A 144179-nucleotide genomic window follows, 5' to 3' on the forward strand; every position below is an offset into this window, starting at 1 on the left:
TATCTAAGCTCTTTTGATGGCATAGACACGGCAGTAGTTTTTGAGGGCAACCATTCAGCAAAAATGTTTAAGAAGGTTGCCTAGGAGATAACAGAATTTGAAAACTGTGAGGAATGCATTTTTGTTTTGTCCATTTTCTATAGAGTTAGTTCAGCTGTCCAGAGCATCTGTGTCTGCTTAGCTCAGTTAATTAGAGCCTAGGGCTGATGACACCAAGGTCATGATCTTAGTCCCCTAGTGGACTCCTTGACTTTGTTTCAGTGCTTTGGTTCAAGACTATGCTCCTAGATACCTAACTCAAACATGTGGGCCATGCAGTCTACGGGAGCCACTGGAGATAGTCTGTAACGGCCAGTGCTCAGTAGCATCTCTGGGCTAAAGTCTTCTGAAGAATACGCCTTTGGAGTGCACAGGATATCAAAGTTATCACTTATTTACTTTCCATGGACCAATTCATTTCTCTCTTCCTCTCAGTCTCTCTCTCTCTTTCTCTGTCTGTCCAGTCCCACTGTGGAGAAGTCACTCAAAGCATGCACTGTCTTTGTGATGGGTCAGTTAAACTGACTCTCCTTCTCTGCATGCAGAGAGGACCGTGCTTTCATTAAAGTGAGTTACCCGGAATGTGACTGTTTCTTCAGCTGGATACATGTACTGTGGGATCATCGATCAATTCTCATTTGATTCCACAAAGCCCCTTTACTGAAAAACATCCAGGACTCTCCAACCAATATGACTCATGGGACACTTCTGATTAACACCAATCAGGTTAATGGCTTAGCTATAGTTAATGGTGCCTGTTCTGTGGCTGCAACAACAAGAATTAATAACAAATCCTCCACTCGTTTTTGCAAATCAGAGGAAGGATGCTAAGGGTCTGACAAGCTCTAATCTTTATGATTTAATGGAATCGTGTTAAAGCACAGAGGCTGCGGCGATAGGGAAACTGTAAAAATTCTCTGTCACATCCCTGGCTTTAAAGATCTGAGCTCTTTCTAATACTCTGTCAACAGCTCACTGTCACCGGGGCTTTACAGGACAGGACAGCCCTGGTGACAAACCGTCTAGAAAAAAGATACAAGAGCAAGCGGTTCATTAGTACAGATAACACACATGAGGCCTAATCCCCATGGAGGGAGACAAAAAATTTAACAGGCATCTTATCATAATGAGCTGGAAAGTGTGTCTTAAAGGCCCAGGGGATGATTCATTTTGTCTCTGTTGGTGACCTTTACCGATTCAATGTCACAGACGCTCCAAGTGCTGAAGTTTTCAGCATTGGGCAGTCCCTGGGATAAGAAATTGGGGCTTTTTGTAGCCAACTGTAAAGTGTGCCAAACCACCAAATGTCAAGCATTAGCACAACTCGAAGTGGGCTCCCGGAATCCCTGCAATCCTTACACTTGGGGGTTAGTCGTGAGTCAAGCAGGTTTGCCGTGGGGAAGGTTAGGATTGGGGTGGTAAGTGCTGGTGGGAGGCGGAGAAAGCCTTACGTGGAGGAGGAGCCAATTCTAAGCTAGAGATGGTGTGCGACAGTGGGCGGTCATGGGGGTGAGGGGAAGCTGGAGAGGGGACTGGAAAAGTGAGACTTTGTTTTAGCTTCTGCCACAGTCTACATCCAAGGAGGCTACAGCGAGAGTGGCCAGAATGTGGGGAAATTTTAAGTCAAATACATGGTAACATTGTGGCTTGGTTTGGAGAAAAATACCAGCTCTCAGCTGAGGGGAAAAGAAACAAAGTTCAGCCTACCAGGGGAGGATGTGGACCAGAACTAAGGGGGATGGAAGATGGCTGGCCAAAGAATTTGGGATTCTTAGAGGAAACTAGACTACTGAAATTTGTTTTTGCAGAAGAAACCAATACAACTAGAGTTGGGAGAACAGCAGCCTAGAGAGCTCTCTCCAAAGCAGATACCAAGCACCCTGGATGCTGGATCTATGGCTAGAAGATTCGTTACAGACCCGAACTGAGGGCGGAGTAGAGGTTCCCAAGGAAGTCTCTGCCTGGTCAATGGTGTTATAGTCAGACTCATGAGGATGGAAATCAAGGGTGAACAATCTAGACACAGGACTGAAGAAGGCAGTACTGAATGGCATTTGCCAAAGCTGACACGTACACTTTCTGTGTTTGTTTTATTTATTTTCCTAAATGTAGGTACCTCATCCTTTAACATAGAATATAATCTTATTTGAGCATATACCTCACAATAACTAACATCACAGTGAGAATAAAGTATGCACTCAAGTAAATCTCTGTTGTCTTTACAATCTTACTTTAACTCTACTTTTTCTTGGGTTCTGGAAATGATAGGTCAGAGTTAAATAGTTGTTAACGTGTCTCAAAAGACCAAAAAAGAGATATTGGGGCCGGCCTGCTCGTATAGTGGCTAAGTTCGCACTATTCACTTTGGTGGCCTGGGGTTCACCGGTTTGGGTCCTCAGCGCAGACCTACACACTGCTCATCAACCATGCTGTAGTGGCATCCCACATATAAAATAGAGGAAGATAGGCACAGATGTTAGTTCAGGGACAATCTTCCTCACCAAAAAAAAAAAAAAAAGATATTGGAGGATCGACTTTGTGCAAGGAATCTTCCTACAAAGGATGCACAAGGCTAAGGATCAGCAGCAGGTTTATGGATTGTTTTTACCACCACTTCAGCAGAAATTTCCTCTATGCCTGCTTCTCAAATGACAACTGGAAGACATAATCTAGACAGCCATTCTTAAGACAGAGGCTGATATACCATTTCCAAATGAAACCTAGTCAGTGCCCTTGATAGGCCGTTATAAATGGGGGTCTGTTTGGTGTATTCTCCATTTGGCTGGATTTGGACACATCAAGTATGTCTCCACACTTCTCCCACTCTGCACAATCCAGTTGCATAGCAGCAACAGCTTTGGTACCAGAAAAGAGAGTATGCAGATTAAAGTCTCTTCTGTTACCTATTCCAGCACTTAGAAACCATGTCTCCGATAACAATCGATTACTATTAATATTAATGACAACAGATTATCAGTACTGCAGCCACTAGCTTCATGTGGCTATTTACATTTAAATCAATTTAAATAAAATTAAGAATTCAGTTCTTCTGACGTACAAGCCACATTCCAAGTGCTCAATAGCCACAAGTGGCTAGCAGTTCCCATACTGGACAGAGGCAGAATAGCACGTTTCCATGATCACAGAACACGCTATTGGACAGAATTGGATTAGAATGAGCGTCACGCATCTTTGTACCCCAGCACCTAGTACCCAGTGAGAGTTTGTTGACTGTCCAATAGAGGCTTGCTTTGCTAGAATAAAGATGCTGAGCTCAATTGTTTTCTGCCTGCCTCTCCTACCACCCTTAGGCTCTCTGTAATTCAGGCTTCCTTCCCAGCTTCTCTCTGTTTCTGGCTCCTTCCAGACAAACTAAACGTTTGGCTGTTTGTGCACACTCTTTCGCTCTCTTTTCTTTCAAGCCTTGTTCGGCCTGGGACAGGGAGTCTGAACTGTTCCTGAGCTCTCAGAGAGTACTAGCGGATGTGATTGCTCAGTGAGAACAAAATCAGAAGGGCTTAGGCGGTGGGGTAACTAGGGGACATTTGCTTGGATGTCTAATTCTGCCATCTAGAAGGGAAATGGGAAAACATTGGGTAGTTGTGCAAAGGGTTAACTCATTTAGCTCTCCTTAGCCAACAAACAGGGAAGAGAACTGTGAAGGCAGCCAACAGGTATTAAACCCCACCATGATCTAAGTATCTCACGGCAACCCCATGAGGTAGGCTTTATTTTCATATTTAGAGAAAATCTTGGAGAAATATAGGGAATTAAGATTCAGAAAGGTTAAGCGATTTATTCAAGGTCACACTGCTAGTAAGAAGCAGAGCTGATATCTTCTAACTAGTCTTTTTTCTTTCAAGTACATAAGCTGTTTCTATTACTGCAGGGGACCTTGCAAAAACTGGGTGGGCTGGAGATTTAAGCTGTGTATAGAGGAATGGTCCTCAACAGAGAGTCATCTCGAATCTAGCACTCCTTATGTCAGCCCTTTGAGGAAGACACTGTGAGCACTCCCACAGCTTGAAGGGGGTTATCCGGCTGGGGATCCACTAGTCCATGGAGTGCAATGGCAGGTGGTATTGGGAAAAAAGAGAGAGCCAATTATCATTTGCCTGTTGTGAAATATAGTTTCCTGATTTTGTAAAATGCTTTTTCCGTTCCTTTGTTTTAGTGCACTGTAGGCTAATCCAGGATTAGGGCCCGGGCCTGCCTGATACAGAATTCATTTTAACACAGGATCCTACCCTCTTTCTTACTGGTTCATCTGTAAGTTAGGGCACAGATGTTGCCATAGTAAGTTCTTTGACAGAATTAATTTTCTAAGTTTCTGCTTGTGGGATATCCCCACGAGGTGAAAATCAAGATTCCTTTATGTCGCAGATATTTCTGACATTACACTTATATTTGTACGCGGGTTAGTAATTTTAAAAACCTTTTGGGTGCATTTCACATGATTCTCACAAATATCCTGTGAGTTGAGATAATCATTCCCTTTTTCCAAGGGGGCCAAACAAGGCACAGGATAGCTAAGGGGGCGAAAGTAGCTAAAGTCACAAAGCAAATTAACCCAGGCTTCTAGTTTCTGAATCTTTTATCATTTTTTCCCCAAGAAAAATAGGAAATGAAAAAAAATAAACTGAAAATTCAGACCCTTCAGTGGCCATCACCTTTGTCTTTGTTTCTTCTTTCCTATTTTTCACTCTTGGTTTGGAAATCTCTAGCTTCCAAGCTGTGGAAGTTACTGGTCAAGGACTGAGGGTGTTGCGATAGCAAATACACTTCGGAGTCCCCAGGGTCAGGAAATACAGAAAGTATAGGACGTGGAAGCAGTGTGCTGCCCCAAAGCACAAAGGATCTGGACTCAATCCTTCACGATACCATTACATGAGCGAAAGGAGCCAAGCAATCAACATGCTAATTTATCAACACAGAGGCAAACTAGTGGCTTAACTGATTTTTTTTCACCAAATTCAAAGGCCATTGTGGTGTCAGGTTTAAACTGCTCAGGTAAAAAATGAGTAGGGGGCAACATTGTCTGGTAAATCATAAAAAAAAAAGAGTTTTACAAGAAACCATCCAGTAAGAGCCAGTTCTATTCCACAGCTGGGTAAACGAAGTTCCATCTGGGGACTGGAACTCGGCCTTCTTAGCTCTGTTCATTAACTCACCAAGCCAAGAGATGAGAGCGCATGTGAAATTCAGGTGCAAACCAGAATTATTAGAACCATTAATATGAATTGATATTCTGAATAAAAGATTCATCCATCTGGCAAATACTTAATGAATTCGTATTATGTGGCTTATACCCTCTGCATGATTGCCTGACTGACTGATTCACAAAAATAAAGCCATGCAGAATAATCTAAGCCAACAAATGAAGATTTCCTTCTTCCTTAATGTGGATTATCCAGATAATTGCTGCAATACTCCACTCCACGCCACCTTGCTGATAAAGCTTTAATTATCTTCCAAGGCCACAGGCATGAGGAAACGCAAAGCAAAGCTACACTCTCCCTGGATGTCCCCCAAGAGGGAAACTCCCACCAATTGGAAAGGAATAAAGAATCATCTCACATCAAGAAGTTTGCCTTCAGAGGAACAGGACTGGTGAGAGGCCCTTTTATAACATTTTCTAGGACGGCATTGGATCCATTAATAACCTAATCCTCTGCGCCTTATTAGCCCTCTTAGAACCCTTTAGATGCCTCTAATTCCCTTATCCTAAAGGCCTTAGAATTAGGGCTACTAGTCCTTTGGTCCCAATTATGTCCACATGTGGCATATTGTGCTGCAAATCTCTGCAGCGTATTTACACTAATTATGAACATTAATTATAGGGGAAACTTGGGAGCTTAATGCCCATTCCAAAGTCGAGTATGAAGCTAAGCAAAGTTTGCAATCTTGGAAGCACAGCAAGGCAAGCCCAGATTATATACAGTCAGGAAAGAGAAAGAGAAAGAGAAGCAGACATAAGAACAACCAGAGAGGCAACAATTTCTGAGAAACAGGGACTCTTGAGCACAAGAGAAAAAGGCAGATGCCCACTCAGTTTGCATAAACGGGGCACAGGGTCAGAGCTAAACATCCAGCCAAAGGCCCCTGAAGTCCTTCTTCTCTACTGTCAGAGTTGATCTCAGGAGAGCAGCATGGAGCCTGCAGGTGAAGGTTAAATAACCTTCGCTGTAGGGAGAACAGAGTTCAAAGCTGAAAGCAAGAGAGGGCTATACTAGGAAATAATTAAGCTATAAAGAGATCTTAAAATAATACTCCATGCAGAAAAGCATGGAAATAGAGCAATGTGAAGGGATACAGAACAACGTAACTGCAATTTTTCCTTTCAAAGCAATAACCAAATGCTTTATGAATCTTTAGAGAGTAAGATAGCTTAAAAAGCAGCTCTTTTATATTTTGTTACAGAGTTATCTGCAAAAGGTAACCTATCACATCCTTAATGTGGGTAGTGGCAGGAGAATTTGTTGAATACTTTGGAAAAAATAATCAAAGCAGTTTAGAAGTGTGACCAATTCATGCATCATACAGGACTACTATTAAAGCATTATGTCGTAGTGTAATTGGTAGGGGTTTTTCTTAAGAGTCCGTCTTATAATTGATGTTGACTTAGATTTGATGAAATAGAGAACACACTGATAATTCCCATATTTAAAATTTCCCAAGTCAACCTTCTCCTGTGCATCAGATGTATATATTTAGCTACTTTCTCAATATCTCCACTTGGATGTCTAGTAAATATCTTAAAATTAAGATATCCATAGAGTACTCTGGATTCCCTGTTTTCATTCCCAAACTAATTCCTCTCAACATTGCATTGCTACTCATAAGTGGCTCAGGCTAAGCATCTGGGAATTATCTTTGATTCCTCCTTTCCTCTTACACTACATATCTAATCCATCTGAAAATCCTGTCAGGTTTACCTTTACAATTTATCTCAAACCCTCTCCCTTTATACCATCTCCACTGCTATCGTCCAGGTCTGAACCATCATTCTTTCCCGCTTCTACTTTGTCTTTTCACATTGCAACATCCAGAGGGATCTCAAAATGTAATTAAGATCAGCACTCTAAAAAATAAGATATCCAAAACAAAGACAAAAACAAAAACAAAACCTCAGTTCACGGACTCAACAGCCGAATGGAGGGGACAGAGGAAAGAATAAGTGAATGTAAAGACAGGATAATAGAAATTGTCCAATCCGAATAACAGAGAGAAAATAGACTGAAAAAAAGAGTAATAAATAGAACCTCTGGGGCCTGTGGAAATATAACAAAAGCTCTAACATTGGTGTCATCACAATCCTTGAAAGAGAGGAGAAAGAGAGAGGAGCTGAAAAAATAATGGAATAAATAACAGTTGAACACTTCCCTAATTTGGCAAAAGACTAAAACAACAGAATCAAGAAGTTGACTGAATCTCAATAGGATAAGCTGAAAAGATAACTCAGATACATCATACTCAAACTTCTAAAAACCAAATACAAACTAAAAAATATTGAGAGGAGCAAAAGAGAAGCAACACCTTACCTGGGAGGGAAAAGCAATTTGAGTGACAGTGGATTTCTCATCAGAAAGCATGGAGGTCAGAAGGAATTAGCATAACATTTTTCAAGTGTGAAAAGAAAATAACTGTCAACCCAAAATTCTACATCCAGTAAAAATATCCTTCCAGAAAAAATCAGACATTCTCAGATAAAGGAAAAGTAAGAGAATTTTTCACGAATAGGCCTATTCTAAGAGAATGAAAAAGGAAGTTCTCTAAACAGAAAGGAAAAGATAAAAGAAATCTTGGAATATCAGAAAGAAAGAATAACAAAAAGAGTAAAAACACAGGTAAATATGGTACATTTTCCTTCTCTTGAGTTTTCTAAATAATATTTAACAGTTTAAGCAGATATTTAACAGTCTGAGGTAGTTCTAAATAAATGTAGAGGAAATACTTAAGACATTTTATTTGGGGACTGTAGAGACACGAAGAGAAATAAGATTTCTACACTTTACTCAAACTGGTAAAATTTCAACACCAGTGAACTGTGATGTTATTTATATGTAACGTAATACCCTAAGAACCACTAAAAACAAAGAGATAAATTTTTAAAAACCCCAAAACTATAGATAAATCAAAATGGAATTCTAAGATATTGTTCAAGTAACACAGAGAAAGGCAGAAAAAGGAAAAGAAAAGGCTTAAATATTAGAAAGAAAGAAAACTTTATTTGCAGATGGCATGGTCGCCTACATAGGACATCCCAAGGAATCTCCAAACATCCTAGAATTAATAATGAGCTCAGTAAACTTGTAGGATACAAGATAAATATGTAAACAAAACAAAACGAAAACATTGGTGTAAATATAACAAAACATGTAGAGGACCGGCATGCTGAAAATTACAATATGCTGATGAAAGAAATCAAAGATCTAAAGAATGGGGAAACATAACATATTCATGGACTGGAAGGCTCAATATATTAAAGATGCCAATTCTCCCCAAACTGGCATACAGGTTTAACACAATTCCTATCAAAATTCCAGCAGCGTGTTTTGTAGATATAAGATTATTCTAAAATTTATATGAAAAGTAAAAACAACAACAACAAAAAAACCCAAAAAACTATGATAGCTAAAAACAATTTTGAAAATAGAGAATAAAGTAGAAGGAATGAGTCTACCTGATTTCTAGTTAAAATAATCAAGAGACTGGTGGAGGGATAGACTCATAGATCAATGGAACAGAATAGAAAACGCCCAAACAGATAAATATGACCAACTGATTTTTGAAAAAGTGTAACAGCAGTTCAATCAAGAAAGACAGCCCTTTCAACAAATAGTCTTGAAGAAATTGGACACAGACCAAAAAAATACAAACTCTTGACCTAAACCTCACACCTTAGACAAAAATTATGTCAAAATATGTTACAGATGTAAAAGTTAAACATAAAACTGTAAAAATTTTGGGAACACATGTAAGAGAAAATATTTGGGATGTAGAGCCAGGCAAGAAATTCTTAGACTTGATAACAAAACTGATCCATAAAGGAAAAAATGATAAATTGTACTTCTTGAAAATTATAAACTTTTGCTCTGCAGATCTTGTTAGTAGGATGAAAAGACAAATTGTATACTGGAAGAAAATATTTTCAAACCATCTATCCACTTAAGGACTAGTATTCAGAATAGAGAAAACTGTCAAAATTGAACAGAAAAAAAAAGCCCAAACAATCTAATTAGAAAATGGGCAAAAGATAAGAAATTTCACTAAAAAGAATATACGGATGGCAAATAGGAATATAAAAACATGTTCACTATCATTGGACATCAGAGAAATGTAAATTAAAACCAAAATGAGATATCACAACCTACCTATCAAAATGGCAAAGCTGAAAAATACTGACAACACCAAACACCCCTAAGGATGCAGAGAAACTGGATCAGATCACGCATATATTGCTGGTGGAAATGTAAAACAGTATAGCTACTCTGGAAAACAATTCAGCAGTTTCTTTAAAAACTAAACATGTAATTTCCATATGCCCAACAATTGCATTCCTGGGTGTTTATTCCAGAGACATGAAATTATATTCTCATCAAAACTTGTACATGAATGTTTATACTAGCTTTATTCATAAATACTTAAGACTGGAAATATCCCGGATATCCTCCAACAGATGAGCAATTAAACAAACCAGTACATCTATCCACACCACAAAATACTACACAGCAATAAAAAAGAACAAAATATGAATACATTCAACAATTTGGATGACTCTCCAGAGAATTATACTCAGTGAAAAAAGCCAATCCCCAAAGATTGTAACTGTAGGATTTCATTTATATAACAATCTTCAAATAAGAAATTATAGAAATGGGGGCTGGCCTGGTGGTATAGTGGTTAAGTCTGTGTATTCCACTTCGGCAGCCCAGGGTTTTCAGGTTTGGATCCCAGGTGCAGACCTAGCACTGCTCATCAAACCATGCTATGGTGGCCTCCCACATAAAATAGGGGAAGATTGGCACAGATGTTAGATCAGCAACAATCATCCACAAGCAAAATAGAGGAAGACTGGCAAGATGTGGTAGCTCAGGGCCAATCTTCCTCACACGAAAAAAAAGAAAGAAAAGAAATTGTAGAAATGGAGAACACATTAGTGGATGCCAGAGGTAAAGGACCAGGCATTGAGGGGGCGGCAAAATGGGGGAGATAAGAAACAAGTGACATGGATGTAAAAGGGCAACACGAGGGATCCTTGTGATGAGGGAACTGTTCTGTCTCTTGACTGTATCAATGTTAGTATCCTGGTTGTGATATTGTACTACAGTTTCACAAAATGTTACCATTGAGAAAAACTGGGTAAAGGGTACATGGGATCTCTCTTTATTATTTCTTACAACTGCATGTGAATCTAATTATTTCAAAAAATTTAACTAAAAAAGATAATTGCCTTTAAAAAACAGTGGAAAATTTGTATGATATGAATAATGTCTATATTTAGTTCATAGTAATTCACCAATGTTAATTCTTAGTTGTGACAAGTACTATGATTTTGTAAGATGCTAACATTAGGGGAAATTGGGTAAAGTATTACATGGGAATTCTCTATATTATCATCATAACTTTCCTGTAAATCTAAAATTATTCAAAAAATAGAACGTTTATTTTTTAAAAAGATAATTTACTGTTTAAAGTAAAAACGCTAATCATGTACTGATAGTTTAAACATATATAGAAGTAAAATGCATGGCAACAATGCCACAAAGAATAGAAGGGAGAAATGGAAGTATTTAGTTGTAAGGTTCATATATTATATATGAAATGGCCTAATATTCTTTGAAAGTAGACTGTAGTATGTTAAAGATACAAACTGTAAATCCTGGAACAACCACTAAAACAAAATAAAAAGGTATAGCTAATAAGCCAATAACAAAGATTGAATAGAATCTAAAATATCACCAATTGAAAAGAAGAAAATAAAAGAAAAAAGGAAACAAAGAACAGATGGAACTCGGAAAACAAATAGCAAGATATAGGCTTAATGGCCAACTGCATCCACTATTACATCAAATGTAAATGGTGTAAAGTCAAAATAAAAGACTGGTTGTTAGATTGCATAAAAATCAAGATACAACTATGTGCTGCCTGTAAGAGGTGGACTTTAAATATAAAGATATAGCTAAGCTTAAAGTTAAAGGCAGAAAAAGCTATACCTTGAAGATATTCATCAAAAGAAGGCTTAAAGGACTGTTACTGCCAGACAAGCTCACCTTCAGAACAAGGAATACTACCCAAAAGAAAAAGAAGCTCTAATTCATGATTAAAGGATTAATTCATCGGAAGACATAGCAGTTCTAAACATGTATGCATTAATGACAGAATTTCAAAATACATGAGGCAAAATGGTCAGAAATGAGAGAACATGTAGACAAACCCAAAATTAAAGTTGATGAGTTGATGGAATAGTAGACAGAAAATCAATAAAAATGTAGATGACATTAACAATACTATCAACCAAATTGACTTAATTGATATTTATAGAAGACCCCATCCAGCAATTGCATAATATACATTTTTTTCCAAGTGCACATAAGCCATTCTCCAGGATATACCATCTACTAAGCCATAAAAAATTAATTAATTTTAAAACACTGATATCATACCAAGTATGTTCTCTGATCATAACAGAATTAAATTAGCTATGAATTAAAAAAACAATTTGGACAATCTCCAAATATCTGTAAATTAAACAACACAGTTGTAAATAAATGATGGGTCAAGGGAATAATCATAACTATTATTAGAAAAATTTTGAATTAAATGAAAATGAAAACACAACATACAAAAATTTCAAGTTAAAGCCGTGCTTGAGGGAAATTTATAGCTTCACATGCTTATTTTAGAAAGAAGAACCATTTAAAATCAATGACTTAAACATCTACCTGAAAATTCCAGAAAAAGAAGAATGAATTAAACCCAAACTAATTAAATAAAGGGAATAATAAAGATCAGAGCAGAAATAAGTGATAAAATGAAAAGAGAAAATCTGTGAATCCAAAGCAGTGTCTTTGAAAATAATCGAATTAACAAGCTTCTAGTAGATTGATCAAAAAAAAGACATAATACATATTACCAATATCAGGAATGAAATAGATGTCACTACAGATCCCACAGATATTAAAAAAAAATTATGAATAACTTTATGCCAATAAATTAAACAAACTAGTTGAAAGGTAGAAAATCCTTGAAGACAAAATTGCTAAGACTGATTCGAGAAGAAATAGAACATCAGATTAACCATATATATGATAGTTTTAAATTGATATTCCACTTAAAAAATTGGCATGAGGAAAACTACCATCCTAGATGGTTTTACTGGTGAATTCTATCAAACATTTAAGGAAACAAGAATACCAGTAATAAACCTTCTATTATAGAAAGTTAAGAAAGGAACACTTTTCAACTAGGCCAAAATTACTCTATTACAGACAAAGACATTGCATGAAGGATGCTACAGACTTATCTCATTCAGAGAGATATGAAAATTCCTAATACAATTTATCAAATTGAATTCAACAATGCATACAAAGAAGAACGCCTCATGTCAATTAATTTAATCCCCAAAATGGTAGGATTTTTAACATACAGAAAGCAATAAATGTAATCAGTCTTATTAACAGAATAAAGGAGAAAAACAGTATTATCATCTTGCTAGATGTAGAAAAGGCATTTCTCACCATCCAATATACATTCATCGTGAAAACTTGCACTAAACTAAGAATAGATGGGACTTCCATAAACTAATAAAGATCATTACAAAAAATGTACAGCTAACTTTAGGCCTAATGATGAAATACGGCATGCTTCCCTCCCTAAGATTAGGAACCAGGTAAGACTGTCTGCTCTCACCAATTCTTTTTATGTTTGTAGTGGAGCAATAAGAGAAGAAAACATTAATAAATGGCTTATTGATTGGAAATGAAAAAAGCAAAACTGATTTGCAGATGACAGGACGGTATACATATATGATTGCTTTCATATGAAATTCCAGAAAAGATCATCTCTAATAGTGGCAGAATGAGAGGCTTTCTGGGGCTGGGGTGGAGGAGATTGAGAAGATGAAAATGTTTTGTTTTGTTTTGTTTTGTTTTTAAAGATTGGCACGTGGGCTAACAACTGCTGCCAATCTCTTTTTTTTTTTCTGCTTTATCTCCCCAAACCCCCCCTGTACACAGTTGTATGTCTTAGTTGCAGGTCCTTCTAGTTGTGGGTTGTTGTGGGATGCCGCCTCAACGTGGCCTGACGAGCAGCGCCATGTCCGTGCCCAGGATCCGAACGCTGGGACGCCGCAGCGGAGCGCGAGAACTTAACCACTCGCCCACAGAGCCAGCCCCAAAACTGTTCTATATGTTGACGCCATCAGTGTTACATGGGTATATCCATTTTTCAAAACTCACTGAACTTCACATTTAAAACAGATAATTTTATTGATGTAAATTATATCTCAATGAATTAGAAAAAAATGAAAAAAAACTGTGTCCTTAAATACCATCAAGAAACAAATAGAATGTGAAAATTGTACAAGATATTCTTTACAACAACAGCCAAACAATAAGTGATCCAAAATTAAACCTTTCAAAATATGTATAATATACCAAGATATATAATTGGGAAAATTAATAATTGAATAACATAAACAATATAAATAAATGAGGAGATATGCTATATTTGTGAGTGGAAATACTTGATTACATGAAGATGAAAATTCTCTCCAAATGAAAATAAAATTCCAGGGCAATTCTATCAAATATTATAACAGAGATATTCATGAAAGTTGATAAACTAATGCTAAAACTGATATGGCAGAGCAAAGGCCAAGAATATCTAAGAAGATTAAGATGTGAAGACAGGGGCCAGCCCTGTGACTTAGTGGTTAAGTTCGTGCGCTCTGCTTTAGCGGAACAGGGTTTCGCCGGTTCGAATCTTGGGCGCGGACATGGCAACATTCATCAGGCCATGCTGAGGCGGCATCCCACATGCAACAACTAGAAGGACCCACAACTAAAAATACACAACTATGTACTGGGGGGCTTTGGGGAGAAAAAGGAAAATTAAAATCTTAAAAAAAAAACAAAGATGTGAACACACACGATAGATGTTTCTCAGTGCTTATTAAAAATCTATATTAATTAAGACAGTGAGGTACTGGCAGAGGAATAGTCAAAGACCCATGAAACAGTATAGGACACCTAAAAAACAAACTCTTGCCTAAATGGATAAAGCACATTACAAAGAGACATTTTAAATTAATGGAGCCAGCATAGTCTAATCAACAGATAACGTAAGCTCATTGAAAAAATACATATAAAATAAAATGATAGCTTTATCCTACACCTTTCACAAAAGAATCAATTCCAGGTATATTTGAAACCTAAATGTAAAAAGCAAAATTTATTTTCAGAAGACGACATAGAAAACTACCTTTACAAACTTGCAGAAGAAAAGAGACTTCCTGGGGCCAGCCTGGTGGTGCAGCAGTTAAGTTTGGATCCCAGATGTGGACTTATTGCACAGTTCATCAAGCTGTGCTGTGGTGGTGTCCCACATACAAAAAATAAGGTAAAATTGGCACAGATGTTAGCTCAGGGCCAATCTTCCTCAGCAAAAAAAAGAAAGGAAGAAAAGAAAGAACGAAAGAAAAAAAGGAAAGAGACTTCCTAAACAAACACACACAATAAACTATAAAGCAAAAGACTGTCAACTTTGATTACATTAAAATTAAACTCTGCACAACTAAACATATTGTAAAGGAAATGAAACAGTAAGTATTTGTAACACATATAAAGATAAGTAACCAAACTAATAAGCACTCTTTTAAAGAGTAAGATAAAGATCATCCAATAGAAAAGTGGAAAAACAATATTTGAATAGGAAATTCATAAAACAGAAACATGAATGGCCAGTAAACATATGAAAAGAAGTTCCACCTCATTTGTAATATAGGAAATATAAATTAGAACCAGAAGGTGTGAATGAAAACCACAATGTGGGGAAATGTGCTAGGGAGTATAAACATTGGCACTGTGGAAGGCCATTTGGCATGATCTAATATAATCAAAGAAAGAAATATTTTATAACCCAGTGACTCCACTACTGGAGAATTTCTTGCATTAAGTGCTCATGGAGATATGTACAAGAATGCTATCGCAGCATTCTTTTTAACAGAGAAAAATATTTAAAATACCTTAAATATCAATGAAGGAAGGATAAACTGCAGTTTAGCCATACAATGGAATGCCATTTAAGTAATAAAATAGACTCGATGTATCTATAACGACATGAATTAACTTAAAAATATGTTGAATGAAAAAAGCAAGTTACTTCAAATACATATGGTTTATATACAAACTGTACATACAAATATAATTTATATACATTTTAGAATACACAAAGTAATAATACATAGGATTGTAGATACAATATGTGTGAAAAGCATGCTAATGACATACCACCAATTTCCTGTGATGAGAGGGAAGATGAATGAGATTGATGGAGGTAGCATTTCAGTTACATTATAACTTTGAATTTCTTTAAAAACAAAAAAGATGTGGAGCTGGGACCGGCCCCGTGGCACGGCGGTTAAGCACACACGTTCAGCTTCGGCGGCCCGGGGTTCACCGGTTCGGATCCCGGGTGCGGACGTGACACTGCTTGGCAGAAGCCATGCTGCGGCAGGCGTCCCACATATAAAGTAGAGGAAGATGGGCACGGATGTTAGCTCAGGGCCCGGCTTCCTCAGCAAAAAGAGGAGAATTGGCAGCAGTTAGCTCAGGGCTAATCTTCCTCCAAAAAAAAAAAAAAAAAGATGTGGAGCAAATACGTTAATGTGTTAACATTTGATAAATTTAGATGTTGGGTTTATTGGGTTTCTTATATTATTTTCAGTATTCTTTGTTCATTCCAAATTTTTTCTTAAGTAAGAAAACCAAAATTCTGAACTGAAGAGGTCCTTTGCATACCTATACAGCCCGATTTGGGTGGAATTCTGCTTAAAGATTGAAGGAAGCATTTTATGGTATTCTGTGGTTGAGGGTTAGATGAATGCCCTAGAATGGGTGTTAGTGGTCATGGCTGCTGCTGCCTGTTTTGGGGTTCCTTAAGTCCACACATGGATGTGGGCTTGCCCACACCTCTGTACACAGTCCCCAAATGAAATGCTCTCTGGATGAACCATCAGTGCAATTTTGTCCCCCCGTGGTGATCCCAGGTGAACCTGCTTTTACTGTGAAGATGTTGGACAAGAAAGCTGAGATATTTTCATATATTTTACAGAATGCAGGGAGGAATGACTGACAATTCCTGCCTAGGAAGGCCAGGCCTTTCCTCCTACCTGTTTCCCTGACAGTGGAGAGGGTCCTTTCTCACATCTGTATAAAGCTGGCAAAGGATAGCCAGTCAGAGCTGACTTTCCAGCCAGCCTCCTGGGGAAGGAATTCCAACCCAGCTGCTCATTAACTGTGGGATTTTGAGGAAATCACCTAACCTCTCCAGTCCTCAGTTTCCTCATCTAGAAAATGGGTTTACTATCATTTACCTCCTCGGGTTATTGTGAAGATTAAATGAAGCAATGCGTGTGCGAAGTGCTCTGAATAGCCAAATATAAGCACTTAGTACTAAACACTCTCAAGTCTGATTTCCAAGGCGTTCCTAACTCCAGACAGGTCCTGTGGCTGGTAGTCTTTCTTCTTCTCCCTCTTCTGTCACTAGCTTACTTTTCTCTGATCAGCTTGATTGTCTGCTTCCTTTACACAGAGCCTCCTGGAGGAGCCAGTGTTATAATAATAACAACAAACAAGTTAGGACGAATTACCCTCCCATCTCTCTTGTAAATGTCGACAGGTTCCATCGTTATATTACATTCCCAATTAAAGGGAAATTCCCCACTAAGCCATAAACCTAAAATGAATAAAACTCTATAGGGATGAATAAGCTTCTTCCGTGAACAAACCTGCTATTTATCCTTTTTTTTGTCACTGCTTATGTGCAGTGAAATCCCTGCTGAACCAATCCTGCAAGCTGATGAAGAAGTTAAGCTACGGGCATTCATCGGTGGGTCTGTCAAGACGTTACTTGTAACGAGTCTCCCACGGATTTGATTATTATTGGATATTAATTATTAATGGTATTTCCTGCAGGAGGCCTGCATGGCCCTCTTTCCCCCCAACCTCTATTTTGAACTCAAATTAAAAAATAACCAAAAATCTCCCCCAGAGGAGCTGGAGGAGAAAAAAGAAGGAATCAAGGATATCCCTTCCTAGTCTTTCACCACGGGCACTACTTGCTATTCTGGGGCTGTTCTCATATTTAAATGTGGGGAAGCAGACCTGCGCGCAATCTCCTTGGGTCCACCAGCTGCAACCCCTCTCACAAAACCACAAAGGAGAAACAATGCCCACTTCTGCCCTCACCCCTCCCCCCCAGCCTCACTATCCTGCTCTAACCTTGTCTTCTTTGGCAATTAATTTCCTCTGATGGTTATGTTAATTTTTATGGCTTCCTAATGATCAGAAATATTTGGCAGATTAACATCATTTAACTTTCCTCTCCCTGGGGGTAAGGGAAGAGACAGGGAGGGGGCTAAATGGTGAGAAACAGCTGGAAAAGGCAAGAGTGAAAATTGGAATTCTGTGCCAAGCGTGTCGATGGGACAGCGAGGGATGGACACCCAGGAAAGCCTGGAGAAATTAACACCAAATTAAAAAATAATTGTATGGTGAAGAGATCAGAAACAGAGCCCCTCCCCTCTTTGTACGGTTTTATCCTTTATTCACTGCTGACAGTCCATATGTTGCTTCCTAGCAATGTTTTAGAGACGGCTACACCTGTCAGCATGTCTGGGAGGTAAAGACAGCAGATGTTGAGATTTGTGCCATGAAAGGGAGAAATTCATCTTGTCTAGCCGAAAGCAGCATGTTCATGAGTGTCCTGAAGGGGTCCTTCCTCCATTGCCACACTCCCCTTTTCCATAAGGCAGGAGTCCCTACGTGGTGCCGCAGATGGAAAGATGGAATTTAATTTTACTGGCGTTCAATCAAAACAGAATAATGTGTTTAATATCCTTGCAGTGTGTGAAAGGGAGAGATTTCAAGATCTCATGGCAGGCAAGGGATTCCAAGCAGTGCTTTGATATTCCCTAGTATGTATAAACATAGAAATCACAGTGGAAAACATGGATAAAGCCAGGGTAGGATCTCCGCCTTCTCCCCCATGTTGCTACTTTCCTTTCTGACAAAGGTATGGCTCTCACCAAGTGAACAACTGAATTAATGCAAAGGTGGTTGGGCAACCTGAGCTTAATCCCAGAGGAAGGTGATTGTGTTGCAGCATCCAGGGAGGAGATAAATGCTCCTCATTGGCAGATGTATTAAGTAGGGAAGAGCCTCACAAAGGAAGTCACTAGAACCTCCACCTTAAGTTTCATTCAAAATCCAGTAGACAGTAATCACATAGTTATAACTCTGCTTGTAAAATAGCAACACTCCATGTTCATAGGGGAAAAAAATTTGAAAGTAAATATCCCCAAATTCTACAGGTAGTTGGGTTAGGATGGTAGAATTGTGGGTAATCATTGTCTTTTGTAATTATTTTCTAATGCAATTGTATCTTTTTTTTATAATGATGGATGTGTGTATGTGTGTGTGATTTTCTGCCTTTGTGTACATCAGATTCACCTAGGGAACTTGTCAAAAATGTGGATGACTGGGCTCACGTTAGACCTCCTGGAATAAGCAAGTAAATAAATAAAAGTAAGAGGAAATGAAATATAAAAACCCAGTCCTCTCCTAACCTAGCCTAGCTTTCTCAGATCTGTTTACATGTTGCGGAGCTGTCCAGCAAGCTGTCCCACGTGGTCTGCATTGTGTTCATGTCGGCCACCCCAAGCTTATTCCAAAAGAACATTGCTTTCTGTATAATTTTCCCAAACAAAATTTTGCAGTCATGCATATATCTGATTCCTTTCCATAAAAAAATCTTTAAATTCTTTACTTTTCTCTCTTGGATGTAATTTTCAATATCCAAATAACAAAGCCCAGTGTCTACAGAATCCCAACTTGTCCCTGTCGGTTTCCCATACGTATGTACACACTTCTACACTCACAACATCAAGGATGAGTGTACGCGTACATGCATACATGATCCCCTTACTGTTATGTAAATTCAGTTAATTTAGTAAAAGAATTCAAAGTTAATCAAATTTGTGGTTGATTAAATGAACCATTTGGGAGGATTAAAAAAAACGCTCTATTCGGTATGTGTCACTCTTAGTCAAGAGAATCGCATCAGTTAACACTGAGGATGTTAGTGCGCAGCTGCAAAAAGGCATCCTTCTTCTTTTAGCTCTCTGGTGACAGCACAGTCACATAATGTAGTTTTCTCATCATAATTTCCATGAGTCCAGTTAATAACAGTAATTGTATCAAATGAAAAAAACTCTCTTGGTTACAGTGCTACCTTAGGCACAGTTGATTGTGTACACACACACACACACCAGAATATGCATCAATTAGAGCTCTGAAGATTGTCACTACATTTGCATAAGGATGTGGTGATCCATGATACTATGTTTTTTAAAGACATTGTCAATGGGATGGAATATTCCCCACCCTCTGCTTGCTAACTGCACAGTGCTGCAAGAAAAATGCCAAGACACGTCATTTTGTTATTGTTTAAGCAGAAGTTATTGAAGCAAAGGAAACTCTCATTTTCCCCACCTTCTGTCTGTGCCACTAGATGACTGATGTTACATTGAGTCAGCTGGCTTTTCTGCCGAGGGCTGGCAGCTGTCCACTTTCTGGACCTGGATTGGGTCCCAGAGCTGGGGCAGAGGGTTCCACAACTAATCAGATATCAGCTTCTTCGAGGAGGGACCACCTATTTGTTTGGCTCTGTGTAAAACAAACTCTTTGAACCTGCGTGTTGCCCATTTCCCAGCCCAAGCCTTTGTAGATAGATAGCGCTTATTAATAATAATAACACCTTACACTGACTAGCCCTTTCCACTTCCCAGAGCACTTCCACATCCCTTATCTCATTTCATCTATTATTATGGTTTGTAATGCACACTAGTTTTTGTAGCTCACATGTAATTCTGTGACATGCTGGTGACCTGGCCTTTGGATACTCATAACTTCTCATAGAGCCCAACTCAAAACCCTCAGTAACTGAAAACACTTCCTTTTATCTATGTGATATCCAGCTGAAATAAGTTTCTGTTCAGTCCAGCCCAAAAGCAGGATCAGCCCACTGTTCCTTCAATGGTTTCTCTAGCACTCTGCTCCTATGATTCTCCATTCGTCCAAGCAAGGTCCGCTTAACCACACCTGTAGTTTCAGCCTTATAACAAACTCTGAGAAAAATCTTGTCACCAGGTAATGTTGAATGTAAAGTTTATGCACTCACCGTTACTGAGCACTTACAATGTGCCTGGTGCTTAACTTTTATTATTTCATTTAGTATGTACAACTTATCTTCAGTGGGGCTGTCGAGTTCCATTTTAGAAAAATGAGAACCAAGGTCTAAGGCCACATGCCTATAAGCAGAGAAATCAGGATTCAAACCTAGTTCTACCTGAATCTGAAACCAGCGATGTTTTTCTCAAATCCCTTGCTGCCTCTTCCCACTAGGAGCTGCCAATGAGGGCAGCATGACCTGTCCTTCTCCCAAGGTCCAGAGAGAGCTCATTCGGTCCTTTGGCTAACGGTAGCTGTGTCCTGCTTGTTCTCCTAGGCCCATACACGGGGTCTTGTCGCACAAGATGTGTGTTTCTCTCCCCTAGTACATTGTGTATTCTGGTGAACAGCCTTAATTTCTTACTCATTCTTGTAGCTCCAGTATCTAGCAGAGTTCCTGGAACATAGTAACTACTCAATAAATGAGTAAATGTATCCACATTCGGTCTGTGAAGGATGGAATTTTGAGATTTTGCCTTAAAAAGTAATGTTCACTTATTTAGGGCCATCTGGATCCTATTGTCCTCAAATTTGGAACCACTCAACCTCACTAACTATGCCTTCTCAGCCTCGCTTGTCCTGCAATAATCTTAGCACTCCATACAGAGACTCAGAACTGCAATCTCTGAAAATGATGGGAGGCTGGTCCCTATTTCCTCCTTTATGTGGCCTCAGAAGATGCTGCCCCTGCAGCACATTTAGCAAACCTCTGACAGCTCCCTCCACGATCCCTGAGTTTCTAAAGCCTGTGACAGCTTTCTCTGACCCATTGAAGCCCAGTCTCATGATAAATCCTCAAAGCTCCTCCAATTACCTATGGTGAAAAAAGCAGTTTTTCTTCCAGTTTGTCATAATCTGATACTTATGGAAATAAAACATCATACATTTGGATGTCATGGCAATGTCAAATTTATATAAAAGTTTCTAGATCTTTTCTCTCAAGTTCTGCACTTATCTCCTCGCCAAGTAGTAATGGTGTGTGGATCGATGCCAGTCCACAGACTGTGCTTGGAGGAGTACCAACATCGATCACTAAATTCTGATTTTCCCTTTACAGCAGCAGTGTCCAATAGGAATAAAATGCAAGTCACAGACGTAATTTTATTTTTTCTAGTAGCTACATTAATAAAAGTAAAATGAAACAGGTGAGATTAATTTTAATAGTGTATTTTATTTAACACAACATATCCAAAATATCATTCTAATTTGCAGTCAGTGTTAAAATAACTGATAAGATATTATATATTCTTTTTTGTGTGCTAAGCCTTTGAAATCTGGTTTATATTACATACTTACAGCACACCTCCATCTGGACGAGCCACATGGCAAGTGCTTGATAGCCACATGATGACTGCTGGATGGGACAGTGGAGCTCTAGAGCCCTCACTGGTACCACACTTACAGGCTTTCCAGGAGCAATCTTTGGGATTTCCCTGGTGCTCTATAGAAACTCCCTCAGTTTTCTCCAGGCTTCAGAAACTTCCCCACTCACTGTGAGTCCTGCATTCAGTTTCAGGCAGTCTTCTAGAACTAGACATTTAGTTCTAGTCGAAAAAAGGACAGAAAAGATGAAGGCAACAACTGATAAGAAGAAAGACACTCACACAGGAGACTCACTGCAATTAAGCAAACCATTTTGAGCCTCTATAAGGTGTTAGGAATAGGTGCTATGTGGACCATGAGCCAGAATCTGTACTCTGTGTTTCTTCATTTTGTACAGTTGGAACCAGGAAGAGAAAAGATCCCTAGATCTACAGGCTGCCTTCAGTTCAACCCTGAGTCAGTATTGCTCTTGGTCTTACTTTGAATTCTCAGGTCTGCATTGACTAGATTCCATCCTCTTTCCACAGTGATATAATATCTGCCTGGAGAATGGATTGTTGCTCTTGAATCTGTCTTCTTTCAATACTTATCACCAAACCTTCTAGCTGTCGATCTTTTGTCTTTGTGGAACCTCTATCTTTTACTGTCCCTGTTCCTCCTTAAGAACCATCCTGAGTCACTGTGGACTTTGGCTGAAGACACCTGTGATTCATTCATCCTCTGCCCTGCAGAAAAGTTTCCAAGTTTCATTTCTACTGTTGGACTTAACTCTTGGTATCCATTCCTTAGTCCAACCTTCATCTGACCTTGTGGTTTTTGCTTATGTGTGCTATATGTACATCGGTTGACCCAGCTTTCCATTGCTTAATCCCCAGTTCTGACAGTTATTATCAATAAGAAATAGCTAGAATCCCCTAAAGCTAACATGGGCAGAGTAACTTATGCTTTAGTGACTGGTATTTAGACTCAAAGACCATGTTATTAAAAAAATCAATTAGCGGTAGAAAGTACCTTGGCTCCAAGTTCCTTTCCAATTTGCAGCATGGAACCAGTAGCTGGTTAGCATCTGGGTGTCCTCGAGACATACTGAGCATTTCATTCATCATATATGACATTTGCATATTGCAAATATCATACTTTATGCACATGCCTTCCAGGCTAGTCTAGAGACTATGATTGCTGCCTAATCTTCACATAAATCAATGCACTGGGGAGCGCCACTTCTGAACACGGAGAAAATCAAGGATTGCTCTGCCTTCAGACTCTTCCTGGGACCATCTCATTCTCTTCACATCCCAAGTAGATTCAGTGCTTTCATTTTCTCTTCTTTCCTGTAGCTATTAAAATTCTATTAGCCATTTGTGAATATTATTTTATACCATCTGCATTTTCTCTAAGTTGTGATAGTGACAGCTGTAATCATTTGTACGCATTTTCTGTGCAGGATTTTTTGTGGAAGAACAAAATCTTTCCTTTGTGCGACCATGTATCCAAATACAAAGATGGTTTGTTTGTAAATCTATTTCTCCTCCAAACATTATTTATTTTGTGAAGAAGACCAAAAAGGGAGATATTGAAAGAGAGAAGGCAAAAATATTTGATCTTAAATGACGGAGTGGAGGTTTTCTTTTTCTCAGCTCTCGGTTTACCGCCTCTTAATCAAAGTCAACCTTGTAACTTCCACCAGATTCTGCTTTCTGTTTTGGATCTGATGGCCTTCAGGGTATTTCCCTATACCACAACCACTGTCAAGTCTCTCTCTTTCCCTTCAGGTCGTAGTTAGCAGAATAATGCGTGTAGTCAGGCTCCTCCATTCTTTCTCACACAAGAATGACTCTTGTTCTTCTCTGGGGAAGGTATAAACTAAGGTGGAAGGCCAGGGAAACCAGCCCATAGGCTATCACACTGGGAAGCCATCTGCCTTGCCTTGTTTCAGAAGGGTGGGTATGATGACCAGGAAGCAGAGCCTGCCCCTTTTTGATTATCACCTTACACATCATCCAAAAATTAAATACGTGCTGGACTTCAATTAGGGTTTAAGGTCACCTATTCATGAAAGGTTCAAGTAAGTGTTCCAAGTAAGTTGAGTCGAAAGATTGTCATTTGCAACTTGATTCAGCTAACCAAGACACTGCTGCCACACAAGAAGCCACATAGCCACCTCCTAGGCCAGGTCTTTGGGAACTATCCCAGGTGAACAAGGCCTCCTCCCACTGCTGACCTCACCCAGACCTACTTGCCTTCTTCCAATAGACCCTTCTGGAAGGTTTTACTGATATTCAATGACTACAGGCTTCATCTGGATATTAACAGTGGGAGCTGGGACAGTTTTCTACCAGGGCTCTTCCTGGTATCAAAAACAAACAAACAAAAGAAGTGAATGAGCTTTGTTCTGATAGGATATGTGAAGAAAATGGTGTTCCTTTCAAGCCAAGTTTTGTCCTCCACCAGAAATAGTGTGGCTGGATGCCTCCAGAATAAACTTAAAGGCAGATACTCTCACCACCATGAGTGTAAATTTTCTTCTAAAGGCGTGCAATCTAATCTCACACGAGATGCGTACATTCCACTATTGAAATAGCTTTTCTCCTTGTAAAATTATAAAGCCCGTCTTTATTTTGCTACGGAGCAGACTGCCTCTTTCTTAAACTTATTGCCGTTTCATGTGATCCCTACCTTAGCTAAGAATACCTCTGTCTAAGGCACCTGTGATGGATGGTACCATCCCAAATACTTGTTCTCTGACCTCCACATTTCTCCCCTGATTTAGGGTGAGGGTGGGAGATATGCTGTCAGTTGATCTTGTCCTCACCTTGTTGGTAATGATGATAAAAGAGGGAAGTGGAGGTTGAGAAGAGAAGAAGGAAATACAATGGAAATTTTTACAAAAGAAGTAATAATTTTGCAATGTTTTATGGTACAGAAAGAAAATAGAGTCAAATCACTTCAGAACCTTGAGGCTATACTCTTGTCTGGTAGAAAGCAGGAGGCTGGCTAGAATTGAAGAGATGTTGCAGCCAGGTCACAGTGTTTTGATGGGTCCCAGTACACTCTGACACAGAATTATCTCCTGAGGAGTAAAAGCCATATAAATTCCTGTGTAAAGGGAAGAAAGCAGGGGTAAAGATCACCCCTGGTTTGCGTGTAAAACCCAGCTTTACTAAGCTAAACTAGATAACATATGCCACCCTAGGTTTCTTTACAAAAATAACCAACATACGCAGTTGATGACTCCCCATCTGTGACTATATTTGGGAGTTAGGAATTAACAACAATCAGTGCCTCATCCTTTGGGTTAAGCAAAGGAATAGCTATGTTTCACACAGGGCTGGGACTAGGGGGAGGCAAGTGAGGCATCTAGGGTGAACAATTTAAGGAGATTGCACAAAAGTGAGGGAACGAGCGTGAGTGTCTCCTTAGATTTTGCTCCTTAGATGCCTTACTTACTCCACCTTTGTCCCAACCCTGCTTTCAAACATGAGAAAAGAAACTTCCCTATGGGGCAGGGGGGCCTGTTAGCACAGACACAATTGAATGGCTAAAAATCAGCCTGTATATGTTTTGTGTAGTCTACCCCTGAATTTACCAATCCAGCTTCGGATCGCTTTTTAAAAATATGAAAATTGCCAATTTCATACGTTGACATTAACTATATAATACTTTAAGGAGATTATATACTTTCTTCCATGTGAAGGGACAATAAGGCCCTTGAGATGAGGGTAAGAAGAGGAAATGGACATTTATTGAACACCTACTACAGCAGGGAGTGTTAATTAATAAACCTAGCGTTATTCCCTACACACTTCATCCTTTGCCAACTATAGAGGATGAACGAGTCAGATACTTTCCCAGCCTCCTTTGCAGCTGATGGTTACTGTGTAACAGAGTCTGGCCCATGAGGCTGCAGCAGCAGTTTGCTAGGAGTTCCTGGCACAGGGCTGCCAGATTTAGCAGATAAAATACAGGATACTCAGTTAAATCTGAATTTCAGATAAACCATGAATATTTAGTATAAGTATGTCTCAAATATTGCTTAGGAAATATTTATCCTAAAAGTTTACTCATTGTTTATCTGAAATTCAAATTTAACTGGGCTTCCTATATTTTATCTGGCAATCTTACCCATGTATATATTTTTGCTTTGCATGTAACTTGCAGCGTCCCCTCCACTTTCTTCCTGTCTTAAGTAAGGACTATGACAAAGTAATCAAAGAGATGCTGATTTTGAGATCAGACCTCATGAGGTCTCTGACTAACTGTGAAGAACATCCAAACTCGGGACTAATTTCTTTGTGACAAAAATAAACTCTATATATGTGTAACTCATTGTTAAGAGGATTTTCTGTTGCTAGGACATAAAAGCATTCCTAATTAACACACCTGTTCTGTGCCAAACATGATGTAGTTTCTGTACACCTTATCACATTTAAATTTTTACAATCACTCTGCGAGATGGGTGCTATTGTGCCTATTTTCAGATGAGAAAACAAAGATTAAAAGAGCCTAAGTACCTTTCTCAATGCCTCATAATAATAACTGTTAATGTTGATTGTGTACTTAGCAGATTCAGCCACATGGCTGAGTGGTTACATGTATGCACTCATTTCATCCTCCAGTCATTGGGTTCTCCTTATTCCCAAGAAAGTAGCCTCATGCTCTGTACTACCAAATCACTTGGTGAGCCTGGTCCCCTAGAGGCAGTGTCTCTCCTTTCCCTCCATTCTCTTACTCCACCCCAGTGCAGACAAGCCTGCTTGGAGCCTTATGATTTGCCTCCACCACCTTTACTGGGAGAAATAGGCTGTTGTTCCCTCCCTACTTATTTTCTCCTTCTGTGCCTCAAATTAATCACCTCTTTGGGGAACCTGCTTTCTAGACTCCCATCCCTGTGTGACTTGCCAAAGATAACAGATTCTTGGCTAAGCTCCTATAGTGGCCTCCAGCCTACCCTGACCTTCTGGGTCTACTTGGACTCCTGGTGTCAGATAACTTCTCCTGGCCTTTTCTTCCTGTAGTCAGGTTCCTCTCATGAGAGGCAGGTGCTTACTTCCCAGCTTTGCCTGGAGCTTGCCCTAATCTTGGAGCAAGCTTAGGATTTGACAGCCCAAGGATAAACACATTTTATTTTAGGCCTGTATTGATAGGTTGTTTTTCCTAAGACAATCCCTTAAAGCAAGGAGATATGGGTTGGGCATTCCACGTACTAAATGAGAGAGTTGTTTATTCAACTTTGTTTCTTGGATCACCAATCATTGAAATAACAGTGACCTCAATGTCTTGAAGTAGAAAGAATCACTGTTTCCTTACAAAACAATGATGTTTAACTTGCCATTTCTAAGAGGAAAGGAATGTTCAGAATAACAGGAATTAAAGTTCCTTAATTTTATCTTTTAAAATCATATCAAACCATTTACATATTCAGGCTCTGTTCAATTTCCATCTGAGGTCATCTCTGCTCATCATTTTCTACGCCCTCTTTAGATTCAAGTTTACAGCCTTCCTTTTCATAATCAGGTGTGTGGTACACAAGTACTGTCAGAGGAGCCTGGTGGTAGGAAACCGTTATCTCCTTTGTTCTTGAACTGCTCTCTCTGTGTGCCCTTGTTTGTAAATATACAGAACCAAGCAATGAACAAGTCAAATTGAAAACCTTTAGAAAATGCTTTCTTGATTTGATCTCATTTCCAAGCAAAGCAATTGGTGGTACCATTTTAGAAGTAAATGAGGTTTGATTGCAGAGAGATTTGTCTTTGGAACATCTTTACCCAGGCACTATTTGGCTTCACTAGAATGCTTAAAGCTTGACTTCCCTGGTTGTCACTGTACCCCTTCATCTAATCATAAACTTTTCTCATTCAATGTGCTATCCTTGTGGATTTAAGCCTAAGTACAGGGAACATAAGATGGGTGTATACTTTCTGAAATGCACTGCTTTCTCAGAGAACTACAATCCATCTTCTAGAAGCCAGAGATTCTAAATTTTCCCTTTTATTATAAAGCCCCCGAATAAGATTTTTATTCTAAAGAAAATCATTATACTTTTTATATTGCTACCAATAAAGAGGTAAAGCTTACTAATTTTTAATTTCCATAGAATTTTCTCTCTAAATGAGGAACAGATTGTGGAAGGAAAAATTTGATAATCGTAGATGGTTGCTAGCTGCTTTGTTAGCACAATCTATTCCTGAGATTTTATGAGATCTGGCTTACAAAGCACAGGTTGATAAATGATTCAATATTTAACCATGATTTACCTGTACCATGTGGAAGAAAATTATGCTGATGGAGCTGAAATCACTGGAACAGAGATTTTTACGTCCCATAGAGTGTGTCAACATAGTGTTGAGTGTGAATCGCTCACTTGGGACATAAAATGTTCTTCCTTTTAGGATTCAGGATTATATCTCAGCATAACTGGCTGATGGAAGTAAACAAAACGAGCCCAGTGCACTGCCTGGTGACATGTAGTAATAAAGATCAGCAATGAAGGATGGAAGGGCTCCCCTGCCATCACTAGATGTCACAGAAGTAGTTTTTAAACTCTGTGGGCGGTATGAGCATGGAAAACAGAGGAACATTCAGACCATATGGAAATCCATATAGCTTCGTGCAAGGCAAGATGAAAAGCAGCTTTCCCTCTTTAAGGGGATGACTCACCCAGGGGGCATGATATGGGGGGTTCTCCCTGAAGCCTCACTACCTATATATTTATTTGAAAATTTACTTCATTTAAAGTGATGAGATCCGGTCTCTTACAATCTAGGAGATTTCAGTCAAAGGCTGCACTTGCGCAGAAATTGGAAAGGCGATACCAATGCAAAGCTGACTCAAATTGGCACAGGGAGTCAACAGACTAATACAACATTTACAGTACTATATTCCATATGCTAAAGAAAGTACACCAGCGAAAGTGAAAATGGTAAAAAGTTTTATTTTCAGGATGGGAAGGGTAGCAGACAGTTCATCTTCTGGGGAAAAGTCCTCTTTTCCTAGAAGTAAACTCTATATGTGCAGGGTCACCTATGTTTTGATCATTAGTGTCTCCCTTATCCCTTCTGCCACTGCTGGCCCAAAGTAAATTTCAAATCACTTTATTTTGGTCTGGCTTCTTGGAGAACAAGAAATTTCAGAAGCTGTATAAATTCTGGAAGAGAGGTAACCTGAGGGGAAAAATGGTAAAATGGAAAGTGGTAGCTGATCTTGCTGTAGGAAGATGGGAGGAAGGGTTCAGGGGTCCAAGTTCCACTCTCATTATATTAATCCTCAAACTCTGGAAAGTCTACCTGGGTCACTGTTCGACTTTAGGCCAGGCTACTATCCTGTGTCTTATTAACCTGATGCATCTAAGGCCAAAAGCAAAATCTGGCTTTGCTTTATTTCTTTTCTATAAATTCCCATCAAGTTAACCAGATTTGTAGTCACAGCCAATAAATACACCATACCCTGGCCTTTCTCAAGGCCTAAGGCATTTTACTTGCTGTCCAGGCCAAGAATTAAAATGAGATTTCAAGCCCCTTAAACTGATTCTGGGTCTGGCAGTTAGGCTGACAAATGACATTATTCTTATAGAATCCAGCAAGTGCCAATGTCTTTATCCTCAAAATCCGATGGCTTTGGATGTAGATAAAGGGCTGAGTTTCCTAAAGGTGATACGACCAATACCACAAAATATTTAGCTGCCATTGTCTCAGGCGTATTTGGGGCAATTTTTCTTAAACTTTGTGAGGTGTCAGACAGCTTGAAAATCATAGTGCTCTTTGCATAACACTATGAAATATGGATATATTTAATTCCATCATTTGAACTAGGAACAATTTCACTAGCAGAAAATGACTATATTATAGGTATGCAGTATAAAATCACAACACATGTGCATGCAAAAAACAAGCTCTTGAGGGAAGCGCTGTCTGTTGTTTCTGAGTTTTTCCATTAATATTCATTTGCTGCTTGCTCATTTGTTTCGTTGTCTGCCTCACAGGCAAGCGGTAGAAACCACTGAAGATTTAAGAAGAATTTATGGGAGGAAAGCTTAAAATTGAAAACATTCTATCCATTAAGTTATTGTTTCCTCTAAATTGGCAAGACTGCCATTTTTCAATTTCAGTCATGAAAAATCTTGGATCGGCATGTGGAACGTCGATGATCTTCGGGAAAGTCGTTTGAAAATTACCGATGGGAATCAGTATGATGTAGGTTAAAAATTGAAACTCAGGGTCAGACAAACCCAAATGTGAGTCCACACTTTGTCGGTTCCTAGCTGTGTGACTGTGGGCACGTCATTTAACCTCTCTTTCACAGACTTTTCTCCTTTGTGAAACGGTTATAATCATAACATCTTAGAATTGTGTGTTAAGTAAAGTGGTATATCATTGAGTACTCTTTGATTTTAAGCAAAAAGATTAATTTGGGGTAAATTAAACAAAAGTAATTTATTGGAAGGATATTAGGCCTTTACCATATCCATGAGAACCTGAAGAATCAGGCATGAAAATGAGGTTGAACCAAAGCAGTTTTGAAGGTTCAGAAGCAGAAAAGATAGCAATAATTTTGTGACAAAAACTCTAGTCTGATCACGCTCAATCAAATGGAGTAGAACTCCCCCACTGTCAGTCTCTTTGACTTTTTGATCTTGTTTGAAACATCAGAGAGAAAACATCTAACTGGCCTAGAGTGAGTCATGAGGCCACTTCTTGTTCAGGAGTAAAGAGTGTCTCTGATTACAGTTTCTCCACAGGACTATCTTCGGTGCGGAAGAAGTATTCCAATGGAGAAAAATGGGATATTGGAAAGGGGAAATGAATGCCAGATATTCCAAAACAAAGAATACCAACTTTTCTCAACTTTATCAAGATATAATTGGCAAATAAAATTGTAATATATTTAAAGTGTACAACATATATATTGCGAAAATATTCCCAAAACTGAGTTAAATAACATATCCATCACCTCACATATGTACCTTTCTTTTTGGTGAGAACATGTAAATTCACAAATTTTAATTATATAGTACAGTATTATCAACTACAGTCACCATAAAACAAAGGTATCTTCTGTTGATGAAGTATGTGGAGTGCCTGCTACCTAGTAGGACTCAGTATATGGCATTTAATCTCACCTTCCTACCTCATATAAGGCAATCAGAGGGTTCACACTAGGTGGAGCTGACTTGGGATTCCAGGTATTACTCTGCAATATCATGATATCACCTCGGTAATTTTTAAGAGTCAGAAGCCCAAATCTCAGTGGTTTTCCATCTCCCTGGAATGAGAATACGTGATTCACTCAAAAAGGGGCTTTAGATGTCAATCCTTCAAGAGGAGTCCAAGCGTTTCTAAAGATGCACTTTCTCAGAGCTGGGGCCCACAGAGGTAACTAAGACAGAGTAATTTTGCCCAAATAACTATCTTAGGGGCATCCAGGGAGCTGTGGCTAGACACATCATTGTTTCCAAGATATACTTGAAGATTCACATTTGAAATCATTATGAAAGAAAATTAGTTCTATGGGCACATTTCTGTTCTCCAAATTGTGCATGCTTTGATAGACCATTTAAGAATATGCACAGTCAAAAAGTCTTGTACCCTCTTTTATCTCTGCTGACTACAAACTAAATCTACAAATATCCCAGAGAGTTCAGCATATCTGAGCCATCACAATATGATAATTTCACTGTTTCTCCTGGAGTGACTGGGAAAATTGACTTTGTGGGCATATTTTCATTGCTGACTGGACTCTAACATCTTCCTTTTATCCTTCTCTCACTCCTTACTTCCCCTAGTTAATTTGGTAAACCACGGTTCATTTTATTCTTATATATATTTGCACTTTAAGGGAAACTTTCTAACTGAAGTCTTCTGAAACTCCAACAACCCGAATTCTGGTGTCAACAGTTTAAAACAGATTAATCCCTTATTTCCTCCCAATTATAATTCAGATACCAATGTGGTGGAGCACTCCTTGTATGGAGACTATACCTCTTCCCATTTCACCTTTGCGACCAAACTCACCACCTCCTGTCTGGAGTCCTTCCTTAAATTACCAGGACTCTCCTGCATTTAGGATTGATTTGATGGGGGACTTGGAGGCCATCACATCAGAGCCACAGGATCTATATCACCAGCTTTCTTTTTCTTTTTTCCTTCTTAAATCAAAAAAAGACTTTGGTTTGTCATGGCCCGACCCATCTATTCTGAAATTTGTTCCATTAACTCTTTTAATAGTCTCTCCTCCAGGGCTCTGATGAGATTAAAGTCATTTCCCCCCTAGAGGCTGGATAGCTCCTGCGTTTCACCATAATTCACTGGGTTCAGCTAATGGGTGGGGGAAGGAGGTGGAGGTTACTGCAAGGCTAGGCCACGCTTTGCAATAACTGGGTTATTGGAGGGTATTGAAAAGGTGAACTAGTGAGTGCTCTTCCTTTCTGCTTAGATCTTTGTTAGAATGCTTATTTTTGTCCCTCCTTTCCCAGCTCTGGCTTGATGCAGGAAGAGTAGCCTCCATGGTAATCTGTATAAGGGGTTCTGGAAGAAATTGGGTCTTTCCATGTTTCTTTTCCGTATCTTTGGCTGAGGCCTAAACTCCCACAATTAGTGATTCATTCTTTCAATTTGAGGTTTTTGATTTTATAAAATTTTTAGTAGCACAGCATATTGAGTTTTATGAGTCATTAGCATCTCAGAAGAAATTTATTTTACACTTGCTAGATAACAGAATTTGAGCCAGAAAGATGAGAAAAGTCAGAGAATAGTTGGTCCTTGAGTTAGTGGAAAAGGGTATGTCAGAAAAACCCAGAAGTTGACAGCAACTTAGAGAGTCTTGCCAAATTTTATGGTATTTAACCCAGAGCTGGCTGGCTTCTACTCCCCACAATCAAATTTTGTTCTGGATTCCTAAAAGACATGAGTACTATTTTCTATTTCTTAGAATCAAATGTTTACCAATCCTCTCATCAAAGCATGTCCTAGTCCTCTTTTCTTTTCTCTTTTTTTTTGTTTTTTGACATAACTGTGTGCCCTGTCTCATCTCCTTTGCTGGAACAATAGGGTAGAAAGTTACAGGGAAGATTTCCAAAAGAGAAGTGAAAGGTACTGCCAGACCACAGATAGTATCAGAGGTGTAAAGGAATTAAAAACCAAGCGAGGTGACTTTTGTTTCCAGCTATGATATAGTCAGTAGTCCTGGGCTTGCCCTGCTGGCATAAAAAGCTAGAACACTCAAAAAGATATACGAAATCACTGTTTTCAGAAATTAGATAAAAAGCAGCAGAGGACTGTGATCCCTGCAGGAAGGGAAACAAACTAGATAAGCCCTACAATTGCCCTGGCTTTCTGCTTGGAGGCCGTTTTTGGATCACAGCAGAGGTGGGAACATGTGCAGAGCACAAGCATCTTGCTAAGTTGAAGACACAGCTATCCGATTCAATGAGGATGAGAAGGCTTAATCTGTTGGACAGAGTACAAGAATGAAGGGAATTACACAGAGAAAGAACCCCAGAAACCAGCACGGGAGTTCCTTTGGGTCAGTTGCTGGATACTTAGTTATGAAGTTGTTAGGTAGGACTCTATAAGGTTGAGCAAAGAACAAACATCATGAAAGAAACAACTCATGTGGAGCTATAAGCCGGACAATTCCCAGAGAGAAGACTAGGAAATGTTCAAGTTCCAGCCAGTCAGATTAGAGAGAACCTGCAAGGATCACACTCTAATAGTAGAGAAAAACTAGGTCTAGAGTGAAAGCTGCTCTAGAACTACCTTAACAATATTTAAAGACTTATTTTGAAAGGATCAAGCAGATGTCCTGTAATGTAACTGCCTGCTCCAACAAAACTCAACACTCCTTCGAGGAAGGCAACAAAATTCAGTATTCAAAAATGTAACAAATGTAATATCTACAATGCCAAACATCCAGTAAAAAACAACCAGACATGCAAAAAAGGCAGGGCAGGAAAATGTGACCCGTAATAAAGAAAAATATTGATCAATGGAAGCAGATCCAGAAATGATAGGAGGGACAAAGTGCTGTTATAAATAAGTTCAAGGATTTAAAGAAAAATAAAAACATAATGAGGAAGGAAATTAAAGATGGAAAAAATGAATCAAATGGAATTTCTGGAGCTGGAGATACAGTATCCAGGATAAAAACTTCACTTAATGGGAGTAACTTCACATTATACATTGCAGGAGAAAATATCAATGAACTGGAAAACACAACAATAGAAGGCATCTAAATCGAAGCATAGAATGCAAAAGAATGAAAAGTAAAGAAGAGATATTGTGAAAAAATATCAAATAGTCTAATTCATGTAATTAGAATCTCAGAAGGAGAAGAGAGAAGGGAAATAAAACATATTTGAATAAATAAGTTCCAAACTAAATTCTGCCTATAAGAAATTCCCTTTAGATATGAAAGTACAGATAGGGTAAAAGGAGAAGAATGGAGAAAGTATACCAAGCAAACTAGAAGATAGGAAAGTGTAGTGGCTATATGAATACAAGATAAAGTAGATTTGAGGACAAGAAATATTACTGTAGACCAAAGGAGACATTTTACAATGATGAAAGGGTCAATTAAAGATTAAAGTAATAATCTTAAAAGTGGTTGGAAAACTTAACACTTGCATAATTATAATTGGAGATTTCTATACTCCTCACTTGGCAACTGATAGACCAAGTCAAAAGAAAATCAGTAAGGATAGAGAAGATTTGAACATCATTATCAACTACCTTAACTAATTGACACTTACAGCCACAAAAATGAAAGTGTATATATTCTTTTAAGGCGAGCATAAACACTGACCACGATAGACCACACATGGGACAAAAATAACAGTCTTGATAAATTTGAATGGATTGGAATCATTCAGACTATATTCTCTGATCACACATAATTAAATTGGAAATAAATAGAAACACATTTCTGGAAAATCCCCCAGTATTTGAAAAATAAGTAACAGATCTCTAAACAACTCATGTGTCAAGGAAGAAATCATGGAGGCAATTAGAAAATATTTTGAACTTAATAATAATAAAATCATAATATATTACAATTTGAAGGAATAAGTAAAGCAATGCTTAGAGGGAAAATATAAATGTTTACATTTGAAAAGAAATGTTGAAAATCAATGACCTCCTGTAAAAAGCTAAAAAACAAGAACATATTAATCTTAAAGTCAGTAGAGGGAAGGAAATAAAAATAATAGTTGAAATAAATGAAATAAAGAATAAACAGTAGGAAAAAGCTGGTAAAGCCAAAAGCTAGGTCTTTGAAAAGATTAGTAAATTTATTAAATGTCTTGCTAGAATGACCAAGAAAAAAATATAAGAAAAAGCAGATCACCAATATCAGAAATGAATGAGGATATATTACTACAGATTCTCCAAACAGTAAAAAGATAATCAAATATAATTTCTGTAACTTAATAAATCTTGAGCATTTCCCCATAGGAAAAAAGTAATCAGAAAGTATTAGGACAACTTTATGTCAATAAATTAAACAACTTAGATGAAATGGAAAAATTCCTTGAAAGATTTACATTACCAAAATTGATACAAGAAAAAATAGAGCACCTGAAAAGCCACACATCTATTAAAGAAATTGAATTCATAGTTATAAACCTTTCTACAGGGAACACGCCAAACCCAAATTAGTGAATTACATCAAATATATAAGGTAGAAATAATATCAATCCAACACAAACTAATTCAGAATACTTCCCAACCCAAATATGTGGCCAACACGATTCTTATACCAGATAAACACATCACAAGAGAAAACTACAGACCAATATCCCTCCTAAACACAGGTGTATATATTTTTAACAAAATAATAGCAGAGTTCAGAGCATATAAAAAAGCATATAGCATTTGAAAATCAATGTAAATTCACCATATTAATGGAATAAAAGAGAACCTGATAAATATATCTGAAAAATCTGTAGCTAGCATCATACTTAATAGTGTAAGACTGAACACTCTCTAAGATCAGGAACAAGATAAGAATGTCTGCTCTCACCATTTTTATTCAACATTGTAGTGGAAATAGTAAATAATGCAATAAAGCAAGAGGATTTAATAAAAGGAATGCAGATTGGAAAAAAGAAGTAAAGCTGTGTTTATTCACAGATGACATGATCAGGAACAGAAAATTCTTAGGAATTTATAAAAACATTACTAAAATGAATAAATAAATTTACCAAGGTTTCAGGATTCCAGGTCAATATCAATAACAAAAATCAATGCTATCTCTACGTATTAACAATGAACAATGAAAAAACAAAACTGAAAAAGCTGCACTACTTGCAATAGCATCAAAAATATGAAATAGTTAAAAATATATTTAACAAAATATGTGCTAGAACTCTACCCTGGAAAATCTAAAACATTGCTGAGAAAAATTAAAAAGGACCTCATAAATGGAGAGACATACTACATTGATGATCTAGAAGACAATATTTTTCACATGTCAACTCTCCCTAAATTGATCTATAAATCCTATATATTCAATTTTATTCTAACTTTCCATCAGGTTTTTTAAATAACAATTTATAAGCTGATGTGAACATTTATATGGATATTGAAAAACGCTAGAATATTCAAATCATCTTTGAAAAGAATAAAATTTCAGGACTCACAATATGTAATTTTAAGACTTACTGTAAAGTTGCAGTAATTGAGACAGAGTGATACTGATGTAAGTACAGAGATAAAATAGACCAATAAAATAGAATATCTCGAAATAGATCTGAAGATAAATGATCAATTTATTTTTGACCAAGTTGCCAGGACACATCAATAGGGAAATGATAATGCTTTCAATAAATGGTGCTGGAGCAATTAGGCATTTCTAGAGAAAACCAAACACAAACAACAATGAATCTCAACCCTTACCTCACACCATACACAAAAACTAACTCAAAGTGGATTATAGACCTAAATATAAATATTAAAGCTACAACACTTCTAGGAAAAACGCATAGGAAAAAATGTTTGTAATTTTGAGATGGGCAAATATTTTTTAATCGAGGCACAAAAATCTTGAAACATAAATGAAAAAAATGATAATTTCAATTTCATCGAAATTTTAAACTTCAACTCTTTCAAAGACACCGTTGAGAAAATTAAAAGATAAACCTCACAATGGAAAAATATATTTATAGCCCTATACACTGGACAAAGGACTTGTATCCAGAATAAAGAACTCTTACAACTTGGTAATAAAACACAACACAGTTAAAAATAGGCAAGCTATTTGAACAAACACTTCACAAAGAAAGTTACAATAATGGCCAATAAGCACATGAAAAGAAGCTCAACATAATTTGACATCAGGTGAACACAAATTTAAACCACAATGTTACCATTACGTACCTACTAAAATTAAAAAGACTGACAATACCAAGTTTTGGCAAGAATGTAGAGCAACTGAACTCCCAGACGTTATTTGCGGGAGTATAAAATGGTGGAACTACTTTGGAAAATTCTTGGCAATTTCTTATAAAGCTAAATATATCCTTACTACAAAATTCAGTAATTCTACCTTTAGGCATTTATCCAAGAGAAAGGGAGACATTTGTCCACACAAAATCTTGTAAAAGAATGTTCATAATAGCTTTACTCATAATAGCCAAGCACTGAAAATCAACAATAGATAAACAAATTTTGGTATATTTATTCAATGGGATATGGGTCAATAGTAAAAAGGAATGAACTATTTATTGTACATGGAACGACATGGATGAATCTCAAAAGCATTGTGCTGAATGAGGGAAGCTGTATACGAAAGAGTAAATACCATGTGATTCAATTTAGGTGAAATTCTTGAAGAGACAAAATGCTTCTCTAGTGACAGAAAGCAGATCAGTGGTTTTCTGGATCATGAGTGAGGGAGCATTGATAACAAAGGGGCACAGTGAAATTTTGAGGGTTATGGAAATATGTGCTGTCTTGATTGGCATGGTAATTACACGGGTCTATATATTTGTCAAAACTCACTGAGTTGTATACTTTTAATTGATGCATTTTATTGTTGGTAAGTGATATCTCACTAAGGTTTATTTTAAAATTAACAAGAAAAAGTGGGAGGTGGGTCAATAAAATGACTATTTATTCTCAAATTTAGTCTTCTCCTTAATTTGTGGTGCCTGTGGTAGGACTATAAACAGAAATTCCTGTATGTCTCAAGATTTAGGAAGTATCATAGCTAGATCATAAAGTCTTACATCAAATTATATTCTTAACCACCTACCTTCAGTCAAATACCTTTATTATGACCTGGAAGCCAGATTTGACTTTAGAATTCTTTAATCTCCAGAACCTGGAGCATTGTTGTATGGACTTCCAGCCCTTGGTCCACCCGAATTCTCTTTCTACCTACCTATGCTTCACATGTTGTATGTGGACGTCCCAACTTTTATGTCCAAGTTCTGTCCACAGAGCCCACAAACCACTGCCTTTTGGGCATTCCTATGGGGCATGTGCACTAAGAGTGTTGTTCCCCCTTGGAAAGACAGACAGGGAAGAGGCACACACAGGCCCTGGATATAGGCTTGGGGACAGTTGGGTAGAAAATTACAGGGTCTCAGAATGTGATCTAGTCGGGGCATGGGATCCAGTTAAGCAGGGACTACTTGCCTTAAGGTGGGATTGTGGCTGGATGCCAGGCAGAACAGGGCCCCTAACGCACAGTTCTAGCCAGGGCCTAGACCCCTCTCCCCCTGGTCTGAGAGCAGCATTGATCAAAGGGGAGGCATCTCGAACATTCTTGCCAGGAAAGTATGATCAGACTTCCTCCTCCTCATTCTCAAAATAAGGAAGAGGAGAAGTAAAGGCAGAAGAAATAAGCTTCATTTAGCCACGATATAATGGAAGCTTAAATATCAAACTGGAGGAGGAGGAGGTAAGCTTCAGATGGGGAAAGAATAGGTAAAAGCAAGAGGCTGTTAAGATTATAGATGTAGGACAGTATGTAGCCATTTCTGTTTTTGAGTTCAGCGCCTAAACCTGTGTGGATGCTACAGCAACTACATCGAGGGTTAAAAATTTAGGAGTCGCAGTACATGGAGAAGAATAATGATTTTTCTTCTTTCCAATATTCCTTTTGTCTTCCTTCTCTTTCTTTCTTCCTTCCTTCCCTCTCTCCTTAAGCATGTATTGATACAACCAATTTCCCACAAGTCTTTGTAGTTGAGTAAAGCAATGTAACCTATGGTACCTGTTCTTTGAGGAATTTACAAACCAACTGGTGAAATAAGATATAACATGTGAAAAATAAAACAACCAAGGCATATTATGATGCAATATATTATTGGCTATTACGTTCCCAGGAGAGAGGGATCAGTAAAAGTTACTGATAGTTACTGAAGGTTACTGATAGTTAGGAAATGTTTGATGTTACTGATCAGTTGATCAGTAAATTGAGTTGGGAAAATTGAGTAAAGTTTAGGGAGTTGGGGCCAAGAGAGATTCTCCGGAGGAAATGGCATCAGAAAAGATGTGACTATGAGAATAAACGTGGCAGGTTTTAGGAAAGTAGAATAGATCAATCTAGCTGTAGATGAATGCATAAATAAAAGAATGGGCCTAGGTTTCAAAGCCAAAAACTTGAACATAAGTTTGAAAAGCTAAGTTGGGGACAGATTACAGGAAACATAGCCCTATATTACTGACAATTAAAATTAAACATCACTAACAATTAAAACATCTGCGAGTACTTGAAAGTTTACAAAAGCTTGTTCCTATATATTATCTAGGCTGAGCTTTATGAGCTTTGGAGGATATTTTGTAAGTGAGAAAAGAGTTTCAAAGAAGAAAATGGTTTGCTTAGGTTTACAGAGCTCAGTGTGGTAAAATCAGGACTCCAACCTGGGTCTCTTGTCTTTAAGACAAATTCCTACATTGTTAAATATGACCGCCTACATAAAGTATCTCTTGGTTACTCTCACTAACACCAACTTCACCTTTTATAGGGCACTTCACCTATACGCTTCTTGTTTCCTCCGCTGGGTTATAACTTTCCTGAGGGTTGAAATTGTATCTTCCACTTCTTTTCTGTCTTCCATAGGGCGTAGCATAGTGCTGGACTCATAGAGGATATTCAATAAATTAGTTATGAATGGATGAATGAATGCATCAAATAATGAGTCGAGATACAAGAAAGGACTGGAAGAAACTGCGTGTTAGAATCATTGCTGGAATATTTAAACACACTACTGCCTAGCATCCACACCAGAGATTTTTATTCAATTATTCTGAGCTTGGGCTCAGGCATTGGTATTTTTTAATTGCTGTCAGGTTCTTCTACACATGGCCAAGTTTAGTAGCCAGGCTTGCCTTACACTTTCCCCAGCCAAGGTTATCTTGCCATATGTGTGTGTTTGAGAGGAGGCTGGGAGCCTTATGTCAATGGAGATATGAGCAACTCTGTTCTTTTAGGACAGAAGTAGATCATATGTAATTTCAGCAAATGAAACAAAAATGAACAAGGCTTCTGTAGCTAAAGGTCTCAGGTCTTGGGATGAGTGGGCTTGCGAAAGGTCTGGAAAATGTAAGAGGGATCACTTCTTTTTCTTCTTGTCTCTGTAATATTTCCAATAACAGTGCCATTAAACTCCTTAGATAACATTAAACATTTTTCAACAGAGAGCACTAATGAACAATGAAGTGAGGCTCCTGTCTGGACAGCCTGCGTGGTGTGCATATCAAACAGGCACATTGGGGTTCTCTCCTCGATCTCGGCCTGGTACACACTGGAGAGAAACCAGGAGAGCAAGAGACTGAGACAGGGTGAAAGGGAGGGTGAGTGTTTCTAGAAAACAATGCAGGTGAGCCCTTTTTCCTTCAGCCCCTCCAACTTCCTTCTCAGAATATCCCTGCCCTTGTGTGGTTCTTATAGGTTTGGAAACAGAGTGCAAAGGCCTGACAGGAATAGCTGTTAAAGACTCCCAGTAGATGAAAACGAAAGCCAAACTAGCATGCACGTGTGAAGGGGATCATCAAGCAAATGTGTCGATTTCATCCCTGGATCTTTGCAGCAAAGAAAATGTATGTTTCCTGAATAACAATGATGTCTTCCACTTCAATCATGCCTTTCTGTCCAGGACACCAAGACATCCTATTTTGTCATTTGTCCACTTGTTGGAAAGGAGGGAGGAACGAGGATAAAGATTTCCTAGTGTGACTGACCATCTCAGGTGGACTGGTGTTAGTATTGAGAGTCTCATGCATCCCAGGAAAGCCCTCAGTCAAGGGCAAACTGGAACGATAGGTCACCAAAATTTCTCCTAATGTCATACATGGGATTGAGTTCCAAAGTGGCACAGTTCGCTGGACTGGCGGTAAGAGGACGTGTTATTATTATTTTTTAAACATATATGACACAAATCATGCATACTTGTTAAAGAAAAATTAGAAATATATATATATATATATATATATATATATAATCCTTTTATATATAATTCTTTTACCACACTGGAGATATATATATATCTCTACAAACACATATATGAAAAAAAAGAAAACAAAAAACAGCACCATCCTATTACCCACGTACAACCAGTTTATACTGTCTAGGAATACAATTTTATAGATGTATACATATATATATGAATTTGTGGAATTGTATATTTGTGTATATATATACACAAATGCTCACACATACTACTTTGTTACCTGATTTTCATTCTTCATGAAATTTCGTACGGATGTCTTTTCAAGACTATGCTGTATCTATAGCTATAATCATTCTTAAAAGCTGCAGAGTGTTTCATTGTAAAACTATTCTATGCTGTAGTCAACCAATTTCCGATGGTCACCTCCACACACACATAAACCAGATTTTTGCTCTTAAAAATAGAGCTGCAAATAATACCATTATCAAACATAATTGATGACAGTCTGATTATTCCTTGGTGACTTCAATGTCCAGGTAGTTTATCTTTCCAAGATGCCAACTATCTTTAATTGTTTCCCCCCAAACGAATCCTGAGACAAGGATTTGGGTGTAGATGATTTATTTGAGATGTGATGCCAGGAAACCCAGTAGGGAAGTGAAACCAAGGAAGAAAAGCCAATAACAGGTGAATTACTAAATGGGTCTCCTGTATGGGAACTGGGGCTCAATACAACTAAGGACCTTTGAGAGACTGTAGAACATATTTCAGAAATGTATGGCAGAGGGGAAGTGCATTTGGGGTATTTATCTACTAGTTCCCCACCCACATTGATCAAGAGTCACTCAGGACATTAGCTCTCCATCCCATGTAGACCAAGGAAATGCCTGTGGCTGAGAACAAGCTGAGGCAGAGAGATGTATGAGACCATCAGCATTTGTGAGCACTGTCGAGGGTGACTTCCAGGGTGGACCAAGGGGATATAAGAGGGCGCTCACAGCACCTGCTCCACTGCCCTCTCAGTCCTTGGCTTCCTCTTCTCTGATGACATTGTTTTCCTTCCTATCACAGTACCTATTGTTAGCAATATCTACATTCCCTCCATAATATCCCTTTCTTCAACTCCCTTCTGGCTTTCTCACTCCCTCTGGTACCGCGACACAATAATTCTTTTACCGCACTGGAACCTGCAATATATTGAATCAACTATTTTTTCTCTGTCACTCATACCCTTCACATCGTCGTTTCCAGCCTTAGCCATCATCATAATCACCCCCTTGCATATCTTCTAAACCCTATTGTCTCTCTTTCTTCAAACTGTCCTAGCCTGGCAAAACCCCATTTCTTAGTGAAATCCAAATTTGTGTTTACTCTGGACATGTACCCACACTGTCTTCTAGACATACCACCTTCTTCAGACCACCTTCTCTTTCCTTAAACGTCCAATATCCACCCCATCCTCACACCCAACTGATTGTCTTGCTCCCGACTTCTTTGGGAAATTGAATCACTCTGAAGAGAACTTTCCAATCTCCCACTGCGACAACCATCTCCCACTTATAACTGTGCCCTCCTGTTACTGTTAGTCTGGACAAACAGCTCAGGGTCCCATCTCAGGGGATGAATTGTGTGCTAGATCCTAGCCCCTCTTGCTTACTTGTGGACATAATCAATTATTTGCTCTCTCCCCTACATCATCAATTCTCTCCCCTCTCTTTTAGATCATTTTCATGAGGACACAAACATGATAAGTATTTCTCTTATCTTAAAAATACCATCTTGAGACCACATGCCTCTCTAACTTCCGCCTCTTTTCTTTTCTTCCCTTATAGTAAAACTCCTCAAAATAGCCACTTATATTTACTGTCTGCAATTTTTCTGCTTATATTATCTCTTAAATCAGTGCCAATCAAGCTTCCATCCCCACCACTCCATCAACCCTTCTCCTTTAAATGCCAACAATGACATCCATGTTACTAAATCCAATGGCTAATTCTCACCCCTCACCTTATTTGACTGTTAACTGCATTTGAGTCAGTTGATCATTTTCTTTTCCTCAATATGTGTTCCTCACTTGGCTTCAGGGACAGTATAATTTTCTGATTGTCTTCTTACCTTATTGATCTCTCCTTCTCAGTCTCTCTCCTTATCTCTACAAACTCTAAGGTTGGAAATATCTGGGGCTCAATTCATCACCATCATTATTTTCTATTTATACTCAATTCCAACATCTGCTCTTTACTAAGCTTATGTCTTTCATCAGTCTCCTGGCTTTAAGTACCATATACCTGCTAGCAAGCCCAAACTTCTATCTTTAGTCTAAACCTCTCCTTGATCTCCAGAATCGTATATCCAACTCCTGCTCAGTAGCTCAATTTGAATATGCAAAAGGTACATCAAATCTCTGATGCTCAAACCCAGCATCTGATCTTCTCCTCCGAAACTGCTCCTTCCTCAGTCTTTCCATTTCAATAAATAGAAACTCCATCCTTCCGCCAGTTCAGTCCAAAAACCTTAGCGCCATCTGTATGCCTATCTTTTCTCACCAACCAGGCTGGCCCAAGCTGCTGTTATTTCTTGCCTGGATTACAGTCATAGCCTCCTAATTGGTCTTCCACTTCTGGCCTTTCCTCTGGGAAGTTTAATCTCAACACCAGAACCAAAGTGGTTCTTCTAAGATTTGAGTCCGATTGGTTATTCTTTGTTTAAAACCTGCTAATAACTTCAGAACTCACTCAGTAAAAGGCTGCAAGGCTTGGCACGGTCAGACCCCACATTGTCTCCATAACTTCATCATCTCCTCCTCCCCTCCCCCTTTCTTTCCATTTCACTCCAACCACACCAACATCCTCATTCTTCTTCAGTTGGACTAGACAGACTCCATCCCAGCATTTTTGCCTCTGCTGATATGTACATAGTTCACTCCCTCATCTACTTAAGCAAGTTACTCAGATTTCACTTTCTCAGATTTTCCCTGACCACCTTATTTAAAATTGTCACCACCACATCTCCACATCCTCCCACTCCCTGTGGCCTTCCAAACTTTGTTTTTACCATAGTACTTATGAACACATGGCATGATATTTTTAAAATGCATTTATTTATTTTATGTCTCTTACTCCCAGATGCAGTCTTCATAAGAGAAAGGATTTTGTCTATTTGGTTCTCTGGACCTAGAAAAATGCCTGGCATGGAGCAGGTGTTCACTAAATATTTGTTGAATGAGTGATTAAATGAGAACCTGGTTTGGTCTCATAAACAGGTGGCCATTTACTAGCTGTGTGACTTTGGACAAATCTCTGAAACGTTCCAACTGTATTTCCTTACCCATACAATCATATAGCAAAACCCAATTTATAGTACTATTGTGAAGATTCATGTATGTAAAAGATCCTATTGGAATATTTGGCATGAAGTATATAGTCAATAAATATCCACTGGATCTCTTTTCCCTAAACAGAGATTACCAAAATTTCTTGCAAATTTATTTCTCCCACATTTCCCTTACTGTTGCTTGCCCTCAGGTATTTGCACCTCTGCTTTCTATTTTCCATGCATTTTGCTATGCCAACAACAATCGTTTACCTTGAGCTGCTCGATTGATCGATCATTGTGGATGGATTGGTTCCCAGTGTCAAATAATCAGTCCTTCCTTCCTTCCTTCCTTCCTTTCTTCCTTTCTTCCTTCCTTCTTTCCTTCCTTTGTTCTTTCCTCCCCTCCTTCCTTTCTTGTTTTTACTGTCCACCTAAAAGACCATGTGTAGATAATGCTAAGACTTGACAGACTTCAAAGAAACTTTCTGAGAAGCTTAAAATTTAATTATGAAGCTAAAATGTACATCTTTCAAATAGTCATGAAGCAAAATGACTCAAATGAGTCAACATGACTAGTGTTAGATGTATGCAAGAATAAATGTTAAGATAGTTACAGATTTAGAGAAAAGTCTCTTCAGTGTAATACTTGATCTTAATTCTGAAGGATGGAGAGATATATTGTTCAGACTAATTAATGTTAACTGCAGCAACAAGTAAACCCCAAAATAATATGGGCTGAACACCATGAATGTTTATTTATTGCTTATGTCACAGTTTGATGTGAATTGAGGGGCTCTTCCTGGTCAGTCCTCCCCCAAGCCCTGGTGCACATGATCTTCTAGACATGCCATCTGCAATGTCTGGCCTCCAAGATCACCAACCATGACATTTGTCTCTGCCAGCCCCAGAATAAAGCAGCTTATAGGCTAATACAGACTCTTGATTCAGTGTGACCGTACGCAGGGAGTACTACTCTGATTCTTGGGGTCTCGGATGCTGCCATGGATGCTTGTATGTTTCGGAAACGTTTGAAAGCAGCAGAACATTGTGACCAGTGCTGCAGAGAGGGAGTTGTGGGTTTCAAGGAGTGGGACTGCAGAACATCGATGGGCCATTCTCAACCTTATTACCATAAGACAAGCAACACGATTCCTGAGACTGGCATGGAAGTGTCTGTTGAAGAGACAGAAACATCTATAAATCAGAGAAATAGGTGTGTACGGGATTACAGGTTCATTAATGAAGCGATGGACCTTTGAGAGAGAGAGATTGCATTTCAGCAATGGTCATAAACAGGTTTGTTTATGATGAGGACTGTGACCTTGGAGGCTGGCACAATGGCATGCCGCATCTTTTGAGAAGATTATAGTGTAATTATAATTCTAATGGGCTTCAGGCAAAGACTCTAAAGTAACCAGAAAGTTCCTATTTTCTTTCTCAGGAGGGTAAGTGCAGGTGATATATTGAGAGTAGCTCACAGGTAAGATACTGCTTAAAAACATTTCAGCAATTAAGAAAGGAAAACAAATAAAATTTCCAGAAAGAGGGCCCTTAAATTTAAGAGACTGCATACCTTCAAACATAATCAGTAGTTACTTTTCCTCTATGTGTCTTTCTATCTCTTCCTCCTCCTACCTTTATCTCTGATTTCATTTCTTTGCCTGTGTATTACTTTTGATCTTTCTATGCATGTGTCTCTGTGTGGACCTGTCATAGCTCTACTATCTGGCCTTTTGCCTCTGTTCTAAGGGAGGATCAACTCTGTTCCACGGACCATATAATCCTTCACACTTTAGTGAAATAATAATTTACGGTCTGTTTTTTCAAGATATTATTTGCCGAAGAAAAAGAAACCCAAAGCAAAGCCTTTAATTCCATAGTCTCTACAAACGTAAGCAGGAAGCGCCATACAAAACTAACAATCATCCAAAATGAAGACTATTCCAGTGAATATAACAGATGCTCTGTAGCCAGGTTGTAATTTCTATAAGTGTATACCAGACTTGCCAGACCTCGATTTTGCTCTTAGCTACTTCTGGCTACGCAACAGAATTCTCCCATGTCTCTTTGATGAGCTACTTCAAGGTACTTTTATAGCAGCTGAGGATTTACTTTACCTCCATCTGAAAAGGACTTTGAGAGGCAGCGTCATCCATCTGCTTGCTCTTGGTAAGAAAGACATGCAGAGAGATGAAGAAAGAGATGAGGTTTTTTTAAAGTTTTGTCTCAGAGAAAAAAAGAGAAATTTCTATGAAAAGAATCAATAGTATTTTGTATTTATTAAACACCTAATGTGTGCCAAAGGCTGTGGTAAGCTTTTTATATACATTGACTTATTTAACATGTACAACAATCCTGTGAAATAGGTGTTATTATCAGGAAACCGAACCATGTGGTTGTGTGGCTCCTGTGGGCCGGGTCTTTACACACATCAACCTCATTTCATTGCTGAACAGTTCTTCATAGTACTGCTTATCATCTCCATTTTATGAGTAATAACAACCTTGACATTTAGAAGTTAAATATCTGACCAAGATAGTATAGCTAAGAAGTGGTAATTTTACATTTATATTCAGGCATATAGAGTATCAAAGTACTCCACTCTTTAGAGTACTCTTTCTCTTTCATCGTATTACCTCCCAAACTCATTCCAGTCAAGATCTTAGGTTCTTATGTCTAACCTAGCTCTCCGATAGTTGAGTTTATCTTTTTTTCCTTCAGTCTCAATCACCAAATCAAAAATCAGATTTATTGTGACTTTTGAGTATCTACTAAGTGTGAAGTCTCGTGCTCAGAGCTGAAAGAGACAGAAAGATAAATATGAACTGGTTCTTGTCCTCACGGAGTGATGGTTTTAATTGGGTGGGGGGTGGGGGGTGGGAGAGAAGCTCGTGATAAAGTTAAATGGCTTTTCCAGACAACTATAGAACATGTCATGCAGCAGGATAGGATGAATGACTGAAAGAATGTTATTGACAATATGTGCTGTAGGATTTCAGATGAGGGAAGAATGCGGAGCAGATGGTCACTGCTCTCTGCATAAAACAACTTCATATAAAGACTATCATCAAGCTCTTAAGAAATCCCTTGTTGAGGATAAATCTCAGCTTTCCTGGAGAATATTATTCCCCACTCCTCTCAATGTTTCCTTACTCCTTCTCCAACTTTCCCATGTTTCTTAGAAATGTTGGTATCTAAAAGACAATCCAACAACATGAGTTAGGAAAGTCTTTCCTCTGAGGTCCTGCGTGAGCTGAACCTTTCTCTCAGATCATGTGACAACTCACAAGCAATCATGAAAACCAGTGTTGTCCCAACATACTCTTAGCTCTGGTATCCCTGAGTAGATGAAAATATATCCACAGGTATTTTCACATAGCTCTCAGGATTGAAGGCATGACCAGCCATACAGCTAAGCCTGTGGTAAGCTTGAGGATGAGGTGGGGTGGAGACGAGGCAAGGAAAAATTCCCCAGCACTCTCTTAACACCAAGATTCACCCTTCCCATCCAGGTGGTGGTCACCTTTACAGAATCCCTCTTAAGTAGCCTCTTTAAAATATAAATATTCTTGACTCCTGTGCTGCACAACCTCTTCCTTATAAAGGCCTAGGAATGTGTTTATGGGGTTGGATGAAGGAGGCAGGCTGGTGGAATGTGAGAGTACTGCTGTTGGGCTGAGAAAAGGAGTTGAGAAAGAAATGCAAAAGATTTGAAAGGCAAAATCAGCAAAATGCAGATGGAGAGCCCTGAAGTAAATCTCTCCCACTTCACCTTCTGCCAGGAACTAAAACCTGGTGAAAAGTTCACAGCTGTGGAAATATATGCACCCATTTTTTTTTTTTTTTACCCTTCAGTCAAATGTCAAACACAAATCCTAGGAGACCAAAAGGTTAGGCCATCATAAATGCCCTCTATCTGGAAGAATAGGACAGACATGACAAAAACAGACATGACGACCTTGAGAGATTTTATTCTCCTAGGCAGCTTTCAGGATACGTGTTTCACCAGGAGTTCTTCAGAGTCACTTTTGTGTCCCTTCCTGTTGTCACTTGATAAGTTCAAGACGTCTAGTTTGCCAGAAGACAATCTCCTGCAAAGAAACAGCTAACAATCTTTGATTTATGTTCTCTGTTAGAGGATGTTAGAAACTTTCTTGAGAGCCTCTAATGCCCATCCTAGGGTGCATTCAGTCCTGTGATAGGGAACACTGCCACCAGCCCAGGCTGCTCTTCAGGGGCCCTTGGTGAGCCAAGCACATGACTCACTCATCCAGCTGGAGACAAACAGGCAACAGGCAAGACCTACAGTCTGGTGTTCCCTCAGGAGTTGCGGGAAGAGGTTCCAGGGCTGGACTCTGAGGCAGAAGACTCAGAGCTTTAGCTGGGGATTTGCTGTTGTCATTTAAGCTCATTCACTTTCAGATACATTATCTTTAAATGGTGCTAATAGTATTATGACGTATATTCAAGGGTGTGTTGGAATATTTAAGATATTTTGTGCTACAGCCTATCAGGAAAATAGCATATGTTAAGAAATAGTTGTTTAATCTAGGTCTTCCATTGTCCAAGGAGAAAGGAGTTTGTAGGGAAGGGGTGGGTCAGAGAAAATAAAGAAAGAACAGAGTGATGGCTTCAGAACAGTTGCCCAGACCTTGAACAATAGTCTTTTTATTTTGTTGGCCAAGGATATTAAATTTGATCTCTCATGAGACACATTGTTCCAAACTCAACTTCATATTGTCCGTGCTATGCATGTAACAGTTGCTCGCTAAAGGCTGACATGGGAGATAAATGGATGGATGAATGACTGACTCTCTCAAGGAGCCACTAGATATTTTCCTCAAAGTGATGGCCTGATGGCCTGATGAACCATACCAGGTCATGTCTCAGAGACCAGGGAGATGACCCCTTCCAAGCATGACAGGAGCAAACTGCCTGGAAGAACATCATCCTGGAGATCATTTCCGTCTGAAACTCTTCAAAGCACATCAGAATCTCACGCTGGCTGTGCTGGCTGTGCTCTGTAGCCCGAGTCCTCTTCTCTTCTGCTCAAGCCCATCTGCACACTGGTTCAGTGTGTAATCTTGCTGGCTCTGGGATTACTGATGACTGACAGCCATTCCCTGAGAACATCGGATCTGCCTGTAGCCTGGCTGTGCATGGATGCTTCACGGTGACAGGATTAAGTGCTGAAGTTTCTCCAGGGACAGCCCATGCTCAGGATGTGTGTCTGAGATACTGTCAAACATGGCAGCCAGGGGATGGCTAGTAGGCACTGACGCCTCTCGTGCATGAGAAGCATCACAGAAACAAAGCACCCAGGTCCACTTGCAGGCTAGCTTCCCTGGGCTCCTTATCTTTTCCTGGTCAACAAGATGTTGGTGGGAGGCAAAGGATCCGTCTTACCTTCTTTATTTTGAGTGGTGTTTTCCCGGTAATTAAATGTCTTATAACCTCAAAACCCAGCTGGATGCCTTGTAGGCATTGAACACACCCTCACCTAAGTCCAGGGACTAAACTTTCTGAACAAATGTTGGACAGGAAACATGAGAACAAGGAAGTAGGAAGGTAACTGAGTGATTGCAGCTTTTAGATCCATCAGAACACGCTGGGGTTTGGCCACTGACAGGGAAGAATCAACCGGCTGAATTCCAAAGTGGGATTAGTACATAGTTTCTTACCACTCAAGTTAGATTCAGAAGAATGTTTTATTCTTAGAAACTCTTGACTTTCCGTTGTAAGGCTTAGTTCATGATGAATATTAAGGCTTCAAAGCAAAATACAGGTCTTGACCCAATTTTCTCTGCTTATCATTAAAAAAAGATTCTCTCATTCCTCCATTATGATACAGTCACAAAGGGAGCTAGACTGAGGGAAAAGAACTCCCAGATTGTTTGTGGATCCCACCATTTTTTTTAACCAACCCAGTAAGCAGGAGTTGAGAGCGGCCTCCAGGTTTGGGATGAGAGGAGGTCTCAATTCCTGTTTTTTTCATCCCCATCGCCAATCCCACCACCTCCCCCAGTACTCCATGGCTTTACAGCCCTGGGGCACTCCCCAAATAAGTATCCCTTTTCCATTTGCCAGCTGGGCTCAAATTTCTTCAGGAGGAAGAGAAGTGGTGTCATCTAAAGGAAAATTCTGATCACTGTTATTAAAGCTAATAATAGGTAAACGACAGACCTGGGGGACGGAGGTAATTGGTCTGGTTCAAATGGACCCCGATCACTGTAATTTAGGTCTTTGGTGAAGCCTGTCCCTTTGTGCTCTGTCACCTTGTGGGGCAGGTGGAAGGTGACTTCCCTTCCAATGATATGGATAACTTCTGATAGAGGCTGAGCTATGAAACCAGCACAGCTTTTCCTCCTCTGTCCCCTTCTTGTCTCTGTCATCTGAACACCAAGCACTGCCCTGCTTGCTGTCGGTTATTAATGATCCTCTCCTTATTTTGGCCAGTTTCCTGAAATCTTTAGCCACCACAGGGGCTGTGTCTCTTCCAGAAATTCTAGTGTTAGTACAGGCCTGTTGCCAATGACTCCCATAGCCATAAGGTCATTTAGAATTATGCAATGACAGAGATCATTCATTTCAATGTTTTAGTTTATAGAATGGGCCAGAGAGGCCAGAGAGCCGCAGTGGGTTATCGAAGTGCAAATGGATAATTATGGTAGAACAGGGATGAGGATCCAGCTCCTTTCAATGCTTCTACCCCAACTCCATGATTAGACATCTGCTTTCCTATGTTCAGTTGCCTGAAGATCTTACAGCTCATTGTTTATCCCACTTGTTCTCTACATTCTCTGGGCCTTCCTTCCTCAAATTTCCTCCTCCCCCAACCTCCCACTATTACTGTCTGTTGTTCAGTCACCTTTAGGAAGACACACAGAATTGGAGGAAGAGAAAGCAAATTCTGCATTCCTCGCCAGTGTGGCCTGAGGGACATCATTAAGAAGCAGCTCTTCCTAGAGATGTTTCTGATATGCCTGCTATAATTGTGGCTGAAATTTCAATATCAAGGGTTAAAGTATCATGGTTTCCTTTACACTTTCTTTTATTTGCAATTACCCTGGGAGGAGCACATATCCAAGCAGAATGCTGGATGCAGCACTTCCCAAGCCAGATTACCCTGCAGAGTGGTGAACCATCTAAACGGGCTCTCTCAGATGCCAGGAGCACAACAAAAGATGCAGATGGGCATATGGTAAGGGGTGGACAGGGAAGATCCCAGAGGAGGAAGAGTCTGTGGACCAGGGGGTGAATGACACCGCTGGGAGGGGAGGATTTTCCAGCTTTGATATTCTAGTACAGATGGAAGAGAATGCAGGTGAGCAAGTTTTGATTCAAAAAAAGGAATAGAGCTGGATTAGAGGAATGTGGTTGTGATTAGACACCCTAGGACCAGAGTAAATACGGGAGCACTAATGCTGTGGTGGTGGTTTGGGGAGTTAGAGAGAGACGGAAAGTGAGAGGGGACGGAATGCGAGAACTGGGCATGAGGAGGCATGGTTTTTACTGTTGAATTACTTACTTGACTTTGAACCTGTGGTTTCTGCTCTCCGGGCCTCAGTCTCCTTCACTGTAAATGAGACAGTTGGACTGGATTATCTCAAGGTCTTGACTTTTTCTAACTCTGTGGAAGCCAAAATTCTCTGACACTGCAGTTCCTCTTTGACCCATCCGTCCAGGTGTACCTTTCTGGTGGTGTCACCACAAAGTAGCTACCTCATGTGCTTTCTCTTCTCTCAAACGCCTCTCCTCCGAAAAGCAAACTCTTTTTGAGTCTTTTTTATCAAACAAATCCAAGCATCTCTTTGAAGCCTCATTTTACGGGAGGCTCAAAGCCCTGGGGTCCTCAACCCTGGAGGGATCCCTCCCTACATCTCCCCTTCCTTTCCTCTTCCCAAACGCATCCTCTATCCCTAGCAGGACGAACTCATTTACCGTGTAAATGATAGCAAATCAGGAACCTCCTGCTGCTTGTAATGATAACACTTCCTATAATTTGCATGATAAAATTCAACTGATTTCAATAGCATTTCTTAGGACAGATAGGTGACACCAGGGCTCCATGAGTGGAATAAATTACCACCTCAAGTCCTATGCCATCACAGTTGTGGATTCAGATTGGCTGACATTCAGCCCCAAACAAGAGCACAAAGCCTTGTCTAATGGAGCAATGAAAAAGGATATCTAGGAAATATTAACAAGTTTCGCATGGTAATTTATGCAAATACACGCCATAACTCAGCTGCAGAGGTTCAGCTACACCTATAGAAGGGAGCTGTGCTAGCCAGGGATTTTATGGAACTGATACCACCTCATTACATCTCAGACGTTGTGGATTTCCATACAAATTAGCACTGGCTGAGGCCTAGGGTGGCAATTAGTCCTCAGACCACCTGCATCAGAATCACCACAGGGTGCCTATTAAATGCAGTTTCCTATGGCTCTGTTACAGACTCACTGAATCAGAAGCCCTTAGAGTGGGGCCTGAGAATCTGCATTTTAATAAGCGCCACCCCCCCCCCCCCAGTAGTTTTTATGCACATGAATTAGACCATCTTTCTGAGCCTGGCCTCTCATGGTCAGTACCATCTCCATTTGCTTATGCACACAATTACCCACTCTCTTACTATGTGAATTGGCTAAGTCACTTCACCATTCTCCCTCAAGTTCCTCATCTATAAAATCAGAGGTGGACCCGATTACCTCTTCAGTGTTTCAGGCCATGATTCTTTCTTGAAACGAAGCATGGGCCAACGCTGCAGGCCAAACAAAACATCCATGCAGGTGGCCAATTGGCAAAACTGTCCCCAGATGGACCCTGAGGCCATGTCGCTCTGGAGTTCTGCCGCCTGCTAGAAACAAGGAAGTCTGCACCACCTCCCCATCCATCTCTGCCTCCCTAATTTCTTGCCCACACAGTCTCCTTTGAGTCTAGAAGCCATGCTTACCCCACTGCTTCTGCTAGAGCATTCTCTCTAGACTTGAATCCTTTCTCCTATAGGTGGTTTAGGCTTTTGAAAGTGAAAGCCATTATGCTTTTTGTCTATTTTTCTTTTGAAGGCTAGTTATGTTTTGTACTCTTCAGTGTCTCTTTTCTAAGGAAACAATGCTTTGTATATTTTATATACTACAATATTCCTGACACCTAAAACGATGCCTGTCATTTACTAGGCTCTCAATAAATATTCACTGAATGAAGGACCCCAAGGACAACTACCTGCTGGAATAGGGAACAGAAAAGGGAGAAACAGAGAGTGGCAGGGATATATTTTAATAACTCAATATATTAGTACACAAAACTACCATTTAAAACCAAATATACTCAAGGTTTTCTATACATATTATCACATTTATCCCTTACACATCTATGAGGCAGGTATTAATATATACATTTTAATTGAGGAATTTGGGCTCAGATAGGTTAAAATACTTATCCTAGGCTTCATGTTAATAAGTTGCTAAGGATGGATTCAGTACCAGGTTTGTCTGACAATAAAATCTACATATTTCCATCTCAGCACTGTGTCTCCCAAGGTAAGGTCTAGCAAAAAATTGTTAACCAACTGTTTCCTCTGAGTTAGTTTTCTCTTACTTCATTGTTATTTCTTGCTTATCTGAAACTAGTTTGTCTGCCTTGTTGAAAGATTAAAACCAAGATTGGAGCTTGTTTAAATCAGAGCTCAGCTGTTTCTGCCACAAAGACAGCCAACCATTGACTGCACCATGACCTTGGGAGGGGGTGTGTCAACGCAGAGCCTCCTCTGGCGTAGTTGGGATAAACTGCCACGCTTGGGAGACCAATCCACACTGCCACTGTGCAGGAACTGGGGACATTTCTTAGAGGCTCTTGTCTCCAGGTTAGGTAATGCCTTCTCTTTATCCTTCCAAATTTTCCAGGCACCAGTTATTCCACGAATGTTCTCTAGGTTCCCACCTGCACCTCTCATGATCTCTCAGTTTACATGTGCTTTGGGAATGATAGAATGTGGCTGGACAAATAAAGAAAGGGCCATTCAGGAGGAGGGATCAGCATGGACAAAGGCTCTGAGTAGCTCTACCAGTCCAACAGCAGCCTGGGGACTCACGGAAGTTGTAATCCTGCATTCACTTCACAATTCGAGTTACTTAGAAGCCGTCTTTCTTATTTCTTTTCTTCCTCTTTTGCTTTGTCTCGGTATGACTCATATACAAACTCCCTAAGAGAGGATCTCACTGTTTAGTTGGTGCTCATCATTCCTAGTGAGTAGAGCACGTGAGTCAGGCTACCTGACACCCTGGTGGCCAGAGGAGAGACCAGTTGTCCATTCACAGGGTCAGCTTGCCTCAGGAGGACTGTGTGTGAGTAAGGCCCTCTGTCCTGAAGTTTCCCCTGCAATGTCCTCTCCTCTTGCTCAGCTGAATGCCTGGTCCTTTAGCACATACAAGTGCAGGCACACAGGTGACAGTTATCACTAGGCAAAAGGTACCCAGGAACCCATAGGTATGTGTGTGGATGGGAGTGGTGGTGGAAGGCGTGGTTAGCAGCAGGGGAAAGATCATTATAATGAGCAAAGAGCAAGTATACTAAGATGGCCCACTGTTGGCCAACCCCTGCCTCCCTGTATTTATAGTTGTGCAAAGGACCTTCCACTGTGGTCTCAGTCCCTGAAACTCAAAATCCAGCCACTGTCCCCTTAAATCCTACCCGCCTCCTCTTTTTCGTAAGGCATCAGGCCATGATAAACTGTCAGACCACCAAGTGGCCTGCAAGTATAACTCCTGATTTTTGTTAGGGTAGAAGGGGTCTATCATTGGGAAGAAGCACAAGTGGGACACACGCAAACTGGGAGGTGATGCCTACAGCTTTCCCTGAATCCAAAGCCTTCTCTGCAGGTCCCTGCCCAGCCTGGAGCCTGTCTCCCATCTGGGCTCCACATCGTCTCTCTCTGTTTTGCTTTTGAGCTCTCCTTCCTTTGGTGGCAGCTGAAGTCTGGTTTCGTTCCTCTCCTCCTTGTCTTTTCTGTATCTGTTCTCTTTGCTCCCACAGGCCCACCACGAGGACTGTCTTTGTTCTTCTCACAAAGGGACTTGTCAGTGTTGAAGGCTCTTTTCAGAAAGACCGGGAGGAGGCTCTTGTTTTCCTAAGTCACGATCAGATGCATTATTTGTGCTTCTATCCTTTCAGGCGTTGCATAAACATAACCACATACAAAGTATCACGTATTTATGCGCTTGGGATGGTATGAATGTGTGTTGTGGGGGGATGGTACAACTCATCACAGGAGAAAAATAAGACAAAAAACAAAGGGGGAAGAAGCAGAGCAAGAGAGAAAGAGAGTGGGAGAAAAGAGAGTAGGAGCTTGAGCCATGGAGACCCCTTAGTAATGGTGTCAGTGGCCCCAAGTCTTCAATATCCTACCCCTGGGGTAGTGGGGTTTTTTGTTTTGTTTTGTTTGTTTGGTGAGGAAGATTAGCCCTGAGCTAACATCAGCTGCCAATCCTTCTCTTTTTACTCAGGAAGACTGGCCCTGAGCTAACATCTGTGCCCATCTTCCTATATTTTATATGTGGGACACCTGCCACAGCATGGCCTGATGAGTGATGCATAGGTTGCGCCCGGGATCCGAACCAGTGAACCCCGGGCCACCGAAGCGGAGTGGACAAACTTAACTGCTAGGCTGCTGGGCTGGCCCCCTGGGGTGGTGTTTTTAATGTCAGCTCTTTTCAAGGCTCCCTTCAGTTTCAGAGTTCAGTGGGTGTTCAAGCATCGTCCAGTGTGACACCCGGAGTGACATCCATCAAGTGCCCCTTTGGGCTCCTCTTTGCGCTGATGAAATTAGAGTTGTCAGTGTGGAGACAAGCAGCTCAGCAGTGGCAGTGACCAGGGACACCAGCTAGAGCACATGTTCTCTCCTGGCCGGTCCCAACTGGGTGCCAGGCTCTGTGCCCCAAGGGCAGTTGTTCAGCCTTCACTTTTCATTTGTCACCCTTGCTTTGTCTTTCCTCCCTAAAGGTGGTCTAGTGAGAGGAACAAGTGAGACAGCCACTCCTCTGCAGGCTGGAGGCCAAGTTCACCCATCACCATCAGGACCCCAGTTTGGCTTTGCCAGCTTTTTCACACCCTGTGCAGCTCTGCAAAAGACCCTTTGATGAGCTGATTCTGACTGATGAGAGCTGTGCTGGGGACTGGCAGTCAGTCCTATGTGGGATCCTGGCTGCATGACCACACTCACAAACACTGCCATTGGGGAGGTCAATTAAGTAATGCCAGCTGCTGCTTTTCTTCCCCCCGGCACTCGGCACTGCCAGCAAAAGGTGCTTTGTGGATTATTAACAGCAACGATTAATGAGGAAGTAATTGACTGTGAAAGGAGGCCAGTTAGGGTGGCAGGGACAATCGAACCTTACATTCTTGGGGCCAGGGCCTCCTAAGGGAGTAGACTACATCCGCAGTCAGTGAGCTGAGGAGACACATCTTGGGTTTAAGAAATGCTGGCCTGGTGCTGGAGTGCACATGGCCCTAAATGGCAATGCCTGACAAATTCTCCCTGTTGGATTAAGCTCCTAATTCTGAAGGGAGAGTCATATCCTTAATGTGCAAAGTCAGGTTCACAGGCTGGCCATTAGAGCTGGAAATGAAATTCATTGTGTGATTTGGGGCCACTTCTGTAATTCCTCTGAAAGATAATTTCCCTGGATTCAGTGATAATATCTAGTAATTTATGGTTGAAGAGTCAGTACTTAGGATATTAATTTCTGCTAAAATACAAAAACCTCCCAAGAAGGATAACACATCGCATTATAAGTCACTAATGTGATCAGAATAATAGTAATAACAACCAACATTTATCAAGATGTCATCATCATCATCACCATGATCATCACCACCATCATCACCATCGCCACTATCATTATCATCACCTAGTTAACATGTTTTGAGACATATTTGTTCCAGGCATTGTTTTAGCACTTTCTGTGCATTATTCCTTCCATCTTCATTACAGCACTATGAGGTAGGGGCTACTATTATTCCCTTTTTGTAGGTGAGGAAATTGGAGCAGAGTATTTAAATAAGTTGGCCAAGGCTATCGGCCAGCAAATGTAGGCACCAGAATTCTAAACGAGCAGACCCTCCAGGGTATGTGCCATTAACCACCATGTTGCTGGAGTGGAGCAAACAGATGGGTCTTAATGTCTATCTTGGGGCTGTGTGACTCTGAGCCTCACTGTGGTTGATTCCATATCCACGACATGGAAATATACAAATAAAGCCAAGAGGGCCAGACCTAGGTGAGGCAAGAGTGGTATCTTGGTGCAAAATTTAAGGAAGTGCTGTCTCTCAGGGTGGTACATGGGTCAGCCCTGCACTCACGACCCTGGGGAGCCAGTGCCGCCTTACGTTATGCACCCCAAGCAAGTAGGCACCTCGCTAGCATCATCTTAGTCTTGGCCCTAGCAGCAGAAGTTAAATGAGATCCTTTATTTAAGTACCTAATAGTTTCTTAAATACAAATTTTCTTCTTTTTCTTGAGACTAATATTATGAGAATGTTCCTGGAGAGCACAATTGATTACAAGAGAAGGAAGAGATCACAAGGACTCTCTACTATTGGATTGGGGCTTGAGGGGCAAGGAAGGGAAGCGGGAGGGTCCTGATGACAAACTGCACCTTTGCTTAGACCCTGCTTTGTTCCACTAGAACCCACCAGGGGCCTTTCCTCCTCCCGTGGTGAAGGTCTCAGTTCGGAGGAGTGGGGAACATGTGGGCCTGCCGTCCAGAGAGGCATGCATTTCCTGGGCCTCTCAGACACAGAGTATTTGGGTCATGTTCATGGTGCTTGTGTTCTCCCTGTCCTTCTGCAGCAGTGTCTGCTCTCCACAGGGCCCCCACATGCACCCTGTCAGCCAAGGGGCGCCGACCAGGGGGCTCATTTTATATAAGTAACGTTATCATTTGGAATAGCAGCCTATTATGGCTTGAAGGGACCTTACAGACCATTTCATCAAACCCTCTCATTTTAAAGATGTTGCACCTAAGGCCCAGGGAAAAGGCGTGATTTCTCCTCTGTCTAGGGTTAGTGCGACTTGTAAGTAGAGCTGGGTCTTCTGAAGCTACTGCTCCTCAAAGCTGCTGTTCTGGTTTTATGTAGCTTTCTGCACTGTGCATGAGATGTGCCTCCAAAAAGGCTAGCCCGGGACACTGCAGGGCAAGGACATTGCATTGCTCTAAACAGCCTAGTTTTTCCCCTTCTAGAGAAAACTGCTTTTAGAAAGCTTGAGGACAACCCGTCCACCATGCCAGAAATTCCAAATTAACGTATCAGTAACCTTCATGAAAGGAGATACTGTTTTCCACACCCCTCCTCACTGGGTGGGGGATGGAGGAAATGAAGTCTGTGGGGGGGGGGGGGGTGTGTGTGTGTGTAACAAAGCTATTTCTCTTCCTGTTAAAGCTAATTGCAACATTACCCATTTCGAGGACATAGCACAGTGCTAGGCACACTACATGCTCAGTTTCTGAGCATCTCCCCATCCTCTCTTGCCATCTCGTATTCCCAGTGCTACAGCCCCAGAGGGAGAGCTGGGCTAATGTCGACCATATGGATGTTGCCACCACAGCATGACAATTATGCTTTAAGGGACTATTGCTTTATGTGTCTTTCTCCGCCTTCCCTATCTTCCTAATGATGACAAAGTCGCAAGGCCAGTTCAGTTCTCTTTTCCCTCGGGTCACAAAGTGGCTCCTTCTAGGAGTCTGGTTACTTCTTAATTACTGACAAAGTCTGATTTGATGGAGCGCCTAGCTTTGTGGATGCTCTGATTCTCTGAGACGTGAAGCTGAGTATTTACCTGGGTGTTTAGGATAATGTCCCCCTGGGGCCTCACCCTTTAGGAAAGTAACAAAGTCAACATCGACCCCAACCACAAAATACTTCTGAGAGAGATGCTGGCCAAACGCTGTTGTCCTTCTCAGGTGAGTTCTCCTTGGTCACAATGATTCAGATAATCCAGGCAGAAATAATTAGGAGGCAATTTGGAATAGCCAAGTGATTATATTGTCTCTTTGAAACCTTGAATTATCTTAGAAACTGGGGAAATTGCCTCTATGCATCACTCACTCCAGTATGTTCAGTGCTTGACCCTGTGTGTGTATACGTGTGCGTGTGTGTGTGGTGATGGTATAGAATAATTTAGATTTATTTGGCCTTGATAATATAAAAATAATTCCATCAAAATCATTTTATTTAAACCTTGCAATAAGCTTATGAAGTTATTTCTATTATCTCCATTTTTCACTGAAAACATGACTTATCCGAAGTCATATAGCTAATAAGAAGCAGAGATGGGACTTAAAATCAGGGGTATTGATTTCAAATTTAGTGGTTTTTCCATGCTTACTTTCAAAAACTTCCCCAAAATATATCGGTGCCCTGCTACTCAAAGTGTGGTCCACAGACCAGCAGCATGGGCATCTCCCGGAGCTTGCTAGAAATGCAGAATTTCGGCCCTCACCCAAAACCTACTGAATCAGAATCTGCATTTTAAGAAGCTCCCCAGGCAATTCCTGTGCACGTTGAAGTTGCAGAGGCAATGGTTTAGAGCAGCGCTGTCCAATAAAAATATAATATGTATTACACATGGAATTTTAAGTTTTCTTATAGTCACTAAAGAGGTAAAAAGAAACAAGTGGAATAAATTTCTTTTTAAGATTTTTTTATTTTATTCCTTTTTCTCCCCAAAGCCTCCCAGTACACAGTTGTGTATTCTTCGTTGTGGGTCCTTCTAGTTGTGGCATGTGGGATGCCGCCTCAGCGTGGTTTGATGAGCAGTGCCATGTCCGCGACCAGGATTCGAACCAACGAAACACTGGGCCACCTGCAGTGGAGCACGCGAACTTAACCACTCGGCCATGGGGCCAGCCCCTGGAATAAGTTTTAATAACAGATTTTAACCCCAAATATCGAACACATTATTTCAACATGTGTCAATATAAAAAAATTAAGAGAAATTTTACTCTTTTGGTACTAAGTCTTTGAAATCTTATGTATATTTTATACTTACACAGCCCAGTTCAGACTGGACACATTTTCTGGACTCAATCAGCACATGTGATGAGTGACAGCCACATTCGATAGTGGAGATAGAGAGCGGTGGTAGAGCAGTGGTTCTAAAACTTTAGCGCGGTTCAGAATCACTCAGAGGGCTTGTTAAAAAACAGGCGGCTGAGCATCCACCTCCAAAGTTGCTGATTCAGGGGATCTTGGTTTGGACCCAAGTATATTTCTAGCAAATTTCCAGGTGATGCTGATGCAGCTGGTCCAGGACCATACTTTCAGAACTGCTGCTCCTCAGGCTCCCCCACCCTGTCTTAGAGATCATCAGGGTCTGGACTTAAAGGAGAAAAATGAAGAGGACTCAGAAATGTAGGGGAAAAGAAATCACAACCAGAGAAAGAACACAGACTTCTCGCCTCCCCCAGGTGGAATAGAGTAGGGTGGTCTCTGGGGCCTGGACCTAGTGTCCATAGTAAGACAAATCAGTATGCAGATTTGACCCCACAGAGACCTTCTTTACGAAGAATATGTGTCTATGTCGAGACTCACAGACTGCAATGTTCATTGTTATACCAAAGGTTAGCTTCAGAGGGTAAAGCCACACAACCGTGGGTCCTTCTTGACTCTTCCCTTTCCCTGCACCCAGCACACAATCTCTTACCACGGCCTGTGTCTTCTTCCTTGAAACCTATTGGGGACCTCCCCGTGCCTTTCTGTCTCCATTCTACCTCCCCGCTGTCCCTCTGAGAAGTTCCCTGGCCAGTCTCCCTGCTCCCAGGCTTGTCCCACCTCCAATTCTTTCTGCACACCGCAGCCAGAAAGACCCTCTTAGAAGGTAAATCTGTTTGTGTCTCTCCTCTGAGTTAAGCAATCTAGAAGCTTCCCCTGAACCTTAGAATAAAATCCAACCTGTTGTACTGACCTTTGAGGCACTTCATGACACTCTTGGCCCCATCTCCAGTCACTTGTGGCGTGCTCTCCCTTCAACACCACTCTCCAGAGACACTGGCCTTTGTCTTTTTTGAGCAAGAAACAGTTAAGCTCTTTTCTGACTCTTGGCCTTCAGAGACGGTCCTCTGCTTGGAGCCCTCTTCCTCTTGGATTTTTTGGCAAGCTGCTGCTTCCTTCAGGTCTCAGCTTAGATGCCACTTCCTCCAAGAAGGCTGATTGGACCACCCTATGGAAAGTAGTCTTCCCATCCCCCAGTCTTCTTTAGAGCACCAGCTCATTTTCTTCATGCATTTAACACGATTGTTATTACGTGGTTATTCGTGCATTTACTGCTTCTTATGGTCTCCCTCAATAGTCTATAAGCAACAAGAGGAAAGGGACCATGTATTCGATTCATTTCTATATTCATTCTAACCCAGCACCATGCCCAGCACAGTGGTAGATTCTCACATATCTGTTGGTCGAATGGATAATTCTGTCACGTTGATAAATTACAAGGACACAGCAATAGAAAAGACGATCTTGAATATGTTTTCAATCACTCAAGGCCATGGGTGATAGCAGCAGCAGAAGGGAGCTACTGTTTTGCCAACAGGATTAACATTAAGATAGCCATATTCACGTGTTCAGAAATGGTCCAAGAAAACAGAAACACGGACCAGGCCAGGCTGGCTGGGTTATGAGGGACAAGGTCAAGGAAAAAATGTATACATTATTCATAGCAAAATATTTGTCAGGAGTGGCAGCCTGGTGGCACAAAAGACAATTATCATTTTCTTTATTTGGGCAACAGGTTGAACCTGAGAGCTCCTTTGCCATTTTAAATTAAATTGAATCCAGCATGGTTGCTTACCGTAGAATTTTATTTTTAGCCTTTAGTTACAATCTCTGGGATGTATCCTGTTTCCTTTTATATCCAGACCATAGCTATTGATTCCCAGTAGCTTTGTTCCTTCCCTGTCTAGGTGCAGACAGTATACAATCTCAAGAAGGAGCGATTGCCTCTCCCCCAACCCAGGGGGATGTTGCCCGAGAAATCCCAGGGGCAGCTGGGCATGGGCTCCCCTTTCTCTGCTGCTCCTCCAGGCTGGGCTGCAGAGCATCAGTTGGGGGCTTCATTGCCTGCGGCAGAGGTTCTAATAAATCAGGCGGAATCCCGCAGAGGGGCCCCACCGATTCAGGCCTTTAGAATAGAACAGACCAGAACCAGAGCTAACCCATTCTTCATCCTGCCTGGCGTTTTCTCTCTCTGGAGGTGCTTTTGTTGTGCCCAGACTAAAACGGAGTCCTGGAGTCTGGGCTATTGTGAGCCTTTGAGCTGGCTCTGTGTGTGTGTTGGGGGAGGGGGTTGGAGGGAGGTGGATGCACATGCTCATATGCCTTTTCTCCCTCCTTTCTTCTTTTTATTATCATTAATAATGAAATATTGAGACCAGGCTGCTAATGAGCCTAAACTCCCTCCTGTTAGTTTATTTTTCGCCTTCAGACTGTCACTTCAGAGTAAATTACTTTTCTCTGCATCTTGTTCCAGTAATATCGCACCAGCATGACCCTCCCCCTCCCACCCCCCGTTCTAATTTCAGGGTTGTTCAGCTTCTCTCACTGCTGTTTACTAAGCAAGGGAGGTCGTCCCATCTATCATACTTAAACCTGTGCAACGTGTCCCCTCCTGCAATTGAGACATCATTCTTGTCGCACTGGGTCGAGTCGGGTTTTAAATACTTACACAATACACATACATATAACCTATAAATAAGAAAGTAAATAAATAATATATACCCATCTCTGTATGTTATTTCTTGAGTTCTACAGAGAAAGATTTAGAGAACAGGAGGCAGAGTGAGACCTGTTTTGGAGGGAGGGGGCTGACGGGCTGCAGTCTTCGTCATCGCCGCCACGGCCGTCTGCTCAGCTCTGGCTCCTGTTCATTTCATGGCATGCTAAGCATTTCCTTGTCAATTGGGAGATGTCAGGATGTGAAAACAACCAACATTAAGTAGATATTTTGTGCCAGCACGACAGCAAGTGTCTCAAATATGCTTTTGTCTCCTGTTCAAAGATGCTAAACTGGTCTTCATCAAGCAGCCACAATTTCTACATGTTTCCTTTGCTGTTGCAGAATACAAAGGACTGAAAACTCGGTACTGCTTTCTCTCCCTTTAATTTCCTCCCTGGTTCCTTTCTCTCCTACTTGTCTTCGTATAAGTGTTCTCAAGCTTTAGTTTATATCTCAGCTCTGCCATTTACTACCTGATCTTGGACAACTAATTTAACCTCTCTGTGTCTGCGTCCTTGCCTATGGAGTGGTGGTGATAATAGTATTTACTTCATAATGGTTTGAGGACTAAATGAATTAATACATGTAATGTGCTTGGTACAATGCCTCACCCTTTATAAATACTCAATAGATCTTTCTTCCTCTTCTTCCTTTTCTTCTTCGTGTGTCTCTTTTTTATCTCTTTCTTGCCTTTCTTTCTTACCACTGGGAATTCTGACCTCAGAGGATTAGCTTTTGCTAATCGCCCACCTATCTATTCCATACAGAGCGGAACATATTTGCACTGTTCCGGTTCATAGTCACAGACAGTGCTATGTGCAACCATTGGAGCCTGAAGCGAAAGGAAAATTCACAATATTGATTCTGTCTTTATTGAAATTTTTGATATTTTGTTCCTCATGGATTTTTTTTTGCTTTAATTTTGATTTTTTGAAATAGTGCATTAACATATCATTTGTCTTGATTATCGAGCTTTTTGGTAACACTTTAATTTGTGCCTGAGGCAAGTGAATCAAGGGCCTCCCTTGCCTTACCTTAGCCCCAGACCTGGTTGTCACAGAAATCAATGTTCTTCTAGTCCCGCTATCTTTTCCTCTTAGACTGTGTGTGGACTCTAGTCCCAGCACACATCTTCTCTATAAATGACCACCCACCTGCTATTGGTTGTGGCAGAGGAAGGGAAGTGAGAGTCAACTTTACCCAGAAGGGAAAATCTCTTTGGACTGAGCATAAAACCAAAGGCAGAAAGAGAAACACATTTGAGATCTATGTGACCCACAGGTTAGGCCTTCAAATCTCCCCAGCTGATCCATGAAATCTCGTCTTGCCTCCCTTGATAGAACGTGAATAGGGGCCAGCCTGGAGGTGGAGTTATTTATGAACCTGACACTCTGGGTGCAAGATGGTGCAGATGGAAGGGTCAGACAGCAGAATTCGAATAGCATAGCTTTCTCCTTTCTCATTTCCATCCAAGTAAGTAAGAATCTGCCCCTAGGATGAAGCATTTTTATGGGGGTCTTCTGCTGTGCCCCACAGTAAAGTCGGGACTACATGACATTTATCCTTTATAGTTCTTTTGATTTAATAAAAGGGCAGCTGTTGGTCAAAGGAGAGGCTGACTAGGAAAGCTTCGGGGCTCTCTTGCTAATAGGACCACCTACCACAGTGCCGAACCCACTTCCCCTGGACATTCAGGACACTGCTGGAAAATTATGCAAAACTTTTGCAAGCTTTGAGGTTCTGGGGGAGTCTCAGCTCCCTTAAATATGCCCTAGGAAAAGCTACTCTCTATTAAATGTTGGGACTATTCTATCTCTTCCAAACCCACACAAATTCTCTAGCTAACCCTGCCCTAATGGGCAAAGCCAGGCAGTGTATAGGCTTTGGGTCACACAAGTCACTAAGGAAACCATATGCACCTTAACCTGATGCAAGTCTCTTTTTTTTCAAGTAGATTCTGGCTTGAAGCAAGGTGTCAGTCATGCCTTTATTCCAATTTATTCCTCCAATATTTGCAAATATGCCTGAAGGATATATCAAAATGTCAGAATTTGGAACATTGAGCCATTTACCCCCATGAACACATTTCAAAATCTATCCCAGTCCTGAAATGTCCAGAGCAGTGGTCCTCAAACTGCAGCATGCATCAGAGCCACCAAGAAGACTTATTAAATTTCTGGGCTCCACTCTCAGAGTTTCTGATTCAGTAGGTCTGGGGTGGGAGCCAAGAATTTACATTTATTATGTTCCCAGGTAACACGAATGCTGCTTATTTGGAAATCATGCTTTGAGGACCACTGGTACAGATTCTGGATGTTCCTTAGGTCCCTGTGTCAAGTCAGTGCTTTCACTGGTCGGTTGAACTATCCTATAAATTCAGTGTGGAGAGAAAATATCTCTCCCTTTTAATCAATCAGGATGGGCTATATTCTTCCTCACATAAATTCCTTTTTGTGAATGGTAGGGAAAGACAGTAAGAGAAAAGCTTCTGAACATTTGCTTCTGAACCACTTTGGCCCAGGAGTGGCCCGTATCACTGGAAGGATGGAGGAAAATGTAGTCTAGCAGTGCGCCTAAGAGAAAAAAGAAATGTGTTTCAGTGAATTTATAGCTCTCTCTGCTATACCACTCAAGAATATTGGGGAGTTTCATTTTGTTTTGTGTAAATCATTCAGTCAATGGTCTCAATTTTCCACTTGACAACAACTGATTCAAATACTGTTAGTTATGCCCTGTGTTCTTTCTCTAGTTATTCGTCAACTTGACGCAACCTATCACTTCTTTCTAGAGAGAAAGCGTTGCCTCTCTGTGTAGTGGGGGTTTGAGGAAGGATGTCACCAGATAGGTGAAGATGCTGATGCTTCTTCAGAGACCCGTGATTCCCTTCTGTATTAACTTCTGAGACAATAAAAAGCAATTTGACAAACTCCTTTTTACTTTAGATGTCCCTTATTCTCCAAAGTCTTTGTTAATGGGAGGAACTCAGGGATAGACAGGGAGCGGGAGAAAGAAAAGAGTAAAACTTTTCGTGTTCCCTTTTACCCATCTGACTCCTATATTTCAATTACATTTGCTCTATGTGGGAACATGAGAATGACCAACTGACCAGACATCAATTTTTGTTGCAATCAAGATTCTGACAAATTGAATGATGTGTAACGATGTATGTAGGCAAAGATCCTTAAAATAGCCTGGAAATCATCACTTTCATGCAAGCTTATCATTACATATGATGAAATAACCTCATTGTGTGTCAAGTAAAGTTAAAAGGAAGTCACTCGTGTTAAAATCAATTTCTCTCCCACCCCCTTGGAGTTTACAGGGAGAGAATGAATTGCTGTGCCGTCTATTCTGGCTGCTGGCAACTCTGCCACCTACTTATTTATACACTTCTCCTTGTCCCTTCCAGGGGTGTCTGTTTTCTATATAGAAAGTCTAATTCATTGAAAGCAACTCCTCTATAGAGATTTTGTGTCCCTTAGAGGTCGTTAGGACAAGGAGCTGGTGTACTAAAATCATTTCAGAGTAACAACAAACTATTGAATATGTATAACTCCTTATACTTTTCATAATAACCTTGCATACATTTTCTCCTTTGGTGCCATTTATAATCTTGTAAAAAATATATAGGGTGGGTACCATGTGTCTCCAATTTACAGATGGGAAAAATGACATGCAAAGGGCCAGCAAATGAACTTGGAGACAGAAGTAGGTCTCGAACGGAGATATCTGTGCTTAATAGAATATTGGGCTCAGACACATGTGCATATACCCCTGTCCTTAATGTTGGGGGCCCCTTTCTACTTCCTTTTCACAACCAGCCCAATAAGAGTGGTTTGTGAAGTTTATAAAGTCATCCCTTACATAACTTTAGTAAAATTTAAGCCAAATAAATCCTTTTGATGATATAAATTTTTAACACGTTCGGCCATTAGCTCCAGGGAATTCTAATATGCATACATTTTAGACATCAAATTATTTATCTACAACTAAAGTGACGATGTCAAAATATCAGAGGCATAGCTTAAGCAAGCAAATGATCAGACACTTGCTAACAGCCTCTCTGTATTCTGAAGAGAGAAAAAAGAGCTTCAAGCACTCATGTACGTTTATCTTCTCCTCATCTAACTTACTTTCCAGGAAACAAGTGTTTAGATAAGCCCAACCCTGATTTATCATAAAAGCTTACAATGACCTAGCACCTCAGTAACATTTTCTCTTTTCAGAAGTACCTTGTAACCGTGATCGACAGGACCCATTCTGCCATTTTGCATTTCAAGTTCCAACTAGTGTTCCTATCCATAATACTCTACATTATCAAATGTCTGGAGATATTTCTAGGTGTGATGTCATCACACAAAAGGAGTATACATTCTATGAAACAGTACTTATTTGTATATCTTTATGACCTATCACATGAGGCACATGTAAGATGACATAAAAGAAGGAAAAGCAAAAACAAAGTACTTCCTTATTCTCTTCCCGTTTCCCAGAATGTGCTCCTTTTCTGTTTTTGCAAATCTCTTCCGCAAATTGGTTTTGTATTGTAACCAAATGGGAGACAAAGGCATTGGGGAACATGTTGTGGCATTTCCTGTGAGTCCCCTTTTTCCAGCTTGGCTCTAAATGCCCTCCTGGTGCTGAGTAACAATTTGGGCTTCATCCAGAGCACTGAGCCTTTCTGGCATTTTGATTACATTTTTTGCCTAGTCGACGTTGCTACATTAAACTCCAGATGCTTTCTCACAAGTCTCTAAATTAACATCACATACATTTTTGGCCCATTAATGTTACACTAAGATCACAGTGGGATTATCACCCAGAAAGGTGATTGTGTGCATGTCTTCTGCTTTCATCCTCTCTTTGGTTTTCATTTTTATAAGATTAGGTCAGGGAAAATGAGGGTGGAGACCTAAGGAAGACCCATGCCTAAAACATGGGAAACTACGTCCCTATCAAGAGAAAAAAATCACCATCCTATGTCTGTCAGCAGATTGACATGTTTTATGAAGCACTAGTGACAGCCTTTAATGCAAGGACTAACAAAATTACTGTTGGAGGGCTTTTCTAGAAAACTAATATACTTTATGACATGAAATATATTAAAACGTCAGTGTTTTAACCAATGTTTATAAAAATATATCACAGTCATTTATTGAGTTTGTAAAGCACATTATGGACTAACAAGATAAAAGATGCTTTGCGAATAAAGTTTCTATTATTTAGAATGTGTATCTGCTGCCTGAGTTTACTGAGTATAGACAGGTGGCACATTTGCCCTCTTGAGCGAAATAGCGCTTCATTTTGGAAGATAAATACATTGTTCTCAACAATAGTTGGCACTCATTTAAACAAATTCATTTGTACTTCTGCACAAGTACTTCTGAGCAAAGTCTTGTACACCTTGAAATATTTTGGTATCTATCTGAGAAATTGGTTCACAAATCCAGCACCGCAATTGCCTGTCACCCTGCAATTATCTGTGTCCTTAACGGGAGACCCTCATTAGACCCTCAGCTTCATGAATCAGGATGGATGCATTGTTTTCCCTGTGTGCCCAATGCCTGGCTCCTGGCAAGCACAGAGTAGGCAATCAATAGATGTTTGTTGAATAGATAACGGAAATAATGAATGAATGAAGCATAGCCTAGGTCCACTGACCTATCCTGTAATCACAGACTTGAATAAATTGGGTAGAGATAGTGTATCTATTTTAAAGAATGCTTCTTCAGTTGTGTTGACCTTAAAAAAATCAGACATTTTAAAGTAACAATTATTAACTGGAAAGGTGCTGTTTCAGATGTTAGGCTTATTAGCAAAGGACATCTTTGCTGAGAGGACAGCCCTGAGTTGAGACTGTGACCCTAGATTTCCTCTTTTCGGAGAGAGGAAATTACTGAGCTAAAGGACCTTCTTGTTGTACAACTCAGGGGTGGAGATCCATGTGGCTAATTGGTCTTCATATGTCAATAGCTTTCCTCCTAGAAATTCTCAATATTCCTTTATGCAAAACTATCACAGACAGAGGTGAATCCTGGGTGAAAGATGTATCTTGCTTTGTCTTTTAAGGCATCTGTTTAATTTCACACACAACCAGGCTATTGTCAGTCTCCCTGTCATCTCAGTTTCTTCAAACTTCTGGAAACCACAGGCCCCTCCCCAAAGCCCACGCAAACCCAATTCTGAGAGAGGTGAGACACGATTTAGGCATGGAAGATGCTTTACTGTGCTGAGCACATTCAATTCAGGGAGGGGTTGGAAAGGCTTTCAAGTAGCCAAAGCAGCGAGCTGCCATATGCGGGGTGCTAAAACTCAACTTGGGCTTAATGCGGCTGTAGTATTTTGCATGGTTCAAAATGAAGTTCATTTGAAAACACATTTGCATTTTAGAAAATCTGAAAATTAAAGAAAATTATAAAGAGAGGGAATGATGCCACAACATAATCCCACTTCCAGATGTAGCCACTGTTTATATTTTGTACTTCTTTCTACTGTACCTATACATATATACTTATATATGTATATATGTGAATATATTTTATAGAAATATATTTATAGAAATATATTTTATAGAAAATTTACAGAAATATATTTATAAAGTTATAGAAACATATTTTGTAGATAAGTAAGGTCATACTACTTACAGCATTTTGTATCCAATCTTCACCTGGATGATTGCAAAGGCGGGGATGAGGTTAAAAGAAATTTATTCAGGGACAGAAATACTGCCATTGCCAATTTAGAATGAGATACTCATAAAATGCCACAGATTAAAGAAACCTAGGAATCTTTTATTCAAACCTCACTTCTCTTTCCCACTCCATAGATTAGGAAAAGAATCTAGTTGCTAACGTCACATGTCCCTCTACTGTTTGCACGGTACTCCTTTCTGCTCAACAGGACAGGGGTATGGGGCGGGAGGAAAGCACGGGTTCTAGAGTCAGACCACCTGTTCAAATCCTGACTCTGTCATTTGCCAGCTTTGCAATATTGAGCGACACGCTCAAATTCTGTTCCTTACTGTTTCCTCTTCAGTAAAACAGAGATAACAATAGTACCTATCTATATGGCATTTGTGGAAATTAAATGAGGTAAAACATGAAAAGCATTCAGAACAGAGTCTCTTAATTAGTATGTCCTCAGTAAATATTAGCTAATATTATTAATGCACCTACTGTCTATGTCTAGGAAAAAATACATTTGCAAGTCCATGGGCATCTTGAATTCCATTTAGACACTCCCTCAAAAGACTGAAAGTAATGATTAATAATGTGATTTTTCAAGCAATCAGTTGATTAAGGAAAACAAACTTGTACTCAAATGTATTAATGGACTAGGCTTTATAGGGTTATGAAATAAATAGACAATATAGCTCACAAATTTCTTTGTAGAAACAAAACACAAAATGAAGCAGTCTGGTAAAAGTTAAGACAGTATCTACCCATGTGTAAAACTGTGTAGTATTAATTTTAATTATGGCTGTTAGAGAACATCTATTCTAATGCCCCCACTTTACAGAGGCAGAAACTGAGATCTGGAGAAGTTATATAACTTGCTTAAGGAGCCTGAGCTTGCTAGTACAGAGGGACCAGAACCAGAGGCTCCGATCCACAGCCTGATGCTCTTTCCACTGCACAATGGCTCCACTTTATATGGCAAGGGTTCAGAGAAAAGAGAGAAAGGCACGTATTGGATGATTCAGGAAAGGTTTCACGGACAACGTGGAAAGATTTGGAAATGAAGACAAATGGAAGAAGAGCCAGCTGGGTACAGAGAAAACAAAGGCAGAGTCTCCAGCAGACGGATGCACACGGAGGGTGCAGACAGTGAGGAGGTCAGCCGGTCACAATGTGGTTAGCCTTATGTGGATGGTTCCTTTGCTCATATGTTTCTATCTTTTACACCGAGATCCTTGGCTTAAGACCAAGAGACTTTTATCCTAAAGTAAAGCCAAAAGCAGTGGTGTCCACTCTGCTCAGAGCTGGTAGTGGGCGGTGCACGGTTGAGTAACACTATTCTTTTCCCAGCTGCAGACACAGGGACCCAAGAGTTCTGGAAAACAATGGGTAAAGGCAGACTGTTTGAGTATCAGCTCTGCCCCTTGCTACCAGTATGACTGAGTAAATCTCTCAAACCCTCATTTGTTCATCCGCCCAACAGTCATAAGAATACTCTCTCCCTCATGGATTGTCATGCAAACACATAAGAAAATACAACGGCTTGTGCTTTGGAAACTGTAAAGGGCTAAAATGTTGGCTTATAAAATTTCCTCAGCTTTCCCTTCACTGTCAGCCCGGTAAACCGGGCTAACTCTTAGCAATTCACCCTGCTCTCCCAGGATCTCCAGGGCAGCTGGGGCTCAACCATGGAGCAGCTGCACCAAGCAATTGAGAACATTTCTTAGAAACCACAGCGCAGTTCATGAGCTGCACATGCATTGCAGTGACTGATTAAAAAATACAAGATGAAATATTGCAGCTATCAATAATTCCTGCACATGGCTGACTTCTAATGAAAGGATAAAGTTTCTGAGGGAGAGAGAAGAAATGAAGAAAAAGGTTTTTTATCAGTTTCAGAGGAACACTTTGATATAATCCTGAAAATTTTTCTTGGTGAAATATTTTCTTTTATTACCCTCCATCATACAGTGTTTGTTTAATTTCCCCTTTTCAGCAGGTGTATATTTCAGTTTTTAATTTAAAAAGAACATCGTTGCTCGTCGTTGGTTTCCTCACATCATTTCATTTCCTATTTGCTAGCTTCTCCCTGGAATTTTTGGTTGTCAGCGATGAGGAATTTCTTCTGATATTTTATTCTCCCAAATCATTGCCTGAAAAGGAGACTAGGACCACAAACGATTTAATTTTGCTAGGCTTCATTTCCATATCTGCCCAAAAAGCAATGTGGAATTTTGCTTCTACCTCCAACACTTAGAAACACAATAGCATCCCCATTGATATGACCCTCTGAAATATTTTAGTGCAAATGTTATTAAAAATAAAACATCTATAGTGTAGTTAGTGGGTGTGGAGGGCTTTGTGAGGTTGTGAGAAGCTGAAATCTCTCTAGCAGGTTGGTGGATCTGGCAAAACAAGAGTCACTCAATGCAGTGACTCATGCATCCCTCCCGGCCTCCTCTCTGCTTTCCCGTTCTATCATCTACTCTAACTTCTCATTTCTAGTCCTTTCACGCAACAGGACTTGGCTAGTCCTCCTGTGCACCCTGGGCCTTGAGTGTGAACAAAACAGTGAAGAGAGAAGAGCATTTTTTCCTCTCTAGCTCCACTCCACCAGCTTCATATGGGAGCCTCACTTGCAGGGGTGCCTCCACTGTGAATCTGAGGCATGGTCTTCATCACAATCCTAAAAATGACATCTCTTGAAGAGGTCTTGTTAGTCTAGCTGAGTATGGAGGAGTACCCAGGAATTAGCCACAGTGTGAGGTTCAGGGCACAACTCTGCAGGCTGCCAAGTCTGCCAAAATTTCTGACACCAACTGCAAGTCTGAGAGTTTCCCAGAACTACCCTGTCTAAGGACAACATTCACTGTTTTCCTCTACTCTCACACTCACAATACTTCTGACACAAAATGTGTAGGTTTTTCCCACACCAACCAGTTCTCTGACACCAGCTGGGTATCCTACAATTCAATTCTGTTCTGACAATAACCACAGTTAGTCCAAGACCCCACAGATCAAGGGCTTGGTCCCACAAGACTGCTCCCCACTTTAGAGGCCAATTGCAAGTAGAAGGTCTCCAGGTTATCCACAATTTCTGCCCAGCTTTGCTACAAATTGAAGGTTCCCATGGCCCCCTCCTCAAGTTCAATAATTTGTTGAAGCAGCTCTCAGAATCCAGGAAAACAGTTTGCTTACTAGTCCAAATTTGTTAAAAGGGATTTTTTTATTGAGTTCATAATAGTTTACGTCAATGTGAGATTTCAGTTGTACATTATTTCTTGACTGTCACCACATAAGGGCTCACATTCACCCCCTGTGCCCACCCCCAAGCCCCCTTCCCCTGGTAACCACTGAACTGTTTTCTTTGTCCAAGTACTTGTTTATATTCCACATGGGAGTGAAATCATCTGGTGTTTGTCTTTCTCCAACTGGCTTATTTCACTTAGCATAATTCCCTCCAGGTCCTTCCATGTTATTGCAAATGGGATGAATTTGTCTTTTTTTCTGGCTGAGCAATATGCCATTGTATATATACACCACATCTTCTTTATCCAATCATCAGTCAGTGGGCACTTGGGTTGCTTCCATGTCTTGGCTATTGTGAATAGTGCTGCAATGAACATAGAGGTGCATATGTTACTTTGGATTGTTGATTTCAAATTGTTTGGGTAGATACCCAGTAGTGGGACAGCTGGGTCATATGGTAGTTCTATTTTTAGTTTTTTGAGGAATCTCCATACTGTTTTCCATAGTGGTTGCACCAGTTTGCATTCCCACCAGCAGTGTATGAGGGTTCCCTTCTCTCCACACCCTCTCCAACATTTGTTATTTTTAGTCTTTGTGATCATAGCCATTTTAACAGGCATAAAGTGATATCTTAGTGTAGTTTTGATTTGCATTTCCCTGATGATTGGTGATGTTGAATATCTTTTCATGTGTTTCTTGGCCATTTGTATATCTTCTTTGGAAAAATGTCTGTCATCTCCTCTGCCCACTTTTTGATCAGGTTGTTTGCTTTCTTATTGTTCAGTTGTGTGAGTTCCTTATATATTATGGAGATTAACCCCTTGTCAGATATACGATTTGCAAATATTTTCTCCCAGTTGGTGGGTTGTCCTTTTGTTTTGATCCTAGTTTCTTTTGCCTTGAAGAAGCTCTTTAGTCTGATGAATTCCCACTTGTTTATTTTTTCTTTTGTTTCCCTTCTCTGAGACGACATGGTATTTGAAAAGATCGTTTTTAGTTCGATGTCAAAGAGTGTACTACCAATATTATCTTCCAGGAGTTTTATAGTTTCAGGATGTATCTTCAAGTCTTTGATCCATTTCGAGGTTATTTTTGTGTATAGCATGAGGTAGAGGTTGCCTTCATCTTTTTTTTTTTTTTTTTTTACAGATTGGCACCTGGGCTAACAACTGTTGCCAATCTTTTTTTTTTCTGCTTTATCTCCCCAAACCCCCCCTGTACACAGTTGTATATCTTAGTTGCACGTCCTTCTAGTTGTGGGATGTGGGACGCCGCCTCAACGTGGCCTGATGAGCGTTGCCATATCTGCACCCAGGATCCGAACCCTGGGCCACAACAGTGGAGCACGCAAACTTAACCACTCGGCCACAGAGCCGACCCATCATTTTTTTTTTTTTAAAGATTTTATTTTTTTCCTTTTTCTCCCCAAAGCCCCCCGGTACATAGTTGTATATTCTTCGTTGTGGGTTTTTCTAGGTGTGGCATGTGGGACGCTGCCTCAGCATGGTTTGATAAGCAGTGCCATGTCCGCGCCCAGGATTCGAAGCAACGAAACACTGGGCCGCCTGCAGCGGAGCACGTGAACTTAACCACTCGGCCATGGGGCCAGCCCCTTGCCTTCATCATTTCACATGTGGCTGTCCAGTTTTCCCAATACCATTTATTGAAGAGACTATCTTTTCTCCATTTTATGTTCTTGGCACCTTTGTCGAAGATTAGCTGTCCATAGATGTGTGGTTTTATTTCTGGGCGTTCATTTCTGTTCCATTGATCTGTGTGCCTGTTTTTGTACCAGTACCATGCTGTTTTGGTCACTATGGCTTTGTAGTACATTTTGAAGTCAGGGATTGTGATACCTCCAGCTTTGTTCTTTTTTCTCAGGATTGCCTTAGCAATTTGGAGTCTTTGATTGCCCCATATGAATTTTAGGATTCTTTGCTCTATTTCCGTGAAGAATGTCATTGTGATTCTGTTAGGGATTACATTGAATCTGTAGATTGCTTTGGGTAGTATGGACATTTTAACTATGTTTATTCTTCCCATCCAGGAGCAAGGAATCTCTTTCCATCTCTTTAAGTCATTATCAATTTCTCTCAGTAATGTCTTATAGTTTTCATTGTATAAGTCCTTCACCTCCTAGGTTAAATTTATTCCTAGGTACTTTATTCTTTTAGTTGTGATTTCAAATGGAATTGTATTCTTGAGTTCTCTTTCTGTAGGTTCGTTATTGGAGTATATAAAAGCAGCTGATTTTTGTAAGTTGACTCTGTACCCTGCAACTTTGCTGTAATTGTTAATTATTTCTATTAGTTTGCTGATGGATTTTTTGGGGTTTTCTATATATAAGATCATGTCATCTGCAAACAGTGACAGTTTCACTTCTTCTCTCCCTATGTGGATTCCTTTTGTTTCTTTCTCTTGCCTAATTGCTCTGGCCAAAACCTCCAGTACTATGTTGAGTAAGAGTGGTGAGAGTGGGCATCCTTGTCTTGTTCCTGTTCTCAGGGGTATGGTGCTCAGTTTTTGCCTGTTGAGTATGATGTTGGCTGTGGGTTTGTTATATACGGCCTTTATTATGTTGAGGTAATTTCCTTCTATCCCCATTTTGTCAAGAGTTTTTATCGTAAATGGCTGTTGGATCTTGTCAAATGTTTTCTCTGCATCTATTGAGATGATCATGTAGTTTTTATTCCTCAGTTTGTTGATGTGGTGTGTCACATTAATTGATTTTCAGATGTTGAACCATCCTTGTGTCTAAAAGGGATATTTTAAAAGATACAAATGAACTGCCAGATGATGAGATACATAGGGCGAGGTCTGGATGGGTCCTGGATGCAGGAGCTTCTGTCCCTGTTGAGTTGGGGTGTGCCACCCTCCTGGCACATAGATGTGTTCATCAACCCAGAAATTCTCTGAATTCCATAGTTCAGGGATTTTATGGAGGCTTCCTCACATAGCCATGGTTGATTATTAACTCATTTTTCAGCCCCTCTTCTCTCTCTGGAGGGTGAGAGGTAGGGCTGAAAGTTCCAAACTTCTAATCATGACTTGGCCTTTCTAGTGACCAGCCCTTATCCACGAGATGCCTTACTAGAGCAAGAGATGCTCCTGTCACCCAAGAAATCCCATGAAATTTAGGAGCTCTGTGTCAGGAACTAAGATCAGAGATCAAATATTAGGAGGAACCAGGGGCAGAGACCAATATATATATTTGCTATTATTTAGCGTATCCTCAAGTTCAATAACTCACTAAAAGCTATTATATTCATAGTCATGTTTATTACAGGAAAAGGATACAAGTTAGGACCAGCTGAAGGAAGATACTCACAGGATGGAGGCTAGGAGGGTTCCAAATGCAATCTTCCTTCATCCTCAGGACACACTACCTGTGAAGCTCACACAAGCATGGTGTGCAGAGTTATTGTTGAGGCTTCATTGTGCAGACATGATTGATTGATGGCCCATGTGATTGAACTCAGTATCTCAAGAGCAAAAGCTTCCACGCTTTAATGATACTGTTGGCACTTCTGGCATAGCTAGTTTCCACCCTAAGACTATCAGGCATGGCCAGCCACGCTCTGATTCATGTTGTGAAATAAACCATCATATGTGGTCCCAGGGGGCCCACCCTGAATAATAAACACTCCTGTTAGGACTCAAGGTCAAAAGCCAGACCTCTATGTAGGTGTGGCCAAATTGTTTACTACTCACGGGCTAAAAAAACAAAGTGGAAAGGCCACAGGAGCCACCACCGTGTCCTCCTGCTTCATTGAGTAACCCTCAGCTCCTTGACCCACTCCTTGCACCCTTTAAAGAGTGCAAGGAGTGCACCCAATCAACTCTTTAATAAAGTTGATATAGAACTATTGCTTTCACTCAATATGTGTTTATTTAAAACAATATTAAAATCCTCATGAAGTTTCATAACTCGTGTGCTGGCACATTTGATTCTCCTTTAGTTGTACTGAATGGTGATTTTCATGTAATAAGCCCTCTATTTAATTTTCTGAATCCATGTTTCTTTGAAAGATTTCTACTTTTGAGGATCGTGTTTGCAACCACAAAGTGAGTCCCTGGAAGCTGTGTTTGTTGACAGGGAGATTGCTTTTCTAGATCCAGCACAGGTGTTTCCCCAGCAAAACATGAGTGAATGACATCTCTTTTCTATACCACTCCATATAACTTGGAAATATAAGAAATTGCTATAAATTTTGTAACCATACGATTTTATTTGGTTCTGTGTTACCAGTGCTTTCAATATCTTGAGCAGCCTAAAAGAGATTTAAAACATTTCTACCCATTAAGGGCAACAGGAGGAAAGTCCTTTGTGAATAGGGATGCTAGTCCCAATGTTTTGTCTGTAACACAGTACTTGTCTCAAAAGTGGTTTCTCTGTGAAAAGGAGGCTGTAATATGCATCCACGCATAGCCATCTGTATCTTCACAACACGTTGATTGCTCGCATATTCACAGGTGGTGATTGCCTGATTCGTGCATGTCCCTGCAATTTGGTGCGTTCAGCTGTGTGCTTGGGGATGTGGGTGTATTTCACAGAAGCAGCTTGGGCAATAAATCTTGAAACTTTATCCTCATCTTTGGATGAAGTAATAAAAGTTTGTAGGCTTAAGAAAGCAATATTCCCAGGAACTGCAATATATGGGAATGATGAAACTGAACTAAAATGTACAGTAATCTCTAAGGCCTACCCATGCTGGAGAGGTGCAAAGTGAGAACTATAAAGCACAATTTAACACTCGCCACACTAAAAGTCATTTTCGGCCTCTGACCAATTTCACAGAGAATTGGGAAATATGACTAATATCAAGGCCTGATTCCCTGGAGGGGTTTAAGAAGGAGCATGTCAAGAAGAAAAATGATGGCCCATTGCTAGTTGAACCAATGAGAGGTCAGCACTGGTATAACACAACATCCCAAAGTCTCCCCAATGGCAACTTGTCTTCCCTTTTCTTGAATTCCATCTGCTATGCAAAACAAGATTTGCAACCATCCTAAGGTACTTGGGACCTCTGTAGGTTAGACGGTCTCCATGGCAGAGGCCAAGGATCTTCCTCTCCATGGAGCTGACAGTCAACTCTTTCCCATGATGCAATGTACACAGTGTGCAATTTACTGTCACGAAGGACAGCTCCATACAGCAGGTGGGGAGAAGCAAATGAGCACAGAGAACAGATTAACCAAACCCGCGCAGCTCTCCAAAGAATCTGGTCAACACATCCAGTCAACCTAAAGCCCTCATTGCCTGCAGTTGCCCCAAACCTTCTTCACCAAAGCTGGAAATGTTATTCCATTTTGTTCTTTTTCTGACTTGGTTGAATACTTATCTCCAGTTCTGGCACTTGGGTTTACCCCCCTTTATTTTTTCAATTTTCTTTTATTACCCAAATATAAGCCTCTATACGGTGAACTTGTTCTGTGTCCAGCTTGACCATCTCTTTCCGTCCCTGCACCATTGATGAGCCCCACCTTTGATGACAGCAGGCACAGTCACACATGACTATCAGCTCTGGTTAATGTCCCCGGCTTATTGCAGGATCATTGCCATGACAGGAACATGTCAGCAATGGGTGATTTCCACTGAACAATGACTCCTAGACTGTGGCTGTGCAAGCAGAGCAGAGAGGAAAGATGAGCAATTATCCAGTGGATGTGATCCATGCTGACAGCCAATCTGGATAATTCAAATAGAAACAACTTCCTTTGCCTCACTGGCAGGTTTGGGGCTTGATTTCGAGAAGTCATTGTTTAACTTTCTTTGCCTGTGGAAATGCAGTACATGTGTTTGCTGGTTAAGTGAGGGTTTGGGGGTTATAGCCACAGCATCTGTTAATTTGACATTCAAGGTTCACTCTCGTTTGGAGGCCCTTGTGCCTCAAATTTAAAAGCAGCAATACATACCTAACTCCCAGCTGTCTAGGAACTCAGACTGCATATGCTTCTCGGTGTTCTAATCTGCCCAGAGAAATAAAACCATCACCTGAGCCAAAGAGTAGTTTGCCTAATTGGATTTTTTTTTTTTTTTAATTTTAGAGACACACGAAGTGTGTTCTAATGTTGCAGTTGTCTGAATGACATTGCGAACGGAGCCAGGCCACTTACCTAGACTTGAAGATTTACATTTTGATGATGTTTTGCAAGTGTTGTTTTATCTAGAGGAAAAATGCAATAATTTCAGCAGCTGCAGACTTCCTCGCACATCTGCAGGAAGTCCCTCCTTCTGCCCTGGGCAGCACAGCATAATGGAAAGAGCATAAGTTTTAGAGGCAATTTGACCTGGTTCACATCCTAGTTCCAAAACTCATTAGCTGTGTTATCTTGAGCAAGATACCTAATCTTTTCAAGCATCAGTTGCCACATTTATAAAATGGCAGGGAGAGTGACAATCATTCTGATAACTTCAAGATGCTATGAGGATTAAAGATTATTTATTCAGTAAACATTTGCTGAGTGCCTACCATGTGTCAGGTCCTGTTCTAGGCACGGGGAAAACAGCAGTGATCAAAGCAGATGAAATCAGTTTTGGAGCTGATAACCTCTTAAGGGAGACAGATAAAAAGAAGATTAATAAGAAAAATAAATAGCAGGCAAGATGATGGTAAGAGCTCTGGAAAAAACAAAACATGGAAGAGGAACAGGAAATGACCGTGGGGAAGAGAGGTGGAATTTTTGGTGAGGTGTCAGAGAGGGCTTCCTCAACAAGAAGATAACGAGCTGAGAGAGTAGGTCATGAGGATATTTGGGGGAACAGTGTTATGGGTTGAAGTGTGTTCCCCCCAAAAAGATATGTTGAAGTCCTAGAGTCTAGGAACTCAGACTGTGACCTTACTTGGAAATAAGGTTTGTATAGAGATAATGAAGTTAAAACGAGGGTGCTAGGTTGGCCCTAATGCGATACAACTGGTGCTCTCATAAAAAGGGGAAATTTGGACCCAGAGACAGACCGGCACAGAGGGAAGATGATCTGAAGACACCCAGGGAGAAAATGGCCATGAGACTGGAGTGATGCATCTACAAGTCAAAGGACGCCAAGGACAGCTGGCAGACGCCAGAACCTAGAAGAGGCCAGAAAGGATTCTCCCAAGAGCCATCAGAGGGAGCATGGCCCTGCTGACACCTTGATTTTGGGCTTCCAGCTTCCACAACTGTGAGGCAATATATTTCTGTTGTTTTAAGCTTTCCCTGATTGTTGGTGCTTTGTTACGGCAGCCATAGGAAACTAATACAAAGAATGTCTGCTGAGGGAACAGCACGGATAAAGGCCCTGAGCCAGGAGTGTGCCAACAACAAAGAGGCCAATGTGCCAGGAAAGGTACCAGCCAGAGAACAAGGAGTAGAGATGAAACAAGAGAGGAGAGGGACGTGCGGACCACATGTGCTCTTTCAGGCCGGTGCCTTTACTCTGCATGATAGGAAAAGCCATCAGAGGGCTTTGAACAGAGGGGGAACACGATCTGACTCACATTATAAAATTATGTATGTAAAGTGGCTCCTGATTGGCAATTATTATTTTCACTCCTCCAGCCCACTTCACTTCTCATAAACGCCAGTAGAGTGGGGGGAAAGGCAATGTTTTAATATTTATTATTTATGCAGCTGTTCCTGTGCTGTGTGCTGTCGAGGACTTGCATGCATACTGATTGCCATCCTTAGAAGTTTATAGTGACAGACAGTGTCTCTGTACCTACACCACTCAAATGGCATTTATCCAGGTCTGAAGCTTTAGAGGATGGTTCGCTTGGATATATCTGTTTATTTAGTTTTGATTCTGCTTTGCATATGTATTTCTTTTGCCTCATTTTAGAAAGATAATGAAACTACACTGGTTCCCACAGGGCTAGTTGACCATTTCTGGAGAAGTAAACAAAAGTTTTGGAAGGCGAGATAAAAGCGCCATCTTTGAAGTATCCTCAGTTGCTGGAAATGCCTGGGTTATTGTTGAGTGAGCGAGATGAAGAAGTGCTGAAGGAAAGGGGGCACAGATCCTATGACATAAAATGGCATAGCTGTGTTAACTGCAGTGGGTTGGGCAGGACAACGAGCGCTGGGACATTGCTTCATTCATTCAACCTGTGTTTATTGAGCGTGCACTAAATGGCAGCCACTGGGTTAAACAACATATTAAAAAGTTAGTAAAATTTGGCCCCATCCACTATGGGCATGAACGAAAAAGAAACAACACAGAAGATGGTGATTCATTCATTCTGTTCTGTAACTGGAGAAAATACAAGGAAAGAGGAACATGGAACCTGGAGAACAGATGATGTTGGCCCAGGTGTTACGTAGTTCGGCCTAGCAGACAGCAAGAGGACTGTCAGAAAGATGAAAGTTGAAAGTTGAAATGGGGTATGTGACAGGTGAACAGAGCATGCCAGAAGGGATTCTAGGAAGTGCTGGATGATCCAGAGAAACAGGCAGGACATCTGGAACGTGTCTTCACAGTAGCAGAGCCCCAGACACAGGGCTGGGATTCAGGAGAACGGCTCTATTCCACGGGGATGGTGGAGAGACAGGCAGTGGGGGTGAGTGGCAAGTAAAAGACTTGTAAGAACAAGCAGGGCATGATCCTAAGGATGATATTTATTCTTCTGGTTATCAGAAGAGGATTTCAGATTTCAACACAGGGAAACGGAATGGAGAGTCAGTTAAAAAAAACTTGAGCGTAAGATGAGTTCAGGTTTTGGAAACAAAGCAACTCCCCAATTATTACAATGTGGGGAAAATGTCAGCCAAATTCAGAGTATGAGAGATGGAAAGCTGAGGTCAGATTCCCGCTCCCCCAGCCCCCAGCCTAAGGTGTGGCACAGTTTGTCCTCAAAGCCCCGCTTGGTTCTCTATGGGAGGAGGTAGGCTTTAAGCTGATCTCACGGGCAGTGAATCAGCGTGAGATTTCTTGCATAACCTGAGAATTGCTGAAATGTAGGCTAAACCATATGTTCCACATGAAGGAGAAAAGAAAACTCTGCTTATCGCCATCGACCAGGACTATTGCCAGGCACCATTGCTCCTGCCACCACAGGCCACCTGAGTGGGCAGAAATTAGTTGCTTGGTGTGACGGACTTTCGCATCTTCCTAGTGAAACCACAGAGAGGATGACATTAGAGAGGCTGAGATGGATGGGACCTCAGACACAATTTATTCCTGCCACTTCATTTTACAGAGAAGGGACTTGAAATCCAGAGGTGTTAGTTGGTTTAAAAAATTTTTTAAAAGAAAAGAAAAGAAGACAGTTGCAGTTCTTTGCTGATCTGTGTCTTGGTTCAGATTTTCTCTTTTTCTCAAAAGGTTGGAGAGGAGAAGGAGAAACTTTTAGACATAATCACTACAATTTAAACAACTTCTTGATTTTCTTTTTGGTATAAGGAGCAATTCTGGACAGTAGAGTCACATGTATGCACACTATTACTAATGGGTATCTCAAGAGAATGAGTTGAAATATCTCTCTTGGATGCAACTGGAAATACCTGTATATCTGCATCTTACGTCACTTCTTCCATGTGGCCACCATTATCTTCCTCCTAAACAGGGGGCACTGACAAGACTCTCTCACGATCCCCTCACACAAAATGTCTGAGCCTCCAATGCGAGCTCTGAAATCAGAGTGCCTGTGTTAAGTCCTGGCTCTACCTCTTACTGGTAATGTGACCTTGGACAGGTGACTTCACCTCCACGTGCCTTGGTTTTCTCATCTATGAAATGACATTATAGTAAATATATTATAGTGTTAGATAGGATGAAACAAGTTAATGCCTGTGAATTTCCAGAACAATGCTTGGCATATAATAAGTGCTCAATAATTCTTTGCCACTAATTATTACTTTTATATGTGACCTTACCTGGGTGACCTTAGGCAAGTCACTGAAGCCACCTGAGAGTCATTTGTAAAAATGAACAAATTGAAAAAAAAGAATCTCTAAAACCTTTTCTGATGCTAAGTTTCTAAAGTTCTGTTCTACGATGATGCCATAAAAGTAAAATCAATAGTTACATTTTCACATTGACTGCAACATTTCTGGAAAACCATGCTTTGGGGGGTTTGAAGATGAATGTCACTGATAATTGGAAAACCTTCTCATTTTCCTGAATGATCTTCTCCATTTGCTCCTTATTGCTCATAAATTGAAAAAGTTGTCTTGAACTTCAGTTTTACAAAATGTGAGCATTAGTGAAGAAATGCAGATATAAAGGATGAAGACCATTAGTGCTCTTTTTGCCTTCCCTGGCTTCATTGTGCGGTGTTTACATTCTGCTGGCGAGGAGACTCCAGCTCCCTCTAACCCTGACCTTTGCGTAATATTTATTGGATTAGAAAAAAACAATTCACAGAGTAATAAAGATATCTGTGCATGCATTTATTATACACAAAACTGTGCTTCATTTTGGAAAATCTGTCCCAAACCTACCCGGGTGAATCAGCCATAACAAGGTCACCGCAGACTTAGCGGAATGCCCTGCAGATGTCTTTTGTTTTAGCTGGGATGGCAGCAATGGGACGAAGAGAAAGAGAAGAGAAGTTTGTACAGATGGAGCGATACTTCACCAGCTCTGTGCAGATAAAATAAAAACATTCAAGGTGATCTTGGGATGGCTAGTCTGCTGGAGAGGCACTATCAGAGTTTAACAGAGGCAAACCTCCGCTCCCAGCGGCTGGATTCCTTCCCCTCCCCCTCTCCCTTCCCTCTCCCTCCTTCCTTACCCACCCCCATTGCCTTTCTGTCTCCTTTGATCTCTTGCTCCTTCTTGAAAAAACCCACAGATTCAAATTTTCTTCTCTATTCCCAGTGATAGCGCCCTAGGCCAGGACCTCTGTACCCCATACGTTAGTCCCTGCCTCTCTGGGCACCTGTCCTTGCTGCCTCTTGGCTCTCCCAAATCCCACCCACAGAAAGCTTCGAAGAATATTTGTCTTACACTCTGCTTTTATGTGGTTACTTAGATGATGAATCTCAGAGATTTGCTCTTACTTATCAGGTCAAATCAACACAGCTCTTTCTACCCGTCTCAGCTCTCTATCAACTGGCCTCCAAATATCTATCCAATTTATTTCTGGGAGTACTGCAATCTGGTTCCTCCCATTCAGCAAGATTCATCTCTCATTACTTAGCAAAATGTGTTTCCTCTTCCCCCCACACCGTTTCCCAGCTATGTGCACTTACATCTGTTTATTTCCTCTTCTTTAAGTACCATCTCACTTACTATCTTACATCCACATGTCAGTTTTTTTTAACTAAGCTGAAGAAGCATTTTCTCTGAGAATTCTTTCCTATTTGCCTTAATCAATAACAATTTCCTTTTTTAAACATTTGGAGGAATTCACTGGTCGAGGCATCAGGACTAGTTAGTTCTTAAATGAGAAAATTTTAATTATGGATTTAATTTTCATATACATGTAGGATTTTTCAGATTTTCTATTTCTTCTTGGGTTATCTTTGCTAAGATATTTTTCTATGCATCTGTTCCTTTGTTTTACACATACATTTATGTCAGATAATCGTTTGTAATGTCATCTGTTGGATTGGCAGTGATAGCTCTCTTTACTTTCTTATTGTTAGTAACTTGTACTTTAAAAAATTTTAGTCAATTTGTATTAGAAAATTTCCAAATGTTATTGCCTTCTCAAAGAACAAACTTTTGGCCTTGTTGATTTTATTTATTGTATGTTTGTTTTATATTTTATCAATTTATATGCTTATCTTTATTATTTTCTTTGGTCTCCTGTCTTTGGTTTAATTTATTGTTGTTTTTTTCTAGCTTCCTGAGGAAGTATTCAAGTACTTAGAAAATTAACTCTTCACCTTTCTTTTGTCCTAGTCTATGCCTTTAAAGCAATCAATTTCCCTTAAAGATTGGCTTTGGCCAAATCTCACAAATCTTGATATCATTTATTTTTATAATTCAGCTTAAAATATTTTTATATTTCCATTGTGACTTCTTTTCTTTTTGTTTGTCCAAAGGGTTATTTATAAGCCTTTTGCTGATTACCAAACAGATTGGCGGATAGAAAGAGGAGGGTTTCAGGCATGGACCTGTTGACTTACAAGCGCCCAAGAATAGTAGACAAATGGAAAACAGAGTCTAGAGCTCAAGAGAGAGATTTGAGCTGGAAATAAAGATCAAGGATTCCTCAGCAAAGAGATGGTCATGAAACCTGGAAAGTAGCTGAATAAGCCAGGAACGGTGTGTTGCATGAGTAGCAGCAGGCCCAGAGAAGATGACTGACAACCACCAAGATTTAGGGAGTAAAAAATGGAAGATGAATCTCATGGCAGACTGAAAAAAAAGTGTCTAGAAAGATGCTGTGCAACTTATTGGGGAAGAGAGGTGAGTAGGAAGAAGAAAGAAAAGCAGCAAACACTATTAGGAAATTGCCTTCCAAAGGGAAAGGAAATATTATGGTAGTGTCTGAAGACGGACATGGGGCTAAAGAAAGACTTTTTGTAAGAAATTAAAGTCTTGAGTATCTGTTAAGGGAAGTAGGTAAGAGCAATAGAAAACTAGATACTGGATATTGAGGAAACAACATCCTTAAGGATGGCAAGAGTTAATAGGATCCCCAATAGAGCAGGAAGTAAGAACCGTGGGCGGGAAAAGGGGCACCTCATTCTCTGCAACCAACCAAGAAACAGGCAGAGAGAATGAGTGTAAACTCATATGTTTGGGTTTGGGGACTTCTCCTGGTATTTTGTGCATTATATCATTACTTATATAATTCTTGTGATAATTACGAAGGGCGAAGAAAATATTGCACGTTTGAGTCCTAGTCCACTTTCAGAAATTAGTAATGATGATAATCGAAATCTAGAGGGCTTACAAATTTCTTCTTTTCTTTAGTCATTCTTCACATCCGTCTCTGGAAAGGTTACAAAGAGAGGCTGTGAAAGCTGAGCAGCTGGACAAGGGCCACATAAGAAAGAGCGATGGTTCTCAGCCTGTAGTCCCTGGACCGGCAGTATCAGCATTACCTGGTGACTCATCAGAAATGCAAATTTTTAAAAGCTACTGACTCAGAACCTCCGAAGTTGGGGCTTTCTATTACTCTCTGGTTTTCTGTAACAAATTACCACAAACTTTGTGGCTTAAAACAACAGGTATTCATTGTGCCATAGTTCTTGAGGCCAGAAGTCTGAAATCGAGGTGTCGGCAGGGCCATGCTGCCTCTGAAGGCTCGAGGGGAGAATCCTTGCTTGCCTCTTCCAGCTTCTAGTGGCTCCAGGTGCTCCTTGGCTTGTGAGAATATCACACCAATATCTGTTTCTCTGTTTACATGGCCTTCTCCCCTTTGTCTCTTTGTCTCAAATTTCCTTCTGCATTTCTCTTATAAAGACATCTGTCATTGGATTAAGAGCCCACCCTAAATCCAGGATGATGTCACCTCAATATCCTTAACTTAATTACATCTGCAAAGACCCATTTTTCAAATAAGGTCACATTCATAAATTCTGGGGGTAAGGACTTGGATGTCTTTGTAAGGGCCATTATTCAGCCTACTACAAGCCTGGAAATCTACTTTAAGATTAGATAGATTAGTAGTTCTCAAACCTTCCTGCATACTAAAGTCACCTATTAAGGTTGTAAACTTCCGGAAAACTTAAGTTAGAATTTTTGAGAATGGACCAGATAATCACAATGTCAGCCAAGGTTGAAAACCAGTGGTATGGAGGAAAGAATATTAACTGGGGAGTTACATAAGCCTGGGTTCCACTGCTGCCTCCTTGTCTGATCAGCAGAGCCCACTCTTCTGTAAGATGGAGGTAATTATACCTACTTCATATTATTGTAGTATTATTGTGAGGCTTAAATAAAATTCTGTATGTAAAGTACTTGGATTTCTGGCCATACATTGTGTGACTTCAGAGCTTCATTTACACATTAGCCTGTTTACTGAAGCATTTGAAATGACTAGCTGCTGAGAATTTTGGTCCTGCTTATCCTCCTCCCTTGGCTCACCTCTGATGGCAGGTAGAATGAGCTCCTTTGGAGTATTTCTGTTGTATGAGCTCCAGCTTTCAGAAAGGAAACTAGTCCTGCCTGCCTCAGCCCAATGATCTCTTATGTCATCAGGTTTATATTTAATTGGCCACACAGAATATCTGGGTTCTAGGCATTTTCCAGGAATTACAATCTTGAGCTCATGCCCATTCACTGTTTACCAGACATTCTGTTGAGCAAAGTCATTTTCCAGGAAGACTGCATAAAAGACTGAAGACATCCTAAATTCCAGATATTTTAAGCTTCTTTCATCCAAAAAAGATAAAAGAAAAGAAAAGAAAATTGCTTACAGAGCAGTTTTGTCAAGGGCTGGAGATGTTGTGACGATTTTAGTCATCCTCTAGCTGGGAGTCGAGTCGTCAGGAAGATAAAAAGCAATCAGATCATAGCACAAACAAATGTAAAACCACAACTGTGGCAAATGCTGTGAGGGAGGCTTACATGATGCTACAAACCTATAACAAGATTGGACAGAGTCAGAGAGCTCAGAGCAGGTTCTACTGAGGAGGGACCCTTAAGTTGAGATGTCAAGTATGATTAGGAACTGACCATGTGAAGGAGGGAGGGGGAGAATCCCAGGCAAAAGGAATAGCAAGCTCAAAGAGACTGTGTGGCAAGAATGTATTCTCTCTCCCACCTCTTTTCCTTACTTCTTATTTTCTCTTCCTCTTCCTTATCACCCCATAGTGGCAAGATGACCACCACAGCTCCAGACATTGAGTCCACATTTAAGTCAGGAAAAAGGGAAAGGGGGCAGCATTAGCCTTGTCTGTTCCTCTTATCAGAAATCTGTCTTTCCCAGAAGCCCTACAGTGGACTTCCCTTATACTTCGTTGGCCAGAAATAAGACAAATGTTCATAGTTAGGTCAATCACTCGCAAAAAGAATGCCATCAACTTGGTTAATCTAAATCAAAGGAGCTCTTCCTTTTATTCCAAGGTCAAATATCAGTTTTCTGGGCAAAGATGCTGTTGCTGCGGGGATGCTGTTGGGTAGGCAATCAAAAGTGGCTACCACAGAGACTGCAGCAATGGTCCAAGTGGAAGTGATGACAGCAGGGCTCATTGATTACTTTACCATAGGCATAAGAATGATGGATCTTCCTGTAGAACAAGTAGCCACGTGAACAAGGGGTTGTGTAGGCAAGGAGTATGGCTCTCCTGAGGGCAGAGTTTTCTCAGCCTAGACACTAGTGGCATTTTGAGCTGGATAATTTTTTGTTGTGGTTGGCTGTGTTAGTCAAGATTCTCCAGAGAAACAGAACCTAGACAATTTCAACATATGAGAAATTGGCTCATGTGGTCGGAGGCCGAGAAGTCTCATCATCTGTCATCTGCCAGCTGCAGATCCAGGAGAGCCAATGTGTAGCTCAAGTCTGAGGGACTGAGAACCAGGGGAGCAGACAGTGTAAATGTCAGTCTGAGAGCAGGGGAAGATCAAGTGAGATGTCCCAGCTCAACCAGTGAGGCAGGAAAAAAAGGGACGGATTCTTCCTTTGTCTGCCTTTTGTTATAATCAGGCCCTCAATGGATGGGATGATGGTTGCCCATAAAGGGGAGGCAATCTGCTTTACAGATTCCACCAATTCAAATGCTAGTCTCATCCAGAAACATCCTCACAGACACATCCAGAAATAATGTTTAACCTGGGCACTCCGTGACCAGTCCAGTTGACACATATAAGTGACCATCACAGTGACTATCCTGTACATTGTAGGATGTCCAGCAGTATCCTTGGCCTCTACCTACTAAATGCCAGTACCACCTGCCCAGCAGTGACAAAGTCTCCAGACTTTGCCAAATGTCCCTGGAAGGAAAAATTGCCCCCTTTTGAAAAGAACTACCTCAGAGAATTCCTCCTACTGAGTATGGCTTTGAGTGACGTGATCGTGGAGTCAGGACTTGGCTGAGCAGGGAGATGCCCAGAGACACTTGCGTGACCCTGAGAGTGAGTGCCTCCTCAAATTGGTGCCCTAGGAGCCTCACTTGCCTCTTCCTGGTTCTGACCATGTATTAGCCTAGACTTTAGCAAGAATAAACCTGATTCCCTGTATAAGTGGTTCTTGCTCAAGGATGTTGTTGAGGATATTGCTCTTTATGCAACACAGAGTGGTCTGTTTATGAGAAACCCCAGGAAAATCCCTGTCTATTTTGTTTGTCCAAAGAATAGACATGTTTTTCCTAAGCCACTGGTTTGGTTTTATCTGATGAATATTATGAATTGTACAACCTTTTGTCTCCTTTTTTGCATTGGTTATTGCTAAATTGTTTCTCTTTTTTGTATTGGCTGCTATCAAACTTGGAAACCAACCTGTGGCTTCCATAGCAAGAATTCATGATAATATATCTAGCGTTATTCCTGACTATATTGTAAATCTCTGCCTTTGTTTTCCCTTTTTTGTTTTGTCTCAGTTTTATTTGGGTAATCTTACATTTTATGAATTCTGATCAAATATCTTAAAGACGTTTGGAACTAATGTTGGTAAGAACCCAGCACATGGCCTGCCCCCCAGAATGCGTTTGGTGCATAGATGTCTCCTTCCTTCAATATTGATATAAGAGAGTGAGACACTGCATGGGGACAGACTTTTGTAAATGACCCAATGCTCTGGAAGTATGAGAGCAATATTTGAGGTGAGGGTGGTTTCTGGGGGCAAAGAAACAGAGACATCTTGTAGCCAAAGATTTAAAGAGTATACTCACTTCTCCAGGAAAATAAATAACACCCACTGGTAGACTTCTGACCTGTGTCTTTGTTGATCCAAACTCTTGGAGGTGAGAGAACATTCATAAAACCCTCCGCCTACACCCAGCCCTGAAAGCACATATTAGTCTGCATTCAAGTGCCTCAAGTGTCATCCTCCTTCACAATGGGCACGTGTTATGACTGTGAGTTGTGTTCCATTTTCCAAAGACAAGACTCAAGCAGAATGACAAGGAGGGCTAAGTTAAGAAGCACTTGGAAAACTGAAAGCTATGGTTACATTAAGTGAGAGAACAATGAGCCCTGATCAACGAAGACAGAGCTGGGGGCGTGGGGGACCGGGTGGTGGAGGTGTTCTAAATAGCCTCAGCCTCTTGCAATGAGATTACTGCATTTTCATTATAATCATTAAATCTTGGCAAGAGGCTCAGGAGCCTGCTACCCACCTCCCTGATGTCAGGCTGCTCTCCCACTCTGCAATTTTGAAACCTGCTTGGCAATTGCACCCTGAAGAGCAGTTCTAATAACGCTGCAGCAAACTTTCCCCCACTTGAAATCTTCAATTATATATCTATAGACTAATGGCAATCTACATCCTACTATTTTCTCCCTCTGTCTTTTTTCTTATAGCCATATCATTAGCTTCAACAAAATTAAGTTAGGGACATTTAGTGCTCAGAGAAGCCAGGGGAATAATAACAGCTGGATTAGGGTAAAGGGGATAAGGCAGAGAGAGGACAGTTTGACTTTCTTTCAGGAAAGTTTGAGCCACACAAAGAGAAAGACACAGACACACAAAGATAACATCAAACGTTGCAGAGAAAATTTCAGCCCCTGGTGAGGTGAGCTACTCGAAATCCCTAGGATATTAAATAATCACCAATCCTTGGAGGAAATGTGTGGGGCAAATTGAAATTATAACATGTTTTGTACAGTGTAGAGCATTGGAAAAAAATAGAAGAGAGATGGTAAAGTATTATTATTTTCCCCTAGCCTATTTAAATTCTCAGTTAAATAAACAACAAAGATTCCGGATTAAAATCAACAATTCCTGTGTATCAGGGGCACTAGGGAATGACATTTGAAGGACTCTGGAGGAATATGGCGTCTGAGCTTTGTCAGAGCCCAGTAAAAGTCAGATTTCAACAGGGATTCTTCGAAGGGCTTATTTAACTTCATCCATTCTGTTCTTAACATTAATTAGCCTCAGAAGTCAGGTCTGACTCTACTGCATTGGGGAAAGTGTCTTGAACATAGTAGGTATTCAATATGTGTTCACTGAATTGAATTAAGGTTTCACGTACATATGTTTCAAAAGTAAAATAAGTAAACACAAGAGAATGTCATTTGGAAATAGTTCTTTAAAATAAATATATTCTAAGATTTTACACGTATTCCATATCCCCAGTGGGGAATGAAGAAACCAGAGTTTTATAGGATGGCTGTAGCTTTTCAGAATTTATAAAGAAACTTTCTTTTATTTATCTTACGTAATTTTTCACAGCAGTCCCACGGAAAGGTTTTGTTATCCAAGTGAGGTAGCTGTTACTAGTGCCATTCCAACCCGTGGAAGACCTCCTCCCTGGTGGGCCAGGCCAGGAAATGAGTTCTGGCCAATAGGCAGCTAAAGAGGCAATGAGATGACCACGGTGGATTTCCTAGTCTCTCTTCCCAAATTCATTGACCAAGGAGGCTACGTGTTGCACATGATGAAGCTATGGGATGGTCTTTATCAGCCTAGACTTTTAAGTTAGCACGTGAAGGGAAAATGCCCTAAAAAGTCATCTAGATCCACCTGGATATTTGTACATAGAAATAAACCTTTGTTGGGCTAAACTGCTGAGATCTGGGCTTGTTACAGAGATTTTGAGACCTCCCTTATTAACACACCAGACTTCACAGATGAGTGAACCCAAGCTCAGAGATTTATTTGAAATTGCTCCATGTCACATTGCAGGTAAGGGGCAAACTGGTATATGAACCCAGATCTTGTTGAAAGTATGTCGATACGAAGAGAAACACGCAGTCCTTCCACAAGATGAGAGGGAAAACTGTATCAGGTTTTTTTGGTTATAGAGATTGGCGACGGGATCTACTCTGGGCAGCAAGATCAAACAAACATTTGTGAAGAAGGAAATGATGTTCCTATTCTGAAACACAAACTGGCAGAGAAGCAGGCAAAATAATTACTTGTATACTTTTTGTCTGCCTGGAGTGCTCTTCCTGCAGTGTATTATTACATAACTTTTGTTTCTATGAAAGAAAGCCCGCATTTCAGTGGCTTAACACAAAAGAAGTTTCTTTCTCACGTAAAGTCCAATCAGTGGCGCTTAGGAGCTTAGCTTCACGTGGTTCTTCAGGAACTCATCTTGATAGACTCTACCATCTATAACATATGGCTTCCCAGGTGGCCCTGGGCACTGGCAGAAAGCCAGCAGACAGGAAGAGCAAATGTGGGAGATTGAGCTGGTCTTTATGGACAAAGCCTGACAGTGGCATACACCACTTGACTCTCATTCCATTGGGCGGAAGATACTCGCATGGTTCTACTTGCCTGTAAGAGAGTCTGGGAAATGTGGTCTAGCTGGGTGCTTAGGAGGAAAAGGAAAAGAATTGGTCAACAGATAGCAGTCTATACTGCAGTCAATCTTTCCAGTCACCAAATAACCATTCCATTCTTCTTCCCAAGCATAAAACACATTCACCCACCCCAACTCCACGATCCATCTATCCTAGGGAGGAAACCCACAGCCCTGTATAACCCCTTCATCCAGCTCAAAGTCCAGGATCTTCAGGTGATTGTCAATCCACTCTATCAGGTGCTCCTTTGTTTCCAGAAATCTGAACTGAAGAGGTAAGTAATCAAATAATGGTGACACAGGGACAGAAACTTGCCCCAAATCCTCCCATTTAGAAAAGGAAAGAATGGAAAACATACAGCAGTCACTGGTTCCCTGCAGTTATAGACTCCCGTGAGACAGGTATTGCGGAGGACCCCAGCCTCGAGATATGGAAATTTCCTTGATAAGTTCTAATTGTTCTCTGCTGGAGGAGGTACCTTGTCCATAGCCTCTCTGGTCCCTGGTGACACCTTCTGACTGGCTCTTCTTTGTCTATAATTCTCTAAATCTAAAGGTGCCTTCAGGGCTGCATAGCTTGTGCAGCCTGTTTTTATTGCTAGTGATGTTTACAGGCCCAATAATTGCTTTTTGTTTCACGCAGTTGAAGAATTTTTAGTCTGGACTCATGGTATCTTTGGTCCAATACAATTACCTCAAAATCTTAGGAGGCTTCTGATCTGTTTGCTTATAATCAGCTCCTTATGCCAGAAACCCAACTCAAATTTATTTCCTGGACAACATTCTCCATCTGGTTTATTTCTTTACCTTCTTATCCCGTGCCTCTCTTTCTTAACTTAATATCGGTTAACCTTGAGATGCCTGGAAAAATACACGGAAAGGTGACATTCTCATCTCTGCCACAGGGAGGAGTCACTTTGTTCAACTGATGTTTTATGAAGGCTTTGCCACTAAGCATATTTTCAATTACATCTTCTTAAAGCTTGAGTCTACAGGCACTGGGCTTTTCCAACATTTTGAGGCTCTGAATTTCTGCTCTCTCCTTATTTCTTTTCATTCTAATTGAAAATCAGTCAATTGTGTCCTGAGATGATCTCTTTCTTATGATAGCTTTCCAATGATGAACAATCATAACTATTTCTTTCTGAGTCTTTCAGTTATTTCCCTTAGAATCACAGGCTTAGTAGGCATGTAATCTTATTTTCATGTTTTATCAAATGCTTCGCTAAGATTTTTGCTTCTAAATAACAGGTTCACTTGTCTACCCTCTAATATCAGTTTCTTGGCTCCCTCTCCCCGATTGCCAAGTCAGTGCCACAAATTTCAGGTTTTTTCATCCAATCAAATCCCAATTCTGATAATAATTTCTCTATTTGTTAAGTAACTTTAGCTTCAATAACAGGCAAACCTGAAATCTTAATGACTTAATGGATATTTATTTCCCTTTTGTCATAAATTCCAAGGGGTAGGGGTGTGGGGTTTCCAATGCACAGTCATTGAGGATCAGGCTAAAAGGATCTCCACCATCTTGCTTCCAACATTGCCATGGTCATGGTCCAGTTGGCAAATACAAGGAGTGGATAAGAAGGATTTTACTAGATGTTTTTAGGAGCCAGGTTTAAAAGTGGCATATCTCGTTTCTGACCAGATTTCATTTGAGACTAGAGTTTTACAGAGCAGATGAAGCCAAAGAACAGAAACCCATGAAGCAAAGGTTAAAGTGAGAAGGTGGTTAGGGTGATGGAGCTCGTCTAGGTAGTAAACGGATTGAAGTCAGGAAGATGCTTATGGGTGGGAGGAAATGGCAAGGTTGAAGAACTGATGGTCTTGATGAGGCCTAAGAGCACAAGTATAAATAACAAAGTGAGAAAAGTGGAAATATAGGAATGGTGATCAGAGAGTAAGACTTTGGAATTTATGTTTTCACAGGTGGGATAGATCCATGGGATAGCGAGTTTCAAGTTTGGGTTAGAGAACTGGGTTGCTGAAGCCTGACTAAGTTGTCCCAGATCTAATGTTTCAGGCCTTGTCAGTCCAGCTCAGAGGACATGCCACGGGGCAGGGATTAAGCTAGCGAGTTCTAGAGTCAGAATACCTCGATTTGAATCTTGGCTCCATCACTTACTAGCTGTGTGTCCCTTGGCATGTTAACCTCTCTCAACTTTACTACTCATCAGTAACAGAACAATAAGAGTCTTTTCTCTTTTATGGGGTGTTTTTTAGAATCAAGGAGTTAATATGTATAAAATGTTCCTTACACTCATAGTAGACAATAATTTATAATCTGTATTCTGTCTCTGTCATTCCTGACTAGTTCTTCTGTCCTCAGCATCCTTATCTCCATCTCCATCCCAACTTCTACTCTAACTCTATGAAGCTAAACAATATCCAATATACACACAGTCCTTTTTGAATGATGTGCTGTAACTTCAACTTTCCCTCCAAATTCATCACGCAACCTCTAGATGGGAATTTCTTTTACATCACATTAAGTATTCAATTTCAGAGGTAGTGGCTTGGTTTAAAGTGGTTCCATTTCACTAAATTTCTCTTGAGAAGAAGCACCAAAAAAAATTTTTTTTTTGTAATAGAAAGTTTTATTCAAAGGTGTGGCAGATGATTCACCATTATATTCACATCACAGCCATTACCATCACTGTCGGTCAGGTATCATTTCTAATGGTAGCTCTCATGTCTCTCCTTTTACCTGGCTGGAAATGTCCCATAGACACTACGGCCTTAGTACTCAAAATGTGGCCCACAGACCACCAGCAGCAGCATCACCTGGGATGTTAGAATTACAGAATTGCAAACCTCATCCAGACCTACTGCATCCAATTCTGCATTTTAACAAGATTCCAAGAGATTCTAATTCATTTTAAAGGTTGCAAAGTACTGGTCTACAGCAAGAGACTAACTTCCTATCCTTTTGTCTGAAGGAAAGGTGGCATCTTAAAATAAGGCATCCTGCCAGACATCAGGCAGAGCCCACTTAGGACTCATCCTTCCTCTCTACAAAAGTGAAACTTAAATTCTATGGTTGTCTAATGCTCTTAACTTAAGATGCAGAAATGAGGGAAGTGAGGATAGGTGGTAGCTGGTTTCTCAAAGAAATTTCTGGCTCCACACAACAAGATTTGAAGAGTGGCTTTAAAATCTTTCTCTTTAGGTTGCTTGAAGAAATTTGCTAATTTTCCTAAGGTAATCTTGCCCCTACTTTAGAAGAGGAGAAACAAACAAGAAAAGACAATAAGAAAATGCAATAGGATTTGTGGGTGGGGGGGGGGGGTGGGGGGTGGGTGTGTGTGGGGGGGGGGGGGTGCATGTGTAAAGTCCTCAGAGTCTGTTCCACCTGGAGAGAAGTCTAGCAAAAGAAGTCAGTTAAACTGGGAAAGTGGTGGTCTCTCATATAGATATAGGAGGGGGCCAAAAACAATGTGCTTAGAGAGAAGTGGGAAGTTACCCCAAGGAACTTGTCTTGAAGCTGTGTTTATACAGAAAGCACACCATTTTTAAGGAGACTATATGCTTATTTGGGTTGTGGGTGGTGATGACTGAAGCCTATCCCAAAATTATCAGCTTGGAAGACAAATTGCCTACTTGAGTTGAGTCTTATTATTAAACAGCCATCATTCTACAGAGATTAAATGTGATTTCAGGTTAGAAGTTTCCATCCCCAAATAAATAAATAAATAAATAAAACAAAAAGTATAGTTGGTGGGATTTTCCCTTATCATTTCTACTGATAGTCTGGAACGTTAGACCAAAAGCAGAGACTATCAATAGCTTATAAAAATTTTTAATCTTTCTGACTGCTCCAGGTTTGTCTGAATTTCTCTCTAGCTGTCTACTCTGATGATTAGAAAAAAAATAAAATGCAATTTAAATCCCTGGCAAACACAGTTTTAAACAAGCGATCAAGATTAACATCACCACCAGTAAGACATATCGACACCACATTCCCTCTGATACGATGTACTGAGAAGGACACAATGTCACTTTTGTGGTTTTCTTGCCAAAATGTATAACTTCATTTTCTTGGAGGCTTTCTTGAGAAAACCTCAAATAAACCCAAATTGAGGGACACTCTACAAAACAATGGTACTCTCCAAAGATATCAAGGTTATGAAAGTCAAGGAAAGACTGAGGAATTGTCTCAGATTGCAGGAGACATCTAAAAGTAATGTGGAACACTAGATTGGACCCTGTAACAGGAAAAGGACATTAGTGGAGGAAATGGTGAAATTCTAAAATCTGTAGCTTAGTTACTAGCATTGTATCAATGTTAATCTCCTGGTTTCGACCATTGTACTATGGTTATGTGAGATGTTAACATTAGGGAGAGCTGAGTGGAAGATATAAGAGAACTTTCTGTATTATTTTTGCAACTTTTGTATAAGTCTCAAATTATTTCAAAATAAAAAGTTTTTTAAACCAAAACTTAAAGCTCTTTTATGTTTGTTTTTAGAGGAAGCTACAGAAAATGAGCCCCAATCTTCTGTCAGTCTTGAGATGAAAGTCTTAAAAGAGGATAGACAAATAGATCAAGATCCTGAGGCCAGTAGCAGGAAAAATAGGGAAAGCCCCAAGAATTGTTCTGAGTCTGAGAAGTGGCCCTGAGCTTTACCGAACTGTAACTCGCGAAGATCCAAAACAATAAAGCACGTTAAATAACTAACTAAATATATTTTAATGCACATAATATATCTTTATATTTATTCTATATTTGTTGCTATGAGCTGAATAGTGTCTGCCCAAAACTCGTATGCTAAAGCTCTAACTCCCAGTACCTCAGAATGTAACTATATTTGGAGACAGAGCCTTTAAAGAGGTGATTAAGTTAAAATGAGGCTGTTAGGGTGGGCCTCAGCCAATCTGACTGGTGTCCTTAGAAGAAGAGGAAATTTGGACACACAAAATGACACCAGGGATGCATGTGCACAGAGGAAAGACCATGTGGGGACAAAGCCAGAAGTTGGCCATCTGCAAGCCAAGGAGAGTGGCCTGAGGAGAAACCAAACCAACTGACATCTTGATCTTAGACTTCCACCCTTCAGAACTGTGAGAAAATAAATGTCTATTGTTAAAGCCACCTGTCTGTGGTATTTTCTTATGTCAGTCCTAGCAAATTAATACAATCATACATATTTTAAATAAATTCATATTTAAATTGGTCTCTTCAGCCTTTTCTAAACATGTCATATTTTTTTCTGCCTCTGTAGATGAACATAATATTTTCCCAGATATAAGACTCTTGACATATGCTTTTGAGAGCCCTTTAGGCCTATCTTAAGTCTTTCATCTAGAGGAGGCTCCACTCAGTTTTGGGTGAATATTAGACGTATAAGAGCTTTCTCAGATAACCTGTAGAACACTTTCTTCAACTTAAGGTATTGTGTTTAAGGACTTTGACCAACCATAGTATGTTAGAAGGAAGTTAACCTGGATTAGGAGCAGTTTATAAATCTTCTCTGGGAACAGTGGTAGAATCTGGGTTTGCTAAGGGTAAAGAAAGAAGGACATGACGATACCTTTAAGTCTTTATAGCGCTGCTAATGAAAGAGATTAGGTTTATTTCAGCAATTTTTAGAGAGCAAATTAGGAGCAGCTGGATTTTAGTTTGAGGGAACATATTTTGTATCAATATAAGAAAATTTTTGAACAATTGGCACCATTCAGTAATAAAATGATCTAGCTTGAGAGTGAGTTCCCAATCATCCAAGGCATTCAATATCTAACGATGTCCAACTGCCAAGGATTATGTAGATCAGCTTCCTTCATTAGGTGGAGGGTGGGATATGTTGAACTTTTAGAGTTTTTCAGCTCTAAGAGTATTAGAGAATTCTAAGGATAACATGGGAGAGTGAAAGGATTGAGGATTTGGGGGGAAATACCACGAAAAGAACTGTCAAAGATCTTAGAAAGGCCATATCCTATGGAGTGAGAGATTATTCAGAAGTTACACATCTACCTTGCCCCATCGAGAGTTCGTTTAATTGGTCAGGGCTAGGGCCCAGGCACGAGTATTTTGTAAAGTCTTCTCAGGTAGTTCTAGCATGCTGCCAGGGTTGAGATTTCAGATCTAGCTGAAGTATTTAGCAACATTGTACATTCTCCTCTCCCAACTCCTTATAATTTCCAGCAAGTCTCAAAATCCTGAGCTTTACATCAGACTTCCTGACAAAGAGGATAACATAAATTCTTCTGAAGAATGCTAACATCAAGCCACCAAAGAGTTATGGACCCATCACAGGCTTTTCCACTGTCTACACTTGTCTGACAGCAATCATCACACCCAAAATTAATGCAAAAGATGTGTATTGGAACTTTGGACTTAATATAAAAGTTTTTTCCAACTCCTCCATTGCGTGATAAATTGGAAGCAGCTGGTGACTATTCCAGACGCTGCTCGATATTTACAGCGCATCTATCATTCTGCACAAGTAACTGGTGCTTAAAAGGGGAGTCACTTTTGTTTAGGAGGAGTGTGGAAAGACACTACAGGAGTTAATAAGAAAAAAAATTGTCATAGGATTCAGCAGCTTCTGCAATGAAGGAAAATTTTCCTCCTCTTTGGGGGATTAGAATAATTATAAAAACAAAAATAACGGCTAACATTTATTGAGCATATACTCAATGCCTGATAGTGTTCTATGGAATCACATTACATGGATTGATCCATTTAATCATAACAATAATCTTATGAAGCAGGTGTTATTTCCCTTCCCCCTCCGGTTATACAGATGTGGAAACTGAGGCACAGAGAGGCTGAGCGAATTTCACCAGGTCTTGGAACAAAAAGTGACAGTGCTAGGATTAAAATCAGGAGATCATAGTTTAGAACCCATGCATATAGCTAGTTTGATGTCATCAAAAGATGGTAAAACCATAGAGGCTGGCCCCGCGGCTGAGTGGTTAAGTTCGCTGTGCTCTGCTTTGGCAGCCCAGGGTTTCGCTGGTCCGGATCCTGGGCATGGACTTGGCACCACTCATCAGGCCACGTTGAGGTGGTGTCACACATGCCACAAATAGAAGGACCCACAACTAAAATATACAACTATGTACTGGGGAGATTTGGGGAGAAAAAGCAAATTAAAAAAAAAAAGAAGATTGGCAACAGTTGTTAGCTCAGGTGCCAATCTTTAAGAAAAAAACAAAGATGGTAAAACCAACACGATGTCATCGAGTCCAACTCTTCGTATTGTAGGTGCCTCTTAGGGGACATGACTGACAGATGTGTCCAACAGATTTTTGTAAAGACCCGGCCACCATGCAGCTAAGCAGAACAAGGAACCAACAACATGTTTCTTTAGTCAGGGGCTAAATCGTATACCATCTATGTCACTGCTTTCATTTCATTCAATTAGCTCATTCCTCCTATATAAATGGAATTAAGTTTAATTTAAACAATTTTTAATTGTATAATTGAGACAGACCATTCAGTCACAGCTGTGATTTGAATTTTGTCTTACGCTGCTAAGGTCTTCTTACCTAAGCTACCACTATCCTGGTTCTACATTGTTTCACATTTAACTTTTGCTAGCTGCCAATCCCTACCTACTGGCTTCCTTTCATGCTTGCTTACTTTATCTTTAAAAACAAACCAAAGAAACCAGCCGTGGGAACATTATTTTGTGATTAACACATTTGTTTGAATTAATGGATCAGATCATCTGACGGTAGTTGAACATTTCTCAACTGAGAACTAGCCCACGCTCCTGTAGAGAAAGAGCCAACATAATCAATCTTTCCCAAGTTAATTTATGAAACTAATACAATTCCAATCAAAATTGTACTGTTTGACTAGATAAAATGATTCTAAAATTCTTCTAGAAGGGCCAACAGAATTGCAGCTAAGATATTTTTGAGGAAGAATAAGGTAGGTTTACACTAGCTGATATGTAAACATTTTATAAAATCTAGTAAGTAAATAGTACAGTAATGGTATGGGAATAGAACCATCAATGGAAGATTATTTCTGACTTTATTTTAGACTTCAACAGCTTTGGATTTCCATTTGCAATGGGATTTAATTCCTTGGAAATTTGAAAATGGGAGAAGGTTTACAATTAAATTTGGGAATATGATTGATATTTTGTTATTGGAGCCTTTTAATTGTTTTATTATTGGAGTGTCTTTATGTTATATTTAATCTGCTGGCAGAATTTCTGATGATGTATTTGGACAATGCAGCTGGACATAATTTAGGATAGGAAACAGAATAGGGAGTTTTCAGCTTCAGTGAGGTGGGGTAGGGGGGCTTCGAACTGATTTGATTAATGTGCTGTTTTGATCCTTTTCAGAGCTTTCTGGAAGCAAAATCTAAACTCCTTCCAGAAAAGATGCCCAAAAGAACAATGCCCAGTGTTAGAGAAAGCAGTCCCAAGAAGGAAAAAGCAGAGTTCTGGTGGATCTCCTCCCTGGGGAGAGAGCCACACCATTACTCTTCATGGTCAAAGCCAAGGGATTAGAGAGCTGACCCTGGGCAATGAGGGAGAGGGGTGTTTTTCTCCCACTCCCAGGTTTCCTTGCGGCGGATTTTCTCTAACCACACTGGCCTCTCACTCATTACACTGAGGGAAAAGAGAGTAACTTCCCTCAGCAGTAGACGTTGAAGGAATAAAACAAACTTACTAGACTCAATACCCTCCTTTTTTGCTCTTGGGTGCTAGTTTCCTATAGGAGCCAGAGTTTTCCCCTGAAGCCTCAGTCTGTAAGTCTTAGCTGGGAAGGTGGCCCTTGGAGAGAGGAACTGCCTGTGACTGAGCAGCTACATTGAATTTTGGGGTTCAGTTAACAGGGTTCATTCGGCTCTACTACATCCTCTAACACCACACCTATTAAAAATAATAAAGGTAATATTTTGACCCCCATCTGCCCTACTTATTCTTATTTCTCAATTTATTTAGGACCCAAGTAGGCAAGAGGGTACTACATACATATTGGGCCTCTTCAGATGCTCCAACAGTAGTATTTGAGAAAGGTGGCCTCTTGACCTTTCAAATTAGATACTCACCATGCCTTCTTTGGAACATTGGTTTCTTTGCTGCTACAGGCACTGTTTGTAAAAGGATTATGTGGTTAAATGCGTAACTCTAGATAAAGCAAGATAAAATATGTATCTTTACCTCAGGACTTCTTGAAGCCTTTAAATGGAAATAAGCTCTGTGAATCTTCATGAGGAAATAGATTATTCAGCGTTTCTTAAATATACATGTATTTGAAGGAACTGTTTTTTTCTCCAGAATCCTGAAGAATTCCTGTTCCAAGGAACACATTTAGGGAAATGCTGAATAATTCCATGAATAGTGTTGGCTCAATTGGCAGTTTGCAAAGAAAAAGCAAAATAGAAAGAAATTACGACCTATGCAGTGTACAAAACTAAATTACAGATGAATTTTAAAAAGTAAAAAATGAAAATATGAAATATTAGTGAATCTAAAATGTCAGAATGGGGAATAATTTTCCAAATATTATAGCAAAGAGAGTACCATAACAAAATAATAGATTTAACTTAGATAACACTAAAATTTTATGTAAATAACAAAATATACCATAAATGGGGGGAAATCAGTAACAAGCTGGAAAAAAATATTTTTAAGGATATGTGAAAATGGTCTAATATGTTTAATATGTAATAACTCTCACTAGTGAACATTAAAAAGATGAATATCCCAGGAGTAAATTGAGAGAAAGATATGATTTGACAGTTCACAAAAAGAAATATGATTAATAACTATGAGAGAAAATATCTAACCTCACTGGTAATCAAAGTTACAAGTAAAATTAATGGTGAGATATGATTTTTTCCTACTTTAGTTTTTTTTTAAACTTTACTTCTCTTTCCTATATTGTTGGTTCCGGGAATGTAAATGGGTAGATATAACTTTTCTGGGGAGTGACTTGACAATATCTTCAAAAGTCTACAAAATGTACATAATTTTTGACTCAGCAATTCTACCTTTAGAAATTTATTCTAAAGAGATAATCATGGATGATTGAAAAAGTTTATATTCAAGTATAGCCACTTTATCCTTGCTTATAATAACAAAAATGCAAATGTTCTATCATAAATAAGACGAATTTATGAGCTGAAATACTATGCAGTCATTAAAAATCATGTTGTACAAGAATACTTAATGATGTGAGGAGATAATGATGATATAGTAAGTGAAAAAGCATGTTTTAAGGCCATAAGTGCAGTATAATCTCATTTTATTAGAAAATATGTAAAGTAAAAAAGATTATACACATTAATGCAAATAGCGATTATATCTGGGTAGGTGAGACTTTTTCTTTGTGCTTTACTGTATTTTCCAATTTTTCTGCACATAAAATCTATCGCTTTTTGCAATCAGGAAAAAATTAATTTCAGAAGTATTATACCAGCAAAGATTGCATTTTACAAAGAAGGAATGTGTGTGCATACTTTATTAAAATATAATTAGTGAAACATTAGCCTATTAAGTTCTTAAATGATAGAGATCACGACTTTACTACATTGCATAGAGCCAGAAACAATACAGACACTTAAGTCAATGCCATTTGTAGTACAAATTCTTTCAACACTCACCCATGGATTACATGATCTGAATGAGTGGCCCTTTGGGTGATATATCGACCATGACAGTTCCCCATCTTCAGATTACAAGCATGCAAAACCATAAATTAAACCATTTTCTGATGTGAACAGACTCTGCAAATTCAGACTTCCCACGTAACCCATGAAGTTCAAATTTTACAGTCAATTCAACTGGAACAACCGTCAGCCCCCCAAGCTGCATCTAAACTACCCACATTATCTGAACATCTCCGCAACCATCAGATCTGTTTACTTAGAACCTAGATAAAGAGTTAGTGGAAAGGAAAAGAAAATTGTCCCACTCGGATATCTCATATAACATAATAGAGAGGGCAAGACCCTCGTTGCTTCAGACAGCCTGAAAAAGATTGTCTCAGATCCAAAATGGAAACACTTAGTCTGTTTACCTGGTGTTCTCTGATTTCGTTTAGCGAGGCCATGTCATTTAAGGCTGCTTCTTTCTACCTCTGTCTCTTTTCAAGCACATCTGCAGAATTAAATTCCATGCACTGACAGGGATGCTTTGAAAGCTCAGAATCAATTCTTCAATCACTCCACTTTCTTAGCTGTGATTAAAAACATGTGTCCCCTCATTAAGCTAATGAGAAATTGTTAATTGGCACAGAGCCCCCCTCTGTGCACACTTGTTAATGTCACCGTTGCTTTGACAGGAGAAAGGATCAGAATCAAGGGCAAAAAGTTCTTAAGTGACTTCCACCTTGGACTTAAGGACAGGAGCTCTATTTGGGAAGTGAGGGCTGCCCATTGTAGCACCTGCATGGAGGCATAAGGAATGTCATTTTTCTACTGATTTTATAAGGAAGCAGAAAGAAGAGATACAATACTACAACTGCTAACGTATTGATTTCTTTTTTTCCTCTTCATAGAAATGGTGATATTCCACTCTTTCATCTGCTTTCCATATAACAGTGAATCAACATGGATAAGCCACAGCCGAGCAGGAATGCATCCCTCTGAAGGACTGCTAGGAAGGAGCCTTCCTTAGTTAGCTCACTGCTAGACCATCTGGTTTCCACTTGGCCTCTAATGAACAATATCATTGTTGCAAATTATCATGCACCTAAGATGCCTCGTGGATGGGAGCGGTATGCTTTGGTAGAGGAAAAACATGCTTCAATAAGATTACTATTTTGTATTTTTCTACAGTTTCCATTTTGGCAACACCAGACCTTTTACTTGCCTGGTTTGTCCTTAGCCTTTTCTGTGTACATTTGCAAACCAAAAATAATAAATTCTCAAAGTCTTAGGAACTTCTGAAGATGAATATATTTCCTACAAGAAGGAGATGGGGCCAGGACTTACATAGGATTCTCAAGAGAGCCTTAAGCAAGACAGCAGGCCACAAATGAGAACTGAAATTACATGAGCTTTTCTTGTTTGTTTGGAGAACCTAGTTCCAGGAGCTAGAACTTTCTACTTTAAGTAAGCCCAAACTCAGGCCTTGGACTGATCCTTTCAGAAAGGGACAAGCCTGGAGGCCAGGGTGACTCAGCTTACAACAAAGCAAGGAAGACGCAAGAGAGGTAATGCGTGTGGGAGAGCTGGTGCCCACATCTGAAAGTGTGCTGATTTACGAATCATTGGTGGGGGATAGAGGTGGCAAGGGTTCTGCTTCCCCGGAGTCCCCTTTCTCCATCACCTGCCTGGAACCAGGTACTCAGCAGTCTTGCAATCATCTCAGAGAGAAAAGAACGCTTTGCAGTTTGAAGGTGTGTGAATCTTTGCGGAACCCTGAGACAGCATTGCAGCAAGCTGGCTCCCTGACTGGGTGGGTGGGGCTGGTCACTCCTCAGGCAGAAGCTCTGATGAGTGATTTGATGAGAAAAGGGGGAGGCTTGTTACGGAGAAAGCTGTTTCAGGGGTCAGAGATGTGGTGCGGTAGGGAGTGTCTTCCCTCCACCCAACGCCATGGACCATGTTAGAGTCCAGAGAGACTATTTGATGTGGGCTTTCAGAATCAGGGCAGAAGGACAAGAAGCACTCTCAGTGTCCCCAAGTAAGAAGAGATGACAGTAAATGGAGGAGAGAGGCATTGTCCTGACTCCTGCAGAGCTCAGCCTTGCTCACAGAGACAACCTCTGGCATAAACGCTGGCATTCCACAGATGGTGCCTGCATCTGAAACAGCAGTGAAGCAGCCTATGGGGCTGAGGACCTTGACAAGGGGCACTGGTGCAAAGGAGGGAGAGGCCACTGTGCGGTGGCTGGAGCTCTCAGGAAGCTTGTATCTGCCAGACAAACCTCGAGGGCGCTGCAGGAAAGCAGGTGCCTCCCTGTGTGTCTCCAAGCCTGGGAGGCCTGGAAGATTTGAGTCACACCCTCCTTGGGGTGAGGCGGTGAGTGGGAGGGATTCAGGGAAGCCTTGGTGTGGGATGAGAAAGGCAGGAGGGTTGTAGGAATTAGATGCTCCATCACGTGACTGTAGACTTAGGCCTGAAAGCCCTCTAAGATCCCATCAAATCGTGGCTAGTGCACCAGAGGTGGTATTATTTCAACCTACTCAGGTTTTATAATCTCACCTGGGGAACCATAAGCACAAAATTCAATCAAGGGAGCCTCCATTAGCTTCTATCTGGTAAATAAAAAAGAAAGATTAGAACATACCAGGATGTGCTCGCCGAGGATCAGCTGGGAGTTCAGAGGGAAGGGAGAAGAAGGCAGAGATCGAGTTTGCAAGGGTGAACAGGATGTCCTTGTCACACTTTCTTCTACCTCCTGCCCCCAAGAATTGCCTGTTTAACTGAAGAGCTCTATCCTACGGCCGGAAGGTAGGGATGACTGTTTTTAATGGATCTAGTTTTGTAAATCAGTGAATCTCTTTTAAGGGAAAAATGTTTGGTTCAATCAATAAGAGATGGAATGGGGACCAAATAGGTCATGTTTCGGGATTCATCTGAAGTCACCCCTTTCTCTTACCCTACTGCTCAGCAGAGGGACAGGGATGAGATGAGCCGATGTATGTGAAAGTGCTCTGCAAACTCTAAAGCACTCAGCAAAGAGGCTGAAATCTGCTGAGAGAAGCAGAATAGTCAATTTTAAAGTAAGGATGATACGCCACAATTTGGGTAGCTTTAAAATTCTGTTAGCTCGAGTCTCCAAATGTGTTCACTCCAGCTCTTGTCCACTGCAGACAGGGCTGGCAGCCATGGCTTTGGTGTCCATGAGTGTGTCCAGCCTGAAAGAGAGGCAGAGCTGACCAAGAAAGAGAAACAGTAGGTTATGCTCCAAACATACAATGAGCTTGTCTATTTACCTTAAAAAAAGAAAAAGAGAGGGTTTTGAGAAAATTCTGGATGAGTTATTTTTACGGATACTTACTTTAGCCTATTTTTTAAAATAATGCAAACTCTATATCTTCCATTAAATCTGTTCCAAACTTAACTAAGACCTGCCTATTTGTGTCTGAATATTCTTAGTTCATTTAACAGGTCCCTTTCCCCAACTATCCAGAAGAGAGGTTGCAGGAGCTGCAGGCTCTAGGTTTCTGTCTTCTTCACTCGCCCTTCAAACCTGGTTGCTTCTTATTGATGTTTCTTTTACCCAGTTGTCACCTCTAGACCATTTACATCTTAACTTTCTCTTTGGTTACCATTCCCACCCATGGATGCTGTCTTTTTTGAGTAGCTCTTAGTTTTAAGCCCTGCCCTTAAGGCCTGGTACCATATCACTCCTGCGTCCACTGTAGACTTCTGGAACCCCAGGCTGGATCAGAGGCTGAAGTCTTGTATTGACATAGAAAGAGAGTTTGGACAGCTCCACTCATCAATTCTGATTTCCAAGAGTAGCAGGTGGAGAAGCTCCAATGTATATCCTAAGTCTAGGGTGGGCCCAGGGTATAGATGTCTCCACTGTGCCCACTCCATTAGAGCTATGACAATCATCACTGGGTTCAGATGGTAGAATGTAGATGTGACACATTTTATCCAGGCCACTTGAGCATTAAGGGAATGTGGCCAAGGCAGGATGATTAATAATACACAGTCCTTGAGGTCTGAGCGCTCCCACTAAAGCCATGGGAATCCATGCTATGAAATCTTCTTCTGAGTGGCTTCACATCTATCCTTCAACAGCTGATTCTCCCCTCGTTGCTCTCTGCATCTGCCACTCTGAGGACCCCTATGGTGACAAGAACAGAGCAGAAAAGGTGAGAGCAGAAAACCCAGAGTGGCAACGCTCATTTTCTTTACAGTGGCTGCTTTTTGACCTGGAATGATGCTGTAGAGTTGAGGCAGGATTTCCAGTCAACCATTCAGAGGCACCTTCTCACTAGCATGAAGGATTAGGCTACGGTGGGTACGGTTCCCTTTTATATTCTCCCTTCAAACTTGGAGACCAGCTTCCCACAGTCTGGGCCAGTGGTTGACTGGCATTCCTGCATGTGTTCTCAAAAACTCTTTGCCCTGACGATCACACACTCATGTCCCAGGAGGAGCTGGGTCCTACAGCCCAGCGGGGATCTGCTCGCCATACTGAAGCAAACTTTACTCCAATTTTTCAGAATTTTGACCAAAGAATGGGCATAATATTCATCCTTTCCAAAAATATGTATTGAGTCCCTATTATGTGCTAAGCACTATTCTAGGCATTAAAGATACGGCAACGAACAAAACAGACAAAAATCCTGCCTTCATGGAACAGGGCAGGGAATTAGAAGGAGTTAAATATATAGTATGTTAGACTGGGATACGGGCTGAGGAGAAAAATAAAGTAGTCAAGGTGGACAGAGAATGCAGGCACGGCCATTGCAAGTTTTGACAGGATAATCAAGGAAAATATTGCCGAGGAGGTAACATTTGGGTAGACTTGAAGGAAGTGAGTGATGAGGATATCTGGAGAATGTTCTGGAAATAGGGATGGGGACGGCAAAAGCCTTGAGGTGGGGGCAGTCCTGCCATTCCCCACAGGCGGCTCCAAGAGGCCAGGGTAGCTGAATCACAGGGAATGAGGGGCTGTATGTACACGCTGCAAGGAGTGAAGCGGGAGATCTGGGCAGGGCCGTGGCGGCAGTGGGAAACCTCATGAGACGTCTAGGGCTCTGCCGTGGAGAACAAACAGAAGTGTGGAGTCCGGGCTGGAAGCAAGAATGGGAGCAGAAGGCCAGGTAGGGGCTGTTACAGTAATATGGTGAAAGACAAAGGTGGTTTGGACCACACATGGGATGATAACAGAAGAGACAATAAAAGTGGATTGATTATGAATACATTTTGAAAGTGATCCAACAGGATTTGCTGATGGACTGGATGTAGGGTGTCAGAGAGAGAGAACAACTCCTTTGTTAACTCTCCCAAGGGGTCTCAGGGTCTCTGGGTGGCCTGCAGTTAGAATGGATGGTGAGCTTGCAGATGAGGCTGTCTCGCCCGTCAACTTCATTCTACTCACCGAGTAAGATCGGACTCCTGTGAACCCAGGCAAAGCTCAGGGATTAGATGATAAGTCGCTGGACATAAATACGCTAAATTAGGAGTCATAAAGGATTATCTTCCTTCCTAGGCCTAAAATGGTACGCCTTCTTTCATGTGGTTTCATTCGAATTTTCAGAAGGGACCTCATGCCCGGCTTACATATGACCCCTTATAACAGAGCCCGTAGGTGGTACCATTTATGGCTCCTCCCTCCCCTCCTCACTCCTTTCTTCTGGATACTCTAGGAACCTTAAGTTATTATTTTTCTAAAGCAAGAGTGTTTATGATCTTCCCCGCACAGGGTCGAAAATAGTTAGTTTTATTAAAGTATTCATAAAAGAGGCTAAGTTAATAAAAGAGAGAGTTGAGGGAGACAAGGGAGCCACAGGCTTCAAAGAGCAGCACATTCGGAGTGTTTTAAGCAGCTCAGCCTGCCTCCACTCCTTCCCCAATCAGCTATCACTGCAGTATTTCTGCTCGCATCAGCGACTTTCCACCTCATCTTTCTTTCTCACAGGTAGTTTTGAAACCTAATTTCAACCTGTTTGGATGAGATGCCAGCACTTGACTGGAGCCGGGCCTCCACCAGCAATCTGGCACTCTGTTCAGGCCGGTTCAGCTGCGATCTGCAAAAAATGATAGATACCTGAGAGTTTGGATGGGGCAGCCAAAACGAGTGTTTCCTAAAGCTGCACATTGCTCCTGCACAAATTCTTTGCTGGGGGAGATTTGGCTTTGTCAGCCCCACCCCAGGAGAGGCAGTCAAGTTGCCTTTATGTGCCCAGATAAAATAAAACACTTCTTGGGGGTAATTCTCTGCCTTGAAATTACCTTCCCATCTCTTGTATTGTAAAACGTGAAGATGCGTTTCTCGCCGTCTGGAAGATAGCACAGTTATAAGCAAGGTCTGCTTCATAAGCTCCGCTTTCCATAGTGTTCAGTCATGGCAAGCACCATCCCCTCTTCTTTCCTGCACCCCACACCTCTCTTTTCAATGAGTGGGAATATGCAAGACCCTTGAAAGGATAACCACACTCGACTATAATGCATCGCCACGATTGAATGGGGACAGGCAGGGCAGAAGCAGCTAAGAGATGTGGCCTTTTTCTCTGCCAAGCAAAGATATTACAAAGCTTTGAGAAGGGGGAGGGAGAGGGGGAGACTGATCAGATTTCTAAGGTGTTGGAGCAGCTGTAAGCTTATGCATATGAATAGAGGCTGCCTGTACAAAGCCACCAACCCCAGAGCAAAAGGCCCTTTGACTACACCAAAGGGAAGAAGGAAACGAGAGGTGGGTGTTAGGGGAAATAATAAAGGTTGTATTAAAATGGTGAATAATAGAATTCAGAGGTTATCAGCAGAGTTGAAATGGAATACGAGGTTCTCACTTTCATTCTGTCCTGAGCCTCATGCACTGCTGATGTGGTTTATTAAACAGCTGTCACAATCCAGGCCGCGGAGGCAGATGCATTCAACAGCGAAGAAGAAATTCCAGTAGAGGCAGATATAGCAACTGGTTTCACCACAGGTTCCCCAACTGCACATGCCTTGCTTTCCTCTTGCCCTCTGCTAAAAGGAAATAAAAAGGGAAAGGAAAAAAAGATCAAAGAGATAGGAAAACGAGTGAAAAAAACAGGACAAGTAATTAATAGGGGAAGAAGAATGCTCTTGGAAGAAATGCTAATTCTTTTCTCTCCACAATTAGTTAAAAAGTATCCGGTGAGCCAAGTAAGTTACGTGCTGTGAAATGCACGAGGTGAGCTTTGAATCAAAGGATGAGTGGGCTTTGCCAGGAGAGATCATGGAAGAAGATGTTCCCAGCCAGAGAGAGCAGAGGTATGCAAATCTTTGCCATCCATGTAGCTTGAGCACCAGATATTTAGTGAGGAATGGCAGGAGGGGACCTAGAAAGACAAGTTTGGGCAAAATTCAAAGATCTTTGAATGCCATCCTGTGGCATTTGGATGTGATCCTGGAGGAAGGTGAATCCTTGAAGGGGTTTAATCAAGAAGCAATGAGATCAGCATTTTAGAAAGACCTCTTTAGCTGCTGTGGGGAGGACCGGTTGAAAGGAGGCACGCCCGCAGACAGGGAGACCGTCAGGAGACTGCCCAATGGTCTAGGCAAGGGGTGGCCGCAGACTCCTTTGCAAAAGAGATGGACCCCATTCCTCCCCAGGCCAGCTTGTGCTCTCTAGCCTGTTGTTAGAGCAGCCACTGAAGAAACTGCACCATCAGCAGTGTCCGTGTCCGAGGAGAGGCAGCAGGAGGAGCAGGTGACAGGGAGTAAACCTAAAGCCCTGGAAGCACAGTGTTCCTCCAGACTGCACCCGGCTCTGTCTGCAGCCTTAATGGTCCCAGAGTCAGAGCAACTTTTTTTTTTTTTTTAAGATTGGCATCTGAGCTAACAACTCTTGCCAATTTTCTTTTTTTTCTTCTTCTTCTTCTCCCCAAAGCTCCCCCGTACACAGTTGTATATTTTAGCTATAGGTCGTTCTGGTTGTGCTATGCAGGACACCACCTCAGCATGGCTTAATGAGCAGTGCCATGTCTGTGCCCTGGGATCCAAACCAGTGACATCCCAGGCCGCTGAAGCAGAGCACACGAACTCAACCACTCAGCCATGGGGCTGCCCCCTTTTTTTTTTGCTGAGGGAGATTTACCCTGAGCTAACATCTGTTGCCAATCTTCCTCTTTTTGCTTGAGGAAGATTTTCCCTGAGCTAACATCTGTGCCCATCTTCCTCTATTTTGTATGTGGGTTGCTGCCACAGCATGGCTGCCAATGAGTGAAGTATGTCCATGCCCAGGAACCAAACTTGGGCCACCAAAGTGGAGCACACAGAACTTAACCACTAGGCCACAGGGCTGTCCCCCAGAGCAATTTTTTTTTTTTTTGGTGAGGTATATTGACAACAGTTTGGCCTTGAACTAACATCTATTGTCATTCTTCCTTTTTTTTTTTTCGGTTGAGGAAGATTGGTGCTGAGCTAACAGCTATGACAATCTTATTCTATTTTGTATGTGGGACACCACCACAGCATGGCTTGATGAGCAATGTGTGGGTCCACGCCTGGGATCTAATCCTGTGAACCCTGGGCCATGGAAGTGGAGTACATGAAGTTAACCACCACACCACCTGGCCAGCCACCAGAGCAACTTTTTAAAAGTGCCAAGCAGCCCACCAAGAGTAGCATACTCTTGGGGAGAATTTAATTCCTATTTTTGGCTAGATAATAATTATCTCCTGTTCTAAATTTCCTTAAAATAGCGTTACTTTTACTTCTATTCACAAGTAGATTTAACAACTTATGATGCTATGCTGTTTAATTGTTAATTACATCATTATTTTATTATCCAGAAATGGGAAACACTTGTTATGCTTTAACATTTTTAAATTCTAGAGGGAAAAGAAATTGGATTGTTAACTTTTTCCATAAAAAGAAATAAAATAACTTAAATCAGCCTGTTATTTGTCTTACAGTCTTTTTTCAGCAAGTGCTGCAGGATAAAGTAATTGTGTAATTAGGAATAAATGGCTTATAAGAGCAATATCTTATTTTGTTCTAAAAAGGTGTGAGAGTTCTGCCTCCATTTTTAAAGGTGCTCAATTTGCACTAAAAAAGAAGCAGGGAATGTAATTTTGGAATAATGGCACTTAATAAGTTTGATGAGCAAGATATTCCCATTGGCACAGTTCCCACATTTCTCCAAACAACATTCAATGTGTTTTGGGAACTATGTAGAAACGAAATGAACCATCTCCCTCAAGTCTGGTTTTGACTATTGTGGCTCACTCTGCGTTGTTGTCATTTATTTTTGCTCCTCTGAACAGATCATAGAAGGACTGGAGAAAACAGCTGATGCTGTAGATGTCCTATTTTTTTCTCTCTCTGATTGCTTCAGCTTATAAAACCGAGATTTTTGTTGTTTTCATTTTAATATTGGTTACAACTATAGTTTACTGACCTTTTTTCACATTTGCTTAATAAATTAGCAGCCCGGTTCTGGTTGACTCATTTGGTAGAAATATTAAGTTCACATGCCAAGGAAAGGAGAGAAGAGGGATGGGCACAGAGCTTAGGGATGGGTGGGAAAGGCAATTACAATTTTTCAGGCAAGAGTGCCAGAATTTCATTTTTCATTCTAAAGTAAGGAATGGTTCATAAGAGTAACTCATCATTTGGGTAATCCTCTTTACACTTTTCTAGGACACCAACTTACATATTGGATCCTAACAAGGTGCTGTGACTTAGGAGGGCAATGACTATGTCCACTTGCTGGGAGGGCATCACTGGAGCACTCTTCAGTCCTGCCAGTTTTTCCATCTGAATAAAAGGAGCATTATCCTGAATGGATCCATCTCTCCCAGGGGCATTGGAATGAGAAAATGACATAACAGATGTGAGTACACTTAGAAAGTCAAAGCAATATATAAATGCAAGAGATTCTTAGGTTTTATTACAGAGATCTATCTAGTCCTGCCACATTATGACAGCATAAGCCCTATTAGCTACATGCATTATACTAATCTATTATTGGCAGAATCAGCCTTGGGTGGTAGCAGCTGGCCTTGACTGTTACCATAGAAATCTTTTGGAGATATGATAGAAGAAGTATGACTGTAAAGAAATAAGACTGGTTAGTGTGTGTTTCCTGTGGAAAGTAGCCTTGGTTCTATCCCAGCCCTGTGAATTCCTCTGCATCTAAATGAGGCTAGGTGAGCCAGATTGGACAGAATTTTAGGCTTGAGGGCAAAAGTCCTGGTGTCTAGAGTCAGAGGCACCACATACTAATTGGGCAAGACCTTCCTGTTACAGACGTACCTAAAGATTCTTTTAGGAGGGCTAGCTGTGTCATGAGTGAATTGTTGAGTGGATGTTGGCGGATTCTGGGCTCTTCAAATGTCAACTGCTGACAAGTATTTTATTTTAGAGGGGCAAATAGACAGAACCTTAGGATCCACATGAGACATGGAGCCTTTTCTTCATTCATTCCTTCAGCAAATGTAAATACTCAACATTTAGTATGTACGAGGCCCTAGTTCTAGGGACTGAGGATGGAATAGAGAAGAAAGGAGAAAAAGTCCTCTTCCTTTTGGGTATTACATTCCAGAGAAGGAGAGTGTGTTAGCCTCCTGCAGTTGCTGTAATAAATTATCAAAAGTTGATGGTTTAAAACAACAGAAATTGTATTCTTTCATAGTTCTGGAGATCAGAAGTCAGAAGTCAAGGTGGTAGCAGGGTCGTGCTCCCTCCGTCCACAGGCTCCAGGGGAGAATCCAGTCCTTGCCTCCTCCAGCTTCTGGTGGCTGCTGGCACTCTTTGGCTTGTGGCCACATCATTCCAGTCTTCAAGGCCACTATCTTCAAATCACTTTCTGCACTGTTTTCACCTGGTCTCTTCTAAGTGTGTCAAATCTCCCTCTACCTCCCTTTCATACATGTGATTGCATTTAGGGTCCTTTCTGATAACCCAGGATAATCTCCCCAACTAGAAATTATTAACTTAATCACACTAGCAAAGATACTTTTTCTGTATAAGCTATATTCGGAGATTCTAGGGTTTAGGATATGCATACCTTTTAGGGAGCCATCTTTCCACCTACCAGAAAGTGATAGTTAACCAACAGGCAAGGAGATGTATAATATGCCAGACAGTGTTGCGTGCTAGAGAAGGAGGATGATAGGTGCTTTGGGGTGGGCGTGGCATTACTGTTTTAGATGTGGTGTCAGGAAAGGCTTTGCTGGAATGCTGAAATGCTGATCAAAGCAGCGATCTGAAGGAAGGGAGGGAGTGAGCTCTGCAGATGGCCAGACGAAGCATCTTTTAGGCAAAGACACCACGTTACTAGAGATATGTTGTTTCCCTCACTTGCAGCCTGGTTTCCTGTAAGTACAGCCTCCTGGTCATCCTAGCCAAACGTATTCTGACCTGTTGTCAGATCTCTAGTCTTGATTTCTTAATCAGACCATATTCCTCAATCTGGATGAATCTGGAGCGCCCAGAGTTACAGACTCGATGTCCTAGTGGAACCTCATGAAAATGGTCATGGAATCCTTGGTCCTTTAGTGTCTCTGCCAACTTCTGAAGTAGGGAAGCTTAAAATTTGACAGACACAGATCATCTGCTTCCTTTCTACAGGAACTGTTCTTTTCTTTTAGAGTTTCCAAATATGTTTGCTCTCTTTCTCCTTCTTCTTCCCTTTCCCTAATTTTCTCTTATTACTAAGAAATAAGAAACACTTAAAAATTTTTTTCATAGATTTCATAGGAATCCTTTAAAAGATATTTCTAGTTTATATTGAAAGTAGTTAGGTCATTTCCCCTCAATTTCATTGATCTTCCTGAGGGACTTGAATTAATTCAATATTTCTGAAGACAATAAACAGCCCTCTATACTACTATACACTCTTCCAAAACTTGAAAGCTCGTCACCAGAGAGGCTGTGTCTCCCTGTCTTCTACATGACCTACGTGTGGGCTATACATGGGCTTCGCATTGCACATCTATCAGGTCAACACACACTTATTAAACACACAACACACTCTTATTAAATCCTTTATACACATTATTTTATTTAATCCTTGCACTGACTCCCATGAGATATTTGCCATTATTATCTCTATTTTAGAGATGAGGAAACTGAGGCTTGGAGGGATTTAGAAAATTGCTTACATTCTTGTAGCTTATAAGTGACAAAGACATGATTAAATCCATGTCAATGTGATTCTAAGGCCCTTGCTCTTACCTACCACATTCTATAGGCAGAAGCAGGTACATCATATGATGAAAACCACGAACTGGAGGCCCGTTCCCTCTTCCTTCCAGCCCTGCACCCAACAAGACTTTTCTAAGTTTTTATAAGTCCTAGCGGAGATTGCTGGCAACATTTTCAAAATCCTCAGAGAATGTGTATACTTCATGATAGGTTGCTGGTGTGCTGTCTTAACATACAGCCACTATCCTAATCCAGACAACACAGAGCTTACATTTAGCTTCTCTGACTCAGCTCTCTGGTCAATATGATTAGAGTTTTGCTGCAGACAAGTCTACTAGGGCTGGGTGACACCTACAGATAAGCTGGTCACCCCGCTATTAAAAACCACATCATACCAAAGAAGATATACGGATGGCCAACAGACACATGAAAAGATGCTCATCATCACTAATCATCAGGGAAATGCAAATCAAAACTACACTAAGATATCGCCTTACGCCTGTTAGAATGGCAAAAATATCCAAAACCAAGAGTGACAAATGTTGGAGAGGCTGTGGAGAAAAAGGAACCCTCACACACTGTTGGTGGGAATGCAAACTGGTGCAGCCACTATGGAAAACAGTATGGAGATTTCTCAAAAAGTTAAAAATAGAAATACCTTATGACCCAGCCATCCTGCTACTGGGTATCTATCCTAAGAACCTGAAATCAGCAATTCCAAAAGTCCCATGCTCCCCTATGTTCATCGCAGCATTATTCACAATAGCCAAGTCGTGGAACCAACCTAAGTGCCCAGCAACTGATGATTGGATAAAGAAGATGTGGTATATATATACAATGGAATACTACTCAGCCATAAAAAAGGACAAAGTCGTCCCATTCACAACAACATGGATAGACCTTGAGGGTATTATGTTGAGTGAAATAAGCCAGACAGAGAAAGAGGAACTCTGTATGATTCCACTCATAGGTGGTAGTTAACATATAGACAGAGAGAACCGATCGGTGGTTACCAGGGTAAAGCGGGGGTGGGGGAGGGCACTAAGGGTGAAGTGGTATACCTACAACATGACTAATAATAATGTACAGCTATAATTTCACAAGGTTGTTAACTATCATAATCTTAATTTTAAAAAAGTAAAAAAGAAAAAAAGAAATAAAAGATTTCACATGCATACATGAAAATTAAAAAAAAAAAAAACCACATCATATTCTTGTCCTGAGCTCATAGGCAGAGCCTGGGGTCCTCTCACCTGTGAAGGCTCCTCCAAAGAGATACCATAGCTCAGAGGCAGAGAATGCTTGACGAGGCAGAGCGCTGGGACGTCTGTCTAGGAAACCCGTTGACATCCCCCTGGCTGGAACAAATGCATCTCTTAGCATGGCCCATCATTTTGATATTTTTTTGACAACTTCTAAATGTGTACAGAAACAACCTGCCTCCCTTTATATTCATGTATTCCAGCACATAACGTCTGATTTTCTGCATGGCGGGAGTCAACCAAGCGCCCACTCTCCATTCCCCAGTTCACCGTTTTAATGCATTTCATGATTTTGTTGCTTTGGTGTGCATTTCAAAATGACACATTTGATCAGTTCTTTAGGTAATATTGATGTTTTGCCCTTTTAAATGTGTCATTTGATTTTCTGATGTTATTCTCCATCTGCTTTGGTAACACTTTCATTTAGTCGGAGCTTTTTATTGGGTCCCCAAAGGTTTATATAAAGGAATCTGACCTGAGGGTATTTTATTTTATTCCAAAAATGTTTTTCTCCATTCTTTGCTCTTGTATATCCCCAGCCCCACCTTTACCAACCTACTTCCTCCTTCTCCTTCCTTTCTCCCTATCCCACCACCTCCACTTCTTATCCACTTTTTAAAACACTGTGATAAATTCTTCACTACGAGATCCTCAAATGCTGGCCTTTCCTCAATCATATTTAAGTGTTTCATTGTGCAAGGCCCATTGCCTTGCCTCTGCTGTTCCCTGCAGATTCAATCAAAGAGCAATTTTCAAAAGCAGGTATGGGGAGCGGGCTGATGTTTTACATCTCTGACATGTTTTTATTGCCCTTGTTGAAGGCATTTCCAAGTAGTAATTCCAAATTTTCGAAGGCAGCAACAATACCCAAATACAGTCTGTTCTTTTCTCATTGTTGGACTTTTTTTTTGCTTTCTTTTCCCAGTTCTGATTGTATTTACCTTACATTCTTGGCAGGTTAATTTCCACATTTCTGATCTCTTAACCTCTTCTCCAAGTACAGTAAATGCAGATGTTAGAGACACACAACAGGGTCAGGGAGACTGATCGAAAGTAAGTACATGCCAATTTCTTCCCTGTGAAATATCTGAAGAGACCTGAGGGATAGGGTCAAATAAATAATAAAAAATGCCTTTGTTTTTTCTTCACAATTTTCATTACAGATTGTCTCAAAGCTTAGATTCTGCACAGAGGGGCCTTGCAATCTGTGAGAGTCCACCTTCATAAGTTAGAAAAAGTCCCCAACACAAATGTATTAGCTCAAGAATTTTTCTTTTAAGAAAAAGCATCGTATTACAAATAAGAAACATGAAGTAAGTTGATATCAAGCATCTTGTTTGTTCCATTGGGAAGAGTTAAAGATCTATTAATTTGTGGGAATGAACATAAAGTTACAGGATCATGAAAAACATTATGTCCACTATAGTAGGAAAGCATAAGTGAGCTAGACAAGTTTATATAGGCCTAGCCTTTGGCATAAATGTAAATCAGCCAAGTTTGTCTTCAGAATCATTCTACTTTTCCCCCTTCCTTTATACATAATTTGTGCACCTACTTCCCCTCTAAGTTTCTGGTAAGGAAGTATGGTGCAAGGAAGAGAGCATGAATTTTGTCACAAAAATGACTAATATTTGAGAATGGGCTCCTGCACTCTCAGATCGCACACCTCAATGTCATGACTTACCTCCGCATCTAAGAAAAATTAGACTAATATTACATACTTCTCAGGAGAAGGCTGATATCATTATCTATCATGATGGAACACGTCAAAAATGGAATCCAAGGGCATGCTCTGCTAGTACTGGGAGTTTGCCCAGGAGCCAGCAGCAGTTCTGTTCATGAGGAACTGCATGATGGCGAAGTCATGCTAGAAGCTTAGCCAGGGAGCTGGCCTGGTGGCTCAGCAGTTAAGTTCACATGTTTGGCTTTGGCAGCCTGGGGTTCACCGATTTGGATGCCGGGTGCAGACGGGGCATCGCTTGACAAGCTATGCTGTGGCAGGCATCCCATGTATAAAGTAGAGGAAAATGGGCATGGATGATAGCTCAGGGCCAGTCTTCCTCAGCAAAAAGAGGAGGATTGGAGGCAGATGTTAGCTCAGGGCTAATCTTCCTCAAAAAAAAAAAGAAGCTTAGCCAGGGCAGCCCTGTGAACAGATACTAACAGTATTCCAGGGAAAGGAGGTATCTTGCAGGTCCAAAGAGATGAAGTCAAGCCTTTAATCTAAGGAAGGTGGCCAGGTAGAAAGACAACAGAAGGAGACATAAGAGTTTGATAATTCACACGTTTTGTCAGGGTATTACTGGCTGGCTGCTCTTGTCTTTATACTTGGCCATTTCCTTTAAGTATAAACTTGTTTTTATCCATCTAGACTTCCAAGCCTTCCCTTTTTTTTCTTGAAAGAAGACTAACAGAAACTAAGATATTTTCATTCCTCACCACACACGCCCCCAACAATGATACTCCTCTGTCCCAGCTTCATTGTTTTCCGCGGCATTTATCCCCATCTGTCTCTCCCTACTAGAAAATAAACTCCATACATGCGGTGATGTTTGCTCTGCCTTTTCACTGCCATATCCACAGCACTTAGACTAGAGGCCGATTCAGAGTTCTCACTTAGTAAATATGTGTTGAATGAATAGATAAATTATTAGAGATTGCTAAGGAAAGTAAGTGGAGTTGTAGCTTAAAGAAAAAGGATCTGATAATCTTCAGTGATAGCTTCTAGATATCAGTCACTCAAGTATCCAACATTTTTTGAGCATAAATTTTGTTCCAGGCACTGTGCTATGTATTGGAAACTCCTGCAAATAGGACCAGACTGTCACTCTCAACAAACATATACTCCAGCAGGGGTAAAAGTAAACAGAATATTGTACAACGGTGTAATCAAGACCATCCTAAAGGTATGCACAAATTATATCCTTAAGAAAGTGATTTAAAATATTTTTCCAGGATTCCCCTGCCTAGGATAAAATTCAGTTTATAATGGACTCTGAGAACACACGCATCATAATTGGCTCCTGGGAAAAAATATCCTGGGAAGACAATTCTCTTCTGTTGCCCCCAAAAAGAGAGAAACACAGGTTTCCATCGTGGCATCTTCTTGGCCTTTAAGAGACACCTGACTCTGATGCTGTGTCCAAGGAACTCAGCACTGTCCCAGACTATTCCTATATCAGCTCTTTCCACCATGTCCCTCATGGTAGGAAATAAAATTTGTCATGCAAGCAAAGGAAACTTGGCTAATTTCTCCCTGCAAAGAGCCTTTGAAGTTCAAAAGTATTTGAATTTACTTTCCAATAGGTGGTAACATAAACTCTTTCTCCCAGCATTTTACCAACTGGCATTCTTTTGACTGGCACATCAATATCACAATCCTGTAATAGAGTCACACTAATCAATTTTTGAATGCGTGTCCAAAAATCCCCTTCCTGGGGCCTAGGATAAGCAGAGTCATTCAGAAAAAAATATGAAATGCAATTTAATACAGGAATTTTAAAATTACATAGTGACTATTTGGTAATTTCTCCTTAACAAAAAGCAATGATTATTGAATCTTTATAGTGCATGTTGGTGCCTAGTAAATAGTTGAATGAATGACATTCTTTCTCTAGATGTGAGAGGATTTTTGTTGTTTTTATGTTTCTTTAATTAGGAGTAAGGTGAAATATTTTTCTATATTATGTGTTATTTGCATTTTTTTCCTATTCAATCATTTGCCATTTTCTTTCAGGTTATTTATACTTTGTAAACTGACGGCTGTTCTCCTTAATGTGAGCATTTTCCCCTGATGAAAGAGAAGGGAAATACCAGCTAGACATTTCATAACCAGGGCCTCTGACTAGTTTGCTATTTTTAAGCACCAAAGATTTTGCTTAGAGCTAAGGCTGTGCATAGCTCAACAAATGCTTTCTCAGAGTCTTGTGAATTAGAGGAGCATAGACTATGAGACTTTCCACTTTTTTAATGCAAAACTTGAGTCACAAGCTGATCTTTTTTGTCTAGAGTAACAGAACTATTGGATTTACAGTCCATTGTAATCCCCTCTTCGAGTATTAATCTACGCAAACATTTGCTTCTTATAAAGCAAGAAAATGGCAAAAAATAGTGTGTAGTAGTATTTCCAAACATGGGCAAACTCTTGTTAGAAATCAGGTGCCTTTTTACTGCAGGTGCATTGGCGTTATTCTTTGATTAATCAATGCTGGACAGGCCTCCTGGCTAATCTCATTAGCTAATAGTGCTTCTGGGTAATTAGCTTGATGTGTGCAATTATCCTCAGATTTTAGGGCTTTTTTCCACTTTGATAGCATTGGTACCTATTCAGTGCTTTGGAGTGCCCTGGCCCTTTGAGAGATTGAGCAAAATTCCCAAGCCTTTTCACATCAAGAGAGCATAACAGCCTACCTGGCAATGCAATTATCTGAGGTCCATCTAGTGAGAATTTTCTTACTGCCAGCAATTTCTCAAGTGTGTGCACACACACACACACACACACACATGTTTATAGACACACACATACACAAATCACGTACGTAGATAATCCAGCTGATGAAATCTGGAAGTACTTCCAGAACTTTCCATTTTGGCTAGAGTCATGAGTCTCTAGGTTTCATGATAGAGATTCTAAACTGAGATTTAACCAAATACACCAAACCAGAAAGAAATAGCCACATGGCAGACAACTATAACTGCCATGTTGAAATAATATAAAATCTTTGGTCCTTTAAAGATCCATTTTCCTTCTGCAAAGAACCAAGAGATGTGTGTTGTAGTCTCAATTGGGCCACTATTTAGCCTTGTGACTTTGGGCAATGTGTTTAGCCCCTTTGGTACTGAATTTACATATTATATTATATATATATTTTATATATTATAAAATGAGAAAGACCATTCAGTCGTTCAAAATGTTTTAAGCTCCTATTGTGAGCTGGGCCTGTGCTAACCAAGAGATACCATGAGTACATGAGAAAAAAAGCCCATCAAGCTTGTTGGTTAACTAGATTGGATTAAAGGATTTTCTAAGATCCTTTCAAGCTAAACAGCCTTATGATTCTACCATGAAACACTCTCCCCTTTTCCTTTTTCACTTCCACAATTCCCTGGGAAGTAAAGAGGAAAAAGTGAGCACATTGAGAAATCAGGTACTACCAAGATGTTTGAATCCAGATAAAGTTAGTGGTATTAAATCCTGTAGGAGAGTGGGAATGTCATGACCCTTCATTTTTCCCTATTTTTTAGCCTTTTCCATTGTCATCCTAAATCCCATCTATTGTAAGCCTGGAAAAGGGGATTAGGGAAGGCTGACTTTATGGATTTTAAAGCTTCAGTCTCCACCTGTGTCTATGAGCCAGATTATTACATTCCTCCACTGACAGTAGAGCACCCAGCTGAATTCAGACCCAGAACATACATCCCTGGCTACAGAGTAATGACCCTCAGCTGCTATATCTAAGCCGTTTTATTTCAGGGCATTTTCGCAGCCTTGCCTAAACCAATGTTGTCAACTAAATAACCCCTACAGACACTAATGGAGCCTTTGAAATGAATTGTCCTATTATGGAAACATCATTTTTCGTATTGCCTAAACAATCTGGAGTCTGTTTGGTTTTTTTTCCTGGATCTGGTTGCAAAAATACCAGAAAGGATCTTTAGTTACGTTCCAATTCTTGCCTTGATGTGATTTTATACAGCCTTTTCAGGGAGAGAACCATCAACCATGACTCAGAGGAAATTTACTGCTAAAATGCATTATTGTCCAGCCACTGATGGCCTATCACCCGGGTGCTGGAGGTCACCAAAGGAGCATTTACTGTCTCATCTGAGCCAGAGCCGGTTTATATTAATGATCAATGCAACAGCAAATATATTGGATTTTATTCGCCCCTTTAACCTGCCTCAGTAATAATCTTAATAATGGGAAAAGAAGCTCTCATGATCTTTCTCAGAGGCCCTGTGTTCCTGCCTCTTTCAGACAATTTTCTTCCCCTGAGAATTTGAGGGAGACAGAAATGGAAAACTTGATGATTTTCTTTCTCTTATATATTAAAAAGGAAGGGACTATTTGAGTGCCTACAAATTATGGGAAGTGACAAGAAGTCAACTAGTGTTTTTCCATCCTTTAGTTCTAGTCTAGAGAGGAACTCTGTTCTTTCGCTAAACTTAGTAAATGAGAGACATCGGATGGCTCTCTAAGTAGCTAAGCATTGGAGCATTTATGTTGTTATTATTATTATTATACATGCTATTTTCCCTTAGCAATAGAAAAGAAAATAAATAGTCTTTTCATTGCCAGTTCTATTTTTGTCGAGGGCTTAACTAGAAGATATATCTAATCATAATGAGCAGAGCATAAAGAATATTAAGATTAAAAGAACTTATATTTTCCTTTATCCTCTCAACAATCTCCAGATGGATTTCCTAGGGGTTGCCTTCTAAATCTTCTTACACAGTAAGCTGTAAATCCCGGACCCAGCAAGCTTCTGGTTTGGCTGAACATAGCCTTTCATGTACAATATGTACAGCCTGAATAATGGCAGAAAATTATTCAGAGGATAATTACAGCAATTGATCTTGAGATGTTTTGTAGCGTCCTTCATAGATCATTCTTCAAAGCCTTTTGGAGAAATGGTGTCTGTGGAGTCCGCCAGAGGCTGAAAGCTTCTCGGGTCTAATGTAAAATAAATAGTCTGCAAGAGTGCTAGTCACCTGAAAAGGAAGGGGGGACTACCGTAGGGGAACTCAGACCAGAGGTCAGAGTCAGCACAAAGAACCACATGATTGGATGGTCCCTCGATGACTATTGCCTTGATCACCTTCTCAGACCACGGCTTTCATCTCAGACATTCTAATACACTTAGGCCTTTAATTGTACCTTGCTTGGTAGTTTCCAAAGAGCTCCACTGGGAGTTCTCCCACAGGACTCTGAACACCACCCTACGAAATGGGAGGGGCGGCCAGCCATTAACCTACTTAACAGATGAGGAAAATGATGATGAGAGGTCAGACAATTTTGCCAGGGGCACAGCATTGGCAAGTGGTGGCACCGAAGAACAAGATCTGCTGCCCATAAGTCAAGTGGACTCTGCTCCCTGACAATCCTCAAACAGGAAGCAAAGCTCCCACTTGACTTTTGGGGGAAATGCCACATTCTGTGCTGCAGATTAACATCTCACCTAACAGACAGGAATGATTTGAATTCTTATTCCCCCCCTTTAACACTGTCTCGCGATACACACACCTCCATATCCTCATCTCCACACACAGACACCCACACACACACGTATCGCCTCTTTATTTTTCTCAATGGTCTTGCCTGAGGCAGAAAACAGATGGGCAGCTGAGCAAGCATACCTGTACTGGACGTAGAAATCAATAGAGACAGTTATTTCATAAACGGCTCCACTAGGCACGAGGAAATTCATGGCTTAGAGAGAGTGGGTGGTTGGAGGAGGACGGGTTTTGGAGGAGGCAAGTGCATCCTTTCTCCATGGCAGCTTGTTCTTGGGGATGACTGGAACATTCACAATCGGACCATAGCTGAACAGACCCAGCTCAGGCACTTAGACTGTGACATTTTAATTTCTGTATTCCTGACACCTATGATGATGCCTGGTATTAGAACATTTTATATAAAATTATATAAACATTACAGCATATATTACATATACTATATATTTTTAATGCATGTTTATATAGTTTTATAAATATTTTATATCATTATATAATTACTATTATGTTCATTTTTTAAACTGAAGTGATTTTAATTGAGCTGATGGTGTGATTTCTGATGAACTTGAATGAGGCCCGGGTAACTGGTAATTATGGCATGAAAAAAAAAGACTTGTGGTTGAAACAAAGAAACCATGGAAATCAAATGATGACTGACTTAATCTGGTCAATTAATAGGAAACAGCGATGGCCAGATTTGTGTCCCCAAAACGTTAGCCAATAATTAACCTTCCCCCACCTCCACTTTTTATCAAAGCACTTTTTTTCCTAGAGAATCCCCATGAAAATAACACAATCATCTATTTGTGTTATAATTTGCGCATCACAAACCTTAGATTATCACAATTAAAATAATCAATTATTTCTCTGTGTCTTTGCAGCTGGGACTGAGGTTTCTTTAAATGGGATGGGACAAGGTATGTGTGTTTGTGTGTGTATCTGTTTAAGATTTTAAGCAAGGTTATCTTAGAGTGATAATCAAAGGTTGTGCTTTCATGCAGCTTCAACAAAACTTAAAATCTGGCTACTATTCCTTCCTTCTCTATCAAAGTGAAGACAATGTTCCTCCTTGGGAAGAGGAGCAGGTTGTGTGTGTGTGCGTTACAAATACAGTGACATAGAAACAAGGCACTGCCATATTGCAACAGATCCTTAACCAACTAGCCTAGTATTCCATTATCCATCTGTGTCCCAATGCAAAGTTGTTATCCCTGATTCCAACCCTAAAGGAAAGCCATTCAACTGTTTTGCTCACAGTTTGATTTTATCAGTGACAAATGTGTTAAAGTTTTCCTTCAGCCCATTCCCAAGTAAGGACCATATATGACAATACTTTATGAACTTACATATTCAATGGTCAGTATCCATGTCAGAGGAGGTACTTTGAAAAGCTACACGTTTTCCTATGATGATGTTAAATCATGGTGTAGCCAGAAGAATGTTGGATTAGGAGCTAGGCAATCAGGCTCCTAGTGGGAGTCCACTATTGATTATAAAGTATGTCCTTTACCAAATCACTTGCCTTTTCCCACTCTCAGATTTCTCATTTATAATGAGGAAGGATTGATGATCTCTCAAATCCCTGCTAGCTCTAAAATCAGTGAATCTAGGCTTCTAGGTCCCAAACCTTGGGGAACTTTTGGAAATTGCCTTCCGTCCCTTATGATGTGTTCTTTTGAATTTCCTCAGTGGTTGCAACTTTTTTTTCCACTGAAAGCAAATTTGATTTGAAACAGCTAAAGATCATTAAGAGCTGAGCCTGGGGATTCAAGTGCTTGATCAAGCTGGTTATGAGCACTTTAGGTCCAAAATCAGCTGTGACCATAAACTAATAAGATTGGTTTTCTCAATGTTCCATGTGAACTGACTTTGAAAGCCTAGCCCAAAGACGAGTTCCGACAGGAATTTGAGCACTGACAGCTTGAGAGGGATGTGTTGGAGAGAAAATATTCTTCATTTGGCTGAACATGTTGTCATGTTGGGCAAAATTCAAAATAGTCTCATCACTTTTTAGGGCTTTTTTAGTTGTAATTTGGATATATCAAGCCAGAAACACTTCTTATTTATTATACTAAAGTTCAAAAGGAGTTGCTGTGTAAAGTATTACCAGTCCTCTTTACTATAATTGTTGTTCACGTTTTGAAGAAGATTCTCTTGTCCATTGTTCAATTATTATTATTATTGATAATAATAGTAGCTAACATGTATTGACTGTCTTTTATAGATTAAGTATGTTAGATAACTATCTTTTGTGTTTTCCCAACTCTGGGAGATAAGAAGTAGTTGAAGAAACTGAGTCTCAGAGTGGCTAAGTAATTCGTCCAGGATCACACAACTGGAAATTGGCTCAACAAGGCTGAGAAGTTGTTATAAATTCAGAAATTCAATTATTGGTGAAAAATGATGGTCCTTAATTGCACTTTGCGCTCAGCTTAGTCTGAGTAGCTCCAAAATGTAGAGCCTGAGATGAAAACTTGGTTGCAGGCTATTTGGGGGATAATATCCAAGGAAATGTGAGTGGGAAGTGGGGAGGCTGAGGCAGAGGAGGAGGATTATCCAGGTTGCTGCTGTAAGCAGTAAGGGTTCAGTTCTGTGAGTCACTGCAGAAGCACAGAGAAGGCCTTCTTCAAATATCCACCCTACAGAGGGAGGCCTGAGTAGTTACTCACCAGCGTATGCTTCCATTGGCTGAAGGTTGCCCCTGATGGTGGTAGCTCTCTGGACTTCTGATCTCCAGGCTCAGTGGGGTGCTCAGGGGAGAAAAACCTGGAGCAGAATGCAGAAGATGTGAGCGAGCTCATCCTGGAAATGGAAAGGGCAGAGCAAGATGAGCCTGTGCTCTTATGGAACTGTCCAGGGTAGCTGCTCCTGGGCATCTGCTCCAATCTCTACAATGCTCATGCTATCGGAATGCCCTCTCTCTCACCCTTGAAGGCCCCTTCACTCTTTTCTATTGAAATTCCACTCATCCTTGAAGATGTTAACCAGGTATCAAGTCCTCTGTGAAGCCTCTTGGCCCTGCCTCCTTCCCCCTCTGACCTCCTTCTACAGTTCAGTCATAAAGCCATTGGATATTTTATTGATATCTTGGAAATATTTGCTTACAGGCTTATCTCCTTCACTAAATCTGAATTCCTTGAGTGCAGGGGTTGCATTTGTTTGTTTCTATAACAGTAGCACAGAGCCAAGATTTTTCTAGATAATCTACACATTTTTATTAATGAAATAAAAGAGCTAATAAATACCTGTTTTTCATGGTTTTATAGTTTTCAATCCTGACCTTTTTCTGCCTTCACCTTCCCAGACTAAGACATCAGAGTCCTAACACTTGCTGTCACTTTTGGTGCCCTTCCCTGGACCTTCTCCAGACCTCTTTGATCTTGAGATGTGACATCCAGAACTGCTGAGCGTGTTCCAGGTGATGCTGCACCACAGTTGTACATATCGAGGTGGTCCTGGCATCTGTTTCTCTGCCTCTCGACCCAGAGGCAGCAACTCCTACTTCATTGCTGGCAATCGTTTTGAAGCCCTGCATTACAGTGATTCATGGACGAGGCTCTCTTCCCTAATAGACTGCAGACTCCTGAGGGGAAGGCAATTGTCTTATTCATCTTCCTATTCCCACAAGGAAAAGAAGGTGACATACCGAATAGTCAAAGACAGCCACCTTCTCATATAAGGGTAACAATAACAAGGATAATTAACAATGATTAGGCATTTGTCATCTCCCTGTCTCTCTGAGCTCTCTGCATTAATTATCTCATATTATTTTCTCGCTACAACCTTTGAGATGGTCGTATTATTAGCCCTATTTCACAGACAGGGAAACTGAGGCTCAGATAGAGTAAGTGACTTGCCCATGATTATGCATCTAGCAAGTGAGAGAGTCAAGATTGAAGCTAGGTCTCCCTGACCCTAACCAAAGTCTGTGTAATTAGAAACTACTGCATGGCCTGCTGACGGCTCTCAGGGAAGATGCGAGAGAGCACGGAGATCATCATGGACAAATCAGTGGTTCTGAACCAGGGGTGATTTTGCCACTTGGGGGACATTTGGCAATGTCGGGAGACATTTTTGGTTGTCACAGCTGGAGGTGGGGAGGGGTGCTACTGGTGCTACTAGTGAGTAGAGGTCAGGGCTACTGCTAAACATTCTACATCGTGCAATGGAGAATAATCTGGTCCAAATTGTCGGTAGTGCTGAGATTAAGAGCCCTGCTTTAAATGAAGAAACTGAGAAATAAGAAAGAGGAGGAAATAGGTGTAACACAACACAGTGGCAGGGCTGGGAGGAGAATTTAGGCCTTCGCCCTCTCTCTTTATCCCATGGTGGTCCCTAGTCTACCACGCCCTTAAGTAGTGTTGGCTCGCACTGACTCATGGGAGCAGCTGTACGGAAAATGCTTTGCAAAATACAATGTTTGCATAAAGGTTGGATTCCTGTCATCAGCATCACCTCCCCGCTGAGCCCCACTTTAACTGACTTCTCAGGACTTTCCTCACACTTGCCTGAGTCGGTTCCCTCTTTCAGCCTTCTTTTCTGCAGCAGAGCTCTGAGTCCCCTTTCTCCTCGGCCATCCCTACCCACTACCACCTCAGAGGATCACAAAGAATTTTATGTCTTATTTTCCTCTAACTGCCTTAGTGACTTTTAACATGGAGTGGCCTTTTTGGCTGGGGTGAGACTCCAGGCTAATGCATTTGGGGCTGTTCTTGTCCTTCTGGGCCTGATACCTCCTGGCTCCGGTTTCATTAAAAATATAGCATTTGCCAACTTGAGTCATATTTATGATCTACTCAGAGAAAGTATTTATCTCTGAACATCTTACTTTTGGCTTCTTTAAATGATTCTGGTGTCTGACAAGGCCTCCCATCTCTGGAGCTCAGCCGGATCCCCTTCAGTTTACCTGCTCTGACCTGGTACTTAATGTTGGCATCTCCCATAGTTCTGAGCCCTGCCAGACGTTGCATCTTGCCTCCAAGTCTCATAAGAAACACTGCTGCTCTTGACGGTCTATTATGAACATGAAACTCTGGGTGGGACTCTATTCTCCTTCAGACCCACTTCCCTTCCTAAGCCCCCTGCCCACCAGGATGGGAAGATTGGACATATTTTTCACAGTGAGGTTGCAGAAGGCCCCACATGTCCAGTTTGAAATCAGCTTTAGAGAACCTCACTCAAATATTCTGGGTCCCCTTGGTAATTTATAACAGATGTTTCATCCATGAATTTCTCTGCACCTTTCTGAATGTCTAACTATGTTCAGCCTGTAATGGATTACAATCAATCAAACAAGAAAGCAAGCAATCACTAATCTAAATATGTAAATAAATAAGAATTCTGCAATTTACTGCCCACTATGTCAAATAGCAGTGCCAAAGTCAACGTTCTGAAGTTCCAGCAGATGAGAACATCTCCAACTAGTTCTGTGTTCTCAACTGAAGATATAAAGGGAATAAAAGGATTTGTGTGTTACTGTGTATATCTATTTAGGAGATGTGCTGCATGTGATGAAGCGACGAAGAGCGGAATGTGCACATTTTGTCTCATTCCTTTTTCTCTTTTCCTTTCTCCCTCAATTTGCCCAATAGAAGATAGTTAAATACATAGGACAGAGTGTTCTGGCTTAAAAGAAAAATCAAGCTTGCTGGGGGGAAGCCAGGCTTGGTAGTCTTCCATACTATATCTGATACCATCATGCAAACCACAGCATTGATTTTTGGTAGCAAAAATTACTGCTTCAAGACCTCAGGCAAACTACAAAGTACACAAGTTTATTTGGCTGGTCCTTCCATCTCCCTGAATTCCTATCCTGTCTGCCACTTTCTTTTTGTCCAATATCACAGAAGGAAACTAATTTTGAGCACCAGTGGTGGCCTGACTTCTGCAGATGGCCACTAGGCCCATCAGAAAGGATCTGAGCTCTCCTCAGCTGCAAAGATCCTAGGTTCCGTCTTTCTAAGGCATCCAGAAAGAGTCTTTTTTGCTGCATTTTGGTAAATGTTCACTGGAGTTCAATTTAGAACTAGGACCAAAGACAAGCCAGAGTCAACAGAAGAGTAATTTTATATTGAAGCTATATCCCAAGCTTTGATGCCAATATAATTTGCCATCTTTCATATTCTTGTCACCATTAGACACTGCCAAACACTTCAAGCCCCACTGGTCATTTACTTCTCCATTTCAGGCTTCTCACTATGAAATGCTGTGCTTTTATTCTTCTTACCAATTTGTCCTACCTCTACCGTCCTTTTTTTCCAAATGCCATCTGGAACTCTAATTTCAAAATAAACGAACTCCTCTATATCTGCAATTCCTCCACAGTCCATTCCTTCTCTCCCTGGCTTTGAGCGGATCCTGACAGTCATTCAGGAACACTGCTGTCTAGTGTGGACGTTGACAGCTCTGGTTCTGTGTTCAAATCCCAGCTCTGCCACACACCAAGTATGTCACATTGAACAAAGTAACAACATCTTCTTAGCTTCAGTTTCTACATCTATAAATGGGAGGAAAAAACTCCCTCAAGACTGTTATGAGGATTAAGTGATTGTATGTACGAAGCACTTAACAGTGCCTAGAACATTGGAAGACTTTGAAAACAAGAGTATTTAGTCAGTCCAACAATGACTGCCTGCGTTCCATGCACTTCAGTATGTATTTTGTTGCAGGTTTTCACCATCCTTTCAGTGATGCATTTCCTTCTCCAAGCCGTTACTCCTTCACTTTCATGTAAGAAGTACCTCTTGCTATGAGACTCATCCTTGCAAGATGTGTTGCTCTCTACCATTCTCATCCCTGACATAACCTCACATTCATCCAGAACTGTTGCATCATTTCACAATACTTCAGTTTTAAGTCCCACCTTCATCCTCTGTGACATCCATGATGGGATGACTTGTTCATCCTCCTGAAAAACCACATCTGTGTGTTGGTTCCTCTCCTCAGCATCAACGCCTCAGCTCGTCAACTCCTGAACACGGCTGGAGGTAAGGACACACCTTGCTCTGCCCATTTGCTGTGAATTGTAAGGACACACCTTGCTCTGCCCATTTGCTGTGAATTGGTATTAAATACCCCATTTTGCAATTGAGGAGACAAGTCTCAAAGAGGCTCAGACTTCTGCTCAAGAACACACAGCTAGTAAATAATTAAACCCAGATCTCTTGACGTTAAGTCTACACGCTTTGTACTGCACCAGAGCTGCTTCAGAAGGCTTTCTGTGGTTTATGCCAACTTGTTTGATATTTTAGTACCCAGAAGAAGCATCTAATGTCATCTGAAAGATTTAAGATGTTTCTGGTCCTCTCTCCTGTAGATTATTTTCATATACAGTTGTCTTTCATTGTCAGCTATACAGTTTTTCCATGAGAATTCTATTACTCTCCTTTCCCAGCCTTTGGGGATATATCTATAGTTTCATTTTTCTGAGCAAAGGGGTCCATTTTACCATGGCAGCAATAAAGGGGAAAAGAAAAATCTTCTACACTGTCAGATAGCAGGGTTCCTACCCTGTGGAACTTAACAGGTGTCATTCAAGGTGCATGAATTGGCTAATGGAAACAAGAGACAGGAAAGACCCATGGGAAATGAACTTGCGGTTGAGGGCAAGTTGCTGGTTGATGAGGTTTTTATTTATTTTCTCCTCAAAGGAAGAGGGATAAGAATGGCAGATGGATCGTCCAGTAGCCTAGCTGGACAAGAAATGACCTGAAGTGTCTTCCAAGGAGGAATTTATAATATTCCCTCAAGCACAGGAAGCAGAGAGATGGTTTGGTGCTTGGCACAGAGCTGCAAACTTCTGAATAAGCATTCATTGAAGGTGACAGCGAGTATATGTGAACCTCACATCCTCACATGTAGAGACCTGGGCTAGAGGACAGAAGTTTTATCTAGAGAAGACATGAACCTCTGAAAGTCAGGCTCCAAGACAACTGCCTTCCTACCCCAACTTAATGAATTGATTTAATTATAATTAATTATTTATTGAAGACCTACTATGTACGTGTACTGGGAAATACTGAACATAACAAAAAAAAAAAAACCCCAGCTTCTGTTGTTAGGGAGTTTACTACAGTAGTTACCCCTTATCTGTGGAGGATGCATTTCAAGACCCCAGTGGATGCCTGAAACTGAGGATAGTACTGAACCCTATACATGCTATATTTTTTCCTATATGTATATACCTATGATAGTTTAATTCATAAATTAGACACAGTAATAGATTAACAACAATAAATAATAAAATAAAGCAATTGCAACAATATACTGTAATAAAAGCTATGTGAATGTAGTGTCTCTCTCAAAATATCTTATGCTACCTCCCCCCTTCTTCTTGTGATGATGTGAGATGATACAATGCTTACATGATGAAATGAAATGTGGTGAATGACATAAGCATTGTGATGTAGTGTTAGGTTACTCTTGACCTTCTGAGATATACCAGAAGGAGAATCACCAAGTCATGATGATGTCTATGAGTGCATGTCAGAAGCTGACAATGTCGATGGTTGGGGATCCAACAAAGGGATGATTCACATCTCAAGCAAGATGGTATTAGATTTCATCACACTACTCAGAATAGCATGGCAATTTAAAACTTATGAGTTGTTTATTTCTGGAATTTTCCATCTAATATTTTCAGACCGTGGTTGACTGCGAGTAACTGAAACTGAAGAAAGTGATACCATAGTAAAAGAGGACCACTTAGTATTTACTTTTAGTCAGAGAGGAAACCAAGGAGCAAACAACAATGATGGTTTGACTTCACCTTTGACTTGGTCCAGGGGATGCTCATATGTGATAAATTTTAAACCATCCTCCTATGGACCATTTACTCTTATGAATTTTTACTTTAGAGGTGGGAGTCCTTTGAGGGCATATATTTTTTCTCCTTTATTTAAGATGATCAACACTCTTCTAGTTGACTTACTGAAGACATACGTCAGACTCATTTTCAATACTCCCATTGTAAGAAAGGAAAAGATGGAAGAATTGATAGAAAATTAAATAGCAATTACATTTTATAATTATTTCTATGGATCATGTAGAAAATCGGGACACATAGGATAACCAAGTGAGCACTTAGGAAATGGAGAAATTTTCCATTTGAGGTTCATGTATTTAGATCCATAGGGGTAAATGGCAGATAGATTTATTCAACAGCAAGAAGTAGGTTTTAGTGTGTTCAAAATTGGAGTCAACTGCTTTTGGACATAGTGAATGGCTCCTTACTAAAAGTATTCAAGGAGGAGTTGGAAAAATATCTGCAGGGATAATGTGGATGAAGGTCTCTTTTTGGACAGGAGTGTTGATTCTTTGCCTATAAGCTCCTTTCTACATCTTACTATCTCTGATTGCATAGTGAAGGGTCCCAAAAGAGCAATTCTTACTTGGATTCCTAGAAGGCAACGTCCACCCCTTTTCTCCTCTCCAGTCACAGTTCAGAAAGCCTTTGAGAAGTTTCCATACAGGCGCAGAGGCTGACTAGAGAGGAAAGAAATACTGTTTTGCAGCAACTGGTGCTCCATCAAAACAGAAGCCTTGTGAAATGACGGCAGACATCAGTAATCGCCAAAATGCTGGCCTTATTTATAGGTTTGAGGGAAAGATAAATACCATACATGCACATTCTAATTAAGGCCAAGACTTCCCAGCATGCAACGCTCTGCATCTCATTCCCCCTGTCACTGCTGCCATGGCTCTCATATTTTCTGTGGTGTTCTGCTAGTTATTAGTAATGCTGTGTTGACTAAAATGGATGGAGTCCCAAGTTGGCTGCAGGGCACAGGGATTTGATGTACCACATGGCTGGAGCCTGGACTCAGAAACACCACAGCTGCATTTGCCTTTGTCTTCAGTGGCTCACTAGAGCATTTAGACCAAGGATAGTGATGTGAAATTTAGGACTACCTGTGAAAGGGTCCTGGCTCCACTGCGGTACAATGGTGGACGGTAAAGAGTAAAGTACACCATGGAAATGCTTCCTTCTCAATTCCATTCATGTCAACTAAGCATCTGTTGGGTTAGGAGGACAGATATGGTCTGTTTCCATCAGGCACATTTCTAAGATAGATTTATGAATAGCATAAAGCTAATGTTCTTTTTATAGTCTCTCTTAGCTATTACATAATGAAAAAAATTGAACACGTGCCATGAACATATGACTAATGGCCCTTAGAGAAAGTCCAATTCTAGCTTTGATCCTTGGGATGAGGACATCATAATCTAATGTAGCTAATCATATCAAAGGCACAATCAATAAGCATACACTGATCTCACAGTGTAATTAAGTCTCCATAAGTTTGTTTTTAGACCAAATCAATCAAGAGCAGTCAATCTGATCAGGAATTCACAAGTATCATTAACAACAACAAAATCAAGATTCATTTTTCAAAATATTAATATCTTGTTATTTAAAAAAATCTCTCTGTTCTTAGTTCCTTAGAATATCCTTAGATAAATACACTGCAATAAAATTTGGGGTCTTTTCTTGGCAATAGTATGACTTTTCATCACTGCAGAAAAGACTTAATAAAAGTATTTTCTCCTCCCTGTATCTTTCTGGAAGCCCCATCATTTTGTTCTGGAGCTATCTTAAGGTTGTCACCAGAACAGGTAGACCTCGTGGGCAAGGACTAGGCAGAGATCTGGTTTTTGAGTTTGTAGCTTCCTTTGGCCAAGGTCAAGAGTTAATAAAGAAAAATAGAAACAGAGATAAGAAAATACAAAGCTAAACTAAGATAGAGTATAGTTTTCTCCTCAGGATTTTTGATTTGAGTCCCAGTGAAAACTTATTTGAATTATCAGCTGATTTTTCTTCTATTTGTTGATATACCAGCCAGGACCAGATGTCTGCTTGTCTGCTTGTATGTGTGTGTGTGTATGCGTGTACATACAGGCTGTCTATCTACATGACTAAAAGATTTACTAATTGAGAAGTATATTTCTTCTCAATAGATATAGCCCATCCGACAGTATAAATTTCAACCTAACAGAGTATGTTAGAATTTGTAGTGCACCATTTTTCACTCTCCAAGATTCATTTGGATAATTGCAGAAGCTTAGCACCACGTCTTGGGAAGCAACAGCATGGGGCGGGGTAGAGGGAGGAAATTAATATTCATATTACTACCATATAACTGACAAAAATCAAGACACCACAGATATTTGGTATCATTTTTTTGTCACAATGTGTATGATAATACCTATCTCTCAGCATAGCAATTTTTATTCATATTTTGTAGACAGGGCAAGTGAAGTTCAAGAAATTAAGCAAAATTTTTCCAGTATTTCATGATTAGTAAGTGGTAATCGGGGGTTTATTTGAACCTCTTGGAACCAGAAATGGGAATCTAAGTTTATCAGAGAAGACTCATGAATGATTTGGTAAGGTCAGAGCTGCAAGGGGTCAAGACCAATGTTTAGCATGGTGGGTGGCCAAAAATACTGTTCAATGAATGACTTTGAACTCCAGGACATTCAACCTAGTTATAACAGAGTGAGGGGGCAGCGTGGTGTCAGGGCTAAATCTAGGAGAAGTGCTTAGGAGTTCAACCTAAGTGGGGAACAGTAGTCAGATAATGATTTGATTCTAAAGGCCAGATTAGAGGCTTGGGAAATCAGTCAAGTAATGGAATCAGCAAATAACTGAGCTCTAAATATATAAGATTCAACTTAGAGTCAACTGACGTTTATCGAGTAGCTGCTGTGTGCTAGGTACTTTTTCTTCTACATAGTCTGCATGTTGTCTTATTTCACCTTTACAACAGTTTTCATGGTTGAGGAAATTGAGTTTCCTGAAGGTGTGACTTTCCCAAGGTCACAAACTAATATGTGGTAAAGTCAGCATTTGAACCCAGGCCTCCTGACTCACTCCAATGTTGTTAACATAACAAACATAGTCCATTTTTAGTAGGCATCTTACTTGACCTGTCAACAACATCTAGCATCACTTGGCTTCCCAAACAACACTCTCATCTTGTTTTCCTTTTACTTCATTGACAACTCTTTCTCAGTTTCCTCTGTCAGCTCCTTCTCATGGCACTGACTTCTGAACATTGCAGTGTTCAGAGCTCAGTCCGTATACTTGTTCTGTTTTCCATCCACGCTTATTTCCTTGGTGTGCTAATCTAGGCTAATGGCTTCAATGCTACCATGACAACTCCAAAATTTAGATCTCCAGCACATAACTCTCTCCTGAATTCTCTACAGCTCTACTTCAATGTCCAAAAAAGCATCTCAAATTTCACCTTCTAAACACTGCTCTCCTAAAATTCTCCAGACCTTGGTCACACTTGCTGTATCTTCCATCTTAGCAACTCCACTCTTCCAGTTTCTCAGGCCCAAAACCACAGAATTGTCTTTTATGTTCTCCCTCACAGTCCATATCCAATCTGTTTGCAGGTCCTGTTGACTATGTCTTCAGAAAATGACTGGGATATGACTACATCTTACCACTTTCACAGCTATCCTCTTGGCCCAATTCACTGTCAAATCTTTTGGATATTGCAAGAGCCTTTCCTGGCCTGAGTTTGCTACCTTTGGCCTATTCTGCATATAGCAGCTGAAGTAACCTTGTAAAAGGTAAGTCAAATCATGTCACTCTTCAGCTCTCAACCAATTCACTCAGTGTAAAAGGCAGCATCTTTATAATCGTGTACAAGACTCTACATGATCTGACCTCATTAAGCACAAACTTCCACCTTAAAGACTTTGCCCATGCTGTTCCCTCTGCCTGAAACATCCTTCCTCAGACTTCTGTATCGCTCACTCCTCCAGCTTTGTTAGGTCATTCTTAGCCATACTATCTAAGTTGCACACCATCTTCACACACACAACTCCCTATCCCCTTCTCCAATTTTCTCCATAGCACTTATCATGGTCTAGCATATTCTGTATTTAATTTACATACTTTTTAAATTGTCTCCTATCCTCCTATTAAATATGAGCACCAAGAATGAAGAAGGCAAGTATTTTTGCTATTTTTGTTTTCCATTGCATTCTCCAGCAAAGGGGATGGCACAAAGGAGAAATGCTATGTAGAAGAAATAAAAAATTTATTGATTGAGGGGGCCAGCCCAGTGGCATAGTGGTTAAGTTTATGCATTCCACTTTGATAGCCTTGGATTCACCAGTTCAGATTCTGAGTACGGACCTACACACCGCTCATTAAGCCATGCTGTGATGGCATCTCACATGGAAAGTAGAAGAAGATTGGCAATAGATATTAGCTCAGTAGAAATCTTCATCAAGCAAAAAGAGGAAGATTGGCAACAGACATTAGCTCAGGGCCAATCTTCCTCACCAAAAAAAAGTAAATAAATAAATTATTGATTGAATGAATGGGAAGGAGGGAGTTATAACAATTCAGCACACCAGGAAGGGGCATGGAGAACAATATAACCCCTCATAGACAGGCAGCAGCCTAAGAAGTTTCAGAGAGGTGCTGAGGAGTATGGGCACCAACCTACCACCTAATGTATTCATTTTTCAGAAAATTCCCCCCAAAATCCCAACATGATGTTCCTATGCCTCAGGAGAAAATGAATTAACTTTCAGAAACCATGAAAGTACTTGTAAATAGTTGAGTAAATAGAGAACATAAGTCCTGATTCTATTTCTTTGTGATAGTGCACAATTGCAAAACAAAAATAGAAAAGAAAAAAAAGGTAATAACTTTGAACATTTTTCCATGGAAACCCCCAGTACTTCCCTGTTACTGTGTCTGGCCTCCATCCACACAACCTTGCCCCATCAGGGTACTCTCCATTTTGGGTAGACAGCACAGCCTAGTGAAAAGAGCATGGATCCTGGAATCGGAGAGACTTGGCTTCACATTGCGATCACACTACTTGCTAACCACAGAATCCTGGTCAATTTTCTTGACACTTTTGAGCTTCAACACTTATTTGTAGAATAGGCAGAATAAAATATAATTTACAAGGTAATTATGAAGATCAAATTGTATATAGTATACTATATGTAAATTATATATAATTATATACTTTATATTTGATTGGCACTTAATATTATATATATTATACATCATATCCAATATATATGTTTGATTGGCATTTAACACATGCTCCTTAAAATTTTATTGACATTAAGTGCTGTGAGATAATAGAGAACATACATTGGTCTCTTCCCCCCGTTCCTGGCACAGAGCTCCTAAAATCCTTGTAATTTCCTTTGATAAGAACACTAGGAGCATCTTTTGCTCTAATATTTGGTCTTCAACCTCAGTTCTTGATGCAGAGTTACAAAATCCCTTGGAATTTCCTGGGTGAGAGCAGTGTCTTTTGTTTTAGTGAGGCAACTCTTGGTGGGCTCCTGTATGGGGCTGGTCACAAGGAAAAGCAAGCCATGATTAGAAGCTTGGAATTTTCAGCTCCACTCCCATTCTCCAGAGAAGGGAGAAAGGCTGAAAACAGAGTTAATCATCGATCATGCCTATGTGATGGAGTCTCCATAAAAATTCCCAAAGTACAGGGTTGGGACATCTTCTGGGTTGGTGAACAGACGGAGGTGCTGGGAGACTGGAATTCTTGGAGAGAGCATGGAAGCTCTATGCCCCTTCCCACATGCCTTACCCTATGTATCTCTTCCATATGGATGTTTGTCTGTATCCTTTATCATATCCTTTAATAACAAACTGATAAACAGTACATAAACAGTACATAAACTGTTTTCCTAAATTCTGTAATCTGCTCTAGGAAATTAATTGAACCCGAGGAGGGGGTTATGGGAACCCTGACTTACAGCTGGTAGATCGGACCCACAGGTTGACAACCTGGACTTGCGTTTGGCATCTGAAGTAGATGGGGCTGGGGGTAGTCTTATAGGACTGAGCCCTTAACCTGTGGGATCTGATGCTATCTCCAGGTAGCGTCAGAATTGAGTTAAATTGTCGGACACCCAGCTGATGTTGCAGAATTGCTTGGTGTGAATTCTCATACCCACACAACTGGTATGAGAAGTGTTGTGAGTGTGGTAATAGTGTGAGAGTAAAGCAGAAACACAAGAGGAGTAGAGTGTAGATTTTCTATACAAGTAGAAAACATATATATTTGCTTGGCACTTAATGCAAGCTCCTTAAAAGATTTTAAGCTCTCTGCATAAGAAGAACAGGTATTGACAGGAAAGCAGAGACTGATAACTTAGTTGCATCAGAAAGTGAGGGCTACAGCTTCTGGACTCCTCTCTTCCCGTATGTATTTAATTAACTGGTGTCCATGTCTTGAGAAAACACAGCTACACCAATAGGAGCTATCTTAGAATATGCTGGAATGCCTAACACTTCCACCTAAAATATGCATTGTAGATAATTGCCATTTGTTATCCAGGTTCTGTTTTGCATTTTACAGAATCCAGACAACTTCAAAGGCAGCTAAAATAAGTTGGAATCAAGAACTCTACCAGGTTTATTGACCTTGCCACTCGTGTGATATTCTTGGACTGGTTTTCCAGTCAGCCCTCACAACTCTGCACGGAAGTATGGGAAATGGTTCTCCTCAGCTGTTCCTGACTGCAGCAGTATTGCTACCCCTGAAATTCCATCTGAGGTCTCAGCACACTTCAGTAAGAGTGAAGACCAGTGTGGCCGACAGCATCTTAAGAAATTTTACTCAACTCGTGATGTCCGTAGGTATCATGGGAGTAAGCAATGTGATTTGAAGTCCAACTCAGAGGAATAAAATTTGAAGCTTGTTTATACAAATAATGACTTTTTTCATATCTCATTTTCTTAAATTTTTTCTCAATCTATATTCCTCCCAACATCATAAGAGCCAACATCTCTTAGCAAGCAGTGGGTAGAAGTTGTGCTCTTATTCACATGCACTGCTTGTTCTATTTTCTTCCCAATTCAGACTCTTTCTATTATAAAATCAAAAAAAAAGAAGAGTAGTGTCGGCTTATTAAGAAAGGAGGAGAGCCAGCTCTGGTGGCCTAGTGGTTAAGTTCAGCTTGCTCTGCTTCAGTAGCCCAGGTTCAGTTCCTTTGGCTATGTCAGTGGCCATGCTGTGGTGGCAGCTCACATACAAAAAGAGGAATATTGGAAACAAACATTAGCTCAGGGTGAATCTTCCTTGGCAAAAGAAAAAAAAAAAGGAAGAAAGGAGGCATAGTGACCCGTCAGGGAGATAATCTTAATCCAATTTAAATGGGTTTGTGCTCTGACAGGTATTTTGTGTTTGGGTTCCCATCTGGCTGTCTGATGAGCCAATGCTTCCCAAACTTGTCTGCACATTGGAACTATCTGAGAAGCTTCAAAAACTACTGATGACTGTGCTCTACCCGCCAGAGACTGTGTTGTGATTGGTCTGGGGTACGGTCTGGGCAGTGGAATATTTTGAAGATGATCAGGTGATTCCAATTTACAGATAAGTTTGTGAATCACTTCCGTGGTCCCAAGATATGAACCAGCCATTCATCACTGGAAAGTCCGTCTAAATCAAAGTGTTTCTAATTTCATGGAGCCAGAGATACTGTTCAGGCAGTAAGTATCCTTGCCAATGTCTGCTGTCAATATAGAAGGCCAAAATAACTAATTTTGAAAGGTGAAGGATGATATCTCTATCTAGCAATACTCCATTAACAAATGTATCTAAATTATAAAAGGAAAAAGGATCTTTTTAACTGTAAAGAAAAAAGAAAAATTTAAATTATATACAGGTTAACTATGTGTTGCAACTTAACCGTTACAAGAGTGCTATCTGAAGGGAAATAAAAGGAAATGGGAGACAGACTTCAGTCAATGGCAGAGCTCTGCTCTTAAACTGAGTCCCCATATAAGCTATGTTTGAATATATTCTCATCCCAAGAATCAGAAATGAAGAAATTAAGAAAATACAGACTTTGACATGAGAAAAGTAATAATGCTACTGTCTAAATTCTTTCTAATTTGAGATATCCTCACTGGGCATTTAAAGAGGGGATCAAAGTTAATAAAGTCAAGCCAGCCCTGCCCTCTGAACTTTAACAGGGAGCTGAGCACTCTGCATAGCACTGGGCTACAGGGCAGGCCATTATTCCTTGGGTTTTTAAGCTCAAGGAACAAACAGCTAATAAGAAAAGGGAAGACTGACCAGACGTAAGTTGGATCCTCATGGTGATGTGGACTGGGTGAGCTGAGGAGTCAAAAGAAAGATTTCTTGGGCTCTCAAGGTCTGATAGTAGTGCTCTTTTATTCAGAGAATAGCATGGGGACAGGACCCATGGGCAGTGAAGAGCTTCAATGTGTTGAGGATTAGGGCTAAATTTATAAGGCATTGGTATGTGAGTTATTTTTTACTAGGCAAAGGAAAGATCATGTAAAAAAGTTGTTAAAATTGTATCAGTGCAGGTGGGGTCCGGTTATCAGGTGGTCATATAACTTTGGATATGAATCAGGTCAAACCAGGTCAGGATGTCCCATACTTCCCAGAGGATGATATAGATCGGCATGTAGGCCAGGACGCCTTGGGCTTCTCTCCCTGGGGCAGCCTTGATCCTCATCAGTGGAAGAGTTTAAGAGTCTGCGCACTCATATTCTTTCCTTGTGAGCCCATACTCAAGATGGAAAGATGTATAGTACAGCACTGTCCAATAGAAATATAATATGATCCACATAGGTACTTTAAAATTTTCTAGTAGCTACATTTGAAAAAGAAGTAGGTGAAATGAATGTTAATGGGTCTTAAGTTACCCAATATATATTATCATTCAACATGTAATCAATATAAAAATCAATATAGCAAAGTCATTTTACATTCTTTTTTTCTAGCAGGTCTTTAAACTCTGGTATATATTCTACACACTTACAGCACATCTCCACTTGGGCTCATAACATTCAAATGTTAAATAGCCACATGTGCCTGCTGTCTACTATTTTGGACACTACAAGTGTAGAGAAAAGATCACAAGGTCTGAGTCAAAAGATCCATGTTCTAATTGGTCTTTAAATGGTGGATTATATTAGACGGTTTCTTGGGTCATTTTTTAACCCTTATGTTCTATGAATCAGTGGCAAGACAAGGTTGTGGGTGCATTGAAAAATTGGATGAGAATAGCTAACCTCTGCAGCTGGGACAGTCCTTAAGGGAAGCCCTGCATTGGTCTGCTATTTCCATCTCAATTTAGGGAGATTAAAAATGCGTCTTCATCTCTCACCAAAACAGCACATTCTGAGCAGAGGGTAGGGTATTTGTCCCATAAAGCAAAGGGATTCTGTGGGAGGGAATTCCAGGGAAAATCTCACTGTAGGGATTGCTTAATTGAGAATTAAACTTTGCAATTGACCTGAGCGGTTAGGTGATGAGCAGAATAGTGTAAATCAAATCCTTGACCCACAAACAGAAAGCAACGTCCTCTTGATTAGTTTTGGCACAGCTTTATTAAAAAGAACACTGCACACTTCCACAGTCTTTTTCATTCCCAAGACTGGTAGAAGTCCTGAGAGCCGTTCCCCACCCCCATTGCTGTTGGCTTTCAGAGCAATAATATGCTCAGGCACAGCACAGCTTTGTCTTGCTTCCTAGCCTGGGGTGGCCCTGGAGCTATTAAAAGTCTCTATTCATTGCCCCACTTTCAGATGAATTTGTTCAAATGGTTGTCTCTTTAGACCTCAGTCATGAAACTTCCGTTTTTACCAGCGCGATGTGGAAGTGGCGGTGGTAAAATACTTGAACTAAAATGAGAGAACTGAATGCTCAGCCCATCTGTTCTCCTGAAGCGCTGTAGGACCTTAGTTAGATGTCTCCCCGTGTCTAGACTTCAATTCTTCTCTGTAAAACAAGTGACGCTCTTTCCACTTTGATGGTGAGGATTGTGTTATGGAATCCTCGCACATTTCACAAGAAGGTTTAAGGTAAATGCAAGATACTACGATGAATCATTTCAACAGATCCCAGGGAAGAAGCAGGATGGTAAATAACTGTCAAATCTTGATAAACAGTTCAGACAGATGAGGAGTAGTGACACCTGGATGGGCAGGTCAAAGACAAAGGGGAAGGATGGAAGAGGGAGAAAGGAGGTGGAGGGGGCTGGGGACTGCTCTCTGCTGGGTCACCAAATGTGAAGGATGGCAAAGTTTGGAAACCTTGCCTTCATTCTGGGAGGACTTGAGGAGCAAAACTGATTAGCTGAAGAGTATCATTTAAATCTCCTCTTAAAGCAAAGCCAAGACTTTAATCATTATCCCCCAAACCACGGAACAGCTCCAGACACACACCAGCCTCACTGAGAGACTTGTCAAGACTGAAACAGTAATTCACAAATTCACTGAAATTCCCTGCTCCACCGAGCAGTATGACAGCTCCAGCGACCGCGGTAACATTTCTATTCAAACTGGCTTTGGAGCCGAAGCTATAAATATCCTTGCAATATTTCCTGCTTCAGAACATAAAGACAGCTTTACAGCACTGATAAAATAGAAATTACTTTCTCTCTGAGGTCTTGCTGGAATTTTAATGTCTGTTTTGCAATAAAGCAGCTCCTACGCAATTTGATTTGAGGGAAAGAAAACAAACGGTCTAATTTAGTTACAATAATGACTCTTCTTGTATTGTTTGCCCTACTTGCTTCTCTGGCTGCTGGGCTGTTAAAGTTTGTAGCGGCGGGCAGAGCAGAGGGGATGATGTTTATGAGAATATTAAAATTGTTTCTTTATTATTTAAAGATATATTGTCTCCAACCCTCCTCAGCACAGAGAAACCAAAAAAATAGTTTTTAAGGAGAAATAGAGAGAAGAAAATAAAGTTTACAGCCCTTAATAGCGCTTTGTGAAAATTGCTTGTTAGAACTGTAAAACTGTTGACCAAAGATGACACGAATTTAAAAGGATTTTGAAGCGCAAAAGATCATAGCAGCTTTAATTATTCCATGCATGTTACCCGGTTCTTGTTAGTACTTTCAAAGCTGAGCAAAGCATCTTTTTTTAAAAAATCCATATACACCCCTCTCCTTTGTAGATTACGTGATGTAGAAAAGAAAAAAAAAAAGGGAAATTTGTGTTTACACATGGGCTCTGTGCTGAGGGCATAGGAAAGTAGAGTTGAGAACAGACGCTAAGGATAGAGCTGGCAGTCTGGGGACAAGAATTAAATGATTGAAGGGAGGCAGGGTTTGACTAGATACTAGTTAGGAATGTGATTAATCCAATCTTAGACTTCTTGGCAAAGGGTTAAGGTTAGGGTTCAGATGAGCATTAGTTAGGTTTTGAGTTCCCGCTAATTTATCTTTGTACCGAAAAAGGATTCCTCCCTATTTGAAAAGCACCATGACCCCATAACATCCTCCAACTGGCTGGTCAAGGGTATCTCTCCTGGGTCAGTTGGCCCCAAGCAAAAGCAGGAAGCAGAAGTTTTCCTCTACAATTTGCTTCCCCTCTGTTTTTACTCATCTCCTCCCCTCTGTTGGTTCTTCTTG

Source organism: Equus quagga, chromosome 13 (genome assembly GCF_021613505.1).
Source record: "Equus quagga isolate Etosha38 chromosome 13, UCLA_HA_Equagga_1.0, whole genome shotgun sequence".
NCBI lineage: Eukaryota > Metazoa > Chordata > Mammalia > Perissodactyla > Equidae > Equus > Equus quagga.